The sequence below is a fragment of the Psammomys obesus genome, unplaced genomic scaffold (assembly GCF_907164565.1).
Source record: "Psammomys obesus unplaced genomic scaffold, mPsaObe1.curated_primary_1811, whole genome shotgun sequence".
Classification (NCBI taxonomy): Eukaryota; Metazoa; Chordata; class Mammalia; order Rodentia; family Muridae; genus Psammomys; species Psammomys obesus.
Genome location: NW_026596143.1, coordinates 5,363,783 through 5,507,961, shown reverse-complemented (window position 1 = coordinate 5,507,961; position 144,179 = coordinate 5,363,783).

Here is a 144,179-nt window from a genome sequence, read left to right as displayed (position 1 = left end):
ACAAGTCTTTGACTTGCTTGGTTAGGGTTACACCAAGGTATGTTATGATATTTGTGGCTATTGTGAAGGGTGTTGTTTTCCTAATTTCTTTCTCCACCCTTTTGTATACAGGAGGGCTACTGATTTTTTTGAGTTAATTTTGTATCCAGCCACTTTGCTGAAGGTATTTATCAGCTGTAGGAGTTCCCTGGTAGAGTTTTTGGGGTCACTCACTTATACTATCATATCATCTGCAAATAGTGATAATTTGACTTCTTCCTTTCCAATCTGTATCCCCTTGATCTCCTTCAACTGTCTTATTGCTCTAGCAAGGACTTCCAGAACTATGTTGAAGAGATATGGAGAGAGTGGGCAGCCTTGTCTTGTCCCTGATTTCAGTGGGATTGGTTTAAGTGTCTCTCTGTTCAGCTTGATGTTGGCTATAGGCTTGCTGTATATCGCCTTTACTATGTTTAGATATGTGCCTTGTATCCCTGATCTCTCCAAGACTTTAAACATGAATGGATGTTGAATTTTGTCAAATGCTTTTTCAGCATCTAGGGAGATTATCATGTGTTTTTTTTTTCTTTCAGTTTGTTAATATGGTGGATCACATTGATGGATTTCTGTATATTGAACCACCCCTGCATACCTGGAATGAAGCCTACTTGGTCATAGTGAATGATATCTTTGATGTGTTCTTGTATTCGGTTTGCAAGTATTTTGTTGAGTATTTTTGCATCAATGTTCATAAGGGAGATTGGCCTGAAATTCTCTTTCTTTGTTGAATCTTTGTGAGGTTTAAGTACCAAGGTGACTATGGCTTCATAGAATGAGTTTGGTAATGTTCCTTCTGTTTCTATTTTGTGGAGTAGTTTGAAGAGAACTGGAGTTATGGACATCAGAAGAAGAAGAGAACAGGAAACAATCTAGGAACCTGCCACAGAGGGCCTCTGAAAGGCTCTGCCCTGCAGATTATCAAAGCAGACGCTGAGACTTATGGCCAACTGTTGGGCAGAGTGCATGTAATCTTATGTAAGAAGTGGGAAATAGTAAGAGCTGGAGAGGACAGGAACCCCATAAGGAGAGCAACAGAACTAGATAATTTGAACACAGGGGTCTTTCCAGAGACTCATACTCCAACCAAGTACCATGCATGGAGATAACCTAGAACCCCTGTGCAGATGTAATCCATGGCAGTTTAGTGTCTAAGTGGGTTACATAGTAATGGGAAGAGGGACTGCCTCTGACATAATCTGATTGGCCTGCTCTTTGATCACCTCCCCCTGAGGGGGGAGCAGCCTTACCAGGCCACAGAGGATGACAATGCAGCCACTCCTGATGTGATCTGATAGATTAAGATCAGAAGGAAGGTGAGGAGGACCTCCCCTATCAGTGAACTTGGGAAGAGGCATGCATGAAGAAGGGGGAAGGAGGGTGGGATTGGAAGGGGAGGTGGGAGGGGCTTATGGGGGGATACAAAGTGAATAAAGTGTAATTAATAAAAAAAAAAGAAAGGATTACAGTTCTTAGGAAGCCCCTAAGAAACAATAGGGTGGAATCTAAACAAAATTATTAAAAAATAGCAACAAAATGTCCAGATTACATGGTCAAGAGGAGGAGAAGAAGCCCCTGCCCTGTATATTTCGGTGTACAGGGTTGCCAATAAAGAGTTGCCAGCTACACAAGGCAGCATGTAGGGACTGATGAATGCTGGAAGAACCTGGAGCTACCTATCCTGGGCCTGAAGCACATCACTGGAGATAGAAAGACCTGGAAGGGTCTGGAGCTCCACAAGGAGAACAGAACCAAAAAACTAGACCCAGGTGTCTTTTCTGAGACTGATACTCCAACCAAGGACTGTTCATGCAGATAATCTAGAACCCCTGCACAGATGTAGCCCATGGAAGCTCAGTGTCCAAGAGGGTTCTCTATTAATGGGAACAGGGATTGTCTCTGACTTGAACTGAGTGGCTGGCTGTTTGATCACCTCAGCCTGAGGTGTGTGTGTGGGAGGGCAGCCCTAGGCCAGCCCTACCAGGCCACAGAGGAAGACAATGCAGACAGTCCTGATGAGACCTGATAGGCTAGGGTCATATGGAAGGGGAGGAGGTCCTCTCCTTTCATTGGAGGAGATGAGGGAGGGAGTTTGGGAGGGCCGGATTGGGAAGAGATGAGGGAGGGGTTCCAGCTGGGATACAAAGTAAATAAATTGTAATAAATAAAAAAAATTATATTAAAATAAAAAAGACTATTAAGATCAAAGTTAAGGTTTTTATCAGGCTACCAAAAAGGTAAACTGGTGGGTACTGAAAGGGAGAAGAGTGTAACAGATAAATAGACCCAGAAATCAATAGAAGGCTGATCAAATAAGACCGATCAAAGCAGCTTAGACTGAAGCGGTGTTATAGAACAAAAAACTGCAGAGAGGACAGAAATTTTGGTGCAAATGGAAAAGTAATATTTGGGACCAGTCAGCATAGTCTCTTGTATTTATCACTTGCCATAAGCACACATTTGAATTTCATGCTATTTGATATTTTATTCAAAAGGATAGCATCCAAAAAACTTAAAATGTCTTTAGTAATGTGGGAACTGTATTATAAATCTTGTAGTGTACCCAAAACTCTAAAGTAAAAAAAAAAATGTTAGTGTTTATAGTCTGGTTTAAGCTATTTGGAATGCTCAGTAAATCAGAATCCCTTATTCCCTGGTGTGGCATAGAAGGAAATCTTTATTATAGCCTCGTGGTATATTTATTGCATTGTTAAGGCCACTCTCAAGAGGAACTGGAAGGGGATAAAACTGGAAAGACTATGATTTAAAAGAAGAGGAGAAAATTAAGAAAAAGCTCTCAGTCCTTTTTCAGGCAATGCTTAATCTTATGTTGTCTGGTAGGCTAAAAAATTATGTAGACAAATTACATAGTTTCAATGAAAATCATTCTCTCTATTTTTTTTGCTTTTATCTAAGGTTTCTGTCAAAATATTACTAACTTAAACAGAACAAAACTGTTTTTTAGTCTCATGCATTTTAATTCTCATTTGTGTGATGAGGTAATTATCAGAAAAGAAAGGATGAAACAAGAAATAATTGAATGGAAGAAGGAAAGATGGAAGAAAGGGCTAAGGAAGAGGGGCAGAGGGACATTGAAACAGCAGTGAAAGGATGCTTGCTTAAAGTAAATGTTATCTCCAGTTCTGAGTGTTTGACATATGCACTGACAGCATTTTTTTTTCCTATCAGATATGAGCCCTTACTGCTCCTTTATACATTCAGAGTGCACGAGCGTATTAAGGTCTCTGAGAAGGAATCAATCTGACTTTGTTTAACTTGACATTTCCCAATCTGTGCGCTCATGTTCCCTTGGGTAATAACCATTAATAGCCACAGTAATTTTATTCCTATAACATACACTGTAGGAAAAAATGAGACATTGTACATTTATTTGCACATGCTGTTGAATCTTCTTTTCTCCCTCTACACACAAATTATCTTTGACTGCTATTGTAATGTACCAAGAATATTCCATGTCATTAGTTAAGGTCAGTAACCCCTTTTCTGGCGAACACTTCCCATTAACAATATATACGTGTGATCTCTAAGATATAAAATACACAGTATTTAAAGATATGATGTAGTAAATTTATAGGAGTGTTGCTCTATATGGCATTCATTATTACCCTATAATTATTGTGGCCATATTATTTGAGCCACCATCACAAATAATAAAACACAGACACTTGTTAGATTTTATAATTGCCTTATTACCTTGGGTTAGGCAGATATTTCTACCTACCGTCTCTCAACAACCTTACCATCCATCTCCTAGCCCCCATCCAATGCCATCCACCTTAATCATTCCTACCTTCCATCCATAATCCTAAAATACTTGCTTGTACTCTTCATCTGGGCCTTTTCATGCCATTATTGGAGTCCTTTCTTTTGGCCCTCCTTGTTTCTTCTCCATGCTAACCCATCGTGGCGTCCTCCTTCCTCCTCTCTTCTCATACATCTCTTTCCCATGATTCTCCTGTAGTCAAAAGCCTACCTTAACCATGCTTACCCCATTCTGCCCTGCCCAGGTATAGGTCTTTAATCAGCCAAGCAGGTAGGTTTACAAACCAAAGATAGATGTACCCAGGCAGTAACCACATCTTGAGGGCCAGTAACTGGCATCATTATACAGCATCAGACCAACTCCCGAAAGTATGAGTTGAGCAACAAAAATATAAACTTAGCTGACCTGTTGTTAGCATGTATGCCTTTTGGAAAGACATGAGTAGTAATCACTCATAAAGATAGACATTAATGCATTCTTAAATGTTTGTGGATATTTTGTCTTATTTAACACTAAAGACTTTGTGATACAGGTAGATACAGATGCTGAGATAGATCATTTTGGGTTACCCAAGTAGGCTAACCCAATCACTCTAGTCTTTGAGGGCACAGAACATTTTCTGCTGCAGACAGCTAGAGAGGTGTTTGAGGATTTGGCCCAACATTTACATTTAAAGATGAGAGAAGTGGCCTATAAATTCAGGAGTGTGGGCTACTTTTAGGAGCTAGAGAAGACAAGGGAGCAGGTCTCTGCCAGAAAGGACTGCCTGCCTGCTGACCACCCAGATTTATCTCACTGACACCTCTTTCAGAATTCTGTTCTACAAACTGAATGCAACACATTTACAATGGGTAACCTCACCACTTTGGGGGAGTACATAGTTGAAGCCGTAAAACAACAATAACAACAAAAAAAAAAAACACAAAAAACTAGAACACAGAAAGTTGGAATGGTAAGTATTTGTACCGAGAAGCCCCTATGAGAAAGAAATTCTCTCTGAAATTACTGTCTGACAGAGTGGCTCAGAGCTTCACAATACTCGAGAGGATTCCTGGATTACCATGTGAGCATGTGATTCAGGAAGAGTGTCTTCTTGAGGCTCATGCTAATACCGAGGTTTGAACCAAATGCCATTCCATTTTGAGTTCAGGATGAAGAGAATTGCAAAGGACTATTTCTTCCACCATAAACATCATGCACACCTCTCTGTTTGCTAGAAGCCGTAAGCAAGAAGCCAAGTTGAGATCTACCAAAGAGTAACTCTGCTAGCCTATGTTAGATGGCCTCCCAAAAGCTTCTCTCATAAGCTCCATGTCTGCAAAAAAGCAAATTGAGGTTCTGTCTTTCCACATACAACTCATTGTTTATTATCCTTCTTAGGCATGGTTCCTGATCGTGGAATGAGCACACAGTCCTTTTGCTCTTAAATATTAACCATCTGCTTCCTTTCCTTAGTCCTGACGTCTAAGAGTGGATTGATTCCCTAGCCAACAATCCAGGGAAATAAAGCAGAACCAGAAAAAAAAATAGGTGGATAACTTTGCTTTCACTCCTGGTATCCACCTGGGTAAGCTGCATCACCTGCCAGTATGTTCTGACCAAATCCCCTCACAATGTTTGGCGACCCTGGCAAGGCTGCTGGAGATGGATACAGCCTGTCTGCTCCATACAGTTTCTCCAGGGCAGTCTGCTCAGTTTTCTTCTCCCAACATGACGGCTGTGGACAGTGTTAGTCTCCTGATGTGAACACATTTCATTTTGTCCTTTAGCACATTCAGTCTCCTTGTTTGATCATACCTAAATAGAAAGTGAAAATCACAAGCATAGTGGCGTTTGTAGCCCAATAGCTTGAAAATTGCTTTTGAACAAGAAATGGGGCTTGAGATTTGAAAGGGGGGGACATAGTTCAGGGGCAAAGCTGAACGATACCACTAATGTATGCATGGCTTAGCATACATTAGGATCGAAGTTTGATCCCAGTTTCACAAATAATACACCACTACCAATAACAACCATGGCAAGAATGATTTGTAACTAACAAAATAAAGAGCTGCTAGAATTTAGAGGCTTCTGAGGAATAGTATCAGTTGCCTACATAAAATATACAATCACCACAACATTGGTAAATTTAAAGTCAAGGTGTAATATCATGGGATAGATCATCTAGATTAAATCTGCTAATAAAAAGTTGAAGACATTTAGATAAAAGACATGTCACCACATGTCACTTAATTCGCCAGATGTATTTATTTTAAGTACACAATTTTAAACAGAACAACTTAAATCGCAAAGAGAATATTGTCTAAAGATAACTTTCATGAAACAAATTGGTTTAGAGGTTGTTGTTGTGTTTATTGAATTTGTCTGGAGGTTAGAGTTGTGACAAGGTAGTGTTAGAAAGACCAGAGGAGGGGGTGTCGTTTTTCGCTCACTCTTTTTTAATGGTACATGCTGTCTGCTTTTAATAAAGGCCTACTTAAATAAATCAACACAATAAAAAAGTGAAAGGGCTGGTGAGATGGCATAGCGGTAAAGAGCACTGGCTCCTTTTGCAGGGGACCCATGTTCAGTTCCCAGCACACATACAGTGGCTCACAACCATCTGTAACTCCAGATCCCGAGGATCTGGTGCCCTTTTGTGGCCTCAATACGCATTGCGCACATGTGTGTATTTAAATATAAGCATTCATACACATAAAGTGAAAATACACTTAAAATAACTTTACAAATTGAAAGTTAGGAGCTGTTCCGTGGGAATTTTGGACTTATCTTCTGATAAAACAAAGTGTCCTGTAGTTTCATGGAGAGGAGTTACTTTCCCAATAAAACACTACCACTAAAATGATTCTATGAGGTGAAATGAAATGGAATGATTCTCATGGGTATTTCCTTGTTCGGGACACCACCACGAAAATGATTCTTTGAGACTAAGATGGAATAATTCTCTTGTATTAAACACAGGGATTTGTTTAGAGAGCATGAAGACACTACCACATGACCTAATTTCAACAGTAACAGTAACAGGATGGGAATTGGTCATATGTTGTTGTGGAGAATGGAGGCATCGTCTCACTGCCAGTGTCTTCAGCGAGGCTTAGCATTTACAGGCACGCATGCCAACAATAACACTAAACCATGTTTAAAATAAATTGGAATCTTCCAAGTAGATTGAACAAAAGTTTGAACAAAAGTCAATTTTGTCGTCACCAGTTATGATACTTATAGCATCAGTATGTGTGTGTGTTTTTAAATCATGTGTGTGTGTTTTCGTGTGCATGTATGTGCATATATGTTTGTGTGTGTGTGTACAAGTGTATGCATGCATACATTCAAGTAGAGGAGAAAGGACAACCTCAAGCTGGATCTTGCCATCTACCACGTTTGAGATGAGGCCTCTTGTTTGTTGCTGCATATGCCAGGGAAGCTGCCCTATGAGCTTTTCACTCATTTAGCTCCCACTCCCAACTTGCCAAAGCCACCGTGGCATCATAGATGGATGCTCCCATACCCAGCTTTATACGGGTTCTGGTGATCTGAACTCAAATCCTCATGTTTTCATAAGTGATTTACCCAATATCCAGGATCAATTTTTCAATTCTAAGTCCCTGATTATTAATTCAATTTTGTTGTGGTTACATTGCAGAGATAGTAATCTTTGAGTAGGTGTGTATGGAGTAGCCAGACTGAAGCACATGAGCGTATATTTGGTGTTCCCCATTGATATGGCTTTGGTTTTCATGAGACTGACCTTGTGGAGTTTCTATTATGAACTCTGACCCAGTCAAACCTCTAAAAACCTGGCATGGTTAAATGGCATGTGAATTATTTACATACAGAAAATCTTAGACACAGTAAAAAGAGGAGGAGGAGGAGCTGTGTAGTCAGGCATAGGATTAGTTCTTTAAATTTTCCCAGGAGTTCAGGTTCTGTTTGCACCTGTAGCAATAATGAGGCAGAGACATCATTGTAACTTACCCGCATTGTAATGCAGAAGACCAGCCCAAGAGGCATTTATTTGGGGAGAGGTTATTTTTTTCTAACCTGAGAGCCCTCTTTAGATTTCTGACTGTGGCCTGGTGTGTATACTAATTCAACTTGGAAATGGTTTATAAGTTTTTCTTAAGGCTTTTCTTAATTTACCCTCAGTGTCTGCAGCTGTGACAGAACACAATGTGAATTCCATAGCCAATTATGTTGCAGAGAAATGAAGGTGCAGTGGAACTCGTGCCTCTGTATGTCTTGGGTTCCATGTCCAGGATACACAAATAGAAAGAGAGGGACAGAGAGAGAGAGAGATGGATGGATGGATGGATGGCACATACATGCCTATGTCCATACATAGATAAATACATAGGTTGATGATAATGATAGATAGAAGGTAGATAAGTAGATGATAGATAAATAGGCAAATAGAAGACTTTAGAAGAGTATAAAATTATTGAGGCTGAATTAGAGAAGACTTTGAATGCTACTATTCTTTGGGGGATTGTAGTCTTTTATTTGTTAGCCTATAGTGGCTTACGAATAGGGGCACTGTTACTCAGTTACATAATGTCTCCATCTTAACTTTCAACACTCTCTCTCTCCCTCCTTCCATTTGTCTCTCCTCACCCCCAATGCTTCTATGGTAGAAGGTAGGTTTCTATATCCCCTTTTCGAAAGCTCTTCAACGTTATTTGTCCTTCCCTGTAATCTAATCCCCAATTTACCTTCCTATTCCCCACCCCAATTTGACCCTTTTGTTCCATTATTTACCTTTAAGCCTTTATACCTGTCTATCTCCCTCAACCCGAAAGCCTTTCCAACTTTATCCCTTACTCATTTCCTGACCTCTGTTGTTATTTCAAATGAAGTACAAATGTCTGAAGACTCAAAACTAACGTCCAGAAATCAGAGAAAAATGCTGTTTGTCTTTCTGCATCTGGATCATCTCACTCAATGATGGTTTCCAGCCCCATCTGTTTATCTGGGCATTTCATCATTTCATTTGTTTAACAGCCGAATAATATACCATTGAATAAATATACCATATTTTCATTATCCATGCATCAGTTAATAGACATCTAGGCTGTTTCATTTTCTGTCTCTTGTGAAAAAAAGCAGCAATACGATCTATATATATATTTTTTTTTAGTTTTCAACATGTTAAAATTTTAACTAATTAGGAATTCAGAAGGATACATCTATCTTTCATGATAAATATACTAATAATCAAATGTATCTTGTGTATGTGTATATGTGTTATATGTACATATGTTTGTACATATGTTCCCATATAAAACAAGAAGACCAAGAAGCCAATATTGGACATTCTTCTCTCTTGCTGTCTCCATTTCTCCATTATTTTTTGTGACAGGGACTCTTACTAGGTCTGAAACTCATTGATTCATCTAGATTGGCTAACCTCAAGTCCTTGGGCTTGCAAATAGCAAAGAGTTTACCCATGGAGCCCCAAATACATTTTCAGATGGAGATATTCACCTATGACTCAGTGACATATATTGTTATATAGGGGTTTGTGGAAGTCTCCACCAACAGCCTTAATAGTAGTTCACATGTGCTCTGCTAATGTGACCATTACTGTATTGGGCCTCGTTCATACCATTGCTGTCATCAGATTCTCCTCAATGAAAATTTGACTGCCAGTATGAAAACTGGAACCTACTCTCTGATTTAGTAGATAAACCACAAACCTCAGAGAAGCAGGTCTTTCGTGCATCTATCCACACCAGGAGCTTTCACTGACAGGTGTCCCCTAGGCATGCTAACAGTCAGGCTCTGTAGATCTGCAACGTTTCTACACTGACTTCTTTACAGGAACGGGCAAAAGAATGTAGTGAAGGATTTTCAGTGGGCTGAAGCTTGCTAATGCTGGCATCCTGTCGTCCCCCCTTCCAAGCCACATAGCTGTGTTTCACTCTATGAGAAACCCAGCCGTGTAGTCTATTTTGAACAGATGAAGGGGAATTATTTGCTATTAATAGCTAGTCCCTGCCACACATACCATTACTGGGTATTGTAAAAGTGTTTAAAATTTCATATTGTAGAAAGGGAAGTAGCAGGATACGAGTGACCTAATTAAGGAAATGGGAAAGGTGGACTGTTTAGGTAGGAGGCAGGGAGATAACTACAGAAGAAAGGGGGGACTAAAGTAACAATAAGAATGTCTCAAAAAGTAAAATAAATAAATAAATAAAAGGAATCAAACTATTAATTTAAAAAATGAACCTGATAATACATGTAATTCGCTATCTAAATATAAATAAACGGCTTACAATGTTCTCATCTGGATTGACAATGCTTTCTGCAAGAACTGAAGAACACTAATAAAAACTCCAACACTGTGCATGAGAATCCCTCTTTTAGCTCTTGGTCAGAGTTGTTTAAGAGAATATTATTGCTCTTGCCCTTCATTGTCCCCCACCCCCACCCTTGCCAAGGGGGAAGGTCAGTCTCTATTGCCGAAGACATTATGCATGTCAGAAACAGAGACCAGAGGTTCCTGAGGTGGAACTCAATGGAACCTAATGCCTCCTCCCAAAGAAGTATCTTTCACGGTACTAGAATGCTCACGTCAAAGGAATGAAGCAATTAATAGTCACACCAAGATATGATGCCTATGAACCACAACAATGACCAGCATACCATGATAACCCTAAGGACCCAGTAGTGACATACATGCCTTGATGTGTGGACAGTAGGCAACTTTCTATGACAAATTAACAAAGGCAGTTATGAAGTGAAAGTGGTTATCTTTGCTCACTGTTCTGTAGATTCTAAGCCAAGATCAAGCAGCTCCATTGCTTTGGGCTTCTGTCCCCAACAGCTCTCTAATGGGAATTAAGACCCAATCAACAAGAAGGGAACCATGCCTGGTAATGGAAACCTAGCCAACTATCCAAGGCTAGTGAAGTCATGGGTCATGAAAGAGAAGCTATAACCTCTACTTTTCTAAAAAGACATAATCCATAAAAACAATCTAAACATTCATGCTTATGCCCAAAGATAAGTACAGAGTTGTGAGGCCTAGGAAATGGTTACATTTACAAACTACTCCCTCACCTAAGGCTTAGAAAACATTGTAGAAGAGTGCAGGAAAGATTGTTAAGAGCTAGAGCATCAGGCAATTTGCTGTGAGGTTGTCTTTCTTAGTGATGTCAGAAGCTACACCCATAAAGTCTCATCAATGTGACTGCTTAAACATGACTTGGGCAAAGACAACAATAGATGTGCAAAAGTGGATGGAGGCAAAGACCCTGAAGTCTCAGCCCTACACAAAGAACTATAGGAAATGCTGAGAATGTGAGAAAAAGTCTTCCCCAGCAAAGAGCACACCTACTGGTTATCTAATACCAATCGGTTCAGCCCTTAAAACACAAATACAATGACACAAGAACTTAGTAGGTTATATTTAGGAACACAACACACACACACACACACACACACACACACACACACTTAATGAAAAAATATGTCATGAATTTGAAAAAGAGCAAGGAAGTTGAAAGGGTTTAGGGGGGCTGGAAGTGAAAGAAGAAGTAATATAATTTAATAAAAATTTCAAAAATAAGAAAACGCTAAAATTCCATCTGGCCCTTTGTTGCATTATTTCTGATTTGTCATGTGTGAATTTTTAAACTCATCCTATTTTTCTCTACAATGTCTTTATTTGTAATGCTGGATTTTGAAGTGTGGCCAGTAGGCAACTTTCTATGACAAATTAACAAAGGCAGTTATGAAGTGAAAGGGGTTGTCTTTGCTCACTGTTTTGTAGATTCTAAGCCAAGATCAAGCAGCTCCATAGCTTTAGGCTTCTGATGACAACAGCATGTTCCAGTGTGAATGCCTGGCAGAGAAAAGTAGTCACATGTGTCAGAAAGTGGAGACTTTTAAGAGTCAGGTCCTCTACCAGGAGTCTGGGGTGGATGGGAAAAGAGGAAAGGGGAAAGAGAGAGGGAGGGGGAGGAAAGGAGGGGAATACTGGGAAGGGAGGGGGTTTGGGGCTACAACAAGAATGTAAAGTGAATAAAAAATAATAAATAATAAAAAAAGTCAGGCCCTCTAATATCCTTCAGAAGGGTGCCCCCATTTCTTACTTCTCAAAGGCAAAACCACCTTTAAGCATGTCAGAAAAGCAGCACCCTAGAGCCAGGCTTTTAACATGATGAACTTTGGGAACTTCACCCAAAATACAACAGGGCATATTTTTTCAATATATTCCAAGATGTAAGTGTGTGGGTTTTTTTTCTGTGTGTGTGTGTACATACAGTACTATGGACATAAATATATGTATGTTATGCATTTTAATATAAATGTATTTGTTTGTAAATGTGTTCTTTGATAACTCCAAACCTACCACATGGCTTCATTTCATTTTATTTAAAGCTCAGCTTTATAGCTTAAGTCCAGGAATCAATACCTTTGTTATTAAAATATCTATATTAAATTTTAGAAGTAGGTAGTCATAATATATATGTGTATATATGTATACATGATATATATGTATATATATGTATCCATGATATATGTATATATGTATATATATGAATGATTAGGATATATTTATAGTAATTATTTAAAAACTAGGTCTTTTATAATTACTTTTGTGTCTTTTATATTATTATTTATTTATTAAGTTGACTTATTATTTATTAGGTTAATTTATTATTAACGTATGAAAATTTGTTGGAAAGAGCTGTTAAAAGAAAGGAAGAACACGGAGATAAATAGATAATAGGCAGACAGTTCGATATGATGCAAGGTTGTACTTTTCAGATATTGCAAAGATATGACGACTATGCCTACCTCATTTACTTCCTTTTCCTCGTGTCCAACACAGAAAGTAAGAAGAAAGCGGTGCACCTGTCAGCCCAAGAGCAGATCTGCAGAAATCTGACTGAGAAGCAATGAAAGGATTCCTGTTAGGTAGGGGGATGTGATAAGCTTTGAATCATCAGTGTGATACCATTCCCTCTGCCAGTTCCTAGGGTGGACAGCTGCTTCTCATTATTGTTGCCAAAGAGGAGTCAAAAAAAAAAAAAAAAAAAAAGGAAAGAAAAGAAAAGAAATCCAAATGTGTTGATAAGGAACCAAAATAATGTTCAAACTGAGGGAGAAATTAACTATTTAGTGGGAGTTGCTAAACTGCCAGTTGTGAGATAAATGTCCTTACAATGGACTGCCAACATTACAAATAGCAAGAAGAGCAGACAGTGTCTGAGGGCAGGAAGTGGGGTGGATAATGGGGTCTGGTGAGGGGAGGAAGGAGGAAGGACTGGTTCCAAGCATCTGCTGCCCCTTAGTCAAAGGTGGTGAGAGATTTTGCCAAGAGCCTTTCAGATATGGTTATTTGAGTACGCACACACCAGTCACTTCACTAGAGGAATTACACTGATCATGCTCCAAGTTTTATTGTGGCTAGAATAGTCTTCTGGCCAGTTGGGTGGGAGTGGGAAAGGCTAGACTTGGATTGTCTATACGTCTTAAACACTTAATGAAAAACTGCAATATTTCCTTTACATCCTCTGTTCCTGGGCCAAAGGACCGCATGTGATTCAGGCTTCTTTATAGGCTTGTGCTAATTGAAATAGACATCTATTGGTTTTCCTTTTCACTTTCAATTTAATTTTTAAAATTTCAATTATAAGGCTATTGAAAATGGAGTCTACATTTATTGATCTTTTGCTGCGTGCCAGGCCTGGTCTAAGCAGCTTATCTTTTGCAATCCATGTTTCAACCCTGTATAAGAAACAATTGTAAAAATCGTATTTTACAAGGATAAGATGGCTTCTCCTAAGGACACACTGACAATAAACAGCAAAAGCAGATTTATTAAATATCTCAGTCCAAAGATCATGCTGTTTTCTTTAGAAAATATGTACTGGGTCTCTATATTTGCTGTGGACTCCAATAACATTCTGTTCTGCCTCTCACAGTTTACCCAGCAGTTTTTTGACCTTCTACTCTTTGATTTGGAAGCAACAAGGGAGGTCCGGTCACTGTTTCATGTCATCGTGGGCAAGTCACTTTACCAGTGATAAGACAATGAGGATACACTGGATAAACTCAACTTTCTTGGCAGCGACAGTCAGTCTGCGTCTTCTGCTCTGAAATTCAAATTACTTTTAGGCAATCATGGTAGGATAGCTATGTCATAGACCAGAGTTAGTCTGCATTCTTTGGGAACTCTTTAGCCATCACACTCTCTGTGTCTCACTACCTAGGGAAGGTGGGAACGTAGTACTCCATATACTGACTCTTCAGAATCTTAACAGGTATCTAGTCACGTACAGAACTCTTTGTTATGGAGTTCCTGCAGATACTTGCAGCCAACATAGGTGGTTGGTTTGATGTCAACAGATGTGATCTTGTAGGTATACAAAGGTTTTAAATTATATGACTTCAAAAACACAATCAAGTAATAACTAAAGACAAAGTAAGGTAAAATAGAAGCGAATCCAAATGATGCTATGCGTTGAATATGAAATTTTTGTCAGGGTCCTGTGTTTGAACACTTGGACCCCATCTGATATGGCTGTTTGGGAAGTTTGTGATGCCTTTTATTGGAAGAGCTTGCAGGACACAAGTTCCCTGGAGGAACGGGTGAGCTTTGAGGAAACAGTCACCTGTCTCACTTCTTGGTCTCTGTTCCCTGTGTGGATGTGTTGTGATCAGCCAGCTTCCTGCCCTGTCACCATGCCCTCTTTGCTTTCTGCCATGTCTTCTTCACAACGATGGGATCTACCCTTCTGCGACTGCAAGCCAAAATAAACCCTTCCTCCCTAAATTGCTTTGGCCAAGGCATTTTATCAAAGCCACAGGTAGGAAAACTAACACACCTGGTCACAGAGTAAAAGTAAACACCACTGACGAAGAGAAATCAGAAGCTCTGACAGATGGACAGCAAGCTATCCCACCGAAGGCCAGACAAGCGCTGCCTGACACAACAATCCAGAACGTTATGTCCAGTGTATACTAAAAGGGGACAGGGAGATGGCTCAGCAGGTAAAGTGCTCACTGCACAAGCTGGAGGTCATGAGTTAGAATCCCCATCGTCCAGGTAAAAGGACATGAGTATTGGCATGAGCTGAATTGGTACAACCCTAGTGGAGAGCAACAGAGGAAGACATGCAATGTTGACCTCTGGTCTACACATGCATGCACACACACACAAATAGACACATTTGGAAAGGCATACGTTGATAGTTACCGAGAACTTTAAAAGTGCTTTGAAAAGACAACAGTGGGGCAGGCTGTTTCTCAGTGCATTTAGTTTCTTCACACAGAATGCGTTTGCATGGTGACGCAGCCCCATGCGCTATGCACAGCAGTGCCGTTAGTACTTGATTCTCAATCAACAATTCTATTTTCCTTGCCATGGCCTTAGTGTCCCCTCTTTCATGTTCTCTTTTCGAGGAGCAGAGGACAGAGTTTTGTAGTTAAGATTCTGTTTGCGTATTAGAATAGAGCGCTTTTCTGCAGAGCATACGCACTGCATGTCCTTCTTAACATTCTGCTTCACTCAACAGGGACATCAGTAAGACAACAGGGACATCAGTAAGACAGGATATTACACACTAACCTTTTCATTCAACTATTCCTGGATTTATGCTAGTCTAAGTAATTGGAAATTTTAACTGCAAGGAGGTTGAAAATTATTTTTGTTACTATTTCACTATTCTTTCATGGGAAGCTTATGTCCAAACTGCTCCCCAGATTACAAAGTAAAAACCAAGAAACTACATAGACTACATTAATAATTCTAGTGGGGGAAACAGATTGTTTTACATGATCATTTAAAAAACGATAACATATCTCCCTTTGACATTTCTATTAAAATGATAGAATAAGCTCTGGTGATTGGTGATGGTGATGTCTACAAGCCAGACAACCAGAGAAAGAAAGAAAGAAAGAAAGAAAGAAAGAAAGAAAGAAAGAAAGAAAGAAAGAAAGAAGAGAAAGGAAGAAAGGAAGAAAGAAGAGAAAGGAAGAAAGAAAGAAAGAAGAGAAAGGAAGAAAGAAGAGAAAGGAAGGAAGGAGGGAGGGAGGAAGGAAGAGCTAAGATGCCTGAAAAGAACTGAGGGGAGTTTCAGTGCATGCACACAAGCATGCATGTGTGGGTGCACACGGGTGCATTTGTGTATCTGCGTGTATATGCATGTGTATGTATGTGTGCATGTATGAGTGTGTGAGTGTTTGAGTGTGAGCATGTGTGTATGTGTGTATTGCATGTTTGAGTGTGTGTACGCGCGTGTGCATGTGTGTGTGTGTTTGTGCATATGTAATGAGAGCAGGAAATTCTATTACCATCCACTAAGAAACAAACTCCCTGTCCTTCAGAACAAAGCTCAGGCCAGTTTTGAAAAAAACAATATTCTGCAAAGCTAAAAATCTTGTTAAAAATCATTTAATAGCAATCCAGTTTGTTAATGTACCTCAGTTTTCATTTGATTGATTCGTTATTCATGCATTCATCCACTGGCCCATTGGAACTGATTGACTGAAAGCTTTTCCCCCTTCCCATATCCCCTCCTCAAGAATCTTCTCTATACTAGGTTAGCTTTAGTAAAATTTCACTATGAATTTGATGCTCAAGTTACATACATGAAATCAGTTGATCCATTTGCTGTCACTTGCTTCTTCTTCCTGTTACTTCAAGACTTTCTATTCCTCTTAAGATGGCAGGGATGCCTTTATTTGTCTCCTCGAATGCTTAATATACTTACTGTAAAAATTTCTATCAAGCTATTCAATAACATTAATTGTATGTTGAGCAATTCTTATTCCAGTTATTGATTGCAGTGCTTTCTCAGCATTAGAATTCTTCACATGTTTTGTAAATATTGATTTATAAGCCTCTCTCAATGTTTCTCATTTCTGCTAACTGAATAAAAGGATGAAGGATCAGAGGAACTGCACATTCAGGCAGGCTGTGTTTATATTGCCAGCACCAACAGTTGAGTACCATCCTTAGAAGGATGTTACTGTCAGTAGTTTTGAGGAGTATGCCAAACTAATCTTTTGTCTAAGATCCTATGAAGTATTTTTACAATGCAAATATGCTAACCAAATACAGACATGATTTTGTAATAGCCATGTTAAAGTAAGTTACAAAATCACTGAAAATTGTACCTGAAAAAGCAAAATTTAAACCCTGAATAACAACCTTCGGCCTCACAGAAGCATTGGACATTTGTACCATTTCCTGAAGGAGAAAACAATGAAAGAAGGTTACTGAGACTATTAACCCAAGCCTGAAATCCTCACACACTGTCTTGAGAGCAAACACAGCCAGGACGTGCTCATTATCACAGTCCAGGAATGAGAGCCCCACGGAGAAAGGCTTGACAGCAGGAGAAGAAATAAGCAGAAAGCATTAGGAAAAGGCTGCTGGCAGGTGGAACATGAAGAGGGATTTACAGAGGACAAGCTTTGTTAATTGGTGATATAAAAATTCCAGCAAAAAAAAAAACTGAGATATTTTGTACATACAAAATATCCATGTGAGATATAAGCCAATGGTCTCGTGGGATATATAAGATAGGAAGAAAATCACAGAGGAAATATAATTAAGTAATGTAACGTACATTCAATTTCCTTGTAAGTCTATGGGCTTTGTCTGGTTACAACTTTATAATCAGCTTGTGAGATATAATAACTATTGTTTAGGTTCAGAGATAGAAATGGATTTAGCATCTTCTTTATGTTAAAGCAGGTCACTTGTAGTCTTCACTGGAGCCAGAGTACCTGGGGAATTGTAGGCATTGGCTAATGTATCATTGTCTCATCTTCCTAAATTATACATGGACATCATAGTCGTTCTTATGAAATATTTGCCATGGGTCCATAACGGAAGAAGATACTTTGCATAGAAGAAAGTCTGGTGATATCTTTAAGCCTTAATTAAAGTACTAATAATGGCAGCAGTCATTGTTTGATTTTTAGATGAAGCACTGTAGTCTTAAGGTTTACATTTGGTCAAGATAAAAGCTCAAAGATTGGGGCTGGAGAGATGGCTCCACTGATTTTGCAGAGGACTAGAGCCCTCTGGTTTCCAGCACCTACATCAGGCAGTTCTAAACCATTTGTAATTTTAGCTCCAGGGCATCTGACATCTTCTTCTGGCATTCATGAATACTTAACACATTTGAACATGTTTCAGTTGCTCAGTAGATGGTCGTATACTTAGCTCATGTGAGACCCTGGACTGGGTTCAGTTAAAAAATGCATGAATTCATAAGGATCATATTAGGCATCATGATTGACCTATTTGAGTTCAGGATGTTTTATATGTATCCTTAGAGTTTAACATAATGATTGATGCCTCTGACATAAATTAGAATTTTCATAGTTTGGTAAATTTCACCTGAATCTGGAGCCTAGATGGCCTCAGAGGACACCCCACTAAACTATGTTCAGTTTGAATTTTGACTCTGAGGACATGGACATGTTGATATTCACTTGTCTTCAATGATGCCTGAGAAATGAATGACTGAAGCTATCTGCTTGTTCCCTTTTTTTCTTCCCAGTATCATCTACAAAGAGGAACAGGGCTTTATGGCATGGATTGTCTGTCTATAAACCCATGTATTCAGTTTTGACTGAGCCAATCTTGCTTTGGAACCTTTCAACTCTACAGTTTTCCACTCTGGAGTTTTATTTCTCTTCAAATATGAGTTGGACCTTTTGTAAGATTTAAACATAAAAGTCTTATCACAGTAAATATTAAGTGGCTATTTGTTGTAAAAATAATGCTGCAGCTTATCATACACAATATAGGTTAATATCTGTAACACACGAAAAGCTCTAAAAATATTTTAGGCCTGTGAACAACCTGACAGAGAGGCAAGGAGCCATACGGAGACTTCACAGAAAAGGAAACACAGAGGCATAAATGAAATAATACTTTAGGTCACAAAGCCGAACCACACTGGGACAGGATATTTTATCCAACAATTCTACCAAAATCTTACTGTATAGCCAAAACCTTTTGTGAGGCTGGGGGGAAATAGAGAGCTTTACACTCCCTGCCGGGAATACAAATTGCTCAAGTATGCATCAAAGGTATTGATATTCAGAAAATTTAACAAAATTCACACACATATATCTGTCTTTGACTGAGAAACCTAATTCATATCTGGATAACAAAAAAGGAAGGAAGAACAGAAGTGAAATAAGGAGAAAAAAATGAAAGGAGGAATACTACTCAGCAATTAAAAACAAGGAAATCATGAAATTTGCAGGCAAATGATGGGATCTAGAAAAGATCATCCTGAGTGAGGTATCCCAGAAGCAGAAAGACACACACGGTATATACTCACTTATAAGTGGGTACTAGACCTATAAGATAGGATAAACATACTGAAATCTGTACACCTAAAGAAGATAAACAAGAAAGAGGACTCTGGGTAAGATGATCAACCCTCACTTAGAAAGACAAGTGGGGTAGACATTGGATGTAGGAGAAAACAAATAATAGGACAGGAGCTGACCACAGAAGGCCCCTAAAAGACTCTACCTAGCAGTGTATCAAAGCAGATACTGAGACTCCTAACCAAACCTTCGGCAGAGTTCAGGGAATCATATGAAAGAAGGGAAAGTTAATATGACATGGAGAGGATAGGAGCTCCACAAGGACCAAATACATCTGGGCACAGGGGTCTTTTATGAGACTGTATTGCCAACCAAGGACCATGTATAGATATAACCTAGAACCTCTGCTCGGATGTAGCCCCTGGTAGCTCAGTATACAAGTGGGTACCCTAGTAAGGGGAACAGGGACTATTTTTGACATGAACTCAATGGCGGGCTCTTTTAACCCCACCCCCCCACCAGAGGGAGTTGTAGCCCTGCTAGGATACAAATGAGGACTTTGCAGCCAGGGCTGAAGATACCTGATAAGCTAGGGTCAGATGAAAGGGGAAAATGTCCTCCCCTATCAGTGGACTTGGAAAGGGGCAGGGAGGAGATGAGGGAGGGAGGGTGGGATTGGGAGAGAATGAGGGAGTGGGATACAGCTGGGATATAAAGTTAATAAACTGTAACTAATTACAGTTTAAAAAGTAAAAATAAAATAAATGAAAGGAGGGCGGGAGAGGAGGAAGGAAAACAATATGGATAGGGCTATTATTCATCATCTTAAATGCAAACTAATACTTTTATATAGTCTACTATACATCAGGAAAAAATATAACGAATATCTCTCTATTTTAATATAATTAATATAATAAGTGAAATAAAGATGACAGACAAAAGTTTATGTAGAAAACTAACTATGGAGGTAACTCATAAATTTTCCCCTCCTTTCTCCTCACTCCCTCTCTCTCTCCCTCCTTTCTTTCTTCACAAAGACAGACTCTTTCTATAAAGGCTATGGCTAGTCTGTAACTCAGTATGTAACCTGGCTAATTTAATCTCCTGACAATCTTCCTGTCTCAGGTTCCTAAGTTTTGGTATGATAGGCATACAACACCATACCCAGCTTTATATAATTTTTAAATGGAGAACAATTTAAAAATTAATACATATATGAAATGGAAAGAATCATGGGCCAGATGTTGAACCTGAATTTTTGCTGGATATATTTTGACTATAGAAACCACTAGATTTTAAAAATAAATTTAGACACCAAAATTAAATAGAAAAGTAAGCCTTAAGAATCAAAAGTAATGTGAGTAATCTTCAGTGCACTTGAGAGGTAGCATAACTTCAGAGTCATTTTAAAAATAACATGAGAATACTGCCTACACCTAAGAACAACAGAATGTATATACTCCAGGAACAAGAAACAAGGAAAGAGAAAAAGCAATGTATGATTCATGTATGTTTTTGCGTCAGCACCCTGCCGACTTTGCTCCTATAGCACAGATGTATAGCTCTGCAGGATAACTTAAAATCAGAAATGGTGATAGCACCAGAAGTATCTTCAGCACCGTTTGAACTGCTTTGTTTGTGCATCCACATGAAACAAGATTTTTAAAAATTTCTGTGGAGAAACACTGCAATTTTGATAGAGGGTGAATCTATAGGTTGCTTTTGGTATGACAGACATTTATCACAATATTAATCCTGCCAATCCATGTGCATGGGAGGTTTCTCCATCCTCTGATATCTCTTAACATTACTTTCTTTGGTGTTCTTAAAGTTTTCATTGTATAGGTCTTTCACTTCATTGGTTATTCCACGGTATTTTGTTTTATTATTTTATTTTTTGTGCAATTGCCAATGGGATTATTCCTATGATTTCTCTATCTCTTCATCTTTGGTATATAAGAAGGCTATTGATTATCAATGTGTTAGTTTTGTCCTTTGCCACTTTTCTGTAATTGTAGGAGTTTCCCAGTGGAATATTTGCAGGTCTTTCATGTATGGAATCATGCCATTTGCATATAGGGATGTGTTAACTTCTTCCTTTCCTGTTTGAACCTTTTATTTCCTTCTCTTGTCTTAACACTCTAGCTAAAGCTTCAAGCGCTATATTGAGTAGGAGTTGGGGACTCATAGGCCCAATGGGTGAACCTACTACTATTATTTTGCTAAATGGGCAGAGTTTCCGATTGCCCTTTAAACTTGTGTCTTTCTACCCATAAATCACAAGGCAGATCAGAGAAGTTTCTTTGTGCAGTGGATAATAGTACAGAAACTCACAACTGGTTAAAACACAAAGGCAAACTTTTTGTGGCATGCTGAGCAACAAAAGGGACATCTAAAGCATACTGCCTCCCATCGATGCTTAGGGACTACTGCAGAAAAGTAGGCAGAAACTAGCACTGCTATAAAACAGTATCTTCTGGATGTGACAGGATCCTTGTGTTAGTAAACCCACAGCAGCTAGGGTCTCCTGAATAATATCAAGTCACTAAACACGGAGAAGATGATACTTTTAAGCTCTACCTCCAAGCTGATGAACTATGGACAGCTGATGGTACCTAAAGAAGGAAGAGTCAGTTTTCTTCAAGGGTACATGGGTCAACCGTGCTTCTGTGTATGGCCCTACACTCACACAACATAGGCAGGATAAACTGGAACCCATGGCTTTTAAAAAAGGAACATGAAGTGGGGAGGGCATTGGGCCTGAGAGGGGTTAGGAGAGGAATAGGGGATGAATATGATCAAAATACATTTTAGACATGTTGTGTGGACAAAATGTTTCCCGGGGAGATGCTATACACACATCTATTCACCCCAGAGAGGCAACCCATGACAGACCAAAGTACAGGGAGAGAGTTTACTTACAGGCGCAGAAATGACTCAAAGATAACAGCCTCACCAAACTCCATCCCAGCATGGGAGACAGCTTACAAAGTTTGGGAACCTGGAACATTCTACACAGCCTGCAGGCAGCTCAACAGGTTGGAGAGTGTCTTTTCCAGGCAACTCGGTTGGTCTACACTTCTTGCAGGCATTTTGGCTGGCTCTACTTCTTCCGAGAAGGTGGTCTAGTTTTGAGTCTTCTTGGCAGCATGGCTTCCTTTTACCTAAGGAGAACTCTCAGCTTTTATTTCTCACTCTGGCAGAGAGAGGCCTAACGAATCTGATCAGTTTCATGGACTTCCTGAAGCTATCGGGAGTTGCTTACCTTCCTGTTTAAGGAGATTCCTGCAGGATGGAATGTTTGAGTCTCCAGAGGGAGCTGTTATACACATGCATATGAGTAAAATTATCAAAGAATTAATAAAAACATATTTTTTTATAAAGCAATGGCTACATGCCTTTGGGAAAAAGACAAACAAAATGGGAAATCTCAGCAATGAATTTGAATATATAATCAAATGGAAATACAGTAACTGATATGAAAAAATAACCTCTGGTTGGCTGAAAGCCCAAATAGAAAGCCTGAGGAAGCAACCATTAAAGTTGGATATATAACAGTGAAATCTCGGCCTGAATCTTCAGGGATATAGATCTTTGTATCAAAAGATCTAATATATGTCTTATCCAACTCCCCCAAAGAAAAAAATACCATAGATTGGTACTGAAAACATATTTGAAGAAGATCCCTACATAAGATGAATTCAAAGAAATATAGGCTTAAAGATATCAAGCAACTTTCATAAAAGGAAACATTTAATTGGGGTCTGGCTTACAATTTCAGGTTTACTGCATTACCATGGCAGGAAACATGGTAGAATGCAGGCAGACATGGTGCTGGAGAAGGAACTGAGAGTTCTTCACCTTAACCCAAAGGCAGCAGAAGGAGACTGTGTGCCGTACTGGGTGTAGCTTGAGCTGTGGTCATGGTGATTCTTCACAGCAATGGAAACCTCAGGTTTGGGTCTTTGGCTTTGTTACATCGGTCTACATGCCTGTTTTTGTGCTAGTAATATATATATATATATATTATATATTATACATTATACATTATACATTATATATTATATATTATATATTATATATTATATATTATATATTATATATTATATATTATATATTATATATTATATATTATATATTATATATTATATATTATATATTAGTATGTCTTTGTAATATATCTTGAGATTTTGGTTCCCCTTTGTCCACATCCTCTCCAGCATGTATCATCACTTGAATTTTTGATCTTAGCCAGTCTGATGGGTGTAAGGTGAAATCTCAGGGTCGTTTTGATTTGCATTTTCCTGATGACTAAGGATGTTGGATAATTCTATTAAGACTTCTCTGCCATTGATATTCCTCTACTGATAATTCTCTGTTTAGCTCTGTACTCCATTTTTTAAATTATATTACTTGATTTGTTGCTTTTTAACTTCTTTAGTTCTTTATATATACTGGATATTAGCCCTCTGTCAGATAGAGGGTTGGTGAAAATCCTTTCCCAATTTGTAGGCTGTCGTTCTGTTCTGATTACAGTGTCCTTTGCTTTACAGAAGCTTTTCAGTTTCATGAGGTCCCACTTATTGATTGTTGCTCTTAGGGCCTGTGCTGCTGTTATTCTGTTCAGGAAGTTGTCTCCTGTGCCAATGAGTTCCAGGCGCTTCCCCACTTTTTCTTCTAACCAATTTAGTGGGTCTGGTTTTATGTTGAGGTCTTTGATCCATTTGGACTTTAGTTTTGTGCAGGGTGATAAATATGGATCTATTTTCATTTTTCTACCTGTAGACATTCAGTTAGACCAGCACAATTTGTTGAAGATGCTGTCTTTTTTCTATTGTATGGTTCTGGCTTCTTTGTCAAAAATCAAGTATCTGTAGGTGTGTGGGTTTATTTCTAGGTCTTCTATTTGATTCCATTGATCCACCATTCTGTTTCTATGCCAGTACCATGGAGTTTTTATTATTATTGCTCTGTAGTACAGCTTGAGATCAGGGATGGAGATAACTCCAGATGATGTTGTACAGAATTGTTTTGGCAATTCTGGGTTTTTTGTTTTTCTGTATGACGTTGAGAATTGTTCTTTCAAGGTCTGTAAAGAATTGTATTGGTATTTTGCATTGAATGTATAGATTGCTTTTGGCAGGATGGCCATGTTAATCCTACTGATCCATGAACACGGCATATCTATCTTCTTCAATTTCTTTCTTCAGAGACTTGATTTTTTTTTTTTTTTGAACAGGTCTTTTACTTGCTTGGTTAGAGTCACACCAAGGTACTTTATGTTATTAGTGGCTATTGTGAAGGGTGTTGTTTCCTTAAATTCTTTCTCAGCCCTTTTGTCTTGGGTATACAGGAGGACCACTGACTTTTTTGAGTTAATTATATATCTAGCCATTTTGCTAAAGGTGTTTACCAGCTGAAGGAGTTCTCTGGTAGAATTTTTTGTGTCACTCATGTATGTTCTCATATCATCTGCAAACAGTGAAACTTTGGCTTTTTTTTTTTTGCAAAGTTAATTCGCTAGTGTATAGTACCATAAGTGAATAGACGTGCTTATTCATAAAATTGTTCATAATGACGGATTTACTGGTTTAATACCTTATTTCCTGGTAGAAATACATGCAGTTATTTCTGGCTTTGCAGGACAGCTCTGCATGCTAAACTTCTTGAATTAGGATTTTCTCTCTGTTTCAGCTGCGCAATATGATAGCTATTATCCTCATGTAGTGATTCTATAGTTGAAATGTGGCCAGTGCACCTGAAGGACTGATTTCCTTTTATCTTATTTAATTTTAACTAATTTAAATGTAAGCGTATATAGCCACACCCTGTATTATACTATGTAATTCTATAGAGTCCAGAATAGTGACAGACAGAACAAGTCCTCAATACGTGTGTGTGTGTGTGTGTGTGTGTGTGTGTGTGTGTGTAAAGAAGGGTAACAATATGGGCAATCTGTGATGTTTCTATTTTCTTCTCTCCTTTTTCTTTTCCTTATTTTTTTTTTAATTTTACAGCTATGTATTCTTTCTACATAGTGGTATGTGTCATAATGATAACTTTTCAAGTATAACATGTATGTTGATCACGTTCACCCTGTTCCTTCCAGCTCCCTTTATCTGTCATGTCACAAAAATCTCTATTTGTGTCCATATGTTTTTTTTTAATCTATTCATGTAAATATCCACAACTTTACAAATGAGAGAGAAAAAAAAATTAGTATTTACTTTTCTGAGGTTGGCATATTTCACTTAGTTGGACAATCTCCATTTACCTCTGTTTTCCCCTGACAGGATGATTTTGTTCTTCCTATGACTGGAAAATCTCTACTGTGTGCATATCCTTACTTTCTTCATTTCTTTATGTGTTGACGGACACTTAGGGAGATTCTGCAACTTGACTATTGTGAATAATGTAATAAACACGGAAATGCCTGTGTCTCAAAGGCTGACTTAGAATCCTTCGAGTATATACCCCAAAACTGTGTGCTAGATAGTTTTAGATTAACTTGATACAAGTTAAAGTCATCTGAGAGGAGGGACTCTCAATTAATAAAATGTCTCAGATTCCCTAAGATCAGGTTGTAGGCATCCTTGAAGGGCCCTTTCTTAATTAGTGATTGATGGGAGAGAGCCCAGCCCATTGTAGGTGGTGCCATCCTTAGGCAGGTAGTCCTGGGTTCTATATGTAAAAAGAAAAAATATGGCTGAGCAAACCATAATGAGCAAGCCAGTAAGCAGCATTCTTCCATGGCCTCTGTATCAGTTCCTGCCTCCAGGTTCCTGCCCTGTTTGAGTTTCTGTCCTGACTTCTTTTGATATAGAAGTATAAGCCAGTTAACTCTTTCCTCCCCACCTTGCTTTTGGTCATGGTGTTTTATCACAGCAGTATTAGCCCTGACAAACACAAGTGCTATAACCGGGTCATGTAACAATTCTAATTGTTTTGTGGAACCTCCATACTTTTTTCATAACAGACTAATTTACATTCTCACCAGCAGTACTTAAGAAATCTGACAGCTCCCCACCTCCTCTTTCCTGTTACTAATTTCTTAATGATCTAAGATGTACTATCAGCATAGTTTAAATCTGCATTCCCATGGTGGCTTAGAATTGTGCTTTAAAAAATATATTTATGCTACCTTATGATAACTGTTAGGTTTAAGTTAAAATATAATTACATCATTTCACCCTTCCTCTTCCTCCTCCAATCCCTGGGTTAATATTGTAACTGGAATTTTGAGGGACCCCCTAAATGGTTGCCAGATGACTGAAGGGAAATCAGGGTTCCCTCGGGGTTTTTCATCTCATTAATAAAATAAGTTAAAATATACTCAAATAGAAGCCTGGGGACAATTTATTAGAGTTTAAAAGAAAAATCTGAGGACATAGTAAACTGTAAACCTCAGCCACTTCTCAAAGAAGAAGAATGGAGAAGAGAAGAAAGAAAAGTTTTGCTGTTTGCTCTTTGAGTGACATCATGACAGCTTGCCAATGGTATCAGGGAGCCATGAGGCACAGAGCTCAGTGAGACCTTAGAACAGTGATTCAGTTCCTTCTGTTGTGGTGACTCCCATAACCATAAAATCATTTTGTTGCTACTCTCTAACTAATTTTGCTACTGTAATGAACCACTATGTAAATATCTGATTTGTGACCCTGAGAAAACCCACAGACTGAGAACTAATGCTTTAGAGAAAGAATGAGGAAGCCCAAAGCATTAGGTAAAACACCCATAGGTTCTGACCATGCATCAGAAGGAGAGACAGAAAAGAGAAAAAAGAAAAGAGAACTTATATCTTCTGATTTCAGAAAGGTGGTGAGACACGATGAACTTCTTAGTGATATGTAGGGCTGGTAGGTACTCCAATAGGGGTAGAAAAAGTACAGCATCTCATTAAAAGAATAATTACTCCCCTTATCTCTTTAGTGTGGCTTAAAGTGAGCCCAATTTCTTAGGGGAATTCCTCTTCATGAGTGGTGGTTCCTTGGTCAGGTGACTGAACTGCCCAGTATAATGTTAGCTTTACAGGCCAGCCAGAAATTCTATTCTTAGAAAAGGGGTTTCCCCCTTAATGGCTTTTTCTCCCTTTAATAACAGTATGTCCAATATAAAAAAATAAAATGGGAAATAATGACTGTAATTATAATAAAAAATTGATACTAATGTATATAAGAATAAATTATTCTTATGTGTATAAGAATAAATTCACATAGCTCTTACAAACTCAAGTTAAGTCATAACACTTCCTGTTACTTAACACACAAGAACTTAAGCTCCGAGGAGGCAAGGTGGCCCACCAGTGAAGTCAGAGTTGAGCTCTGTGCAGTCTAAGCTTCCTTTCTTAGCCACACAGGCAGCTGCCTTTGATAATGACTGAGGTGATATTTAAAGTTAAGGCTTAATTTTACTACAGACAAGGATGAAATGAGATGGATTTTCTAAATGTGGCCCTGCTATGGACTGGGTGTTTGTGTTCCCCTCCCCTAAGTCATATGTTGAAACCCTAATCCCTAATGTGACCATATGCAGCAATGGGGCTTTGGGAGGTAATCAGGCCCTGAGGGCAGAGAGTTCATGCTGGGATTAATGGCTTTATAAAAAGAGGCACGGAGTGCTGGCTTCCTTTCCCCACACCATGTGAGCAACACAGGAGGAGAGTTCTCATTAGCATCCAAACCCCCTGGAGCCTGACATGACTTCAAACTTCCAGATGCATGATGGGTAATTTCTGTTGCTTATGCTACTTTTCAGCCTCTAATGAAGTCAGTTTGACCTAAGACCTCCTTCATCTATTATTATGGTTTGAAAATGAGGTAGCCCTATGTGTATCACTTATTTTTTTATTGCTGTGCTAAGATATAATGACACATATATATGTCATATGTGTGTGTATGTGTGTGTGTGGCAGGGAGGCATAGGAACAAGGGGCAGAAATGGCAGTAGGAGCCAGAAGCTGAGAGATCATAGGTTCTACCATGTACAGAAATCTGAGAGAATGAACTGTAGACAGGCTATAAACTCTAAAAGCCCACCCTCAGTGATGTACTTCCTTTGGGAGAGCCCCAGGGACCTGCAAATTCCCTCATCTCCCCAAATAGCTCCACACATGATCCTATGGAAGCTTTTCCCATTCAAACCAGCACACCCTGCAAAGGCTTGTGTGTTGAAGGCCTAACACCTACCTGGTGATAACTGGTTTTGGAAATTCTGTTAGGTGGGGGCTCACTGGAGGTACATGTTGGAGGCAGAATCTTGTCCCCTGCTCCCTTTTTGTCTCTGCTTTACAGCTGCCATAAGAGAAGCAAGTTTGTTTTGCTTTACACCTTTCAGCATGATTTTCTGCCCAGAAGTAACCAGCCAGGTGACCATTCACTTAAATTCATGACCTAAGAACCCAAATAAATTCTTCCTTTCTTCTAGATTGTTTATGTCAGGTAGCTTGTCAAAGAGATGACGTTTCCTACAGTATTGTTTTTTGTTAAGTTTACTTCAGTTCATCAAAGGCACTTTTGAAACACATTCAATCAATATTAACATATGGAAACCTGGTGCCAGATAAGAAAAAGATTTAGAAAAAGAAGGAGAAGGAGGAGGAGCAAGAGAAGAAGAATGAGAAGAAAAAGAAAAGAGAAAAAAGAATTTCAAAATATAGAAACTATGGCTTGGCTGAATCCAAAGTTCAGGTTTTACCAATGCAACAGTACCAGAGGTGGGGCCCTTAAGAAGTGCTTAGATGATGCAGGTTCCTCCCATGTGAGTGTGGTTCAGGCCCTTAGAAGAGAGGCCGCTCCTAGTGCCCAGCTAACTAATGCTGTCCTCCTGTCTCTTTGCATTGTGAGAGAATACAGCAGCTCCGAGGCATTAGCTTGGAAGCAGAACACAGTCCTCGGCATGGAACCACATCCACACTGCCTTGATATTAGACTTCCAAGCCTCCAGAGTGGCAAGAGAAACATTTCTGTCTCCAGTCATTGTTACAGATGAGTCTGTGCGCAAACATTTTGTTACAGTAACACACACAGACTAACCAATATATAAAAAGACAGACTAACTAATATATAAAAAGAGATGCCAAATGTGGGATAAGCATAGGCCAGGCCCGGTGATGCAGGCCTTTAATTCTAGCACTTAGTAGACAGAGGCAGATGGATCTCAGTGACTATGAGGCCAGCCTTGTCTACATAGTGAGTTCTAGGACATCTAGGATACAGGGCTATGTAGAAATACCCTCCTCCTCTCTCTTTCTTCACACACATACACACACACACACACACACACACACACACACAAAAAAATGGTGCTTTGGGAGCCTGAGGAGGTAGGGTTACATGCGTACGCTTGAGGGGAGTGTAAAAGCCATGGTTTGGAGAGTAGGGTACAATGCATGTTTGTGTATTTGAAGAGGAGGAGGGAGTCCTATGTCTTACATTCTGCTTTGTGCTCAGCTCTGGCCTTTGTGTTGTAAGACATTCTGGGATGGTGGTCAGAGCTTGAAGGTTTATACTGATCTGTATCTGCCTCTTGGTAGCTGGTGACATCAAGGTGAGTTGTTCCATGGTTTACATAACGGGTTCAATAGCCTAACCTATAGGTCTCCCAGGGTAGTCAAAATAAGATCTTGCCCATGACAGACCAGTAGAAAATGTGAAGCATGATGCTGGTGTGAGAGGCTTCTCTGATTTGTTAATCTAATCCATCTAAAGGAGGGTAGGATCAGGCTTTTATCATAAAGACCAGGGGTGACTAAGCGACAGACCCATGCCTAAATGATGGATGGAACAGGCTCCCTGGAATGTGTCTAGACGTCAGGGAAATATCTGATCTTGTATCCCAGAGGATCTCATTTGCAAAATATACTGTCAGTAACTGTGTGGGCAGAGGTGGAGTTGCATTACAGAAGCCTGGCTGGAAGATGAAAGATAAAGGATGGAAGCCAGGCGTGCAAGAGTAGCGTCTGGGAGGCCACCGTAGGTATGGGCCTCAGATCTGAACTTAACATTATCACTAATAGATCACAAGAGGTAGAAGAGCTGAGGAACCGGGAACACTCGAAAAAGACTAAAAGCCTCAAGAAATAACATTTATAGAGGACTAGGGGGTGTAGCCTTAAGGTAGAAGTTGGAATAAGCCTCACATTTGCCAGGTTGTAGACTCAATCCCTGGTACTGCCAAAAAGTATGAAAAGCAACACATGTTTTTAGAGACCCTCAGAAGGGTAATAAATCTCAAGACTAGGCTATTATTATTATTATTAGCAGTAGCAGCAGTAGTAAATGAGGATCCAGAGAAGGTAAATAGTTTTCTTCATAGTGAAGCTAACAAATAAAAGAAATATGGATAAAAGATGGATTTTAGGATTTCCGCAAGCCACAGAAAACAGCTGTGTACAAGAGGAAGCCACATTCACTAAAGTGGCTAATAACTGTCTATCTGAAGAATCAAGGGGATTTCTCACTTAACAGGAGAATCCAGCCAGAGAAAGTGGTTTTGCTAATCAGACTGCTTAGGACATTGTCGGTTGGCACATTCAGCACTCACTGAGGGTCTTGGTGAATTAAACAAGAAAAGTAAACACAGCAGCAGAGCTTTGGAGTAGCTAACCGCCATCTAGTTCCCAGGATCCCCGGTGGGGAGGTTATTCTGTGGCCTTCCCTGAGGCAAACGGTTCACTCATTGGGAGCCACTGTCTGAGATGCTCCAAGGCTGTCCTCTTTCTGAGCAGTGCTTTGAGATTTGTCTTTAAAGAACGGGAGTCCTTGGGCAGCCCTGGGGTACCTGGCATTACTTGAAATCTTCTTATTGTGGTTGGCTTTTTGCCTAAAGCTCTGTATAAGAAAAGGCAGGGGAAGCTGGCAGTCATTTCCCAGGAGGCTCAATAGAGAGAAATGAACTTGTCCTTCACTACCTAACTGTTCAAGGAGAAGGCTCTCCTACAAGGCTCCTCAGCTTTCACAGGTGCAGAATCACCAAGGGATCTTGTTAAAAGGCACATCCTAATTTGCTGGCTTTGGTGCAGTGGTACACAGAGTTTGCGCTTCTCACAGGCTCTGCAAAGAGGCTAGGTTGCTCAGTGGCTGCTTACCATCTGAATTTGCCCAATTCTCCAGCTTGCCTTCTCTTGACCAGAGGCTCTCAGAAATCAAGGCTGCACTGACATCCCCAGGGAACTCAGAAGAAAACATGGATCACGTGGGACAGAGGAACGCTCAAGACTTGGCTTTTCTATGAAGAAACCTGCTGTTTCCAGGGGCATTAAAGGAACATATTGAAGTTTACCTAGAAATACAAGTCCCTAGTGTTTGAAACTAATAATTCTCAGCTGCCAAGAGGTTTCTTTAGCTGTGGAAAGAGAACAGCACCAAATCCAGCTAAAGAATATTCGTCTATAAATTAGATAAAGACAAAGCTCACAGGTTTCCACACTACTGGGCAGAGAAGAGGTCTCCAATTTCTTCTAATACAACTCTGGTTTTATTCTGAAGGAACAGAGCAAGGACGCGAGTAGCAGCCAAGTGAGAGTGATAATGACTGGTACCCGAGAGCAAACCCTCCTACCCCTGCCACAGCAGCCTAGACACCCCAGCTAGAAGTTGGAGGATACATATAGCCCCTACTGCTAAAGCTAGATGGTATTTATGTTTTCAGAAATACTTTCTATGGAAATGCACTAGGAATTCCTCTCGGTTTCTGCAGGCAGAGATCATTTTAAGTGGCGTGCGTGTGTGTAAAAACGATTGTACAGTAACAGTACAGAAGTGGATGAAGTTGGCTCAGTAAAAACAGCATCATTGTGATATCCTGGCTCCTCTGTTTAGATCTCTCTCTCTCTCTCACACACACACACACACATGCATTGTCATACATACGTTCACATACACACTCACATATGCACACAAATTCATTCCTGTGCTCACTGGGAAAGAGGAATGGCATGATTCTAGCTGCCTAACCTGAACTACAAATGAACATGGGAAAAACTGGATGAGGTTGGCAGGGTAGTCAGTCAAAACCCAGAAGATCCTAGCTGCCGCCCAAAGAGCAGCTGCTCAGTGGCTTTCCTTCTCCTCCCATCATAATAATGGACTTTTGTGTCCGTCATCTACTGTACTAGCATTGAACTAGACAGCATAATGAAAGTCCCACCTCGCCTGGGAATTCTGTGTTTTCATGACAGCTGCAGTTCGTTTCTTTTCAGCAGTTCTATAACAAACTGAGAAAAGCTGGGGAAGAACGCTCAGGCAACACTCACTAGAGCAGTGCATTTTGACAGTTGTGTGTTCAGGCTTAAATACCCAGTTTTCCAATTTCATTGTGGCACAGTTCTGAGTTGTGAAGTAGGTGCTACTGATGAATGCTGTTCCCTTTTGTTTTCCATCCTTTCTCATTCAGTGATTGCCACCGACCACCAGAACCACACTTTAAAATAAAGCAATGAAAGTTAGAATACAGGATAGCTTTGAGTTGCTACAAGGCAGCATGTGTGTCCATGTATATCTGTGCACATATTATATGTGTGTGCATTTGTGTGTATATATGTGACTGTACGCACATCTGTATATATGTGTACTTGTGCGTGTGTATGAGATTGTGTATGTGTGTGAGTGTATATGTTCATATGTGTGTGCAAGTGTAGCTTAAGATTCAATTTAAACCTTCACGCAGAGCACCTTGGCTCCCCTACTTTATAACTGTCACTTCCTCTTTGGTTTGGGGGTTATTTTAGTGTCTCTAGCCCTAGATGTGAGGGAAAGATCTTAGGTAATGTGGTGTAATGTAAATGTAAATGACTCACTTGACTGAAAATTTGACCCCCGGTGGTGGCAATGCCTTGCAAAGTTGTGGAACCATGCTGAAGAAAGGGGGCTGCTGTAGGGGGAGGATCTTGATAGTCTCTGTTCTTAACCTGCAAGGCCACATGAGTGAATCCTATCTCAAGTTAGTTCTTACCAGTCTGGCATTACATGGAAACTAATACAGGTTATATACGAACCAAGTTTATGTCAGTTTTTGAAATGATTCACTCACTATTGAAACACAAAACAAAACAAAACAAAACAAAACTCAAAATGTGACATAGTAAGAAATAAATTGTTTTCTGTCACTGGATCTTGCCTCAGAGCCTCTAAAAGCCTTCTAACATCTTACATAGCAGAGTGACAAGAACATTAGTGATTGATAAGAAAGCTTTTCAACCACACCGGGATTATGGTAATGAGCTGATACAGAGAGGAGAATGGGCTTGGAGGAACTACCCTCTAATTAGAGGCTGGGAGTTTTGGCTTCACTGGCTAGTCTTAGGGAAGAAGAACTAGAGACTGTAGCTACACAGAATCAATAATACCAGTGTCATGGAACCACCATAAAAGCCCCAAATGAAGAGTTTAGAGTCTTTGAATTGGTGAGCGTAACAAAAACTAGGAAGCTGGTGTGCCTCGCATCCATGGGGCAGCGTCTTGGGCTCAGGACCTTTTGGACCCTGACCTCTGGACGTCTTCATGTGGCTGTTCATCTGTATAATTTGTAATCAACTGGGAATTCCCTGTATGGTGTTTCCTTGAGTTTTATAAGGTACTATCACGAATGATTGGAAGTGGAGGTGGAATGAGAAGAGCTGAGTTGGAGCCATCAGACTGAAAGCCCACTGCTTGCTGTAGGTAGCTGATGTGAAGGCGAGTGTGTGGCCTGAGCACTTAACTTGTGGCATCTGCCCTGACTCCATGGAGTTAGAATCAAAAGTAATGTACAGAGAAGACCCTTAGATCTGGAAGGAACTGGAGGGTTGCTTTTTGCAAAAGGAACACATTTGTCAGACCGAGTTTGGACAAAGTTTCTCATTTATAGTTCTTTGTTTCGACAATACTGGTGATTGAACACAGGGCTTCATCTCTCAGGTTGCCTAAACAAGTTTCACAGAAAAACAAATCTGTTGTTCTAAAACACAAAAACGAAAACTCTGTTACTCCCTGGGAGAATCTAGGAAATCAGAAAAGGCTATTTTCTCCCCACATGCTTCCCACCACCCTTTATGTCCCTGGGGAGTCTACACAGACAAGAAGTCCAGATCCAACTGTGACATTCCCAACTCTGAACTCCAAGGAGCTCATTCATTTCTCCTGACTTCATTTCTTCGACAGTCAAAATGACACAACAATACCAAGTCTTCTGGATGGGTTTAAATAAAGGGCTCATGTATGTAAAGTTGAACAGCGTGGTTGGAGGTACTCAAGACACGCTTACTTTGATGGAAACATCAGGAGGAGCACCAGCACAGGAGGCACATGCATTGCCAGGCGGGAGACATCGTAGAGGTAAAAATCTGTGGCCGCATTTGGGTAACAAGGAAACTTAGCCTGGGAATAAAGGCTCATGAAGGCATATGTCTAAATTTGTTGTAAAATATGTTCCATCCACCACACTTTCATTCCTTCATTTAGGAGTTACTGCCTGACTGTTACGGTATAACACGCCCAACAATGAGACCCAGCTCAGTATAAGAGAAAGAAAAAATAATTGACACAGTTTCATTCTCTAACACATAAACTGCATATTTTGAGGCACATAATTATTAAAACTGTAATTGTGTATTGGCAGGTAGGAACTTGGAAGCTGAGAAATGAATTATAAATGAATGGAAGCCCTGTGGATAATTTCTAGTCTATGGAGTAGTCCGTGCTACTTAGTGGCCTTTAGAGAAACAAATCAATAACCGTTATTTAGAACTCCCCTCTAGCTCCCAGCCAGTTAGGAGCCTTTTCTCTATCAGAGGTCCTGTAATTTCATCAATGTGGTATCATTAGCACTCTACAGTTAGCAATTAACCTTTATCCGACAGGCTCAGTTTTAGCTTCAGGAAAAGAACTGTCAGTCACGGAATATGCTCAGATTTCAGTGCTGCAGCTAGTTCTATTTAAGACGGATGAAGCAGCTGTTAAAGTTATAGTTAGAACTAGAGTCAGTATTGATTTGTGAGAACCAATTTCCTGTTTTTAAGGCAATTCAAGGAACCAGGGGGATATCTATATCAGTCATTTTAATCTTAGTGAGAGGTAAAGTGCTCCCTGACAGGGCCATGGTGACACTCTGGCTTTGGGCACAACTCCTTAGTGACAGCTTCCATTTAGATCTCCCATAAGCATTAGCATCATGCTAGTGACACTGCTGTGTCTGTAAGCCATGCCACAGCAGTGCTGCGGGCCATTCGTTTATGGCCGTTATTCTGACTGGAAACTACAGGTCACAGAGACTCTTTCAGTCATTCACCCTTCAGTTACTAAGACACACAGAGCTCATTTCACTCCTTTACATGAGATTTTTGGAGCAGGAGCACATTTGTGCTTCTCTGAAGAAGTTTTGGTTGACCTTGAAAGTTGCCCATCTTGTCCTTAGTCTTCTCATCTGCACAATCAGCTGCAATAATTGGGATTTGGTTCAATAATCTCCATCAGTGGATAGTGTCTGGATAGGAGATTTATTCCAGGCATCTCAAAGTTAACTTTACATCTCAGCAAAAGCATTTAAATATTAATTATTGATGAAATGACATCAGAATGTCCTAGTCCTTATCCTGTATTGTATTTTGCTTGAATGATGTGTTTAGTTCTATGAACACACCATCACCATACAGAATTTGTTTAAGTCTTTACAAAGGCATTGGGTAAGTCCTCTTCTTTAAATGAGTGTTCCAAGACTTCCAGATTATACTTATAATATTTATCATTAATTATTTCAGTTCTGAAATTTGTTATTTGCTATTGCCTGTAAGTAACTAAAATGATTTAACTAGTTAAAACAAAATAATTAGGAAATAGACAGATTTTAATTTCTCTGATAAGCAGGAATTCATCCATGTTATTTTTACATTAATGGGAATTGGCTGGCATATAAAATGCCATTAGTGAGGGATGAAAACATTCCAGAAACTGAGCATACATCTACATATTAGATGAAAGTGTTCCCAGTAGTCATGCCCATTTTAATTAGCCATGGACTGAATTAGGAAGGAATAGATGCTATTGTTTAGAAGATTAGTATTTTGCTTAATATATAGAGAAAGTTGCTTCCAGAGATGAAAACTGAATAAAATCTAATTGAAAAGCAGGTGACAGACTAGCCTATAAAAATAGTTCTCAGGGAGATGGTTCCATGGGTAAAAATGGTGCCACACAAGTACAAGGACCTGAGCTTGAACTGTAGAACTCTTGGAAAATCTGGGAGCAGAACACTAGAGTCTCCAATCCTTATACTCCTACAGCAAAAACAGAGGTGGGGCCAGGAGAATCCCTGAGAGCTACCCTGACATATGCAGGAGAAGAAATAACAAACTATGTCTCAAACAAGATAGAAGGTTAGATGGATACCTGAGGAATTCTTCTGAGCACGCTCTGTGTGTGTATGTGTATATACACATATATATACATATGTATATGCATATACATGTATATGTATATGCATATATACACACACATATATGTATCTGCATATATGTATATATGTGGAACACACACACATATATATGGAAATATATGTATATATCAGCACACATATGTGCCCACACTCACATACATGAATGTGCACACACACAGACAAATTAAGTGATATTTTTAAAGGAGAAAACGGCCTATGAAGGAAGCTTAAAACTCCCAGAGAAGCTCCGTGGGCTGTCCAGCTCTTCCAAAGCAGACCCCTTTCTGAGTCCTGTGCCCTTCTATGGTGTTCTTCTCTCACACACCATGAGACTGAAAACACTGAAGGAAACAGAGAGATCTGAAAAGTACTGAGGAGTGTCAGGGATTGCTTTGCTTTAAAAGAAGAGGAAACCCGAGTTGCTTTGTGAAAACTCCGTGTCACCTCTGCAGACTTTATAGTGATCCCTGTGTGGGCATTCGTGAACATCGGTTTTTCCTAGCAGTAAATATACTGATGTTACTCTTCCTTTCACAAGAAGTCTTAATTCGTATTATTTTTAGTGATCAGAGTGATTACTGGTTCATAGGTCTTCCTAAAATTATGCACAACATTTTTGAATCTGACAATAAATTCAGTAGGAAAAATATTCCTTACGAGATTTAAAAAAAATTAAACATTATGTACATAAAACATGCATTCATAAATGCATGACATAGAATATGAGTGTGTATATGCAATTATTTTAGTAAAAATATCCCTATGGGCCTCTGTACAGTACACACAACTAGAAGAAAAACTACCGTGGTTGAACTGGGTGTAGAGGGATCAGGCACCCCTCCTCATTTCCATTCCCAGTAATGGACACTTTAGAGTTTGAGAACCAGTGATGATAGTTCAAGACCTTCCCATGTCATAGGGGAGAGGGATTAAGCATGTTAAATACTTGCCCTAGTAACACTTACCTACTCATACAGCTCAGACTGGAATGTAGACTCCCATTCCAACCCAGTAACAAGCTGGTGACAATCACATTCCTTCTGAGTGCGCAGAATCCATTTTCTGTTCTTAATTGTGCTACTCAGTAACGTGGGACTATGACCCTGAACACAGCTAAACTTTCACAATTTCTGCCCCTTTGTCCTAAAATAAGAATGATGAAGGAAAATACTAAAGGGGAAGTACTAAAGTAGCCTGGCAGCAAACTTTTATCTTTATAAAAGCGACTCCAGGCAGAAATCTGCAGAAATTCCATAAGATTTCAACTATGGGAAGTCTAATGGAACAATTGCATTAACAGGAACTTCAAGAAAGGCAAACAGATCCACTGTGCCTCCAGGCATCTACACCTGAAATGCCTACACACATGGCATACTAAACACTTGCAAGAGATTTAGTAAGTATTTTACTATAGCAACGCTTTACAAAATATTTCCCAGAAGTACCTTGTGCACATCAGCTTTTCTGACACTCTAACAATATACCAGAGTTGTATCAGAAGGGAAAAGAAAGAATTTTCTTGGTTGATGGTTTCAGTCCATGATAAGCTAGGAACATCGGTGAGCCAAGTTGTGTAATTTATGGAAGTCAGAAAGCAGAGAGACAGGAGAGGACCAGTTATGGCCTTCCAGTTTTTCAGAAGTATACCCCAGGGATCTGTTTCTTCCAACCAGAAACATCTTTTTTATTTTTACTTATTTTCATTTTATTTTTAATTTTTTTAATTAATTACACTTTATTTACTTTGTATCCCCCCTGTAGTTCCCTCCCTCCTCCCCTCCTAATCTATTCCTTCTTCCTTCTCCACACATGCCCCTCCCCAAGTCCACTGGTAGGGGAGGTCTTCTTTTCCTTCCTTCTGATCCTAGTCTGTTAGGTCTCATCAGGACTGGCTGCATTGTCTTCCTCTGTGGCCTGGTAAGGCTACTCTCCCCTCAGGGGGAGGTGATCAACGAGCAGGCCAATCAGATTATGTCAGAGACAGTCCCTGTTGCAATTGCTATGGAACCCACTAGGAGACTGAACTGCCATGGGCTACATCTGTGCAGGGGTTCTGGGTTATGTCCATGCATGCTACTTGATTGGAGTAACAGTCTCAGGCAAGACCCCTGTGCTCAAAATTTTTGGTTCTGTTGCTCTCCTTGTGGGGCTTCTCCAGATCTTACTATTTCCTACTTCTTTCATAAGATTCCCTGCAATCTGCCCAAACAGAATACTACTCAGCAATAAAAAACAAGGATATCATGAAATTTGCAGGTAAATGGTGGGAACTGGAAAAGATCATCCTGAGTGAGCTATCCCAGAAGCAGAAAGACACACACGGTATATACTCACTCATATAGATATATATAATATAGGATAAACCTACTAAAATCTGTACACCTAAAGAAACTAATCAAGAGGGAGGACTCTGGCTAAAATGCTCAATCTCCACCCAGAAAGGCAAAGAGGATGGACATCAGAAGAAGGAGAAAACAGGGAATAAGTTTGGAGCCTGACACAGAGGACCTCTGAAAGGCTCTGCCCTGCAGACTATCAAAGCAGATGCTGAGACTTAAGGCCAACCTTTGGGCAGATTGCAGAACCATCTTTTAAACCTTCTACCAGCTCCCAAGATAGTGCTGCCACTGGGAACCAAGCTTGTAGGGGATATTTCATACTCAAACTGAGATACACCTTTACAAGCAAAGGGAAGAGTGTCCACAGCTCTTGTCCCCTAAGGTCTCTTCCCCCTACCACCAAATGAGTGTGTAGTCTGATGTAATGAGTAGCACACAAATTATGTTAAGTCTGTGTTGGTTAGTTCTTTTGTCAACTTGACACAAAAGAGGCATTTGGGAAGTAAGACCTTCAACTGAGACAAATGCCTCTGTAGTGAAAGTTTTAGTTTCTTTTATGTGTTTTTTGTTTTGTACCAAATGTGAGATGTGGAAATGTTTTTAGTGCATCCTCAGTTGAAAACAAAGATGTGAGAGGGCACATGACCTTGGACAGCCGAAAACAGATACGTGACAGCACACGTGATGTTTTGGTGGAAGCTGTCTCCTACAAGGGGCATGGTTTTAAAACAGCCTGATATGGACTCTGAGAAGGGACAAATAGAAGCTCATAGACAGGACGAAAACACTTTGGGATCATTATGTTTTGCAAAGGTCCACATGGCTTCACTGGTCTTTAACACTTGACTACGTAAAGAGAAAAATCCAGAGATTTGTGGCACTTCAGTTGAGTCCTGCTGTTCCTGCTGCTGCTGATTCATATTGTGGTTTGGTGCTTGCTAATTGACTGGACTGCTGGTAGAAAGACAATGAAGAGTGGAATCACTCAAAAAAAAAAATCTAAAAAGGACCCTTTTTCCTACTAACCTTCTTTCTTCCCTACCTCTGGTCGGTGGGTTGGAAGGGAGGTAGAAGCATTTAAGAACCCTAAATAAAGTAGGTTTTTGGAAAATCTAAGCCTACGTGCCTCTATCAGATTGCCCTAGAGGCATGCCTGTGGGGGTATTTCTTGGTTAATGACTGATTCGGAAGTCCTAGCCTACTGTGGGTGGTGCCATCCCTGGGCAGGTGGGTCCTGGGTTGTATAGGAAAGCACCTGAGCAAGCCATGGGGAGTAAGTCACTAAGCAGCACTCCTCCGTGGCCTGTGCATCAGCTCTTGCCTCTGGTTTCTGCTTGGCTTCAGGTCCTGATTTTTCTTCTTAATGAACTGTAAACCCAGTAAGGTAACATTAACCCTTTCATCCCCAAGTGGTTTTAAGCATAGTCTTCATCATAATAATAGAAAGTAAACTAAGAGTCTCAGGTTTTATATCAACATGTATACTTTCATTATCTCATACTTTTGCCTTTCTTTTTGAATTTAAAAATACAGATTGCTCTTAATGAAAAAAATGTCAATTTTACAAAATAGCTAATGAGAAAAAGGAAAATTAAAGATAATGCATATGTAAAAGATTAATTAATGGTTACTCGTTAAGAGCAAGACTCTTATACACACACAAAGAATAAATATCTTGTTGAATAAAAGCTTTAAAAAAAAGGTGGTAGAGGATGATGTGTGTTAGGGGTAATGCCTTGGCTCTTCAGGGAAAGTAGTAAGCATATTTTCTCTGCATCTCTACCTTTATAGTCAGTGTGTGTGTGTGTGTGTGTGTGTGTGTGTGTGTGTGTGTGTGTGCATGTGCATGCATTGACAGCCCTTTACCAGCAGTTTTCATGATTACTTAAATCACATTATAAACTAATATGCCTGCTTCACTATTTTTCTTGTCATCCATTTGACTGGGATGGTCAGTTTAAATGTATTTTCAGCTGATTTGAAAGCTAATGATGCCTATACAATTCTATATTTCTGCATTAAACGTCGGAATGATAATTCCAAGAAAACTCAGATCACATGGGTCTAAAAAGAGAATAAATAACATATGTTTAAGGGTAAAGCTTTTATAATTTAAAAACAATTAAAATTGGAGAAAAGATGTAGATTTCAGTAAATACATTTTCTTTGAGAGGTCATGTTTATTGCAATGTAATTTATGTACAATAAAATCAATGTTGTTAAACACCACATGTAAGCACCACAATCAACATTTGAATAGATTCCCTTGGGTTCAAAAAGTTCTGAGTAGAGTCTGTGGGTCATATCTTTAATCCTAATACTTAGGAGGATGAGGCAGGAGGATTGCCAAAAGTTTGAGAGAAGCTTGGGTTATGTAGTGAATTCTATGCCAGTGTGGGATCTTGCCTCAAAAAAAAAAAAAAAATCTGAAAAGTTCACTTGTATTCCACTCCTCCTACCAGAGTTCCGACTACTGTGAACCCAAGTCCATCCATAGTTTTGCCTATTCTGGAATGCTTTCTTTTATTATTATTATTATTTTATTAATTACAGTTTATTCACTTTGTATTTCCCCCCATAAGCCCCTCCCTCCTCCCCTCCCGGTCCCATCCTCCCTCCCTCTTCTTCACACATGCCCCTCCCCAAGTCCACTGATAGGGGAGGCCCTCCTCCCCTTCCTTCTGATCTTAGTCTATCAGATCTCATCAGGAGTGGCTGCATTGTCCTCTACCATGGCCTGGTAAGGCTGCCCCCCCTCAGGGGGAGGTGATCAAAGAGCAGGCCAATCAGATTATGTCAGAGGCAGTCCCTCTTCCCATTACTATGTAACCCACTTGGACACTAAACTGCCATGGGCTACATCTGTGCAGGGGTTCTAGGTTATCTCCATGCATGATACTTGGTTGGAGTATGAGTCTCTGGGAAGACCCCTGTGTTCAAAGTTTCTGGTTCTGTTGCTCTCCTTGTGGGGCTCCTGTTCTCTCCAGATCTTACTATTTCCCACTTCTTACATACGATTCCCTGCACTCTGCCCAACAGTTGGTCATAAGTTTCAGTGTCTGCTTTGATAGTCTGCAGGGCAGAGCCTTTCAGAGGCCCTCTGTGGCAGGTTCCTAGGTTGTTTCCTGTTTCCTTCTTCTTCTGATATCTATCCTCTTTGCTTTTATAAAGGATTCACATAGGACCTAGCATCAGTCACCCATGGCACTATTGAGACACATCTAAGTTGACACATGTCTCAGTGTTTTGTTTTTGTATTTTTTTCCTTTTCATTGCTGAGTTGAATTGTACAGTGTGTGTATATGATTCTGTGAAGGACAGGCATATGAGCTGCTCTCGATTTTGAGATATAGCTCTTTTAATAGATATACACTTTCATTTCCTTTAGAAAAATGTCTACAAGTGGACTTTTACATGAGGTCTTCTTTCATTTTAGTTTTCAAAAGTTCTGTACTATTTTGAGCTTTCAGCAATATATGGTAGCTCCAGTTTTTCTTTACCCCACCACTTATTTTACAGTGTCAGCGTGTGTGTGTGTGTGTGTGTGTGTGAATTTAAGCTTACTTTCTATGACAGTATATTGTTATGGATGTAATTCTAGAAGCCCTCCAGATTCTAGTCATATGACTTAAAAATTTTAGCATGGATCCGACTGAGTGACCTATTTCTCCTACCTTGTCTTTATGCCCTGATAATGTCCCATGATCTACTCTACTGGGAAAAATTCTCCACTGAGCTATATATTCAGCTTGTTGAAATTTTCATTTCCATCATTTCACTTTGGCTTTCCTTCAGTACTTCTGTCTCTTTATTAAATTCCATTTTTCATATCCTGGATTGACTTTCTTTTCTTATACTCAGCTAATTGTTTTCTGTAGGAAAATATTATTTTCCTCTCTGAGTTCTTCGGACATATTTATAGTCATTCTTTGGAAACCCCCCTTTGGAACTTTATCCAAGTTACTTTGGTTGAAGCTATTACTAGGGGATTGGTAGTTTGGGGAGGGTACATGTCTTGCTTTTTATGCTACTTTTGTTTCTGCAGTGAGCCTTGCACACCTGGAGTTGTTTTGTTCCTTGGGTTAGGATGTGTTGTCACCTTCCTTTTAGTGGAGGTTAGTCCAAATTATTTTTGTCAGTGTACCACTGACAAAACATGGTTTCTCAACTAGCTCCTTGTGCACTGGCAGAACACTGAGTTCCAGAGCCCTGTGTTACCTTGCAGCCTGACCTAGCTCTCTACTCTACCTTTGAGATCTGTTGCATCCTACTGGCTCACACCTGGACTGGCTCCTCCTCTGCTGCACTGGGCCCCTCAACTTGTGCACCTGAGCTTGCATCATCATAATTCTTGGGCTGTTCCCTGCTTTTACCAGTAGGTGGTGTGGGTCCCTAGTATGGCCTACCCTGGGTCACCTTCAGGTAGTCCTAAAAAATCTGAACTCTTAAGCTCTGTATTAGTTGCTCCTTAATATAAAATGATGGTCAGGCACTTATATGAGGCAGTTACTTTTCGTCAGTTGTTTTTTACAGAGCCTGTCTATTAATTGGCATATTCATTAACATATAAAAATACCAAGTCTGAATCTCATCCATGAAGTATTTGTACTTCTAGTTCTCTATAATGGATTTAAATATCTCTGAACATTTATTTTTAGCAGAAAAAAAAAGTCTTACTTCACTCCTGCTTTTCCACTGATAGTTTCTTGGTTGTCGCCACACCACTGGGGACCTTAGGCATCTTCTTCTTAGATACTGTCAGCACCCACATATTCTGTGAAGTACTCTGGGCTCCATCTGATTGTTAGTTGTAAGGATTCCTGTCACTGATGGCAAGGGCTCTTCATATCCATGTCTTTTAGCCTCTCATCTCTCAGAAAATAATTCCATTGTCCCAAACTTTTCCAGAGACTACAACAAAAGCATGAATGGAGCTTCCTAAGGAATTTTTTTTTTACCCCCCAAAGCACTTCCACACATAGGTTTCTTCACAAAGTTCCCTCAGAAAGAAATTTGAGACATCTCATACAAGCAACTCAATGGCACACCTGAAAAAAGGAGACACGCCCAAGAGGAGTACATGGCTGGAAATAATCAAAATCAGGGCTAAAATCAATAAATTAGAAACAAAGAACACAATTCAAAGAATCAGTGAAACCAAGAGCTGGTTCTTTGAGAAAATCAACAAGATAGACAAACCCTTAGCCAAACCAACTAAAAGGCAGAGAGACAATATCCAAATCAACAAAATCAGAAATGAAATGGAGGCATAACAACAGACACTGAGGACATCCAAAGAATCATTAGGTCTTACTTCAAAATTTGAAGTATTAGGTCTTACTACAAAATTTGAGAAACTAATTGAAATGAACAATTTTCTTGATAGATTCCATTTACCAAAATTAAATCAAAATCAGGTAAATAGATTGAATAGTCCTATATCGTCCAAGGAAATAGAAGCAGTGATCAAAAGTCTCCCAAAGAAAGCATAGGGCCAAATGGTTTCAGTGCAGAATTTTACTAAACCTTCAAAAAAGAGATAACTCCAACACTCTTCAAACTATTTCACAATATAAAAACAGAGAGGACATTATCAAACTCATTCTATGAGGCCAAAGTCACCTTGATACCTAAACCACACAAAGAACCAATACAGAAAGAGAGCTTCAGACCAATATCTCTTATGAACATTGACACAAAAATACTCAATAAAATACTTTCAAAAAGAACCCAAGAGCACATCAAAGATATCATTCACCATGACCAAATAGGCTTCATCCCAGGCATGAAAGGGTGGTTTAATATATGGAAATGCATCAATGCAATCCACCATATTAACAAAGTGAAGGGAAAAAAAAACACATGATCATCTCCTTAGATGATGTAAAAGCATTTGAAAAAATCCAAGACACGTTCATGTTTAAAGCCTTGGAGAGATCAGTGATACAAGATACACACCTAAACATAACGAAGGCAATACACAGCGAGCCTATAGCCAACATCAAACTAAATGGAGAGAAAGTTAAATCAATCCCACTGAAATCAGGGACAAGGCAAGGCTGCCCACTCTCTCCATATCTTTTCAACCTAGTACTTGAAATCCTAGCTACAGCAATAAGACAACTAAAGGAGATCAAGGGGATACAAATTGGAAAGGAAGAAGTCAAAGTTTCACTATTTGTAGTATACATGAGTGACCCCACAAATTCGACCAGAGAACTCCTTCAGCTGATAAACACCTTCAGCAAAGTGGTGGATACAAGATTAACTGAAACAAACAAAAACAAAACAAAAAACCAACCAACCAACCAAACAAACCCATAACAACAGAAGCTCTCCTGTATACAAAGGACAAACAGGCTGAGAAAGAAATTATGGAAACAATGCCCTTCATAATAGCCACTAATAACATAAAGTATCTTGGTATGACTCTAAACAAATAAATGAAAGACTTGTAAGAAAAAAACTTCGAGTTTCTGAAGAAAGAAATTGAAGAAGATAGCAAGAGATGGAAAGATCTCCCATGTTCAAGGATGGGTAGAATTAACATAGTGAAAATAGCCATCCTGCCAAAAGCAATCTACAGATTCAATGCAATTCCCATCAAAATACCAACACAATTCTTTACAGACCTTGAAAAAACAATTCTCAACTTCATATTGAAAAGAACAAAAAAAAACTCAACAAAACAGAATTGCTAAAACAATCCTGCACAACAACAAATTGTCTGGAGTTATCTCCATCCCTGATCTCAAGCTGTACTACAGAGCAACAGTAATAAAAACTGCATGGTACTGGCATAGAAACGGAATGGTGGATGAATGGAATCAAATAGAAGACCCAGAAATAAACCTACACACCTATGAATACCTGATTTTTTAAAAAGAAGCCAAAACCATACAATGGAAAAAAGACAGCATCTTTGACAAATGGTGCTGGTCTAACTGGATGTCTACATGTAGAAAAATGAAAATAGATCCATATTTATCACCCTGCACAAAACTAAAGTCCAAGTGGATCACAGACCTCAACATAAAACCAGACACACTAAATTGTTTAGAAGAAAAAGTGGGGAAGAACCCTGAACTCATTGGCACAGAAGACAACTTCCTGAACAGAATACCAACAGCACAGGCTCTAAGAGTAACAATCAATAAATGGGATCTCATGAAACTGAAAAGCTTCTGTAAAGCAAAGGGCACTGTAATCAGAACAAAATGACAGGGTACAGACTGGAAAAGGATCTTCATCAACCCTATATCTGACAGCGAGCTAATATCCAGAATATATAAAGAACTCAAGAAGGTAAACAGCAACAAACCAACTAATCTAATTAAAAAGTGGGGTACAGAGCTAAGCAGAGAATTATCAGCAGAGGGATATCAAATGGCAGAGAAACCCTTGAAGAAATGGTTATATATTGTGGGGTATGTTGGTTGAATCTGCGAGGTGACTTTTGGTCTTTTGTGGCTATATGGTGATACCTTCCTCGAGATTTAAGAAACAGATTGATACCTCTTTGTATCAAGAAACTTTTAAAAAGTTTCCTGTGGCACTTATTATTGATTCTTTAACTTATTTTGCTATTGATGATCTCTATTACATTCAGAATTTTACTTAGTATGATTTTCAGCTCAAATATTTTTGTTTTTCATTTTCAAATTTTAAGTTTTTGTGAGACTATTGAGTCATTCTGTGTTTTTTACTTGAAGCTTACTGAGTTGTTTTAGGTTAAGCTGAGAACTCAACCATGCTCATTGCTATATGAACTATTTTGAGTGCCACCTTATTTTGACTATTAGATAATAATTCTATAACAACTTTTGATGCTTGTTTATCATACCATCTGAACATTCAGGGAGTAAATATTTACTCTTTTATACCTAATCTGGCTTGATTTATGCTTGCTTTCCAGAAGTTGTAAAAAAGCTGCTGATTTTCTGAGCCATCAGTCACTTTTGCCATTTTAGTGCTACACATGATGGTTTAAGCCCTATAGGCTAGAACTTATAGCTGGCAGTGATGTAAGTCAAAGTATGAGTCTCTCCTACTAGAACACTTTTGTCTACTCAGACCTACTTGTGAGGATGAGCTTAAGGATGGAAGATTATACTGGGTGTAGAGACACTTCCTTGGTCAACAAAGCTGATACTAAGCTACCTCTGACAGTTGAAGGGCTCTGTGTGATCCATGAGTAGGAGATGCCTCAGGTCCACTCTAATACTGGCAATGATATAGACCAAGTCATGACTCAACTCCATTGATATGTAAGTCTTTATACGATGTTGGAAAGGTCAGGAAGTTGCATCTGTAAGCGCTGGCCTCTGGTTTATGACTAGTGCTGGATCTCATGTCATCAGGGCTCGCTCCGAGTTTCAAGGCAAACCCTATGTGTCAGCTCTTCTTTCTTATCCCCCAGTAGAAGGAATTTTGCTCTCTCTGCTGAGTTTAGGGAAGGGGGTCCTGGAAGCAGTCCCTGGGATATTTGCGTAATCAGATTCCAGGGGCTTGGCCCATTGTCACTGGCCAGGAAGCAGGGGCCACGGGGCAGTGCTTGTCACTCACTATAGTGGGCAGACGCTGGGCTTTAAGTTTAAGGGCTAGTTTTAATTTCTGTTCCATCCCTAAAGCAGGAGCCATCTCTCTCCATACTGTGTTGCTGATAGTTGGGGAAAGTAGGACATAGGCAACAATTTGTTTTTTTTTCCTTCTACGAGGAAGTTTCTTTCTTCTTCTTCTTTTTAAATATGTGTATTATTTATATATGCTTGTTGATATATTTTTTCTTTAAATTTATTTTTAATAAATTACAGTTTATTCACTTTGTATCCCCACTGTAGCCTTCAATTGCATCCCCTCTCAATCCCAACCCTCCCTCCCTCATCTCCTCCCATCCCCTCCTAAAGTCCACTGATAGGGGAGGTCTTTCTCCCCTTCCCTCTGACCCTAGCCTATCAGATCTCATCAGGACTGGCATCATTGTCTTCCTCTGTGGCCTGGTAAGGCTACTCCCCCCTCAGGGGCAGGTGATCAAAGAGCCAACTACTGAGTTCATGTCAGAGACAGTCCCTGTTCCCCTTACCAGGGTACCCACTTGGAGACTGAGGTGCCATGGGATTCTAGGTTATCTCCATGCATGGTCCTTGGTTGGAGTATCAGTCTCAGAAAAGACCTGTGTCCAGAATGTTTTGGATCAGTGGTTCTTCTTGTGGAGCTCCTATCCCCTCCAGGTCTTCCTATCTCCCCCTTCTTTCATAAGATTCCCTGCACTCTGCCCAAAGTTCAGCTATGAGTCTCAGCATCTCCTTTGATACCTTGCTGGGTAGAGTCTTTCAGATTTCTTCTTTGTCATACTTACTGAAACAGGCAGCTTGGGCCTCTACTTGGTAGTTTGTTGCCAAATTAGCTGCTTAGATCAGGGTTTCACTGAGGAGATGATTGCTGGAGGATCTTCCTCTGCTGGCACCTTGCTCTCCCATGCCAATTAGTAATCATGGAGTGCAGTGCTTTCTAAAACATGTTCTTACTTAGAAAAACAGGGTTCGTGTTATGTTCTCATAGTCTCATGGAAGAACAGAAAATAATTTAAAGTTAATAAGATATAAACCTGCTTGATTTGTGTATTAGTTTAAGGTGAGATACATGTTCTGAATAATGAGATTATCAATTAAGAAGTAACAAAGAAATTGAACCAACATTGGTTTGTAAACGAAGGCTTATTTAAGAGAATATTTCAAATAAATCGTTGGAAATATTTCCACCTCTTTTTCAATTTTTATTGACATTTAACTTTAAAATTGTATGAGGCTAGGTAACAGCTGCAAACTTATTTTAGCATATATTTGCTAGTATAATATAATTATATATTAATATTATATATAAGAAATTACATACTTAACATATTATAAATATAACATATGATATAATTAATATTACAATATATTACTAGATTGCAATGCAGTAATAGATTAATAATATATTATTAATGATACAATATATTATATACTTTATTAATATATTATTAATGTAATACTACTAATTGATATATATATAAGTTAGCCATCTCATTAGGTCATAAGAACCATACTGATAAGGCCTGTATATTTCTGATTTGGTTTGTTCTTATGTATTTTTAGTTTGTTTTAATTACTTTTCTTGTTTTCTCTTCCAATTGTTTCATTTTCTATTTTATAGGGCATTAATACACATACATATAAAACGTCTCTCTATATGTGTATATATATGTATATATATATACATGTATATATATGTATATATATACATGTATATATATATGTATATATACATATATATATACACACATATATATATGTATATATATACATATATATACGTGTGTGTGTGTGTGTATATATATATATATACACACACACACACACATAAAATTTCTATCTACTGTACAAGCTTTTATGTTTACTTTGTTCTTTAGGGTATTTTTGTTCAATAATCATTTATGTTTCTTAAGGCTATATGTCCTTTAAAGATCTATTTCATTATTTTTCTGTTTGTATATTTGTGTGAATGGGCACAGATCTGTGTATGCGCTGGTAGAGGTCAGGAAAGGCATAAGATCCCCTGGCACCGGACAACCACTTGACATGGATACTGTGATCCAAGCCCATGTCTTATGCAGGAGCAGCAAGAATTTTTAACCCTTTAATCACCTCTGCAGCCCAGTAAAGCTATATGATTTCTTACTGTATTGCTTCAGCATGCAAGTACATGGCTGAATTACTAGGGATAATGGCAGAAATGCCCTTGCTCTTATTGGAAATAATTTGAAGGTATCCCAAGGCTTTATAACGGTGGCAGTGCTCTTGTCTACATCCTTATCACATTATGACATCATCATTTTGCTGCCTACGCTTCTATTATTTCCAAGAATGAGTGTTGGATTTTAGAGCATGTTTCTTAGCATCTGGTGAGATAGCCATACGTTTTTACTTCCATGTTTGCTGGAGAGTCACGTTACACATAAGCCCATAAGTGCTCTGTTCCTTTGAGAGAAGCTCTCTCTTCTCAGGAAGTATCACCACAAGTCTATGGAATGAGTCCAGGACTCTTAGCTTTGAGAAACCATGGCTGAGTTTAGACATTCTGCAGCTCTCTGACTGTCTGTGCCATTGTGTTCTCATTAATTTTAATTTTCCCATATATGGCCCCTTTCTGTCATCACAAGTAGCTGTTACCATTGCGTAAAGTGCTAAAAGGTGTCTATAGAAAACAATGGTAATTGTGGAACTGAAGAGCAAGAACGTACTACACGGGAATTTTTTCTTTGTGCAGATATTTTTAATTACAACAGCGCTACAGATATACATTGAACAGATGATGAGCCCAAAGTGCTTGATGCTGTGTGTTTCCTCCCCTTATGATGGGGCCAGTGTTAGAAGCGCCATGTGGAGTTGCCAGAGACTTCAGAGATCCAAACCCATCCTTCTAGGTTAGTAGCCCCGGCTACTTCCTCAAGACTGAAGACTATTTTGATCATTAGAAAACTAAAATGGCCAGTGGGAGGTAGTGGTGCTGGTGATATTTTAAACATTGACCACTAGATGGCATTACGAGCCTATCAGAATTGTTTGAACTGGATATTTAGTCACCGGTTAAATTCTAATTAATTAAAGAAAGATGTTCATGAATGGACATCTGGGAAGGTTGACCCTCCCACTTGTTTGTGTGCATGTTAAAGGTAGTAATGAGAGTTAACAGTTATGTTCAAGGTAGCAACAAAAGAAGCAGTCTAAGACACTGTCGTACCCTCACTTCAATGCATTCCTCCTGTAAGGGAAATAAGTGCACTATAGTAAAAGTACAGGTAATAGTGTTACAATAAAATGTCAGTCACGTTTTCTGTAAGTAACAAAACAACCTTTTTACTCAACCAAGTTACACAGCCTCTTCATAAGTGATTCCAAGAGAACTTACATGCATGCGTGGACAACGAATTTGAAAGGAAGCTGGGTAGGATGGCAAAACTGAAATCTTAGGTTAAAATGATTGTTTTCTGAATTGGCCATCTTGTGGGGACCACTACTGGTCGTAAGAACACTTGCATAAGCTCATGTGTTATTAATTCTTATGTTATAAACTAACTCATCCTGGACCCCGACCGTCTACTGGCTTCACAAACGTAGCATTTACCCACCTTCAACAGGAAGTTTTCTTTTCAGTTCTACTTTTCCTTCTAATAACATAATTTATCCTTGCATATCTCTACATATTTCCTTCAGTTTGGCTAATTCCTATAATTCAACATATGGTTCAACTTACAGTTTTGTGCTTCACGGTTATGCTAGAGTGATAAGTCATTCAGGGAAATTATGCTTTGAATTTTGACCTCTTCCTGGGTTTGTAGTATATTCTTTGGTGCTCTTGTGTTGAGCAGTAGCAGTGAGCTACCGTCAGCCATGCCATCACGAGGGTAAGCCATCAATATTCCACCAGCAGCTATGTTGCTTTATTAGAATACGCACTGTAGGCTAAATGCATCTTTGACCTTATGATAGCCTGAAATGAGAAAATCTTCCATGTAAGTAAAAAAACATCTGTATACTGAAGAATGAGAGTTCTCTTTATTTAGTTTCTTGAGAAAGGACATAACTACATGAGCACTCTCACATGGCCATTCTGTGTACATTCTGATTATCATAGACTTGAAATGATTTATGGCTCAATAGCTTTCAAAGGAACTTCTTCACAAGTGTAGAATAGACTTTTCATTAGCAAGTAATTATTCTATAAATATGTATCTGATATAGAAAGAAATCGCTTTCAAATGACTTGGGGAAAAAACAAAGAAAAAAATCCCCAAGCTATAATATATCATAATCTCATTATCTAAAGTAAAAGAAACAAAACAAAGCAAAAAACTCTAAAACAAGCAAATAAAAACCTCAAACAAGTCAGGATACATAAGAGATAGGAAAGCTTTCCTGTGTTAAAATTTTAGTTTCAAACATTACTTGACAGTCTTTGGAATCCAATCCTCTCTGTTAATGAATAGATGGACAACATTTGAAGTCATGCCACTCTTCTGAAATGAAAGGTCGAGTAGAACATTCACCGTCAGGTTGCCTAGTTTTCAAGTGTTGAGTCATGCTGCAAAAGGGCAAGGGTACAGAATGGTAGGAGAGATGGATTCACACCTCACACAGGTCATGTGAGTATCAAATCACTCCATTCTGGCACTGGAGAGCTCTCTCGGTGTCTGAGTCAGAATTCTTAACCAATGGGAGCCAGAGGAACACAAGCTGCCCCTTTTAATTCAGCAGGAGAAAAATGTGTGGAATGTTATTTGCCTAACTGTGACCTCAATTCAGACAACATGCCTGGGCAGGTAGGTCAGGCTCTGGTATCTGGTAGCTTGAAGCATCAGGGTGTGCTTTGCAGTTCTAACATTTCAAACAGAAATACTTCCCATGAGAAAAGAGTCTCCCCTGTGCTGATAAGGACAGTATACAATGGAATTCATTAAAAAAGAATCACCCAGACCAGCAGAGCATGTGCTATTAAAATAACATCTTTTCTCAGAAGTGACAGATCTTCCCTTTGAGAACAGGTTTGGATTCTGTAAACAGCCCAAATGCAGGAAGCTTGGAGGGAACAAAGACTCACTTTAGTAATCCGAAGAATTGGAAAAGTGAACACTGCAGGGATCAAATCCTGTAGTGTATGATATTGTTTTAATCTATGTGTTCCATTGTTCACACTTTTCCTGACTGCTCTGAGGGCTGTCACTTGTAGGTCAGTAGTGTGAGTTGTCTCGTAAAGGAACACTCAGTTACATTGGGGCCACTTAGACTCTCAACCTGGTGGACTTTGCAGATACCTGACACACCATACCTAGATATATATGCTTGAGGATGCCCAGATCTAAGAGCTGGGGTTTTGAGTCAATTTTTGTTAAAATAAATTCTATATCATTTGAATTTTTAGTATTCATACTGAATTTGGTATCTCATGCCAGTTCCTTTTAAAAAAGTCGTCTAACGCTCTAGAAATGTATGGATTATTTTTTATTAAAGTGAAATTTATCTCCTTTGTGATAATTGTATTAAAGTAAACATGAGGAAAGACTGAAAGGACCTCTATGTTACACTAAAACCAGGCATGTATGGAGAATTGACTCAGTCCCCATCTTTTTCAGTGATAGAAGTTATGTGATTTGGATCAACATTGTAAAATGAGAGACTTAGATGGGCAAGAAGAAAAAGACTTTACAGATAAAAATGTGTCTTCTCCACGGATGTTCTTGGAACTGGAAACGTGTAGCAGCTTCTAGAGAAAGCTAGGTGGAAAAGGTCACCATCAGTGCTTTTAGATTTCAAATGAAGCTGTTATCACAGGCTGAGAGTTTGTCAGTCGCCATCAAAATGTTAATAAAGGGTATTTCATGAGAACAAAGGGAGAGAAGTTTTCCTCAAAATATTCATTTATAACAGTCCATGATGGAACTTTAAGCTATATACCAAATAAGCTATATGTAATAAGCTACGTATGCCTCATATGTCACATTTGTAAACTATATAGACTCTATGTAAGAATTTTTCTATAAGTTCTTCTTAACTATGTCTACAGATTTGGACAATATTTGAGGAACAATTGTTTTTTCTTATTTAAATGCTTTTCCAACATAAAATTAGCTGACTAAACTATGATTCTCTTCCTCACAAAATTAGAAGCACTGCTCTTTTTTTTTTTAATCCCATTTTATCTTTCAAGAGGCTCCACGAACAGGAGGCAGCATCTGGAGAAACACGGACTGGGAAGATCCTGAATGTGGGAAATAGCTCCAGCTATGCCTTTGGGAAAGTCATGACCTACTCAGGCTCCAGTTTTCTAGGTCGTCTGAGATAGCCACATCAAAGTCTCAGAGGAAGAGGGTCTCCACTAAGTGTGTACGGTGGGATTACAAGGGGCTTTGAAGGAGATTAGGTCCTTAAAGAAATGGTTGAATCCTCAGGTCTTCTCAAAGGACAGGAGCTAAAGTGGCCAGGCTTAGTGAGTAGTAACCCTGGCTGGCCACGTTAAATTTGGATTTTTGATAAATCCAGAATAAAATGTTAATGTGACTATATCCCAAGTATTTATATAACAACCCCAGAAATATTAGGAGATTGATGTTTATTTGTAGAAAGAATGATCCAGCCCTTATGATGGAAATTTTAGTAAAGAGTGTAAAGTGTTGGGGGTATATGTGTCAATTGTTTTCTTTTCTTTTCTTTTCTTTTTTAATTTCCTCCCCCCCCCCCCAATCTTTATCAGTCTTGATTGAAGCTTGTTTTTAGCATCTGGCTGGAACTGTTACATCATGAAATGCTTCAATCCGTAGGGAGATCTCAGTTAAAATAGCTCAAATGAAAAGGAAGTATAGGGCTTACTCAACAGAAGGTCTGCAGCGAAGGAGTCATAAAAGGCTCAGGGTTTCCCTTTATTGTTCTGTGGGGACATCTTCAAGATATTGGTTTCAGCTTTCAGGCCTGCTGTTTTTTGGTTCTGAAATGGCTAGATTATGCATTCATAGAAATGCTTTCAAATAAAAGAAAGTCACAAGCTTCTTGTAGATGACCTTTCTTTCTGAGCAAAGAAATGCCCTTCCCAGCCATTCCTCCCTTAGTGTAGTCCTAGAAAGCATTAGGCAGAACCATGTCTCATGTCACCAGAAAGATGCTACAGCGGAGGTTTCAAATGCTTTTGTCTGTTGCTGTAGGAAGCAGCTTCAATGAGTTCTGGAAAAAGCCTTAGGAACTGTGGGTTTCGGCTTTCTCATTTAAGAAGGGAAGTCCCTTCTTGATGAGTAAGCACCAAACAAGAAGAATGATTTTTACCTGGGGGACCACTGAATAAGAATAAGAAACATTTGTTTTTCTTTTCCTTCTCCTCCTCCTCTTCTTCTCCCCCACCTCTACCCTGAGGGTGCAGTTCTTTGGAAGGACTTTGTACATTGGACTTTCACCAAAAATAGAGATCTATGTCAACCTTAATATATCCCTTTCACCATGCTATCCCCTCCCCCCCTTTTTTTCCAGAATGCTTAAAGATAAAAGGAGAAAATTGTGAAGAATCTTCATCCAGAATTGGGCACAGAAGCTGGAAGCTGGCCCAGTTGATAATGTGTTGGCTGGGCAAGCAAAAAGACCTGAGTTCAGTCCCCAGGACCCATGTGAAATAGTCAATCAAGGTGTTACACACTTGTCATTTCAGCACTGGCAAGAGAGAGACAGGTGGACCCCGGTTGGCCAGCCAGGCTAGCCTACCATGTGAAAACCAGGCCAGTGAGGGACCGTGTTTTAAAAACAACTCTGTGTGGTGTTTGAGGAATAACACCTGTGGTTGTCTTTTAGCTTTCTCACACACGTGTATACATAAACACATAACGAATAAGGCACAGTTCTACTAAGGGTGCACATGGAAATGTCAAAAAAGTTGGTAGAGCTGTTTCACGGAGTGGCTTTTTTTCCCTGTCAGGATTCATCTCAATGTCGTTGCATTCTTAAGCACACCATCAGCAGAAGGGTAATAGAAATGATAATTTTCCTTCAGTACCAATGCCTGCTCAGGTGAGTGCCACGTAGTTGCTTTAACCCCCAGCTTCTCTGATCAGGAAAAGTAGTGCAATGTGCTGTGGTGTGTGGAATGTTTAATCAGCCTCGAGGCCTATGAACTAGCTTAGTTCTGATCTTCACAAGATTTTACATGCTTTTGTCTATCATGTAGCAGAGTTACGTGTAAGTTCTTTCACAGAACTCCTAAAACACGAGTATTTTAACATATTCCCCCAAAGCTTATATAAAATTCTAAGCTGTATGTCAAATATGTCTACAGTGCCACATGCGGAGAGAAACTGGTGAATAGCTTTGTTATGCTAGACGCACTGTTGTATGCATGACATCTTGGGTCTATTTAATCTCAAAACAACTTACTGAGTTATTTTTTCAGGTGATTGATTCATTCAGGGTCATATAATCTAGTGGACATCAGCAACAGAAGAATTATTGCCAACAGCGATGTCTGTAAGGGGAGATATGCAGACATTTTGCAAATAGTTGATAGCATTCCCACCTCCACCCCCTTAGGCTGTGTTTCTGCTTGTCTACTGAAACAGAATTTCTGCTTCAGGTTGAATTTAAACCTGGTTCTTATACCCAAAACAGAGCTCATGATTATGAGAGATAGCCAATCAGAGATGTTTTCTTAAGAATGAGCTGCCTACTTTCTGCTGCCCCCTGGCAAGGGGAGGCACATTCTTTGCAATTCACGCCATTGTACATTCCAAACATGGTAGGTCACTCATTAATTATTCTCAGGAAGAGTGGTCAAAGTTCCCTTCTTCCTTTGGGTGATAGCGATAGAACAGCAAAGAACAAATCTCCGGATATATAGTAGTTAAGCAGGGCCTGATACAACACCCCTGGGAAATGAGAGCACATCCTCTTTTGGTCCTTCAATGGAAGAGGGGCCTGCTTCTTGAGGGTACACATAACTTTTGAGCATTCTTATTCTAACACAGTTCACAGTTAACACAGAATAGATCAGACTCTGGAACTGTGGTTTGGCTCTTGAGATCCACATTGGACAGGGCAGGTTTGTAGCAGCCACTGGAAGCAAAAGGTTGGGTATGGAGGAAGGCATAGTCAGAGTATGATGAAACTGAAGTGACTTCATCAGCTCTGAAAAAATGTGGAAGAAAAAAGATTTTTATACATATTATATGATACTTAAATTTATTTTTATAATATAATTTTTTATTTATTATAAGCTGTAGCCACCACCCTCATCCCCTCCCAATCCTATGCCCCTTCCCCAGTCCACTGATAGGGGAGGACCTCCTACTCTTCTATCTGACCCTAGCCTATCAGGTCTCATCAGGACTGTCTTTCATAGTCTTCCTCTGTGGCCTGGTAAGGCTGCCCTCCCCACAGGGGGAGGTGATCAAAGAGCTATCCACTGAGTTCATGTCAGAGATAGCTCCTGTTCCCCTTACAAGGGAGCCCATTTGGAGACTGAGCTGCCACGAGAAGAAAATATTTTTTAATAATAATTTTTATTTTTTTATATTAATCACAGGTTATTTACTTTGTATCCCAGCCATAGCCCCCTCCTTCATTCCCTCCCAATCTCACCCTCCCTCTCTCATCTCCTCCCTACCCCTTTCCAAGTCCACTGATAGGGAGGTCCTCCTCCCCTTCCATCTGACTCTAGTTTATCAGGTAGCTTCAGGAGGAAGAAAAGATTTAAAGGTGAACATTAGACCAAAAAATATTATGTGAAGATTATATTTCCAGATGTGTGTTTTTATCTATTTCCCAGTGGCATAGACTTAATGTTTGTTACTTTACAGTAGAAAAGTCACATGATTTTGTATTTAAAAATTTTATCTTATTATATATTCAATAATTGTTGGCTAAAAACTGTACATGTATTTTTTAGACAACAATAGAATGAAGTAGAACTACACTTCCCATAGAATGGGACAAATACTAATGTATCCATTCTTTAGCTTGATTCATGAATGTCAGAACATTCACCAGGTCTCAGCTCTTGTTTTGTAAGCTACCAGTGAGGCCCAAGGCCTTTAAAGATCTTGCTCACCAAAATAAATAGAAAGATAGATTTTTTAAAAAAATCTGTATTTTTTCCATAGTTAATAGACATGCAAAAAAAAAAAAACCTGTGAAAAATGTGTTTTTCAATAGAACCAAGAATTACTGGGAATATTAAAAAGTATACTGTTGGGCTTTAAAAGAATTTGAGGCTAAGAGCTTACATTTCAACTTTGTTACCCCAAAGAGATAGCTTCAGATTACAACAGTGTTTCAAAAAAATCTTAGTATACCCTTCCAGGACTGTAATTTTAAGTGAATTTTTACTTGGAGAAATATATTTTAAAATCTAACCTGACTCAGAGAAAAATTCCCAGTTATGATTCTCTGGCTGGGGCATCTGTTTGCCTCTCCCAGAATTTCACTTGCTCCCCACCTCTTGGCAGTGACAAATTCTGTGTGAACTCAGAACTGAGCAGAGTATTACCAGTCACCCAATCTCTAGCATTTCCTAGAACTACAAACCAGGCAGCCACAGGGCAGGCCTGTCAGTTCTTGCCATTGGTGACACATGAATACAGACAATTGGATCTGATCATGGGTTGCCTAGTAATTCTCTTGAGAGAAATTTTCTCTGGTCTTAAGCACAGATCCTTGAGAATATAAAAACTAGGTTTCCTGCTTGGTTAGAAAGGGGTCATGCTGATATGCAGAACTGAAAGGAGTATTTTCTTCATGCCTTGTAAAGCCAGGAGGAGGCTGACCCAAAAATGGACATTGATTTGCCCTAGAATTCAGAGAACGTGAAAATATTTTCAGTGGCCAACCTAGGGTTGCTCTTGTAAAGAGACATAAAGACTCCGAATGAAACTTTAGCACGAACAGCTGGTAGAGACAGATTTGCTTGATATCCTTATAGATGTCCTTAAATCTGTCTCTCAAAAACATTACCAAGATGTGTCCTATGTGAAAGGACACTAAGGGACATTCAATCCAACATGTCTTGACTGCTAGGACATATTCCATAAGCACATTTAAGTACCTTATTGTCTTTCTATAGGTTCCTTTTGCTCTTCCATTTCTTCAATTATCTAACCTCTTCTCACTAAGTTTCTTAACCAGTGTGTGAATCATTCTCTTTGTTCCTTATATATTGGGAGGAAGTCTTTGCATTTATGAAATGGAAACCATAGGACTGACCTTCCTATTACAATAAAGGCTTTTTAGACAACTAACTTACTTTCTTTGTGACTTTCAAGTCAGCCATCTAATACCTTTTGAGACTTATGAACAAAGATGTATCTAACTTTACTTTTTCTTCATGAACAGTCTTCTCTGAGTTTTAAGTCCTGTATCTTATTTTCCATGTTCTGTTTTATAGTTTGTTTTTCTGAATCTCATGTAGCCCGAGCTGGCCTCAAGCTTACTATGTAGTCAGTATTGGTCTTGGACTCCTAAACTTCCTGCCTATATGTCCTGAATGCTGGGATTATAGGTGTGCACTAGGGTATAAACTCAAAGTGTACTGTATACTCAAAGCATATCTTGTTAAGAATTTGATCTGTGCTTATATCTTTTCTATCCATAGTTTTTCTCTGATATCTTCTGTGCATCTTTGGATTCTACATTATCCATATATGCAAAGATCTCACAGTGTTCCTGAATGGAGATATATATGTGTGCACATGGTATATGATAAAACCATTTTTAACTTCATATAGCTGTACAGGCAGCTTCTGATTTGCAATGCTTCTAGAAACCTTAGCAATACTGTCTGGAGACTTTCTCATTAGACTTTTAAACAGAAGATAACTAGTAGGAATTAAATATGTTAAGATCTTATTCAATACAGTTAAAATTACCAGTACTTTTGTGTAGAAACAGTGCCTCCTACCCTTCAGTGGGAGGGAGAGGTTGATAAGACCCTAAATTCCACTGAGGTGACCTTTCTCTGATTCAGCAAATATGGGTTAGACTTAAGAGTAGCAGAACTCAAATTGTTCTATGCTAATCAAAATACCATTGGGCATATACATTACATTGTTAGAAGAGTTTCTGGATGTTCAAAGGGCCTTTGGGACATCAGGAAAACTTATTGTGATTGACTCTAGGATCACAAGAAATTACAGCATCAGGATTCTTCACTAAAAAAAAAAGTCACTAAATTTAAGGAAGTAAGCAAGATGACACAAACCTGTGATCCTAGTATGTGGAAGGCGGAGATAAGGGGATAGAGAGTTCAAGGTCAGCTTCATCTACATCGCATGCTGGAGACCAGCCTGGGCTATGTGACATGACCTTACAAAAAAAAAAAATTAACCAACTAACCAGCCAGTGAGCCAGCCAGCCAACCAACCCACCCATTAACCAACCAACCAACTAAACAAACAAACAAACTCAGTTACATGGGACTTGTCACACATAAGCATATCGTTTGCATCTTAGTAAAGCTCTTCAACATACAGGCATATAGGGAAAGGTACTGTTTCATCATTCTCATAAAACAAGGGAGTATGGATTTATTTCACTCACTGTTTCAGAGTCTGGTCCATGGTTATTTAACGTGAACATGGGAAGTATGTCAGTGTGGAGGAGCTTGAGGTAGAGGAGAACAGATGACTCTTTTACCTACAAAAAAGCAGAGTGAAAGGGAATGCTGGTCCTCTGTTGGCCTTTCCCTTTCATTGCATGTGGGCCTCAGCCCATGAAACGGTGCTGCTTACACTTAGGGTGGGTCTTCTGGTCTCAGTCAGTCCTCTATAGCGACATGCCCTGCCACAGACACCAGAGTACCTCACTATTTCGTGTGCTTCCCAATCCAGTCAAGTAGAGAACAAAGAACAGCCATCTCGAGCTGCTTTGAGAGGAAAAGACACATAGAGCCAGGTACATATATTTGCTGCCTGGAGCTCCTCCATTAGTTGCAACCTTTTTAAAAGCCTGCCATTGTCGGAAGCTTAGAATATTCAGGTGGCGTGGGATGCGGAAGGGAAAGGAAGGGAAGGGAAAACAGACTTGGGCTAGCTCTCCCCTTACTTGAGCCTGCTGAGGGAAATTTGTGTCATTTAGAAAGAAAACTTGGGTCCAAATACGAGAGATTAGTTCGTGAATTTTCAACAGCTGGTTACTTTGGGTTGTTTTAAAATCAACTTCAGGGACGTATTAACTGGTGGGTAGCTGGCAGCTTGCACTGAATATGCACAAGATCATTGCTACAGTGAGACAAAGACTGTATCTAACCCCCCCAAACAGTTTCTTCTTGACCTCTCTCTATTCCTCCCTGTGCCTTTGGTTTGAAACAGAATGGCTTTCCTGTCATAACCAATAACCATATTGACTGGGCTTTTTATAGAAATGGGACCATTTTCATAGTCTTCATTTCAGGCTTTTTGGACTAAACATAGTTGCTAAGTGGTAGTTCATTTTTTTCATATGCTAGATGTTTGATTCTTTTTATTGTCTAATGATATTCCACTGTTTATCTATTACCTGTTGGAGCATCTGGGTTACTTCCAATTTTTTGCTAATTGTGCATAAAGCTGCTATGGAGTGTTTCCAGGTTCTGCTATTGTGCACAAAGCTAATGTAAATATTTGTGTACAAGTCACCGCACAGACATATGTTTCCATTTCTTTTGTATAAATACTTAAAATGGAATGTCTGGATCATATGTTTAACTTTTTAAGGAACCAACAACTCCTTCTAAAAGAGTGAGCCATATTCCATTCCAGCAGGGTTCTGGTTGCCTAACATCCTCATTAACATTTTATAATTCCCTTCGCATTAATTAGGGTCATTCTAATGGGTGTCACTGCCTTATCATTCTAGTTTCAATTCCCACTTAGTGATGAGTAGTGTGCTTCACATATTTTCATGTTAACCACCTCCAGCAATGAGGTATCTATTTAAATTGATCAGTTATTTGATGGGATTTTCTTCTCTTCTCTTCCTCCTTTCCTCTTTCCCTCTCTCCTTTTGTGGTTTACTTGAGACAGGGTGTCATGTAGTTCAGGCTGGTCTCAAACTCACTACAGAGCTGAGGACGACCTGTGTCTGCCTCTCAAGTGCTGGAATTCTAGGTATACCCGCCATGCCTGGGTAGGTTATTTGCTTTTTTGTTTCTTTTTTTTTTTGAAAAAAAAATATTTTTATATTAATTACAGTTTATTCACTTTGTATACCAGCTGTAGCCCCCTCCCTCATTCCCTTCCAATCCCACCCTCCCTCTCTCATCTCTTCCCATATCCCTCTCTAAGTCCACTGATAGGGGAGGTCTGTACTTTTGTTGAGTATGCTTATTGTAAACACTTTTTTATTCGTTGTGGGATGTCCATGCTTAACCATGTTTTTTTGTTTGTTTGTTTTCAGATTTATTTATTTATTTATTTATTTATTTATTTATTTATTTATTTAGTATACAATTTTTTTTTCCTGAATGTGAGCCAGAAAAAGCTACTAGATCTCATTATAGATGGTTATGAGCCACCATGTGGTTGCTGGGAATTGAACTCAGGACCTCTGGGAGAGCTCTTAACCTGTGAGCCATCTCTCCAGCCCTCAACAATGTCTTTTAAATGTGAAAAATATAATTTTGGTAAATCCTATTTGTAATTTCCTTTATAATATGTTTTTTCCTATTTCAGAAGCCTTGCCAAAACCTAGTATCAATAAAGTTTTGTCCTTGTTTTCCTCTAAAAATTTTATTATTTGTACTTTGATTTAGGTCTTTGATAATTTTGCGATGATATTTTATGTATTTTGAGATACAGAGAATGTTCTTTCAAAAAATATGTGGCTATCAAAAATCTTTCCATGCTATGGTTTGTGTGTGTCATTTTCCCTCTGAAGCTCATGTTGACATTTCATCCATACTGTGAGGTGTAAAGGGGCTAGAATCGCAAACTGTCATGTTTAGAGGTAAGGCCTTTGCAGTGTGCTTAGGTTTAGACAAGGTCATCAAGGTAGAGCCCAGGATTGGCTGTGGTGGCTCCGGAAGAAGAGAGGGAGACACCACTGAAGATACAAACATGGGTTCCCTGTCTTTCACCAGAAGATTTCATTATCTTGAGACTCTACCAGCCAGTAGGCTATCATAAGATGAAGACTCTTGACATTGATCCTCCAGAACTGTGAGCCCAGGTTCTCTACAACTTAGTCTGTGGCACTGTGCTATTAGCAACAGAAATTGGTCTAATGCATTCTGGAATATCTGGCTCTCCTTGCCATGTTTTTATCAATGTCATGGACGAAAGAAGTGTGGACGTTTCTGGCCATTGTTTCCCCTGTCTGTCATTCATCAGTGCTACAACACCTTGATTACTACAAATGTCATCTTGATTGCTATAGATAGCACGAGTTTCCATCTTCCTTTTCATATTTGTTTTGGTTGTTCTAGATATATCAAATCTATAAGTAAGTTTCTGAAGAATGTCTGTTTCAGTAACAATGCCTCTGCTGAATTTGGAATGGGGTTGCTCTGAATACATCAATTTGGGTAGGAATCACATCTTAACAATAGAATCATTCAGTGAACCTATGATCACCCAATGAACTATGAATTAGAGTCTTTAAATACAACCTCGAATGTGATTTTTTTCACTATTCGTATGATTCTTCCTTAGTTTCTCTCAGCAATGTTCTACAGTTTTCAGCGAGAAATTGTCCTAGAAGGATGCTGTTATTTTTAGGTGCTCTTACAAACAAAATCTTAAATTTAAATTTAAAAAAAAATTTAACACTGATATACAAAACATTGGTTGAAGTATTAAGTTTCACACGATTCTTTTAGGATTTTCTATATAAATTCTTACACTGTATATAAGTGGAATTCAGTTTTCTTCTTTTACTTCTCATCTGATTTTGGTTTCACTTGTTTTTGCCCTTCTTTCATTGTTACACAGTTTTTGGTATTGTTTACAAGAGTCGCTCACATTATATGAAAATTTTTGTATGCAGTGGCAGGGAGAAAAAAAATGAGCATAGCAGATCCATATGAGCAAGTAGTGGTATCTAAACTTTTTGAATATAATTTTCTGTTGGCTTTTAAAAGAAATTTCCTAAGAGGTTGAGCAGACACCTCAAACTGTTGTTCATTGAAAGGCAGGGTAATCTGTGATGGAGTAAAGAAATTAAGATGTGGCAAACAGACAGGTTTATAGTTCAAACGAAGCAAGCATCAGTTGCTGCCTGTTTTGCTGTCGCTCTTGCTCTCTGGATCATGCATATGGAAGTTCCTTAGAGCTGGATTGAAGGAAAAAGAAATGTACTAGAAATATGATAAACCTGTGTTGTTTTAGATGAAAAATATTGTTGGTGTCAGAAGCCTTTGTGATTGTTCAAGTAGGTCAGTTCTAGGAAAACATGTCCCTCAGTGTGTGTGTGTATGTGTGTGTATAGATATGTGTATATATAATATAACACTAATAAAGAACATTGAAATGGAGGGAGGATGGGGGGAGTTGTATCAGGCAGGGAAGGGTGGGAGTAATATATAGTACATAAGAGAAGTTCCCCAAAAAGATTAGGAAAAGGAATATATAATAAAAAATTAGAATGAATTTTTAACTTTAGTCTGAGTTTGAGGTAAAAAATGGTTATCACCACAGTTTTTCGATCATCTAATATAACTGTTTTATTAGGTGATGCAGGTATTGATTTATCTCTGACTCTGTGATGCTAGATTGCATACTCCTTGTGTATGGGCGAATAGTCACCATCACATTCCCTATCCCAGCAGAGACTGTGGCTAACAGTATGTACTCAATGGTCAGATTGATTTAAATGCCAATACAACCATGTTTGTGTTTATTTTATGTGTTCATTCACTAGACAACTATTTTTTTTTCCAGTACTTGAACACATAGGTCTGGAGTGGGTGTTGGATAAATAAACAGTGTATTTGAGACAGTGATACAACCTATGGTAGAAGAATGAGTGACAAGAATCTGGTCTTGGGAAGCCAGCAAAGGCTCCCTGACAGATAATTTGATGTTATAAGTGGAGATATGGGTGAAGAGTGGTGAAATGGGAATGAAGAAGCCATTCCAGGTGAAGGATCAGTCCTGTGCAAGAAGGAGGACTGGATAAAGATACAAGTAGGAAAATGTACATGGCTCGAAGGTGAGGGAGAAGATTATTCTGCTCTGTTAAGGCTTCATCCTGAGGCAGTTAACAAAAGTATGTAATTAGCAGAGGTAGGCTCAGTCTCTTAATTTAGAAAGTATCCTCTGGCTTTTATGTGGAAAGTGATTGAAGTGGCATAAGACATCATTTGGGAGATAGCTGCTGATTCCTGGCTTAGGATGACGGTGAGCTGATGTAAACAGGGTAGGATTAGGGGAAAATTAATAGAATTCAGGCTCTGATTAATTTGGGTAGCAATAGAGAAAATTGCTAATGGTGAGTCTTGGGTTTGGGGGAAAATGACAATTGGCAATGTCAAGGAATGAGCTCTTGAAGCCAGATGTAGGATTAGTTTGAAGAAGATTACTTCAGGTTAATTTCTTCTTAGGAAACTGAAAGCCAATGCTCATCATATTTATTCCATCATTATCAATAATCCTCCGCCCCGGCTGTTTCTTTATAGCATCTTTATTTTCAGAGTCATATTCATCATTGGTTCCTTGTCCTGAGCCTGCCCTCTAGCTCACAAGGATTCTGTGTATTTATATTTGAGACAGGGTCTTTCTGTATAACTCAGGTTTTCCTGGAGCTTGAGAGCCTCCTGCCTTGGCCCTCTGCATGTTTGGATTGCAAACATAAGCCTCTACACCCAACTCAACAAGATCTTTCTCTAACAGTGTCTCCTGAGCCATCTTGCTGTTCCATTTACTCAGTGATAACTCAGACCTCCACACTCATGTCTGAACTCTTTCCAGCTAGCAATGTTTCTGGTACTCACAATGGTAGCAACTGTCTTTAAACACTTCTATCACTACCACTCATGTCCATACCTTCTTCTCCAGTCAGAAAATGAGTAGCTCATCACTTTTTCCTTGTGCCTTATTTATTTCTGCCTAGGGAAGCTTTGCTGATGTTCTCTCTGCTCTGGAGAACTTCATCACCCTCTACTCAGTTCAGGCACCAGCAGCTATGAGCTTTCTACAACTCCCCACAGAGGTCTAGGCAACTCTCTGGGAACAATCCCCTGGGATATAATTTGACTTGCTTTCTTGTCTCTGTCTTCTCAAACTTGCAGAGTGAGGAAACCAGATCGGGGTCAGGAAATAGGTCAAGGTGACATTTCTTCTCGGTGTAGTGGGACACTGGCTGTACCAGCCCGGGCATTTGTCTACCGCGTCTGGGACACCCCCCTGGGCTGTGGTAGTCACTGTATCAGGTACCAAGGTTACAATCCTGCTTCCTACTGCCATTGTTCACTATCCCATTGACAGGGCTAAGAAAGCTGTCTTTATTAGGCAGGCATGCTACATGCTTTTTCTCCCACAGGAACCTGGAGGAAGCCCAGGTGTCCAGCCTGACAGACAACTTCTATCCTTTTTCTCATTTTCCTTTTGCAATACAGTCTGTCCCTCTAGTAAATTAGCACACTTCTTTACAGAAACCACACTTTCATACTGAGGTTTATTTCCAGTTTTACATATTTCTGGCAACAATAGCCTTCTTTATTCTTCTCCCTGACCCAGCAAGGAATAGCTATCTGCCCTACATTAGTACAGTTCTCAGGGTGGATGTGCATGCTACAGAAGAGATGGAGCATCAAAAGGTGGCCCTCAGCAGAACAAAAGCGGTCCATCTGAAGTAGCCTGTGCTCTTTTGTTGTTCGTTTAGGGTACCCCTCTGTCCCCTCCTCCCAGCCCCTTCTCCCACTTCTCCTTCCCCCTTTCCTCTTTCTTTCTCCCCAGAAAAGCAGAGCCCTTTCCCCCATATTAACCTTCCCCAGTACATCAAGTCACATCAGGACTGTGCATATCTTCATCTCCTGAGACCAGGCAAGGCATCCCTGCCAGGGGGAAGTGATCCAAAAGCAGGCAATAGAGTCCGTGTTAGAAACAGTCGCCAGGCACCCAATACGAAGACCTAGTCACTCGTAGGCCACATGTGTGCAGGGGGCCTAGGTCCAGATCATGCATGCTCATGAGTTGATGTCTCAATTTCTGAAAGCCCCATGGAACTGGGTTACTTGTCTCTGTTTGTCTTCTTGTGACTTTACTGTCCCTTCTATGTCCTTCCATCTTTCCCCCAACACTTTCTTAAGATCCCTAGAGCTCGGCCCCATGCTTGGCTGCAAGTCCTAGCATTTGTCTCAATCTGCTATTGGCTGGCTTTCTACCGTGAGGTGGGTCTCAGGTTGGGCCAATTATTGCTTGGAGTTTCCCTCTATCTCTGTTCCCTCATTATCCCTACACTTCTTGTAGGCAGGGTAGTTTTTGGATCCCATGTTTTGTAGGTGGGTTGTTGATCCCATCCTTCCATTAGTCCTGCCTGGTTAGGAGGTGGTCACTTCAGTCTTCATGTCCCCCAACCTCTTTAGGAGTCTCAGCTAGAATCAGACTCATATCTTCCCAGGAGCCTACCCTGTCTCAGGCTTCCAGCTTGAGCAAGAGATGTCTCTCCCCAGTTTCCCTTCTTGTTCCCATCCCTCTCACCTTTCAGCCCTGTTCTCCCCACATCTGATCTCCACCCTTGTTTCCTTCCCCATTCCATCTCCTGCCCAGTTCCCTCTCTTCATCCACTTCTGCTGTCTATTCTATTTCCCCTTCTGAGAGACATTCAGGCACCCTCCCTTGGGCCCTCCTTGTTACTTAGCTTCTTTGTCTGTGGATTGTAATGCTTATCCTGTACTATAGGTCTAATATCCACTTATAAGTAAGTACATACCGTGCACATCTTTCTGTAACCTGCGCTCTTCTACTCTTTTACAAAGAGTGGGTTTCTTTCACATTTAGGGATCATGCCCTGGATTATTTGCTGCTTCTCTCACAGACCCAAATGTTCTCTCCTAAAGAGTATGTTTTATATAGAAAGGGCCACCAGGATATCTTTCCCTGGCATTGTTCATGGCTTTAGCTTATAGAGGGGCACATGTAAGAGATGAGAATAATAAGGGGGACAGGCCCAGGGGTTATGCCTCTACTGTCTTCCTGCCTTCCAGCTGTTATAGGAAAGAGTCAACCATCTATAGCAAAAGGCACCCCCCTCCATCAGTCCGGTTCTTTCGGCTCTGTCTGTCCTATCTCCAAGGTCAGTTATGATAATAGGCTCTATTTTTGCTACTGTGGAACACTTAGCCATTCCTTGATGTTCTCTTTGCCCTGTTCTTTGAACTCTCTTTGTTAGGTTATCCAACATGCCTTCTGTTTGCTACATGGACCCTAATTAATATAATGCCCATTCAGAGTAAGCCTAACTTACCTTACCTCTTTAGTGACAGAAGTAGGATCCCATGGCTTTCCTTCCCGTGTTACTACACACGATGACAGTCCACCACAAACTCACCTATAACCCTAGATTACAAAAGATAAAAAGAAGCCAGACTCAATACTTCTCTGTTGGCCCACAGTTACTTTTGAAAATTCATGCTTGCTGACATGAGCCCTGTTACTGCAGGTGTTCTGAATTTTTTTTTTAATGTGTGCTTTGGTCTTGACCCTTCTCTTTGCAGGGTTCCCAATTAACTATGTGGGACTGAGACCGTATTTTCTTATTCCCAGAGAGTGGAAGTACCTTGGAGAGACTATGCTTGTCTAAATCACAGGAAAATCACTCTGATATTACACCTGTAAAATACTGACTAAAATCCTCCTTTGTGCATCAGCTAGCTTGTCACTAGAGGGTGGATCTGAGAAGGTGTTCCAAGAGGATTTGGCCTTCAGAGCCACCACCTTCAGGGTAACTTGGAAATGCTTTCTTGCATACTTTCTTCTGCTCAGCCAGGACAGTCATCATGATCTGAACTGGACAAGTTATCAGACAGCATCAGAAAGAAACTTTAACCAGGTGCCTGAGTAGAGTTCACCGTCCATTGGAGGCCTTGGGTGATCTTGGTTTTAATACACTGGTCTTCATTGTTCATAGATAGTCCTGGAAAAAAATTTCTAGCATATTTTGAAGTTATTTTAGCTGGCTATTTTCTCGGCCAGTCCTAAAATATATACTCCACCCCTTCCTTCTTCATGATCCATCCCAATAAAAACAGTCACTCTTTCCCTCAAAGTGCATTATAGCTGCCTCTCAGGGAAGGATGCTTTTCATCCAAATATTAAGGTTATGGGGTCCAGGAGGGCCAGCAAAAGCAGACCTGAAATGAATGTCTCCAAGCAGAAGTCCTATGTGTCACACAAGGACAAAGCAAATGGCCCAGAGGAAGCATCATGTAAATCATTCAGTGGAGAGTGCCAAACATTTCACTGCATTCCTTCCAGAGTCCAAAGCCCAAACAGCCTAGCACTCTCAACTCTCACCTAGAAACTGGGGAGGGAAAACGAGCTGTGAATAACTATGGGAGAAGTGTGAGAGGTAGTGGGACCTGAAAGGACCACCTTCTAATCTACAGTCACACAGTATTTTGTATCCAGCTATGAATCAAAATTCTTGAGCTCAGTTTATGGCTCAAAAGGACCTAAACTCCTGTTATCATCATCAATGTAAGTTTTCAGTGATGGAGCTATGGCTTACATAAGATTCCATGCTTCTTAAAGGATGTTGATCTACCTGTGTGTCATTTGATTTGGGGGACTGGTGTAGGTGGGGTTCATGTGCCAGAGTTAATAGGTAGTGTAATACATTTTGGTCTTGAGAATATAAGAGCTTTTTTGTCACAGTATACCCAGGGGTATATGTATGTTATAGAAAGCTTCAACATATTTTTAAATACGTGTGGTTTTACAAAAATATTTTTTAAACTCTTTGAAACAACGCTTATAGGGGTTTATAAGAAATAATTATTGTAGGGGAAAAATAGCCTGCCCTCTCAGGTGTAGGAAGTAAGTGGCATTGGATCTAAGGCACTTCTGAAACTTGAAAAAAGAAATGGGTTTCCTTTCAAGGTGTAACAGCAGCCCTATGAAACAGATCATGTGTGTATAGCATCTTGTACTGAAACACAAAGTCTAATTCAGTATCTTATGCTTTATAGTTTTATGACTGTTATGGCAAAGTGTCACAAGCTTGTTGGCTTCAGACAGTGGAAATTGATGTGTCACTATTCTGGATAAGAGAAATATAAAATCAAGATTACAGCACAGAGAAAGCAGCATCAATAAGGTGGCAAAAGCAGGAGACTCCAGGCTTCATCTCTCTCAAGAAAACAAAAGGTAGCTGTCATGAACAAATAAGGCCTTGGGAGGGCCCCCAAATAGCCACTTACAAAGAATTGCTGGGGGTGGCTAGGATAAAAGAAGGAAGAGGCTATCATCCATATAGAGGATACCACCATGGTCTTCGGTAGCTTGCTTCTATTGCAGATGATACTGACATTTTGGCCGCCAATGTTATAAAAGGCATCCTTGCCACTAACCTCAGAGAGAATGAAGCTGACGCCTGAGCTTCAGGAAGGCACTGCCGTGGTGCTGCGCTGGGATGGGATCTCCACACCTTTCAAATCCGTCTGTGTTCTAGGTGCTCAGGCTGTGAGCATATGCGCACAGCCCATACTCTGGATCTGTAGCCATACTGCCCGTGCCCACTTCTCTAACACCAGAGCTGTTGCTGGAGGCCGCTCTTAGAGTCCTGCTTGGTTTATGCACACCACTTCGCGTGCCCTAGCTTTGAAGCTGCCCCAGACGTGCTCGTGCTTCCCCCTTTTGAGGTAAGATGACAGTGAGTCATCCCAGGAAACTGCTGAAGCAGCTTGTGTAGCTGGAGTCAACACTTGGGCTCTGTGGCTTCACTATATACACTGGTACCACATACAAGTCCAGCCCCTGCTGCTATGGCCTGGACCTTAACCTGGCCAAGGATTTTTGGTTATTTGTTTGCTTGTTTGGGACACACCTGCACTCAACACACCATCTCTGTCATCTCTGTATTTGTATGTACCTTCCCCCCAGCATCCAGCACCTTAGGTGCTCCACAGACACTCCCATCTCCAAAACACTGCTGCTCAAGCATTGGAGCCTTTGCCATCACAGTTCCAGAAGCTGTGATTGTCCCTTACATGTCCTGGAGATCTAGATGGCAGATACCACTGCCTCTGCAAGCGTTTCCCTCTCCTCGAGAGGGTAAACTATGGCCATCAGTTCCACACTGGGAGAAAAATAAACCAGAAGGATCCCAGTATCCTTTGCCGCCAAAGATTCCAGCTATCCTGGTTATTGCTGTATCCCTTAGACCCTTGGCTGCTGAGGACCACAGAACCCTTCCATACTCAGCTGACAGACACGTATGGTGGTTTATAGTGGTTTATGGTGCTGCTTCCTAACTAGGGCAAGAAATGTCAAACTCTATACATCTGGTGCCCTAGCATGAGCCATAGTCCAAGGTCTTTTTCTCACCAGAACCAGGCCATAAAGTTTAGAAGCAGGGACTGCTCCATTAGATTCATAGAACAGCAACGCAGAAAACAAGATAAATGAAAATCACGGAAAAGGGACAAACCAAAGGGATGGCATAACATTCCATGAAACTACCCTTCATCCATAAGATAAAATGACAAAAGAAAAAGTCAAACAGAATCAACAGAACTTATTGAGCAGACAAAATCACCTGTGAACAAAGAGGTTTATTTGGAACCATTCAGCCAGAAAGGAGTGAAGAGCCTTTTGGCTTCACAGAAAACAGAGAGGTAAAGTTCAAATTACAGAATTCAGAGTGATGGAGAGAAAAGGATAACAATCTTATTTAAGGAAATAATAATAATAATAATAATAATAATAATAATAATAATAATAATAAAAACAAACCCACAGCCAGACACTATGCTCTCGAGAGTGAGACCTTAGAACACTCAGCCCCAAAAGGGATGTCTCCATCAAATCTCTTCCCTCTCACTTCAGTGAACTCTGTGGAAGAAGAGCCACAAAGAGTGTAAGAGCCAGAGAGGACGGAGGACACCAGGGAACCAAGGCCTTCTACATGTAACGGGGCTGTTACACATATGAACTCACAGAGGCTGAGGCAGCATGCAGAGGGGCAGCACATGTCTACATCAAATAGGGTCCTAGAGCTGGGGTCCCCGGAGTCTCACCGGGGAAACAAGCCACTCTTTGGGGTAGGCCTCCACACCCAGCAGCAGAAAGCTAAGAGAAAACAAACTCAGTGTCATCTTTGGAGGTTTGTTGTCTCCTAAAGGTTTGAAAGGGGCTTTAAAAAAATTGCAGGTGCTTTGTGTACATATTATGGCCTCCAGTTTTATGCTTTTATGGGACTGCAGTGTATGCAGATTGTTGTGTCTCTGTATATATATGTTTATATGCTCATGTGTGTATATGTTTTTGTTTTGTTTTGTACTATTCTGACTCTTTGGTTCTTTTTGTTTATTTAATTTTTGTTTTAGTCTGATTTGTTTGTTTTTATTTTACCTTATTTTACTATTATTCCCTTAGATGACTGTTTGCTAATGAGAGAAAAAAAAATAAAGGTGAGAGGTGGTGAGGAACTGGGAGGAGAACGAAGGGGAAACCATAATTAGAATATATTGTATGAAAAACTCCTCATTTTTTTTTTTAAAAAGGTAGTGCCAACTGTGTACTAAGGAAGAGATTGAAGACAGAAGTTAGAAATTAAAAAAAAATGGTGCTAGGGAATGAACCCAGGGTTTGTTGTATGTTCGGTGTATATTAGGAAGCCACAACCTAGTTCAGAAGGCAGACTTAGGGAAAAGAATGAAACAGACACTTTAAACATATCAATCCTAGAGATTACTGTCAGAAGTTCACTGTGTTGCAAGAAGCAGTATCCTCTACCACTATTTCAGAGAACTGTGAGTTCACATCTAGAGAACGTTTTATGGCGTAGGTATATCTCTATATTATATTCGTAGGCTTAATGCACACTGGGAGCAAAGGTGAGCAATTTTTTCCAAATCTTATTTTACTAGCAACACAAAGCATTTACCTGCTGAAAATTGCTAAGCAACGGAGGCACAAATATCAAGCTAGAAATGAAGAAGTGCCGGCAACATGTATGTGAGTGGACGTTAAGTCAGTGGATTCCAATATTAAACCTCCCCAGCAAAATTCCTCCTATAAAAGATACATGTACATTTCTTAGCCGGAAACCATGTAGTATCATTTACAGAATCTCACATAGTCCATCATCCCTGTGTTCATTAGCAAACTTGCTCTGTTCCTTCAAGGAGAAAATGTCCTAGTGGTATTGGCAAAAATAAATTCATTCTCATTTAGGAACCTTTCTCTAAAGGGCATGATTATACCTCAGTATTTTAGGTACCAGAACCATAACATCTCTATAGAGACAGCAAAATTGCCCACTGTAGCTCAGCACAGGGACAGGTATGTTGCTGCTGCTGTACATTATCGGTCTCCAGTGATGCTAGTTTCATAAACACTCTGCCCAGAACTGGTCCATGTGTGATGAGCTTATTCTAGACCACAGGAGAATATACTTTGTGCATTTATAAACGTCTGAATTTTCCCTTTTTGTTGCAAATTCCCATTGACTTGGTCAGTGTACACTGCCCTGTAAACCTGGTCTCCCTTTCAATGTACTGACAGATTCAGCTCTGCACATATAAGCCTGGAGGACAGATCAGAGACTAGGATCAGCTACAAAGACAGTGTTCCCTCATAAAGTGTATGACAGCTCCTGGCTTCTTCTCATATAGTGGCATGATCTTTTAACAAAGTGGTTTTCTAGCATGTTTTTTTTTTTTTTTCTTTCACACTGAGTGGAACCTTGAAGTTCACTGAGACTCCTGGGTTTCACAAGAGGAAAGTGATGCATTAACTGATGGGGTCCTAGAGCTGGGGTCCCAAGCCTGAACCCATCCCATTCCTTGGCTATTCTCCTACCAGGTGGTCTAGAACTCATTGCCACTATTTGCTGATTTGAATTCGGCTGCTTGTCAATGTAAAACCACTCACCAAAGCTTGGGATATGGGATTTCGGTCATAAAGCCATAGATAGCACTGACAGTGATGAGCAAGGAGGGAGTTCTGTACACAGGAGCTAAGGGCAAGCACATTCTCATAAGACCTTATGATAGTTTATATAATGTCTCTTAAAATATTTAGTACCACTACATATTTATTGCCAAACTACTTTGTATCTAAACTTGCCTTGAACTTGTTTATATTTTGGCTTTTACAACTAGTTCAGGTAATACATTCCATATGTGTACTTCCCATCCAGACAAAAAGGACTTCTTGTTAACTTGGAGCCTATATTTTATCAAAACTGTTGCTGACATAATCGAGTGAGTACTAGGATTTATTGTGCCAGAAAGCTCATTGGGAGAAAGCACTCTGAGGGTGTCCTCTATAAAATGGGTCTTTGAGTATCTGTGCACCAAAGAAACATAATCAGACAATGACTTTCCACTGGTCTTAGCCATTAAACCTTTCTGGATTAGGAACAAAAGAAAAACAACTCTGTATTGGAAGTCAGGTAACATTGCTAAAGATTCACTATCCTATGTGGCATACTTCCTTGTCGAGGTTAACACAGCATATATTCTATTATCAAATTGTCTTCCTCCACCAGAAAATTGGCAGCAAAAAACTGATATACACAGTAGTCGAGTGATAAACGTTGAGTAATTGAAGCTGTGGAGACATGAGTCCAAAACCTAGCTTGGGCCTGATGCTATCTTCCCTGGGTCATCTCATGTCATACCTGAGTGTCCTCCATGGAGCTTGTCCTTCTCTTTCGATGTGTTTTTGACAATTTGTACTAAAGCTTACATGTGTGAGCCTGTTGAGGGCCTCTCAACACAGCAAAGAAAACAAAGCATGTATAATTCCCAATTTGTGATGTGCAAACACACTTAGAGAAGCAAGTAGATGTGCTCATGATCATATTGGTAGAAACAGGTAGTGCTGCGGACTCCACAGTACACCAGTCATTTTAAACTCTTGAGGCTTTGTAAAAGCTTTATAAAAGAATGCTAATGCAAATATAATATTCTTAGGTACTTTTAACAGACATGGATTCTAACACACATATGTGTATGTGTGTATATTTTTCTGCACAACTCCCTTACTATATCTTTTCTCCTCCTTTCAGTATTGGGAGATATATTACTTCATCTTCTTTAGGTATTCTTTAAAGTCACCCAGCTAGGAGTGCAAAAATGGTTCCTCCATGCTGGAGTTAGAGCATGAGAGTCAAGAGAGACACAAATTGAAAGTTTTTTTGCAAAATCAGAAGGGGAACAGAATCCAGGCCTGTATGGCTGAATGATTTGGGCAGGAAGCAGTTAAGGGACTGTGAGATGCTCTGAGCTGCCAAGACCACCTCCATGCTTCTGCAAGATTAGACAGAGAACAGATGTGAAGCGAGCCAGAGGCCTTCAGAGGAAGATAGTGATGACATGCATTGACCTTGCTGAGGGCCTGACAAAGGGACCATGAGCTCTTTGAAGTCATAGCAGTGGGGCCATTCTTTATGGACTCTCCAAGGTTATATAGACCTTTTTTTCCCCAACAGAAAAAGTTTAATTGCAGCCAGTTGTTTACAAGGAAGGGAAGTGAGCCCAGTGGGGGCTATCAGGGTGACTGCACAGAAAGTAAACAAATGAGTTGCAAAACAGCTGAGGTTTTCTTGAGTTCTTTGCGGCTGATAAGAGTCCCATCACCCTTGGATAATGACTTCTGTCTATTTTGCAGAGACTGGAAAAGCACTGAGGTAAAGATGTCCCAGACTGATCTTCCCACGTTTGATTACGGTCTCATTTGAAACTGTCCTCTCTTTTAATGAGGCAAGTAGGGCTCTGGTGTGTTCTGCTCGCAGGAAGTTGAACATTGGGTCCCACTTGCCCATGGGCATTACCACAAGGACTCCTGGACATGGGCTAACTATTGGTGGATCTTCAAGCCAAGGCGTTGAGCAGTGCCTCTTGCTATATCTCCTACAAGATAGTCTCTACTCGGAGGAGGCCCAGCTAGGGTGGAATGTGAGCCAAAGAAGATATGGGATTCAGTACAGCTCTGCTGGGGTTCTGTGGACACAATGTAAGAAGTCTACATTGGACATCTACCAGACTCTTCTAATTATCCTGGATATCTAAATAATGTTTGATTCCTTATGGTGTGAATAAGGGACTTTAGCAAGGTAGTTTTGTACTAAGATGCTCGTGTCCCTAAGATGTATAAGTCCCCAGGGGTATTCTTTCATGAGGTAGAGTCCTGTATTCTACTTGGGTACTGTGCAACCGATTAAGATTAAACCATCCACTCCAAAGTACAGAAACACTATCTTCTTATTTTTGGAGTTAATAGCGATAACTGAGAGAGAACATGATCAGTTTCCAGGAAGATTTGAGAGCATTTAAGTCATTTCCACCCCCACTAAGAGCAAGGCCACTTTGCTTATTTTCCACTTAATAGTAAGAGCAAATTCCTTCAGTTGAAGGCATGGAAAACTTAGGGAGTCAAAAACACAATGTGAGTCATTGCTGCTAGGGTAAACTTGGCTGTGGGTATTGGCATGGCAGATGAGTCTGTGATTAGTTGGAAGCGCTGTTACGAAGCTGGGAAGAAAACAGGGATCTAAGAGAATACACAGAGATAAGAAGGCTAGCAGCGCCATAATTTGCCGTTATACACTGGGCCCAAGGCTTACCTTGCCCTTCTGTTTTTATCCATTCAAGTTGCTATCTTGGACCACTGGAGTGGCCGTTTTCTGGGGGAGGAGCAGAGCCCTTTCTGTTTCCTGTCCCGGAGCCTGTGCAGGGGAGGCGAGCTTCACTTTGAGCCCATCTGTGTAAGGACCACACACAGGACTGATGCTTTGATCACCTCACCCAGCTTGAAACCTCACCGAAGGTACACTCTGATGCATTGCCTCATACAGTAGACAAGGTATGCACATTTCACAGCAGTGCAATGCCTGGGGCTCTGCCCCCTTTACCCTTGCCTCATGCTCTGCGCATGGAGAGCTTCTATTTCTCCACAAGACTCAACCCAAATGCTGTGTTTGTCTGCCAGTCTTTCATTGTCATCATATGATTTCTACTTGTAGCACATGTACGTGTCATGTCCTTGCTCTTACTTGGCTAGAGGCCATTTATATCTTCCTCCCAGTATTCAGCATACTGTTTGGTGCCTAGTGCGAACATGTGGTTATCTGTTGATAAGGAACCTGCTTCTGAAGGATACCATTAATACCCCTAGTGTGATTTAGCTTGTGTGTAGCCGCACTCAGCTGCACAGGGAACAAGCCTGCCAGTGCTAGGCTGCGAGTGGGTCCTTCCTCATTTCAGCTTTCCACAAAGAGTCAGCCATACCTACTTGATGAGTAAAATGTCCTAATGCCCCAGCAATACCTTCTGAGCTAACTGTCTGAAGACATTAACACAGCATATGAGAAGTTGACACATGTCTCTAGACCTGGTGAGTAATAAAAGGTTTTCAAGAAATGATGGCAAACAGAATCCATGCAACCTGACTCTGTATGGTTGTTGCCAGCAGCTGTGCAGACAGGTGTGTGTGTGTGGTTTTGCCTTTCTCACTGTACTAGATAGACAAGCTGGACATTGTGACTTGACATCTGAACTTCTGCCTCTGGCTACTTCTCAAAAGCAGCTGCTTATTCCTAAGAGCTGAGGCACTTTGTGGGGTGATTTCAGCCCAAGAGAGAGACCCATGTTGAAGGCGGAGTCAGCATGTAGGTAGCAGACGTATACTGCACAGCCTTCGTTTGGCTGCTCATGGGAGTTTGGAGACTCTAGCCGAGGAACAAGTAGATCGGCTCTTATCTGTTGGTAAAGGCCAACCTCTTCGGCTGAATGCACAGATTCAGGAGAGATAGACATGGAGCGGTGAGGGAGGAAGGTAACACCTGCTTATGGAGACTAGTAGAGTGAACTCTGGAGCACAATGGGGTGACAGACATCACAGGGAGATCACCCTCCCATCCATTGATGGCCACTCTACACCTTTCACTTGAGAGCGAAGTTTCAGTCATTCTTTTCCATAAGACAAAGAAGATCCTTTATTTTTTTAAAACCGATTTTTCTTTCATATTATCTCTCTTCCTCCCTGCACTCTCTTTATTAGGAATGTTCCCAAATACACACAGCTTAGTGAGAGCTTTGAAGTAAGCTCTCTGTTCTGTTTCTCTCACCAGCTTCAGTGACTGTCAACACTTTGCTCTCTTTTCTGCAGGAATTTGCACCATGGAGTGCATGATTTCAGAGACCGATTCCAGTTCTACTCAACTGTTCCTGGACAACAACTGTTTCTTCATTACAAAAAGGATATGGGATGGTACACACCTACCCAAGCTGCAGGAGCAGATTTAAAAGGCAAGGGGAGGATCGTTAGTCCCAAGGTCGCCCAATTATAGGCAGTAAGAGCAAATACAGGATTGTTAAAAAGCATCAAGGCTAGCTAAGAGCTGTTGCCTTGAGCAGGAGCTACATTTTAGATTAGAATTTTGGCAGTATTGCCACCAGCAGGTCATTCTAACATGTAGTTTCTGGAAGCTGTATATCCCCATCACTCTAACTTTAAGACACGAGCCCTTCCCCCTCTCCCTCAATCTTACATCTCCCTAATTACCTGCTGCATGGGGAGGACTGTTGAATCTTTTTTAATTTTTCCTTTTCCTCACCGCTTTTAAATTTTTTTTTAATCAAAGAATTTACTGTTGGGCATTTTTTAGTTTTTCAAACTAAAATATCTAATGAGTGACAATATTAAAAAAAAAAAAAAACCTTGTATCTGCCTGGCTTTTGATCACTCTAACAATGTGTACAGCGAAGATGCTTCTGCTTGAGCAACTCGACATGCTGTATGCTCTTGACCTTTGCCTACTCGGTGCTAGGGTTATAGGCATGCACCACCATTACTGGTTTGAGTATTTTTCTAATACAGTTATCTAACAACCAGAACTTATTATGTATCGCACACATGGATTTTAGATGTCTGTAGCCAATAATGATTTGGTTTGTTGTGCACAAAAAGGAAAAAATACTTGGTATTCAGCTATAAAAAATGCTGGAGTGTTTCCTTCTCAAATTAATATTAGTCAAGGGACCTGTAAGACATGACAGTGTGCACATACTCTATTTTCACAGCTTTGTCTTTCCCTACAGACCTGTGAGGCAAAAATGTCAAGTCCTCTGCAGCAGCCACTTCCTGTTCTTCTCCTGTTCATTCTAGCCAGCGCTGAAGCACCTTTGCATGGCAGGTATGAATCTGTACATGGAGTGGCAACTTGCCTTATCAGACCAGTCACTCAGTGCTTCAGGAAATGAGATGCTAAATTGCTCTCAACGCATAACTGGGCCCATGGACAGACAGAAGCTCTTGATAATTTCCAAGCTAATGATCTCTGAGCACCAAAGGATGAATATAGGAGAAAACCAGGGAATACTTCTGTGCCTCACAGAGGAACACGGACTATAGATTATGAATTTATTTCATAAGTACTGATTATATCTGTCCTTTGTGTCAGGAGCTGTTCTGGCTGATAGAGGTCTGAAGACAAGATTGAATCCACACATGAGGATGGATATATATATATATATATATATATATATATATATAGGATATATATAGGATATATATATATAGGATATATAATATATATAGGATATATATATATATAGGATATATATATATATATATATCCTATATATATATATATATATAATGATGGCATTAGATCTAGGCCACAAAATGAAGTGAATGAAGCAGTGGCAGGCTGAAGGGAATCCCATAGTTACTTGCGAATGGAGCCTCTGAGGAAGCATATCATAGGTGGGGAGTGGCTACAAAGATGGAAATACACACCCACAGGTGATGAAGTGCAGAAATCAAACAAAGGCTGCAGCGAGCACGAAGGTCCCGAGGATGAAGGCAGGAGAGGTGTTGGGGGAGCAGAAAGAAAAGGCAGAGAGAGAGAGGGAGTGTAATTCAGAAGCAAGACCATGGAAAGTTCCATAATGCTGGAGGAAAATTTTGAAATTTTATTCTTAGGGTCATACTTGGAAATTGTTATTTATAGTTTCAATTAGCCAGGGAATGGGAAATGCCCCATGGCAGTAAACTAGATCTAAGACACATTGGGCTATGAAGCAGGCCAGGGAAGAGATAGAGGTGAGCTGTGGAAGATAGAGTAGTTGCTGATGGGCTAACTGTGGGTGTTAACAGAAGAAAGAACAAGAATGATATCCAGACTTGGGGCTCAAGCACTTGAAGCAAAAAAACACAGACTAGAAACACAATCACAAAACCTCCACCTGATTGATGCGATTCAGGATTTACATTTGGTTTGTCATTACATTTTAGTAGCCTTTTCTGGATACATGAATCTGAAGTCTTGAAGAGAGTCTATGTAGAGTTGGAGTTATTCAGGTACAGTATTACCTAATGAGAATTCATAGAAAGAGAAGGCCCCAGGTGACATCTTGAGACACTTCAGAACTTAGCCACCCAACAGCAGGAGGAGACAGAAAAGATTTAGTGACTTGAGGGAAGTGGGGCAAAGCCTGTGATCTCACCAACAAGAATGAAAAATATTTACCAAGAAAGGAGTAATTGCAACTCAAAACATCTAGATGCCACTTAGGATGACAAATAACTCCTAAGCCCTTGGTCATCCTCCCACAGACTCCCCAGTTGCTCATGTCTTTGTCTCAAATCTCAAGCTGCAGGTACGTTTTGCTTCCTCCCTTGCTTGCAAGCCAGGCCCACATTGACTAGCTCAATTTCTCCATCTCAGAAATGGCAATTCATCTACTCTTAGGCTCTGTATCCAGCCTCACCTAGCATCTGACAGGCTGGTTCTTTCTCACTACTCTCATTCCGCTAGTCCTTGCCTTGTAGGCAGAATCCGACAGCACAGAGTGAATACAAAAAGATATGCCCACTGGGATTGCATTCCGCTTTGGAGCTACACCCATTTGCAGACAGCTACTTGAAGACTTGGATGAAATTCTACAAGTCTCCATAGAGACAAGCATTGTAGTAACTCCAGAAAGGCTGAAGAAAAATCATTAATTTTATTGAGCAAATTATGAAAGCATGCAAAGCAAAATGATTCTACTATTTATGAGTAAGTGATGAAGTGGCTGAAGAAAAACAGGGCTGAAAGGTTCAAATGATCCCAGAGGCTGAAAGAACATGTTTCACCATCTTAGGTCTGCATAAAAAAAAAAAAAATCATCCTCAAACGTAGTAGCTTGATAAAACAAGCATTTATTATTGCATAGTTGCCGTGTGTGTCCAGAATACAAAAGCAGCTTAGCAAGGCCATTGTGGATCAGGAGATTTTATGAGGTGAGAAAAGGATATCACCCAGGATTGTGCTAATTTAATGGCTTGCCTAGAGTTGAAGGGTCCACTTCAAGATGGCTGCCTCACAGGCTGTTGGCAGAAAGCCCACATCTCTCATTACGTGGGCCTCTCTATGGGGTTAACTGAAAACTCTCAAAGCATGGCACTTATTCTCCCTGCTGTACCCCACCAAAGTACATAATCTACAAGACAGAACAAAAGCTAAACACAACATCTTAATGATACATATTAGAAGTTTAAGACCATCCTCAACACCCTGTTCCCTTTGTTAGAAACCATTGAGTGCAACCCAATTGTCCAGTTGAGGGGAGTCAGCTTTGAAAGGAATGCAGGCATATATGGATGTCTCTGAGTCCCCCACACTGGCTATAATTAGATGGTGAAGCAATAATTAGACTTTTGTACAATTAGTTTAATGAAAAGATGTTGGAACAGACTGGATATTTGGGATGGAGTATCAAGATTGGAAGTTCTAAATTCATAAATTTGGAGGGAAATTTTGTCAACAAGTATTTATAACAGTCTCGGGAGAAAGAAAGGACAGCTAGGGTATAAGACTGAGCAAGTAAAAATTTCCAGCGGAGGAGCACAATCCATTTTCTTTGCTTTTGCAGAAGGCTGCAAAAGGCCATTACTGATCCAAAGAAGAACACGGCTTTCATCCAGACACAAGCATATGAGGCAGAGAGGTCTCTGCCTTAAAGAACATACTGTGTCAGGCATTGAGGGGATTAGAGGGCTGACAAGCCTAAAATATGGTCAATTATAATAAAAGTTAGCTAGAAGAAGCCCCGAATTTGAACTCTGTAGTAAATATGCAGTCCTAATCTTTCCCTTCCCCCTTCCTTCATAATTTAATACTTGGCAAGAGAAAGGCCACTTGACAGTATTTATGAGTTCATTATCTGTGTGTGTGTCTGCTGACATGGGGGGTAGTTCTTGTAACAAGTCTATTCTTTTGTAGGAACTGGAGGTGTCTCTCTGTTGTGTAAATGGAGAGCACAAACTCTCCATTGCCCCCCAATCAATATCTAAGTATTACTTTTTGCAGCACATACAAAGGAATATGATCAGATTAACCTGGGATAAGCTTACTTGAAGGGAGCCAATGAAGCAAATACTGACACTGCAGGAACAGAAGCAAATCTTCCAAGATGGGGAGTTGAAGTCACCTCTTTCCCTTGCTAGGATCTCGGCCCAATTGCAAAGGGGAAAAGAAAGAATAGCATATCCTAAGTGGCAGATATTGGCAAGACCTTTAGGTATGCTGTTTAACTAGATCCTCTGCACAGTCTACGAAAGACAAAGGGAATACTGTTTTGTCACCATTCCATTTAAGAGAAACTAGATGGAAACTGCGTTTTGAAAACGTCCAACATGCTCCGTCAGACGACTGTTCTGTGAACAAGCTGTGGTTCAAACTGGATGTCTTTCTCTTCCAAGCACATTCTAAGTTAAATAGCATAATGTCTATACATATTGCAAAATCTCTCATGTGATTTCTGGAATCATCTGAATTTGGATTTGAATGGTTTAGTAGGAGCAACAGTATAAAATGCCATTGGACTTCTAATGAAAAAAAAAGTGTTTTTCTTAGCATTAGAGACATTATTTAAACAAAATATATTTTAAGTATTTTAAATTATAATGATCACAACTTGGTTCTGATTTATATTTTCTTTTTAATGGGGTTTCTCCCTGGATCTTTTCTCAGAGTATGGGTCAATAAAACCTCCCATTGCTTTGCTATAAGATTAAAGACTTTTGGCATTCATTTATATCATCCAGTTTATGTGATATTTACCCAGAGCAAAACTACTGTAAAATTTCTAAGACAATAATGTACATTGGAGAAAGATGCTAGTATGTGTGAATTGTCCATAAGACACAAAACCTGAAGCTCATAGTCTTGTCGACCGGGCAGAGAGTACTGAGTAGAAAAAAAGTAACTACGATAGCTGATTGGTTTAACTCCTTATTTTTAATCTTTCAAGCTAACACCTGTTAAGAATGGGTTCACTCAGTCGTTACTGAAAGTGAGACTTCAACATGGTGAAATCAAATCACCAAAACTGTTAAAACAGAAAGTCTTCCCAGAGTTTTAAAATAAACTGATTTTATATGACAACTGAATTCCCCACTTATCCTGTTCATTGGATCTGAATGTTGTGAGTCAGTTTTTAAAGGGCTGATTATTTATCTAAACTTTCTCTGTTCACAGGGGCTGAGAAAAGGATGTTTTGGCTTTGCTTTATTCTACCTGTGATCAAAGAGGCTATCAGGAGCCCAGGAGAACCGAGGAAAAGTGGTAATTCTTCAGAATCAGCCCTGAGGTTGGTGGGGGTTGAGAGAAGCAGGAAGGATCAGATGAGTTTTAGAGCGAGCACTCCTTCAAGGGGAAGCCCTTACTTTACAGACTTCAGGAGAATTAGAGGGGCAATTAACATTAGCAGTTGAACACTTTTGTGCAGGTAGAACTTTAAGCAGCAACTGACCAGGTGCCGGCTGTGTGGAAGCAAGCATCCTCTGGGTTGAAATGGCCACATGCATTTCCCCAAGGGAGACTCTAGGATCCCTGTTCAGTTGGTGTGCAAACCAGCAGCTACAGTTGTATCAATTAGCAGCTGTTACTTTTTCTTCTTAGAGTGTTCCATTTCTTGTCTTTTACAATGTTTCTTCCTTTCTAAAGCCCTGTAGCCAGGACAAACCACATGCCCTTCAGGTCTCAGAACAGTTCTAATTTAAAATGCCTGAAGCCGCTGCACAGTCCTCCCCCATGCTAGATCCTGTGACAAATTTGGGGTTCAGAAAACATGGTCACCACAGAGTCAGCCATTCCAAATGATGATCACTTGCATTCCATTGACTCCCAGACGATTTGATCATCTTGTGCTTGCCTGAGCACCCCCTCCAGCTTGGACCCCTGGAGAAGAATGAGAAGGGCACTGCTCCCTTTCAATATTATGGGAATACTTTCCAAACAACTTGAAACACAGAAAGAAGTCTTGAGTTACACATGCATATTTCAGGAAAGCTAGTGAGCCTAACCAAGCAAACGGAGAAAGAACACTGTCATTGTACCTGTGAGAACTACTGTTTGACAGAAATGAGCATGCATAAGCCTGGTCCTGACTTTTCATTTATTCAAAAGAAAAACATGGTTCTAATGTCTGTCTACAGGTTTATTACTTTTCAAGCTTATAAATATAATATAAACGTTCTCCTATATCATTAGATATACATTGCAATCACCATTTTAAGCCATTCCTTGTACTCTATTGAAAAGATTTGTAATATATCATTAGTGTTTGAGGATGCTATTTTGATCTTATGTAAAATGCTGAGAAAAGACACAACATTCTCTACGTGTAATATCTGAGTGGTGATAGATGGCTTTGTCCTGCAGATCTTGAACGCGCCAGAAATGATAGTTTCCTGTAATGTATGTGATCTAGTCCTTATTTGCCCAAACACTTCACTGACATCCTAATGAAGCCCACTGTAACCTTTGTTGTTTTGGCTGTTGGCTGTTCCTGCATTTCTCAAGGATTCTCTGGTGTCCAAACCAACTTTTTTGATCATCTCGTTGCCATCAGTTTCTTGGCTGGCTATGACTAGCATTGTTCTGAGGTTGGTCTCTGGTGGAGACTGTCTGGATTGCATCTTTGGGTAGTGCATCACACACCACGTCTGCTCCTTGGCTCCAACCAAGACTTTAAAGAGATTTTTTAAAAGGCTCAGAAAGTTTCTTGGATATCAAGCAGCTCTTATAAAAATAACATTTTTATGACTTAAAATGTAAATGAATAAGGAACATGTGGATTAAATTTCCTTTGAAATGCCCAAAGGGCTTAAAAAGCTGAAGAGACGAGCACTTGCAAAATGAGCTAAATCAAGTTTTGCCAAAAATAAAACACTTGAAAAATTGTTTGGGATACTTTGCTGATCCCCAGGTGCTCACGGGCTCTCCTTTCTAAATTTGGGAAGGACTTAGATTTTAAAATGTAGGTCACCCAAAGAAACGCACTTCCAATGAGCTCGGTGGGCACTTGGCTCTCAAGTTAAAGAACAGATGTCAAAAGTCAATTTTAGATCACAGCATTTCAGCTATGTCTAGTTCTTCAGCATCTTACAGCCTCTTCCTCCCGCTGTGATCAGACCCTGACTGTGCACATGGTGCTCTGGGAGGCTCAGACCTTGTTAGGAGAGATTGATAGCACCTATGAAGAAAGTCTAAATGAGCACTCCTCTCCTGCTTTCTTCTGTCACTTGCCCTGGTGTTTTTCCCTGCATTTATCTTCAGGCACTTCCCATAGAAGCCGAGTGCAAGGCAGAGATTCCGGTGTAAGTGATTTATAGAGGAAGGATTCTCAGAGAAGCCTAGAGGAATGAAATCAGGAGGAGGAACTGAGCGAGATACTGTTTCTGATGAGGTCTAGCCTCAGTCTGATTCCACAGGGAGCTTAGGACAAGACTGGCTGAGCAGACTTGCCTCACCTTGAGGTGTGGCTGTTAGACACAAGCTTTCAGCTCCCCAAGGAGGAAGAGCATCACCTCCAGGGTACTTGGGAGATGGACAGCTGTAGTCATTGTGCTAAGAACAATCCTGAAGGACATATTGACAGGCCAGAGTGTAAGCGTGGCTTTTAGACAATACCCACAGCAGTTGGGAGACAGACTCATATCTGCCAAGAGTGGCACAGGAGACTGACCCAACAGAACCTGAAAATGGTCTTCTGCACCCCACTGTCTCAGAGCCCTGATGACATCAGTTTCTCTTTCCTCTGCTTTCACATAGTCCATCGTTTTCCAGGTTTGCTGTGTTGTTTGAATTTATCTTTTTTATATATTTCCTACCATAGTCACATTTGCCTAAACTTTCTCACCTAGTTTCATCATTATAGTATTCTTAACTCATGCTATCCCACACATTGCTGAATTAAAATTCACCCCCAGATACCACTTTCAGGTGATTTTTGAATCAACTGTGGTCCTTAAAGGTAAAGGATACCTTGGAGCTATAATATTCTCTTTGGAGGCCCATTCAATGCTAACATTATAAGGGCACAACAGCACTAAACAGTTCTATACATTGCCTTATGTGACAGCAAATTATAATACAGAAAAGCAAGTGTTAAGAAAAATATTGAAAGAATTTATTAAGTGTTTAAAGTACTATAGTGTTTAAAATCCTGAGAGCAGTGCTTGGTAGCAGTAGGTGCCCAGTGAATACTAGCAGGCACTGGGCACTTCTGCAAGTCTCACATCTGGTCTGTGGTTATATTCCATCCCCTGCCAAGAGCTGTTTTACACACAGAAGCAGAAGGCTCATGTTTAAACTCAGATTATTATACCTCTGCTTTGTGTATATTCTTTCCCATGGCACTAACAAGAAAATCTAATCTGCACCTTGCCCTCCCCTGTCTTAATCTCATCTCCAACCATGTGTGTTTCTGGCATATCGGCTTTCTTCCATTCCTTGTGTGCCACCCCCTTCGAAGGCCTCCTGTTTAAGCCAACACTTTTGCCTGACTGACTCCATCTTCAGGCCTCATATTAAGCGGTACTTCTCAGAAGCCATTTTCCCCCGATAACTGCCACCATTCATTCAGCTAGTGCTTGTTGAGTCGCCATTCTGTGACAAGTACTATTGTATGAGAAACAGGATGAAAACCATCAAATATGGCAGCAATGGTCTCTCTCACCATAGAGCTTTCATATATAGAGGGAACAAGAAAGAAAGAGAATGCTTATATGTGTGTGTGTGTGTGTGTGTGTGTGTGTGTGTAAGTATTCATGTGCATGTGTTTGTTTTAAGAAAATAAAAGGGAGGCAAAAGGAGTGTATAGAAGAGTATAGAAAGATTTCTCCAAGGATACTGTCTGAACTTAAGCAAAGTTCTGAAATGGATAACCAGTACCATGCCATTATGTAGTGTGCAATTTGGCTTCTTGTAATGCAGAACGAGAGGGCCGTGGCGGAAGCATTCACCTATCCCTTGATGGAGTCCATGATGGGGAAAGGGAACTTCTGGCCTGGGTTGGAGGGAAACTGTTATTCTCAACAGCACTACTTTCTAGGGAAGGACTGGGATCTTGAGGAATCCTGGAAGGGTGGCTGTCTTCACACTGGAAGTGTGATCAGGGTTTCAGACAGGTTTGGGGGCTGGGGACTGGCTTGATAAACTATTCACTGCCTGTCACATGCACACGCCTCCACTTAAATGCTCGCCTGGGCCCTCAACCACCAGGGAACCTTAAGACTAATTATTTCTCCTTTTCTTTGTTCATCTTGGATTAGGAGGAGAAACTTTATGCAAAACATCAATAATGTGAGCGCCAGCTTAGGAGAAAAATGAGGGGCTAAAATAAACTTCTCGATTTGGAAGCCCACAGATAGCCCCATCTTTGTCCATACTGATTGATTCTTTAATCCCATGGCTCCTGAGTACCAGGCCCGGCACTTAATGCAGTGCAGTATGGGATGAAGGCCATCAAAGATTTTTCCCCTGTATGAGACTAGGGGCTGGTTTGTTGTTTGTTTTTATCCATGCATATTAATGGTGTATTTTAATAGGATTCAGCATGAGGTGTCCACACATTCATAGAGTGACCTGTCCAAATACAACCTCCTACTTCCAAAGGCCCATCTCCCAGTCACTAATCTTTCTAGAGCAGTGGGTCCCAACTTTAATGCTGTGACACTTTAATATAATTCCTCACGTTGTGGTGACACCCAAACATAAAATTATTTCGTTGCTTCTTTATAACTGTACTTTCACTACTGTTATGAATAATAGTGTGAGTATCTGATATTCAGCATATCTGATATGGGACCCCAGTGAAAGGGCCATTGAGCGTCCAGAGGGGTCATGACACACAGGTTTATATTTTATTTTACTATGAGAAAGAACATTTGTTACTTGGTGTGTATGTGGGTAGGGAATATTTATTAGCTTAATATAGTATCCTCTAAATCAATCTATGTCAACCTGCAGGGTTTTATTCTTCTCTGTGGTTCAGAAATGCTCCATTGTGTTCACTAAATTTATCAAGCCCAGTCTTTTAGTGAAGTCTTCAGGTTTTCCTCCATGTAGAACTTTATCATCTATACACAGATTTCTTTCACCTACATAATTGCAGCTAAAACTTGTTATTTCCTATGATATGAGACTGGACTTCTTCATCCTAATCCATACGATTGATGTAGCTTTGCCGTACATAATCCTTATTGTACTGAGACAGAATTCTTCTGTAGTATTTCTAGTTTATCAAGAGCTTTTATTGTAAAGGAGGGTAGAATTTTATCAAATACTTTATATACATCCATTGAGATGGTCAATATTTTTATCTTTCATTTAGTTATTTGGTTATGTTTATTGATATGCATGTGTTGAATCCTTAGAGGATTCTTGCATTCCTAGAACAAACCAACTTTGTCAAGGAAATTTAAAAAAATCCGTTTATAGGTTATGGTCAGATAGAAGGGGAAGAGGACCTCCTCCATCAGTGGACTAGGGGAGGGTCTTGAAGGAGAAGAGGGAGGAGGGGCTGGAAGGAGACAAAGGAGGGGGATACATGGTAAATAAATTTTAATAAATAATAAAAAGAAAAAAATCTTTGTAAGATTTAGTTTACTGTTTTTATTTGTACGTGTGTATGCCTGGTGTTGAAGGGGCCAGAGGACATTTGATTCTCTGGAACTGGAGTTATAGACACTGTTCTTTACAAAGCAGCAAGTACTCTTAGCTATTTAACTATCCCTCCAGCTCCAAGACAAATGTTCTTCATGTGTTGTTAAATTTAGTTTGCTTGTGTTTTATTGAGAAGTATTTATATATATGTTCATTGGGAATATAGGTCTATAGTTTTTTTCCTTGTCTGGTTATCATAACAGTGTAATAATGAGTCTAGAAGGGATCCCCTTGCTTTCACGTTGATCTAATATTTGAGAGAACTTGGAGTTCTTTTACAGTTTGCTACAATTCCACAGTGATGCCATCAGCCCTAGGCTTTTCTTTGGTTGGACCATTTTATTATGCACTCAATTTCATGGCTTGCTTTCGGTCTACTTGGTTTCTTCATGTCATCACATGTTTAATTTTACAAAATATGAGGTCAGAAGTTTCCCTTCTCCCATGTTTTCTAATTTGTTGATACTTTTTTGTAGTAATTCTAATGATCCTTTCTATTTCAGAGGTACTGATTATAACTTTTCCCCTTTAACCTCAAATTTTATTTCTGCTATAGTCTTTTTTTTTTATTTCCTTTGGGTTAGAATGGCTCCTGCTTTTCTCAGCCTTTGTGATGCATTTTAGGAAGGACATCTAGTAAACAATCTTCTATTTAAATATATGGACTCATTGTCTTTAATATAGCTTTTGCTGTATCTGTGTATTCTATTTTAAGAATCCCTTTGGAATTCCTCTATGACTCTATAAAATTTCTTTTTATGCTGTTTTTCTTATTTCATTGTAATCAGAAAAATATATGATAGATTTTTTGAAATGACTTTTTAAATACTTTTTGTTTTTTCTTTGAAAATTTCATATAGGTATACAGTGTACCTTGATAATATCCTCCTTCAAAAACCTACAACATATCTCCCTCCCAACTTAAGATCCTATTACAATAGTCATTAAATATATAATACAAATATATTTATAAAAATATAATATAATAGAAATTTATTTATAAATTTATAAATAAATAATATAAATAAATAATATAAATATATATTTAACCACTGAGTGAAATCAGTGCCACCTTGGGTATGGGGTCATCCACTGAGAAACCTGTAGCTGCCTAGTAGCCACACCTCTCACAAAAAACAGACTCACCCTAGCACCCATCAGTACCAAGAGCTCCTCAGTGAGGGGTCTGAATTCTTTAGCTCCTTCCCCATTCATCCTGGGACTTTTCAGTTGCTTTATCACAAGATCTCCTGCAGATAATTATAACTAGTCCTGCAATGAGAGTAGTGTCTCTATTATATGATGGCTGTTTCCTTAGACATTATTCATGCTACCCATGCCACTGCAAAGGGATTTGGGCACAGAGCCACAGCACTGGTGATGGATTTGACATTGCTATCTTCTTTTCAGATAATGATGTAGGTGTCAAGCAGATTCAGAGACAACCCTACTCCTGTTATTAGGGCACCCACATGATGACATTCGGTACATATTTTTAGGGGGTCTAGGACCAGCCTAGGAAAGCTCTTTGGTTGGTGGTTCAGACTGTGTAAAACCTCATGGACCCAGGTTAGTTTTGTCTGTTGGTCTTCTTGGGGTGTCCTTGACCCTTCTGGCTCCCTCTGTTCTTCCTCCCACTCTTCCACAACACTCCCTGAGCTCAGCCCATTGCTTGGCCTTGGGTCTCTGCACCTGTCTCCACAGCTGCCAGAGGAAGCCTCTCAGAAGACAGTTATGGTAGACTTCTGTCTGCAAGCAAAGCAGAGTAACTTTAATAGCGACAATGGTAGGCAAGCTGGGCCAGCCACCGGTTGGCCATTGCCTCAATCTCTGTTCCATCTCTGTACTTCTTGTAGACAAGCCACATTTCAGGTGAAAACTTGTGCAAATATACCTTCACCAATTAAAATATAGATATGGATTTCTGTACCACTTCTTCTTGTGTTTCCAATTATGTAAAATGTCATTCTCCACACACTAAGCCAAGCCTCTCTACTCACACTCATACCTTCCCCAGCTCTGCACTCAGAAAAGCATCTCATTAATGCTTTTATTATGGATTTTGGTTTATATTTGATAAGTTTATTGATAGACCAAAATGAAGGAAGTTTTAGATATGAATGTTCTTTTTTTTTTTTTAATAAAATTAAGGTTGTCAGAACAAAACTAACTACAGATTTTCATCTTTCTTGGTCTACATACATTTAGTCTGTACACTCATAAAACACTTGTAGGATCTACTTTTGGATTGACATTAATAAAAATTTCCTATATTTGTTTTTACTTGTTTTATTTTCTAACAGAGTTAAAAAATTTATCTTTTAATCTGTCTGGATAGCCTCTCAGTGGAAACGCACAGATGGCATAATACAACTGGTGTGCTATCATTCTGAAACAGCCATCCCTTTTTTATCTGACTTTATTATTTTTAATTATTCATTGTACACATAATGTGTTACGTGCAAGTATGTTGAACATAACTCCTTAACCTCCCTTTTCTCTCTGCTTCCATTAGTTCCCTTTGTTTCCTCAGACATTCCCAGTTCTATCACATCAAATATACAAGAACTATATCATGCTAAGAAGTACAAATGAGGGAAAACATATGGTATTTGTCTTTCATGGCATTTATCTTTCTGAGAAGGGCTTAATAAGTTTAATGTGATTATCTCCAGTAGCATCCATCTTGCTGCAAAGAACTAACCTCAGTCTTCTTGTGGCTAAAGAAAGAGTGAAATATGGTTTCAAAAAGAAAAGAAAAGGGGTCCATGATATGGCTTGGCAGGCAAAGTTACCTGCCAGCAAGGCTGATGACCTGAATTCAATACCTAGAACCCACATGGAGGAAGATAAGAGCTGACTCTGCAAGTTGTCCTCTGACTTCTACAATAGCCCTGCCATGTAAAATAACATAGAATGTATTTATTTCTTGTAGAAAAGAGAGCAAACAAACCCCCAAACTGCCCAAGCATGAAAGTGTATTAAAGATATACACACTAAAGCCAGCTGAATGTCCTCCAAATAGTTACATCTGTGAAACCCTCAGCAACAAAATACTGGTGCCTTACTCGAAATACACAATTTTATTTCCATGAGAACATGCTGCTGTAACTAAATGACTGAATAAGTTAATAGGGGAGAACACACAAACTCCCATGCAGAATTCTAACCACCTTCCATACACCATCAGTGTCCAATTCCATGGTCAATGACCTCTACACTTATGTCTGAGCAGTGGACAGTAATTCCTCTGCCAGTGTAACATTCAGTAGAAGAAAGAGTAACCACCTTGGCCACACGGACAAGGCCGACATTCAGCTGTGCGGCAACAGGCTGCCACTGTGTGTCCTGAGTGTGACTGTCTTGATCTCCCCCCCCCCCAAACATCACCATCCAATTGCAGGAAACATCAAGCAAAACCTAATAGAAGATGATAGACAATCCCTAATCATTGCTCTTTATAAACAAGAAAACCAGAGGCTGCTGAAGCACAGATGAATCTATGAAGACAGTACTGTGAGGTGTAACGGGACATTGGAGGAGTTCTAAGAACCAAGAGAGGTGCATAGAGTTACAACCAGGGAGTTGTATAAGCAGGGAACAGGCTGTGGCCAGTAACGATGCATCAGCGTTACTTCATCCACTCTGATTAATATAATAAATTGGTGTAAGGATATCAGCAACAAAGAAAACTGGCCATAACATGATGGACTATGCCATATTTTTGCAAGTGCCCCCCCTTCTGTAAATCAAAGTGTTCTGAGGTAAAAAAAAAAAAAAAAAAATCTCAGGATAAATGAAAAAAATGAAGACACAAGGTCAGAGAGTTCTTCAAATTTTAGTGCAGGGAAATTGGTAGAAAATACTACATTTTACTAGTTTGAATGTAGACTAGACTAGAATTGTTTATTCTTTTGTATCCACTGAGAAAAATAAATGTAAATGAGGCAAAAAAAGAAATTGGATATTGTAAAACACAGCCATCATGGAGCAAACAGCATTAGATTGTGGTAAATAGCTTGTAATCACAATAATCAGGCTAAGGCTCGTGAGCCAGGCTATTAGAATAGTTTTCTAATAAAGTAATTGCCTTAATTTGGAGCTAGGACATATTTGGAAGGGGGTGTGGTTTAGAGTAGTAAATAAACCCACTCAGTTATTACTCAGTTATTAATTAGTTTTAGATAGCCATGGTCCAAAAGCACAGAAATTACTGGTTTGTATTAGGGAATAAATTAGAAGAGGATATGAACAATTTTTCAAAATTGTATTGGTTTGATTACCAAAAGCTCTATTTTGAATTCCCATTTGAGGCAGAATCATCACAGAACAATGTTTCTGTGTGATTTTAAATCGGTTTTTATTATGGAGATAAATGATACACAAACTTTTCACATTTGAAAATGTTCCCCACTAACCCGATGATATACTAGTTTACACACTGTTTTATTTAATATTTGAGGTACTGATGATTTGCCTTTTGCCAACTAACTTGGAGTTTGCTTTTCCTCCAATATAGTAAAACAGTGTTCTCACCATGTGTTTCCATGTAAGCATATCTGATTCCTTTGCCAGTTAAGTGCTGCTGGATGAAGAAAGCAGCTACTCATGATCCCATCATATAATCTTTTAAAATTTGCTTCCCTTTAGTGCGCTTTTAATTCTGAACTGAAACTGTGACCACATATTTTGTATTCCTTTTTTCTCCCACTTAACAGTTAACTTTCGGTATTTTCTTACGTTCTTTAAATATATTTGTGTATATGTTCATGTTTGTGTGTGTGTGACCATGTGGAGGTCATAGGTAGATGTCAGCTGTGTTGTTCAGTTGCTCCTCACCTTATTTTTCAGACAAGGTCTCCGACTGTACCCGAAGCTTAACAACTTAGCTAAGCTGGTTGGCCAGCAATCGCCAGGATACTCCCATCTCTGCCTCCTAGAGCTGGGATTACAGGCACACACTACTTCAGGTAATAGTAATTTTTTTTATTTAAAATTATTTTTAAAAATTTATTCACTTTACATCCTGATCATAGTCCCCTCCCTCATCTCATCCTGGTCCCACCCTCATTCCCTCTTCCCTGCTCCCCCTCCCCTAGTCCTCAGAAAGGGGAAGCCATCTTCCCCTACCAACTGACCCCAGCCTATCAAGCCTCATCAGGACTCCTTTTCCTCTATGGCTTGGCAAGGCCACCTTACAGGGAAAGTCATCAGTGGCAGAGGAGCAGTCAGCAGAGTCCACGTCAGAAAAAGCCCCTGCACCTCTTACTAGGGAAACCACATGGAGACTGAGCTGCCTATTGGCTACATCTTAGCAGTTTGGGTTTAAAAACAACAACAACAACAACAAAAACAAAAACACAAAACACCCATAAGAGCTTCTATTCAAAATTTACCCTGCCTACAAGACATGCTGAGATAAACATACAGCAGAGATTGAGGGAATGTCCAAACTACGCCTGGCCCAACCTGAGACCCACCCATGGGAGAGAGCCAACCCCTGACACCATTAAAGATACTCTGCTTTGGTTGAAGACAGGAGAACTAGCATAGCTGTCCTCTGAGAGACTCCACCCTACAGTGGATGGAAACAGATGCTGAGACTCACAGCTAAATATTGAGTGGAGCAGAGGGAGTCTTGTGGAAGAACTGGGAGGGAGCTGCAGGGAGAATAGAAGGACCCAGACGGAACAGGAGCTCCCCAAGAACAACACCAATAGAACCAACTAACCTGGAACCAGAGGAGCTTAGGGGGCACCAACAAAGGACCATGCATGAACTTGCCCTAGGCCCCTTACACATATGTAGAGTTTGGATAGCTTGGCCAATGTGTGGGTCCTTTTGAAAGGGGAGAAGGGCTGTCTCTGTCATGGACTCTGTTGTCTGCTTTTCAATCACTTCCCCCTGGTGGGGCTGCCTTGCCAGGCCACAGGGGAAGGAGATGTGATAAGTCCTGATCCAACTTGATGTGCTGGTCTGAGTTGGTAGTGGGGAGCTTTACCTGAGGAGTAGGGGAGTGGGGGCAAGAAGGGGAGGTGGCAGGGAGAATGGGACTGGGAAGAGAATAAAAGAGGGCCTACGATCAGGATGTAAAGTGAATAAATAAGTTCATTAAGTAATAAAAAAGGAAAATGTCCTACAGCTGGGGAGGGAGAAGCATTTTGCTGTTCTACTTTATTTTAGACAGTGTCTTACTCTATATCCCAAGCTGGTATCAGTAACAATCTTCTTGCCTCAGTTCATTGAGCTTTGTTGGTACCACCAAGCCCAGCGGAAAACCTATTTGAACTGCCATATTGACCTGTAGGCTATTCATTTCCTTCAGCGTCCCAAAGTTTGGGCAGATTTTTCACATAGCTATATCAATAACCTGATTTGTTTTGATTGTGTACTTGACACAACCAAGAAGTCACCTGGAGAGAATGAGTCCATGAATCTCAAATTGAGGGAATTCCCAAATCAGATTGGCCTGTGGACATGTTTATAAGTGTCTGTCATGACTACTGATTCAGATGGAAGGGCCCAGCCCACTGTGAATGTCCATGGGCAGGTGGTCCTCCTTGTATAAGAAAACTGGCTGAGCATAAGCCAGAGAGAAGAAGCCAATGAGCAGCTTTCCTCTATGGTTCCTGCATGGATTCCTACCCTGAATTCCTCTGTTGATGGACTGCATTTGGAAGTACACGCCAAATAAACCTCTTTTTCCTCTTCAAGCTGCTTTTGGTCAGCAGCTTGTAATAAATACAGCAAAATATAACCAGGACACTAGGAAAGCAGCAAACCCACTACGTCACAGACAGGACCATGACGGGACATTTCCACGTGCTTCTATTCTGATGCCCACGGCATTTAACTTCACACTTAAAACTCTCAGTGGCAAGGGGAACAAGGGCTATTTCTAACAGGAACTCAATGGCTGGCTCTTTGACCTCCCCACCCCCCCAAGGGAGGAGCAGTCCTGTTAGGCCACAGAGGAGGGCTTTGCAGCCAGTCCTGAAGATACCTGATAAAACAGGATTGGATGAATGGGGAGGAGATCCCCCCCCATCAGTGGACTTGGAAAGGGGCAGGGTGGAGATGAGGGAGGGAATGAGGGAGCGGGACACGGCTGGGATACAGAGTTAATAAAATGTAACTGATAAGAAAAAAAATTAAAAAAATTCTGAAAAAATTAAAAAAAAAAACCTCTCAGTGGCAAACAAGTTGGGATGCAATAGAAATTTCTCAGGCTGCAAATGTAGGGCATTTTCTCTGCATGGAATAGAATTAAACACAATAGAGGCATGGACCTTACCAATCAACATGATCTCATAGTTCTCACATTCGTATGTGACATACCATTTCACAAAAACTGTTTTATCACAGCATCAGCACAACGTTGAAATAGAATCTCAGATTCTGTCCGGGCAGCTATCATGACTTTTCACTCAGAAGTTTCTCATCTGACATAATACCAATTTGTTTGTGTTACAATCTTTTAAAATATTATTTCTCACTTTATGCGTATGGCTGTTTTGCCTGCACATATATCTGTTCTTCACGTACTCACCTAGTGACCAAAGAGGCTTGAGGGGGGCACCAGATCCCTTGGCAGCGGAGTTACAGATAGTTGTGAGCCTCCATGTGGGTGCTGGGAGTATAACCAAGGCCCTCTGGAGGAGCATTCAGTACTCTTAGCACCTGAGCCATATCTCACTCCCCCTCTAATTCATTACTCTTAAATAATTGTACTGATTAATGGAAAAAGAAGACTTAAATCTTACTGTTATTTCAGGAAAATGCCTTCATTTTATGCTAATGTTTAAAGAAATATCAAAGCTATTCTCTAGCTTATAAACTAATGCCTAGGAAAAACTGACTCCCAATTTATGGAATATATTTTCAATTTTCACTACTAGCCGGGTAATGTTTTAAATGCTGTGAACAAAGACTATAAAATCTCCACCATTGTGGAATGTATCTTTGTCACAAACAGAATCGAGGGACTGTTGCCTTCTGGGGTTCATTTGGTGATGCCAGGAAGATCCATGCTGCTGGGAAAGGGACCCTGGCCAGACCAGGGAACTTCTTTACATTCCTCTTTCAGTTCATGTTCTTTTGCAAGAGTGAGCAGGTACTGAGACACCAGGAAGGCAAACATGTCTCTTCAGATGAGACAAGAAACCATGGATACAGACAACTGGTCCAGGGAGCAGTGAGCAAGGGTTTGAATGTTCTTTGTGGTAGATGTTATCCATCACAGAGAAGGAAATGTGAGAGAGGGAAATAGAAAAAGATGGAGAGAAGGCGGCAGGGAGGGAAGGAAGAAGAATATATTGAGACTAAGTTTAGGTTTTCTACAAGAAACACTACTATGAGACAGAGGCTTTATTTGTATTATCACCTTGGGCAAGAAGCCACCACAGCCAAATTGTGCCAAAACAGAAGAAACTCAGAACTGCTACATTTTCTGAGTGATTCAGAACTGAGAAGTTGCTTAGGCTTTTTAAAGTTTGTGTGCATGTGGTATGTGTGCGTATGTGTGGGTGTTATGTGTGGTGTGTGTGGTGTGTGTGGTGTGTGTATGTGGCGTGTGTGTGGTGTGTGTGGTGTATATGTATGTGTGGTGTGTGTGGTCTGTGTGTGGGGTGTGTGTGTGTGGTGTATGTGGTGTATGGCGTGAATATGGTGTGGTGTGTGTGTGCACACACGAGAGCCCACATGCACGTGCTTGTGTACATTGGCTATAATAAAACAAAAGGAATTGCAAAGCTGGTTAAATGAAGGAAATGAAATCAAGTATGGCTTGCTGCCTGTACGCAGTCCTTACGTAACACCAACCTCTCTCTCCTCCAGCACCTTTATAGAATTATGCCCAGTATGCAAGATTTGGCTTTCTCCCCGAATTGTCTTAATACAGAGAAAGACTGATTTTTGTCTACCCCAAAGGACTTTGACCCTTTTAGATTAGGACCAATCAACTTTTCACAAAACGTGTCAGCATTAGCAATTTCTTCTGAGCTGATAACAAGTTTCAGGCTTAATGATCTCAATACACATGGTAAAAGTGCCTGTGACATACTGAATCAAAATAAAACAATCTTAACTCATGCGCCCCCAAATAAAAGGTACCCATTTTAATTTTTAATTCCAGACTAATAATCTGGCATGTTCTGAAGCATTCATCAGCTTCACAGGGCTGCTAAATAGTAGCTTGCTACAAAGAGTAATACAGTTGCTAAATTCTATCTGGAACAAGAGTGCTTTTAGGATCTTTAAGGCCTTGCTGTTAACCCAGATTTCACTGCCCCCCCCCCCCCCCCCACACACACACCTATACCCCACTCTACTCCTCTCCATTTCTCACAGGCAAGGACTAACATCCAGCTTCTAATGACATCAGCTGAAACTTCCTGTGAGCCACTGGAATGGGGAGTTGGTTCAGAATTCCAAGAAACTCACCTGAGGTTTTAAACCATACTTATTCCCAGTGCTTCACAACTGATTGCATTTCTAACAAAAAATGTCCCTGGTTCCAAATGGAAGGGATAATTAAATTAGGAAGGAGATGCAGTCTGTTGGAAAAAAAATAGCATCACTCTGTGGGAACACTGTAGGGGACCACAAAGAGGTGGAGTCCAAAGTCACTGTTCCCATGATCATCCGGTTACCTGGAAACAGATGTCCCATTGTCACTATGGCGGTGGCTGGGAGCACGCAGGGGTGTTGGATTGGATTTGTGAACTGCTAACACCTCCTCTTTCCTTCTCTCTATTTCCTGAAACCTAAGTTCAATTTTCTGCTTGGCTCAAGGAGCAGAAGCGGACAGAGAGTGTCACAAAGCATTCCCATTTCTTGTCCATTTTCCAGTCCCAGGTCAGGAGAGCTGAACCTTGGAAGGCCCAGGAACCTCTTGGGAGTTCTACTTGGCAGAGACAAGGAAGAAACGTGTGTCATAGGATGGCCTTCTGCAACTCTCAGTCACAAGCTGCCTGGTCTCCCTGACCCATCGGCACTGCAGTGGAAGATTGAGAACACTCTTCTCATCAAAAAGACAAGGATGTTCAATATAGCAAGAAATGAACAATGTTTCACTGGGCGATGGCCAGGCTGGCTATAGAGATTTGTTTTCAACAAAGCAAATAAAAGCTGCCCTGTGATTCAAACAAACAGTGGATGGTCTAAATCCATTAATACAGTGGCCTCTTCATGATGGCAAAGGCCACAGTTAGGGGATGATTGGTGCAGTTACATGGAAATGTCCTTAAAAGATAACTAGCATAATTTATAAGCTACCACTTATACCACTGTGTTCACCTCTACTGGGTTTCAGATTGTATTATAATATATTATAATATAAGCCATTTAAGTGAAAAAAGTGTCCACATTTCATATAACAGGGTACTGAAGAGCACTGCCTGTGGTGGTGGTCAGCTAGCTTAAAGAATGGGCAGTGAAAGAATTCAGGCTTCCTGCTGACAATCCCAGGCTTGATAATTCCCCTTTCATAGACAGGGTGCCTACGATGCATTGCGCACCAAGGGGTAGGAAGACCAGTAAAGCTATGACCAGATTGTCTCTCAACCACCTATATCCTCAAGAAAGAAGTCAGTGACTTTGGCTAGGAATGGAGGTATAGAAAAAGTGAACCCAGAACAATTTATGTGCATCACCCCCATTCTAGCAACTACACTGCAAGCAGCTACACCAGAAGACCCTTTGCTGATACAGTATTCATGTCGTGTCTCAGATCTTGTCTGAATTATACTTTTATTCTAAGTATATCTATTAAGTTGAGATTTCAGTATCTCATAGTTCTAAAAATGTATATGAATCTAGAGCTTCACATTGCTAAGGAAACACTCTACCACTGTGCTTCTTTGATTTTTACTTTTTTTAGTTTCAAAACTAATCTGAACTGCTAAGTCTGATCTGTCTAGTCTATGTAGGCTGAGCTGTCATTTAGTCTGAGCTCCTCAGGATGACCCTGAATCCCAAACCCTCCTGCCGAAGCCTTTCAAAGATAAGGCAGAGCTAACATTTTATTTTTAAATTTTATAGCTTCATCTACCTTATTTTGTTGCTGCCTTTATTACTGACTCTTGAAGCCACAGATTGAGGGCCTGGGAATATAGCTCAGAAGTAAAGTATTTGCCTAGCATATGAAAGATCCTGGGTTCAACCCCCAACACTTAAAAAAAAATCAAAATACTGTTTTGTATCCTGTGCTACTTAAAAACAAAGCTCAGAGCCCTATGTGGTGGCACACACCTTTAAGTCCAGTACTTAGGAGGCATAAGCAGGCTAGTCACTGAGATCTCAAGGCCATTCTGTTCTATGTAAGAGTTCCAGGCCATCCAGAGCTGGTGAGACCATCTCAAAACAGAGAAAGCATGAAAAAGAAACGAGGCTTAAAAGTTCTGGATGGTTATGAGACTGACAGAAAGCAGAGTTTCCATAGTTCTGCAGATAGACTTTAGAAGCTGAGAATTCTTCAGAGATAATGGGTTACCCCAGATAAGACACCCAAGGCTACCTTAGTAGGATTCGTTGGATTTGCTACTCAGCATGCTTTTATTTGTAGGAATGTGACTTAAAACCCTTTCGTTGATTTCTTCACTTAAAGTATGGGAAGAACCCAGTCTCACAGAACTTCGGAGACCTGCAGCAAGATGATGTATATACAGAACTAGGTACCAAGACTGGTACAGAAGAAAGTGGGGCTGAAAAGCACATAAAATAAAGCATTCAGATACCTTAAGAAAGTAAAAAAAGAAAAAAAAAGAGTAGTTTTATTCCATGGAGATGAAAAAGTGAGTACATATAAACAGACCATGTTGTTGATTTTTCCAAAGGGAAATACAAGAAAGCATAACCACTGCATGAAAGTCTAAATTATATTGCAAAGGTGAGTGTGTGTTTGCTCAAAGTTAGGAATACAAAATTAACATATTTGGTTCTGGTTCATGAGTTATCAACACTTTTGTCTTATCTCGGGATTTATTAATGCATAGATTTTATTCATTTGACTACTTGTTAATATTACACCAACATTATTTAGTAAAAAAGTTAAAAAGCAAGATAAAATAGTTGTTGTGGTGAGCATAACAACTATCAAAGTAAAGAATGAAGACTCACAGAGACCTCTCCATCAGAACGGCCCTGGACACCAGTTTTGATGCTAGATTATAGGGCTGTTTAGATGCCCCCCCCCCCCAGCAAATCCACTTCCAGAGCTTGAGGAGACATTAGTTCTTCCAGCTGACAAGTCAATCGTGGAGAGAACCCTACTATGTCCTACCGTATGTATTTGAGGGCAAAGGTGAGGCGGTATGTTGAGAGGAGGTCTGTTAACAGCTGAGCTACCCTGGCAGCCACAATCAGTCCCAGACAGATCCACAGTTTAGCTACAGCCACTGGGTGAGTGAAGGCCAAGAGAGGCAACTGCAGAGATGAGGACAACCAAACATTGATAAGCTGAGAAGGGAGGCAGGAACATGGGCTGAGGCAGGGAAGTATGAAAAGAGAGCCCTATTCTTCGTGGGAAAAAAAAAAAATTTCTCATGTGTTTTTCAATATTCACCTTTGTATATTTACCAAACTTTGGTTTTTACTTTTGCACTACTGGGTAACCTTTTTAGGATTTTCCTTTTTTTCCCCCTAATTTCTCACACTTTTTTTGTTATAAAACATTTTACTCCAATTCTCCTTTTTTCTTCTTTTGTTTGTTTAATCTTGCTTTACTTTATTGCTTCTAATGGTTTGTTTCACTTTTCTAGTTCCCCCTCCACACCCTTCCAACCTTCTTTCTCCTTCATTTGCTTAGTCATGTTTCTCATCTCTTTCTGCTTTCTTTCTTTCATCTCATTCATTTTCTATTTCTACCCTTGCCGTACTCCTACACCTTCATAACACAGTTCAGTGTTATGGTCAGGGACAACATACCACATGTTAGGTTATAATAGATTTTTAGTATATTTCTATGTGAAGGTGGCTTATTGTTGTTAAAGTTTGTTTTCTTTTTAGGGAGAGAATTTCAAAAGAAGGTTTCTTGAGGCTGGAGAAATGGTTCAGTGCTTAAGAGAAGTCAGTGGAGCTGAGTTCAGTTCCTAATACCCCTATCAGGCTGCTCTTAAACTACATGTAACTTCAACTCCAAAAGATATGACACCTTTATCTGATCTTTGTGGAGACATGCTGTCTCTCTCTTTTTCTCTTCCTCCCTTCCTTCCCCTTCCCCTCTCCCTCTTTCTGTGAGTTAAACAAGTTAAAAATAAAATAAAATGTAAGAAAAGAAATAGGTCTCAATCAGTCCTATAAGTCTGTGAGCTCATAGACCATCTGCCTGCTGTCCTCTCGTTGACGTCAGGGCACACCACTCTCCATTCTTCCTACCCAGATCTGCTAAGAAGGCTTGCCTTGACCTTCAAGCTCTCCCAGAAATCACTTCTCTCCCTCCCATTTAGGGGCATGAGACAATCTTAAATTACTGCTCATCTTTATCAGTGTCTACCCGACATCAGGCCAGTCTGAGTCATATGGATGAAGTTTACCCACCTTCTCTGAAACGCTATGGAATTGACGTCTGTCTGTCACTCTTCATGACCCTATTTCAGTATCTCTAGTGCAGTGCCCTCTCCTAATGCTCTCCCACTTCAAGGACTCATCATGGCTGCTTTGGTCATATAGCAGGCCTCAAGAAGGTTTTTTTTATGTCAACTCCTTCCTATGGGCCTGCTTTTTTTGTTCATTATGACAAAAATCAAAAGAGCTATCCAAGCCAATAGAATCTACACTTAAAGGACTTTCCCAGATAAATCTTTCACCTGATAATTTTCAGCAAAGGAACAGAATACAAAAGCAACATGCAAAAATCTACAGCTTTTCTATATACCAGTAATGAACTTACTGAGAAATACGGCCAAAGGGGGGAGGGGAGGGATCAATTCACAACACATGTATTCAATTAACAGACAACACACACATTCCATAAATCACAACACAGAAACAAGAAAAATGGAGACACAGAAGATAATATTGGACTTAACAGATATGTACAAAATATTTCATCCAACAGAAACAAATATACTTTCTTCTCAACATCCCATGGAAACTTCTATAAATTAGACCACATTCTAGGCCACAAGGCACGTCTCACCAATTACAAAGGAACTGAAATAATCATAAAGAAATTAGAGAAGAAATGTAAAAATCTCTAGAATCAAATGCAAATGAAAGCACAACTGGCTAGACTCTTTGGGGATAGTTTGAAGCGGGAGGCTTCTAGCTATGAGTGTTTCAATTATGAAACCGGAGAGTTTCCAAATAAATAAGACAGTGTTACATCTCAGCATCCTACAAAATCAAGAATGACTCAAACTCCAAACAAGTAGTATCAAGAAATAGTGAAAATCATGGTAAAATTGAAGAGCAAAAATAGAAGCAATCAAAGAATTGGTTCTTTGAAAAAAAAATTAAACGAGATTGACAAGTACTGAGCGTGGTGGTTTGAATGAGGATGGCCCCAATAGACTCATATATTTAAATTCTCGGCCCCTAGTTCATGGCTCTGTTTTTGGAAGTTGTGACCTTATATAAGTAGGTGTGTCATTGGGGGTGGGCTTTGAGGTTTTCAAAAGGAAAGTTTCTAGCTAGCCATGGTGATTCATGCTTTTAACACTAGCACTTTAGAATCAAAGGCAGGCAGATTTCTGTAAGCTCAAGGCTAGTCTACATATTCAGTTCCAGGCCAGCCTGGGCTACATAGCGAACTTGTTCTTAATCCATAAATGTCTGTAACTCCTGTTTGCAAGGGATCCACAGCTCTTTTCTGGTCTATGGACATCAGGCATGCAAGCAGTACACATACATTCAGTCAGCACACCCTTATACATAAGATAAAATTTAAGTTTAGAAATATAGATAAGAATTGGTAATAAAGACTTTATCAAAATGTATAGTAATAATAAAAAATGTGATAAATAGGTTAAGTCACCGATAAATATTTCTGCTCCAAATCTCAGTGCTCTTAACTCTCTAGTCTGAAGTTTGAAGAATCTAGGATGAGAAGGTCAGCACAGTAAAGGCATTGGTGAAAGCCCTCCTACTCAATGGTGAAAGAGAGGACACTCATTCCATCAGGAGCAGGAACCATCTTATGAGTCCTTTCACTTCTATTCAACACAGCATTGGACTTCCTACAGAAGGCACTTAAGCGAGAAACAAAATAAGTAAATAAACATCGGAATGAAGAACCACAGCTACCCTCAATACAATGTGAATGAGACCCCAAAATCTCCTCAAGACTAATAAATTCAACAAAGTCCAAGATATAAAGCCCATGTGAAAATATCTGCTGCATTGCCTAGTCTAACAGGATAAAATATGAAAAAAAAATTTCATTTGTAATAGCATCTAAAAGTATTCCAATATAAATGTAGCCAAGGAAGGAAAAGACGCACCTGCTTGTTATATTATTTTGTTTCATGACACAATGTTGTCATGGAAAACAAGCTGGCCTTGAATTCACAATCCTGTGTCTCTGATTCAGGGACGGACAACCATACTAGTCTCAAGACTAAAAGACTTAAAGCAATAAACATTGAAGAAAATTGTGGAAAACAAAAATAAATTGAAAGCCACCCTGTGTTCACTAGGAAACACTGTGTTAAGATCATCACACTGTCTACATGATTATACATTTGACACAACCCCTAACCATGTTCCCAAAAGCATTTTTATAGAAATGTTAATAAGAGTCCTATAGTTTATACCAAGTCTCAAAAGACTCCAAATAACTGTAAATATTTTCAGGAAAAAAAGATTCAAGTAAAATCAACTTGGAGAACTCATTGCTTCTATACTGCTTCATTTTGATATAAACTAGAATTACCTGGGAGAAGGGCACCTCGAATAAAAAAAATGCCTCCATTAGATTGGCCTGTAGGCACATCTGTTTGGCATTTTCTTGATTGTTGTTGATGTGGGAAGGTCTAGCCCACTGTAGGTGGCGCTGCCCCTGGGGCAAGCGGTCCTGGAAGGTCTGAGAAGAGTAGCTGAATGGGAGTATTAAAGTAATCCAGGAAGCAGCTTTCCTCCATGTTTCTTGCTTCTGTTCCTGCCTGAGTCCTGCCCCGTCTTCTCAAAATGATGCACTGTGATTAGGATGTATAAGTCAAATAAACCATTTCCTCCTCAAGTTGCTTTTGCTTGTGGTGTTTATCGAAATAATGGACAGCACACTAGAACAACACCCAATTGCAAAGCATATTAGAAGGCTGTAGTAATCAGCAGTGTGTACTGGCATAAACATAAAAATAGGCCAATTGAATAAATCAACCCAGAAATAAACCTTTGCAAATATGACCAAATGGTCTTTGGGAAGCATGCCAAAATTGCTAAATGGGGAAAAAATAACCTATCCTTAGCGTGGTTTTGGAAAACAATATACCCCTCTATAAGAGTAAAGATAAACACTGTCATATACAAGAGTAAGATCAGAATGGATCAAACCCCTAAAACTGTGAACATCTAGAGGAAAGCATAGAATGGATATTGGGTTTGGCAATGCTTTCTTAGACACAGCACTAAAATCACAGGCAACAAAAGCCACAGACAGACAGGCAGGCAAACAAGACTACATCAGACTTACAGTTTTCTGTGCATTAAAGGACACAATCATCAGCAAAAGTCAACCTTAAGAAGGGAAGCAGATATTTCAAGTGATTGTTGGCGGGGTATCAGTATTCAGAATGCAGGTTTTTCTTGACTTGCGATGGGGTTATGTTCTAACAGGCTCATTGCAAATTGAAACATCATAACTAAGAAATGCATTTAATAACCTAAACAGCATAAAAACCTAAACAGCATAGCTAGCCTAGTCTTCCTTAAATATTATCAGAATGCACATAGTAGCCTACAGCTGAACATATTTGTGTAATGGAAAACTCTTTAATAATAAGCTACTGTGGATCTTGATGCATCCTTAGCATGGGTATTCTGTAAGTCTGACGTATCATAAAACTATGAAACACGTCAGGTAGCACTGGAAACACAAAACATTACTGCATAGTAAAAAAAAGTCACAATTCCACAAGTATAATTAAAGGTAAAATGGATTAATTAGACCTCATCTAAACTGAAAGCATCACGTTATAAATGGGCTGTCAAGACAATGAATGGTCTGAGGATAGCCCAGGAAAACCTCATAAGCTGTGAATCTGTTATAGGCCTAGCTTTTAAAATTCATGAAGATATTCTCAAAACTTAGCAAAGAAGGCATTTCTGTTACAAAATGGGAAAAAGGCGTTAACAGACATCTCATCGTGGCCAGTAAGTATACGGTACATTGTTTCACACTGGTCACTGTGAAGTGCAACTCAAAGCTAGTACTGTGGGCTAGTACTGTGCTGACACAGCTTAAAAAATAATAATTTAAAATATTAATTAAAAATATTAGATTTAATTAAAATATATTAAAAATATTAACAACCAATGCTTGTCATGATGAGGAGAAAATATTCACTTATGGTGATTACATAGATGCCCTAGGAATGCTTTCCCTTTATAAGATTATTATAAAGGGCCAACAGTAGCATGAATTAGAGTACATCTGGGGCCCAAACCCAGAGTTCTGAACTAATTAATGTAGCAGATAAATAACCAACCTCTTGGGGTTGGGTCTAAAAACTCTTTGCTTTGATTTGTTCGCACGTTTTTCTAGAATCTTATCCTTTAAATATAAAATTCTATGTGTGGGCAGTCTGCTGGAGGTAAGGTAGAGATCTCTATACCCTATATATTAAAACCCCTCACTCTCTCTTGAAAAAGCTGCCTGTCCTCTACTGAGCTGCTTTTCTAGCAGTGTGACAATCAGCGGGCTAATTTCTCTGTCTATTTTTGCGTTTGAGTTATCTAGTACATTGCATTGATCCATGTTTCTATCATTTCACCACCATCACAGACTTACTAATATAATTATATACATTATATACTTATACAATTATATACATTTGGAAATCACATCGTCTTTCATTTCACTTCCTTTCAAAAATTATTTATAACTTTGTTTCTTAACTACAAAAAAAAAAAAAAAAAACCAACCCTGCTTGAATATTGCATTAACCATACATGTTCATGGGAGGAGAACTGACACTTCTACTATATTGAGTTTTCTTTTTTTAAGATTTTTTTATGTGTATGTGTACATGTACCCATGATCCTCTGGATCTAGAGTTACAAGTGGTTGTGAATTGTCACGTGGGCGCTGGGAAACAAATCCGGGTCCTCTGCAAGAGCCATCAGTGCTCTCAACCAGTGAGCAAAGAACTCCAGTGCCCCTCTTGTCGCTCTTTTGATTAGCATTTGCACAGAATAAGTAAGTCTCGTACAGATAGAACATTATCGTCACTATTTACGACTCTTTATATAATGTGTCCATTAAAATGTTTATAGTTGTTTGTTTGCTTTTGTCACTTAAACTAAGTGACAAAATGTGTTCATGTACTTACTGCTACTGGAGCACACCTTACACTTTTATAAACCTTCACACTGCTGACAGCTGTCCTTTAAGTCCTTGAAGGACTTTCCTGTAGGACCTCCTAGTAGTGATGGATTCCCTTTGGCCATCGCTTATTTGATTATCTGAGCCTTTAATTTTTAAAAGATAATTTAGCCAAAGGCAATATCAGTTTTTCTGTCAACTCTTTGGCTACGGTCTCCTTTTCACTCTGCTATGCAAAATTTCTGCTGAGACTTCTCCAGATAACCCTATAGGCACTGGGGATGCCTCACTTATTAATTTTCCTTTTTTCTTTCAAGATGACTGTCTGATTCCAGAGGGCTCAAATATAATTTCTACTAGTTCTCTGACTTTGTTGGATTTGTGTGATTATTTCTTTCCAAAGATTTGTGTTACTCAACCATTATTTCTTCAAGTAAACTCTCTGCTCTTTTATGTCTCTTATCTCTATATTACAATAATGAGCTTAATAGTCCATTTTAGATTGCCTCATATGCACATTTTCCTTGCTTTTTTTCCATCCTTTTCTGTTTTGCTCCCATGACTCAAGATTTTGAAATATTTATTTTGTTGGTTCTGTCTTCTGCCCGATCAAGTGTGATCCCCAAACTTTGCAACACATCCTTCTGTTCAGCTATTTTATTTTGTAAGTCCAGAATTTGCTGTTCTTATTTATAGATTTGATTGTTTGTTGAGATTTTCAATTTGTTCATGTACTATTCTTTTGCTTTTACTTTCATTGTGTTCTCTTTTTCGTCACAAAGCACCTTAATGACAGCTATTTCACATTAGTGGTCAGGCAGCCACAGTGATGGTCTCGGGCTTTTAAAACCTTTCTCTTCCCCTGGGGGGGGGTGTCAAACAGCCTGCCCTTGAGATCCTGTTAGAAATAGTCCGTGTTCCCCTTACTTTGGAAAACTACTTCGTTACTGAGCTACCACAGGCCACATCCAAAGCTACAGAGGAGGACTTTGCAGCTAGCCCTGAAGGTACCTGATAAAACAGGATCAAATGAAAGGGGAGGAGGTCCTCCCCTATCAGTAGACTTGGAAAGGGGCAGGGAGGAGACCAGGGAGGGAGTGCGGGGTTGGGGAGGGAATGAGGGAGCGGGATACAGCTGGGACACAGAGTTAACAAAATGTAACTAAAAAGAAAAATAAAATTAAAAAAATAATAAAATAAAATAAAATGAATAAAGTAAAAAACAACAACAACAAAAAAACCTTTCTCTTCCTGATATTTTCCTGCCAAACTGAAATTCTCTCTCATGCAGCTGCCTTTGCCTTCAGCAACTTCTAAACTGGTCTATATAGTGCTCTGACTGAAGGAGGCAAATCACCGCTTGTGTGCTCTCCAGATAAGTAAGAGTTTTGGCTGTCATTTTCCTTCTGTTCCAAGAATCTCCAGAATGAGACTACATGGTCTGAAATGACCTTGCAATTAAAGTTTTTTTGGATGGTATCTAGAATTTCCCACCATCATTTTTGGTTCAGGACATTCAATTCAGTGTTGGGGGCTTGGAATATGTTACTGATCTGCAATCTTCCTGAAAGCATTCAATCATCTGATTTTTGAGCAACTTGCTAAGGCAAACTAATAGAGAAAGGCTACTCTTCAACTTATGGTACCTCAAAATAGTGTCATGTGTCTAGAGTCTAGCCATGTGTCTAGAGGAAGCTTGAACACTGCAGTGAACTACTTATATCTTCACTCAGAAGAAATCACAAACTTGATTTTAAACTTAAGAGATATAAAAATAAATGCACATAGCATGTTTTTTACAAATTCTTAATAGCATTTAGATGAATATAAATATCCCAGAAGAATCAGCATAACTTCATAAAAAAAGAATTAATGCTTAATACTGGCATACCCTTCTTTATTAATATAAACTGCCTTAAAGACAGTGAATTCTGATGTAATCATAGACAAGGACACCAAAGGAGCCTAGCAGAAAGCAATCAATACAAACACACAGATATCAATGCTGTTTGATGAAGTTGCTTTCATAATTTAGCCAGAAAGGAATATTTTCACAAGTTTTGTTCCAACTGTATACCTTTACAAAAAAAAATGAACTGTATTTCAAACTATTCAGAAAAGCAAACTCAAGATGGATTATAGGCATACACTTTTAAAGCTAAAAATATAAAGCTCTTTGCTACCCAGAGAATTTCTTTGCTACATCAAAGTAGGTAGATGATTTAAACCACATGTACAGTACTAAATACATGAATGACCTGACATACCTGGCTCTGCCAGAATTAAAAAAACATTTATTCAGCAAAACAAGTTGATAAAATTAAAAGCGAAACAAAACCAAGGAGAAGAATCTTCTTAAAATATGTACTATAAAGAATTTGTGTATTGTGTGATATGATTATATTAAATATATTAAAAATCAATAAACATTAAGAACCATTTAAAATTAAACTTTTTAAAGAGATTATTTTTGAAAGTTTAAAAATAGTCTATGAACATAAAAATGTAACATCACTGAACTACAGTAAGATGCTGCATGTACATATTATGATTTCTACCTTTAAAATCCACGACTAGTAAAAATTCCTAATGTTGGAGATGAGACAAAGAAACCGATATTCTCAAAGATGATAGCAGAGAGTACAGATCAGCATGCTTATTAGACAGTCTATGGCCATCCATTTTATAGGACTGAAACTGTATCTATTATATAAGCCAAACATGGTACCTCTAATGATTTACAGCCAAGAAATAAAAACATATGGGCACTTTAAAGCTCATAATAAATGCGCATCACATTTTCATTCATTACAGAAACAAAAACTGTGCAAGTGTAAGTGTCATCAACAGACTATACTGGTATCATGTGGTATAGTCACACAATAGACTAGTATTCTTCAGTAAAGAATAATAAATGTACTGATTATGCAAATGCAAGCCTAGCGTCAAAAATAATGTGCAAAGCAAAATAAGCTGCAGACGAGTAAGTATTGTAACATTTCACTTTGTAAACAGTATCTATGGCTATAAAAAAAAAAACACTGGTTGTTTTGGGATAGGAAGGCAGGGAACACAGACTGCACATAGACCAGGAGGAGCTTGCTAGATAGAGCAGAAGCAGAACATACATTTTCTGTGGGGTGTTGTTTACATGATCTGAAACCTGGGAAAACCTAAAATATGCATGTGTGTCCATCAAGACACTTCACAATAGTCAAGTTTTGGCATCAGCCTAAGGGCTTATCAACAGATGAATAGATAGAGAAAATATGACATGTGGTGGATGTTTTAGTTTCTTTAAAAACTCAGTTATGTTATGCAAATATGTTTTTGTTGTAACTCCAAGGGTGGGATGTGGGAATGCTTTTATTTTATCCACAGCTGATACCAGCCTCATGAGAGGGAGTGTGATCTTTGCCAGATGGAAACTGCCTCATCCGGGGGTGTGGTTTTTGCCAGTTGTAAAACTTGTGTGGACTCTGAGAGGGTATAAATAGGAGCTAAGAAAGAGAGAGGACTCTTCGACACACACCAAGCGAGAAATGCTCCAGAAAAATGCTTTGAAGATGCTGCTGGCGATTCATTAGGCTGCTGCTATTTGTTGTTTAGCTGGACTGCTAATATCCTGATGACAAAGAGTGGTATTACTCCAAGGAACTAAGTCTAAAAAGGTATACAAGCCTTGTCCCTACTAACCTTCTTTTTCTCCTACCTAGGATCAGGGGTTTGAAGGGAGGCAGAGTTGTTTAGGAACCCCAAACAAATTAGGTTTAAAAAAAATCAAAGTCTATAATGATAGATACACAATGGACCTTTAGTCAGCCTGCTACTCTCAGGAAAATTGTGGGAGCTGGAGAGAATCATGGCAAATGAAATAATTCACACCAGAAAGACAAATATCACATGTAGATTTAGTAAACAGGAAATGAACATTAAAGGGAGACTTTAATGGTGGAGGGGGGGGAAGAAAAAGAAAAGATAAGGAGGGATGAGACAGAATGCAAGGGCTGTGGACTATCAAATAAATTATATACATTTATTGAAATGTTATAATGGAAGCTGTTGCTTTGGATAATTAATACACATTAATAAAAAGAAATGTATGTGCATGTAAATTTACTTGATAACAAAAAGAAGATGAAATTGGTTAAGTAAACCCCAATCTGTTCCTAGTAAATAAATACCAAAGGATATATTTCAGGTAGCAATTGCAAATATTGAGGAGGATGTAACTGTAAGCCTTACACATACAAAAATTGGTTTAATTGTAAAAACCATTTGCCTTATTCATAACATCAGTGACTCGGTAATCCCTCATTCCCTACTTGTAATTAGGATTTTGTAGGAAAGGGATTTACGGTGGCTAATTTGATTATCAGCTTCCTTAGGTTGAGAAGTACTCATGAGATTATTAAATCATGCTTGTAGATGTTTCTGGCACAGTGTCTCCAGACAGGATTAACGCAGTGAGGATGATGTGACTAACCATAGGCTGGGGGCCTCAACAGAATAAAGAGGGGCAAATGAGAAAGCCTGTAAGAGTTCAGGCAAGCCTTATTCTTTACTCCCTGCCTACCACAGTACAAAACATTCTACTGTCATACCCTCTCTGCTATGATGGAAAGACACTTCTGAAACCTGTGAGCCAAAGTACATTCTTTCTTAATTTGTCCTCTCGGGCATTTTAGCAAAAGGGACAAGAAAGCCAACACAGGTGTTTTTCCCATGCATGCAGCTCCCACAAAAAAAGATCAACTTAACTCAAAGCCTAAAATTTAAAGGGAAGTGAAATTTCTGCTTAGATTATAACCCAAATAAAACAGTAAATAGGTCTCAGAATCTGTGCTCTGTCACTGAGCTGAAAATCAGCAAGGTAAATGAAGGACAGTACGAAGAGAAAACTACAGATTTGACGCAGTAGGAAGGCATGAGCTTGCATGCTGTGCCCTTCTGCATTTACAAAGTCATTTCTCTGGATGCGCCCAGTCACCCACAGCCTGCAACAGAAGTGCCCACCGGCACCTTTGCTATTACATTTTAATGAAATCTACCCTGTTCCCAGACCTTTTTAATTTTGAAAAGTGACATATTTCTGTGAGTGAATATTCTCCTTAAATATTTTTTTTTCTTCAATTTCAAAATCTGTAAGCCACATTTGGTATGTTCCCTACACTTTCCCAATCAAGGAGACTCTACAGGTCATGAAGGGAGAGTACTTCAAACAATGAGCACAACAAAGTCAGCAGTGAATGAACAAGTGATGTGCTGGGCATTAGAAGTAGCTCAGACTTGCTGGCCTTCTCACAGCCTAGGGAGACAAGGTCAAAGATGAGCCTGGATGGGTCAGCTACTTTTATCTAGACTGTGGTGGGCTATGTGCTCAGATTTTTAACGCTGTTCTAAAATAATCGTTTTGTGCTTAAGAGCACTCACTGGCTGCTTTTCCAGAGGATCCAGGTCTGAGCCCAACAGCCACATGGAAGCTCCCTACCGTCAGTAACTCCTGTTCCAGGAAATCTGACATACTCTTCTGGTCTCTGGAGACATGTGCTTGATGCACAGATAGGCAGACAAAACACCCATGTACATTGTAGTGATTGAAATAAGAATTGTCCTCATAGACTCACGTGTTTGAATGACTGGCCATAGGGAGTGGCACTTTTAGGAGGTGTGGCCTGGTTGAAGTAGGTGTGGTCTTGTTGGAGGAAGTGATGTCACTGTGGGGGAGGATTCTGAGGTCTCTACTCAAACAACAACCAGTGGAGTTTAACTTTGTTCTAACATAATCATATGGGATCCCCTTCTTCTGCGTGCAGATCAAGATGTAAAACTCTCAGTGCCTTCTCCAGCACCATGTCTGCCTGGACACTGCCATGCTTCCCGCCATGATGATAATGGACTAAACCTCTGATTCTGTAAGCCAACCCCAATTAAATGTTGTCCTTTGTAAGAGTTGTGTGGTCACGGTGTCTCTCCACAGCAATAAAACCCTAACTAAGACACACATAACAAATTACTGAATCAAAATAAACCAATTATCTCTAGCTTATAGCGATCCTCTACATGTAAAGACTGAAGACTCCAACACTTCTCCACTTAACTAAGATGTTCTCAAAGTAAATGCTTTCTAGAAATTTAAAGATTGTCTCTCTATAAACCTATTTGCACAAGAAATACAAAACATTATTTTTTAAAATACAGATTTTTCTTTTTAGTTAATCTCTGATAAAAGTAATGAGGAAAGATCCAGATTCCTCTTACTGGTTATAATTCCCATATCATAAGTACTGACATACTTACCACCAAGACCTCTCTCTTCTTTATCTACTTCCTCCACAGATGTGTTTGATGTACTTTAATAATTCTATCTAGGGATGCTTTAGTGAAAGGAGGGACAGAGTCCATTTAAATCTATATTACACTGACATTATCTTGTTAATGTTTTGTGTGTGTGCGCGCACATGAGTGTGTGAGCATAGATTTTTTTTTTTGTTATCTAGATAAGACCTGTATATTGATCCCTTCAAATTCCCTTTGTGGTGATCCTTCTGATTTTTATCCCCTGTATATCTATTCAATAAAATCCAAATGAATATCTTCATATCTAGAAGAAGGAGGAAGAAAGATAGAAAGAATGAAAAACATTTTAATGAATATTAAATTGAAATTTAAGAAATCTACCACAGTGGCTAGAGCAATGGCTGGGAGATAAAGAGATCCAGAAGGGTGCTCTATTAAGAAATCAGTCTATATTGTGTATTTGAGCATATTTTGGATATATGCCTAGGAGTGGTTTAGCCAGATCTCAACAAGGTCATTTGTTCAACCATGTTTATAGCAGCTTTATTCGTAATAGCTAGAACCTGGATAGAACCCAGATGTCCCTCAATGGAAGAATGGATACAGAAATTGTGGTACAATTGCACAATGGAATACTACAATTAAAAACAAGGAAATCATGAAATTTGTAGGCAAATGGTGGGATCTAGAAAAGATCATCCTGAGTGAGGTATCCCAGAAGCAGAAAGATGCACCTAGTATATACTCACTTAGAAATAGATATTAGATATATAATATAGGATAAACATACTAAAATCTGTATACCTAAAGAAGCTAAGCAATAAGGAGGACTCTGGGTAAGATGATCAATCCTTACTCAGAAAGGCAAACAGGATGGATATTGGAAGAAGGAGAAAACAGGAAATGGGACAGGAGTCTACCGCAGAGGGCCTCTGAAAGACCCTATGCAACAGTGTATCAAAGCAGATGCTGAGACTCATAATCAAACTTTGGGCAGAGTGCAGGGAATCTTATGAAAGAAGGGGGAGATAGAAAGATCTGGAGGGGACAGGAGCTCCACAAGGAAAGCAACAGAACCAAAAATCTGGGTACAGGGGTATTTTCTGAGACTGATCCTCCAATCAAGGACCATTCACGGATATAACCTAGAACCCCTGCTCAGGTGTATCTCATGGAAGTTCAGTCTCCAAGTGGGTTCCCTAGTAAGGGGTATAGCGGCTGGCTCTTGGATCACCTCCCCCTGAGGGAGGAGCAACCTTGCCAGGCCACAGAGGAGGACAATGCAGCCAGTCCTGATGACACCTGATAAACTAGGGTCAGATGGAAGGGGAGGCAGACCTCCTTTATCATTGGACTTGGACAGGGGCATGGGAGAAGATGGGGGGGGGGGCTTGGGAGGAAATGAGGGAGGGGGCTACAGCTGGGATACAAAACGAATAAATTAATTAATATAAAAAATAAAATTTAGTTGAAAAAAAGAAATCAGTCTATAGAATGGTAGAAAGACATAAACACAGGGGCGCCATTCTAAGTATACCAAGGCAGTTGAATCAGAGTATGTGTGTGTGTGTTTTTCTTCAGGTGGGTGATGGCTAGTCTGTCACCAGGGGAACTGGGAGTAAAACTCATTTTAGCTTAGTTTAGGGCCTCCAGCTATAGAGAGTCAAGAAGTCAAGGGGAATTCTGAGATTCATATCTGACTTGGGGGTGATCAGTATGCAATAACGGGAGCCCTGGAACTTCATTAACCTAAAAAGGAAAATGTGTTGAGACAGAAAATTAAAGAACCAATGAATAGAAGAGAAGAATCCAGCAAGAAAAACACAAATAAAAAAACCAAATAAAAAAAAAAACCCAGAGCAGCAAGCAGAATCTACTGCTATGGAGGGTTACCAAAAAGTAAGTAGAGAAACAATAAAGAGTTAATCATTGACTCCATGGAACTTTCTAATCATATGGAGAAATGGCAGCCAGTGTGTAGTACTTTCAGGAGTGTCTATACTACAATGAAGTGTGTCAGAAAATAAGACAGTAGGACCTATTTTCCAAGGGAACCTGAGTATTTGGAATCTGGCAACAGTGCCCGTGCTTAATTGTTGATAAGAAAAACATAAATGTAAGGAGGAATGGGTGAATTACGAAGATAGGAAATATAGTGGATTGGGAACTCTTAGAGGTAGGAACAGGGGCCAAGAGCCTATGCAATGAGATTACTTTGTGACTAACAAGAATTTCCCTGTTGCTTTGATGTGAAAGGAAAGATTATAGATGAAAGAGTTACAGAAGTGGAAGACGCTAAGGTCTGGATTGGAAGCAGAGCACAGGTGGGTTATCTTCTTCATTCATGTCTGGTGTGGGTTATTGATGGGAAGTGGTGAGAGAAATTCAAGGTTTATGGCTGAGAAGGGTCAGAGCAGAGAAAAAGGAAAATGGAGATAAGGTCCCAGCTTAGAATGATGAGTATAGTCAGGTCAGAATCTCATGTTTGTCTTTCAAAGACTATCACCTGGGAAATCTTCATCTATCTGCCTGTCTGTCCATTCACACATTGTTCTGTTGATTGTTCCATCCATCCATGCACACATTTGTTTTTTCTCTGCCTGCCACTTTTAGAGTTTGGGTCTCATTCTGTGTGTAGGCCGGCTTTGAATCACAGTGATTCTCTTGTCTCAGCCTCCTCAAAGTAAGGAAACGTGAAGTGTATGGGAGAGGGATGTTAAAAATATTTATTCCTAGCTTGCAACCCCCCAGAATATTGATTTATGTGTCTTGAAATGAATTATTTTAAAAATATCCCTAGGTGATATTCCTTTCCTTTCTTTTCTTTCTCTCTCTTTGTTTCTTTTCCTTTCTTTCCTTCCTTCCTTCCTTCCCTTCTTTCTTTCTTTCCTTCTTTCTTTCTTTCTTTCCTTCCTACCTTCCTTCCTTTTTCTTCCTTCCTTCCTTCCCTCCCTCCTTCCTTCCTTCCTTCCTTCCTTCCTTCCTTCCTTCCTTCCTTCCTTCCTTCTTTTCTTTTTTTCTTTCTGGCCCCCTCTCTATTTCTCTTCCTTTCTTGACTGGAGATGGGATCTGTGGCCTTCTACATGCCAGGTAAATGCTTTATCACTGAACTGTACTCCCAATCCTGGTAGTTGTGATATAAAGCCAGAGTTCAGTAAGGCTCCATAGTCCAGGCAAATATTCAAGAAGGCAAGTGGTTTTTTTTTGACCCACAGCTGTGATTTGGAACACAGGATTTGAGTAAAGATAAGAAAAGACATTGGAGGAATAGTCTATAGATTGTAACCTAAAATAGAGGAAATGGAGGCGTGACATAACAAAAAGACCAGTACAGAATGGAGTAGCCAAGAAATGTTATACAAATGTAAAAAGAAAAGTCCAAGGAGGAGACATATCTGAACCTGAGAAGAGACACTCGTTTTCAAAGGTTCTCATGTTCTAAGTCCACTCCTTTACTAATATATTGAAAATAAGGTCCTCATGTTCTAAGTCCACCCACCCCTTTACTAATACATTGAAAATAATTTTAAAGCATTAGTACAGGATCAGGAAGGATAATATCTTAAGTTTATAGGGCAGGTGTTTAACATGTTCAGGGACCATCCACACTACAACAAAAATCAAGAAAACATTAGTATAAATATGTAAAAGAAATAGTGGTGGCAGAAAAGAATTAGTGACCACATCAATGCTGAAGGTATGAGGGAGCAGAAAGCATAGGCAAGCCAGGCACAGTGGCACACACCTGTAGTTCTAGCACCCTGGGAGACAAAGGCAGGAGGATCACTTTGAGTTTGAGGCCAGCCTGATCTACAAAAGTGAGTCCAGGACAACCAAGGCTACACACAGAAACATAGTTTTCAAAAAAGAAAGAAAGAAGAAGAAAGAGGAGGAGGAAGAAAAGGAGAGGAGGAGGAAGAGGAGAAGGAAGAGGAGAAAGAAAGAAAGAAAGAAAGAAAGAAAGAAAGAAAGAAAGAAGAAAGCAATGACAGTAACTAAAGAGACATGTATGTGTCCATCTCAGGCCAAGCCACTAGACCCCCAGGGAACTGTATCTGACCATCTCACCGTACATGTAACATTTACACACATACACACATACACACACAGAAGGAGGTGAATCTCAATGATAGAGTATGGGGTGAGGCCATAGCTCTATGAAGCCCATATATATGTATGCATATACATGCATGTTTATATATTATTTCTTATTTCTCATATATCAAAATTTATTATATAAATATAGTACTAAGAATATTTAGTACATAAGGAAGTGTTTAATCTTAGTGGCTATTAGTTAGGAAAAAAGTAAGATAATATCTGAATTGTGTTTTTCTATGTAGAAAATTGAATTAACAGAATTTAGGGACTCTGGTTATTTTACTAAGTCAATGGCCCTAGTATAAGATGAGTGATAAAGAAGACATAATCATTGCTCAAGTCAAATTGCATTTCTTCAGGGATCTCAAATATGTGAGATTACCAACAGATAAAGTAACAGTTGAAATCAACAGCAGCCTCTGAATCACAGTGGCACAAGCTAAGTCTGTTAACTACCCCAGAGGATGGAAAAGGAAATGGGTTAAAAGTTCTCACATTATTTCATGTGAAGTCTCAAAATGCATAGAGATATTTCCCCATTGTTCTCACTCATTAAACCTGGCCTTGCATTGTCAACAGGGAATGTTTGAATGGAAGGTCCTACTGTTCCCTGAACTTTATTCTCTGATAACAGAGTAAAAAACATGCCATGTGAAAAATCTGAACCTTGACTTGGAGCTTATGACAATTTGGGAAAACCACGGGGCCTCTGGCCTGCCAAAAATGGCTATTGTTCAAACTTAAGAGCAGGCAAAATATTTTGATAATCAACCTAGTGTTTGCTAGGAGGCAGCTTTCCACTATAGGCTTCCATGATGAAACGGACTTCAAAACAACGCTGCTGCCCATGCAAGGGTAGAAGAAAGGGTACCCTTTCTCTCAGACTGGTCTCCATTAAGACACTTTCACCAAGCTCTCTGGAAGAAACAGGACAGCCCTGGGAAGAGCATAGAGCTGCCACATGACACTTAACAAGGATTTATGGAGATAGGCTCTCAGCTGCCCTGTTACCCTAGATTGTCTCTGATTTTTTGTTTTCTTGCAAATGAGTGACTACAAATACAGGTGCTGTGATTTAGAGCTCTGTTTGATTTGCACACTGTTATAATGGTGGTAGTTGAAAGTTATTGACGCTGTCAGTTCCTTTCTTCCCACTGGGCTCCTTCTCTGTGTCTTGGTGGATTTATGATACCACTCTCTTCTAGCCAGCTGCCTTGAGTTGCATTCCTGTTGTTCAGCTCACTCTTCCCCATAATTGAAATACATAAAAGCTAAAATATAGACGTCATATATTTAAAAGGATGTCTTACGTACAAAATTCACAGCTAATCATGTTCTCAGGGGTCTGATATGATAGGGAAATAGAGCCAGGTAGAATAATCCATCCTCATTCTAGTGCTAAACAACCAGGAGAATCAACTCATGAGCTTTCCTTTGGAATGGGGATAGATTCAGGGACCCAGGTTAACAAACTCTCAGGAGGTGAAAGAGTGGTAAAGTCCTACTTAATAGGTGGGATCCAGAGTTCAACAGGCATAGTCATCTCTCCACAAGAAAGTGGGTAGAAGCCACTGTTCAACACTTTACCATCTTCAGATGAAAAAAGGTATAAGTTGCTCAAATACTAACCTAGTCAAGAAGCAAAATGATAGATGTTTAAAATCTGCACAGCCTCAATAAGCGCTTCCTAGTCTAATCAACCTCTAATTTGTTGCTATAAATATACTAAATGGCAAGGTTTCTGGCTTGGCCAGAGAAAAATAACTTTATTAAGAACCTCACAACCCATCAAAATTTGTTACATGATAAATGTTTGTAACAACCTTGGACTTTCATCTTTGTAGAATTGAACTAAGTTACTGAATCATATAGAAATCAGAACATGAACTATATATATATGGCAATCCTCATATTACCCATAAATTTAACCTGTATGTCTCCTGGTATAGCTGGATTTGATGGTAAACACCCAATCACTTTATATGATTTAAAAGTGGAGGTGGCTGCTGGGTGTGGAAGCACATTCCTGTAATTCTGGCACATGGGTGGATGAGGTAGGAAAGTTGTAATTTCCAGGCCAGCTTGGGCCACAGGATAGGACTCTATGGAAGGAAAGGAAGTGGGGGGAGGGGAAGAAGGAGGGAAGGAGGGAAGCTCTAATACACATTAAAACAGCTGAAATGAAAAACAGATTACTAACAGTTCTCAAAGATATATTTTAAAAAATGTCTTTCATGTCTTAGTTGAAGATGTGCTCTCTCAGCTTGTTGTTTCTGCTATTGAATCTGCTTCTTGCTACCATGACGTTTCTCCACGTAAATGAAATGTAAAATTGTATAGGGTCTCATTTTTGCTTTCTGTTTCTGTGATAAAACATTGACCAGGCTGGGGGTGGGGGAATGGTTTAATTTCATTTACATTTCTCCATCGGACTCCATCAGTGAGGGAAGCCAGGATAGGAATTCAAGCAGACAGCTGAAGTCAGGATCTGAAGCAGAGACCATAGAGAAAACCTCCCTGCTTTCCATGGCTCTCCACGGCTTGCTCAGCCCTCATTGTTGTTCAATCCAGGATTACCTGTCCTGGTATATCACTACCCACAGTATGCTGGGACTTCCCATATCAATCTTTAATCAAGAAACTGCCTTCACAGACTGTGTATAGGCCAATCTGATGGAGGAAATCCCTCAACTGAGGATCCTTTTTCCTAGGTGAACCTAGTTTTTATCAAGCTGACAAAAGCTAACTGCCAAGACTGTTATTCTAGAAAATACTTCGGCTGTTCAAAAACAAAGAACCCTTGAATCAATGGTTCAAAATCATACTTCGGAGTACTCATCACAAAGAAATATTATAGCCACAAAATCCTTCTCCATTAATATTTATAGCCATATTACTTAGTGACCAACTAGAAATAATTAGATGCCATTCAGTGAAAGAAGAGTTAAATAAACTGGAATATCTATATCATGGCAATAGAAGGACACAACATTTTATCTGAATCTCATAGGAATTACTCTAGAAGAAAAAAAATCTCAGTCTCAAAGCGTTACTTATTATATTATCTGATTTCTCTAGTAGTCTCCAAACAAGAAATGGGATCTATTGAAAGCAGCTTAGTGATTGCAAAGGGTGAGAGAGGAGGGAAGGCACTTGTGACTACGAAGATTCATGGGACAGAGGTGAATGGTGAAAAAGCTCTCTGTGGAGTTCTTTATGTCATTTGCTTTCTTGTTTTGTGTTCTGTTTGCATTTTTTTGAACAGGATCTCAGTACTACATATCCCAGGCTGACCTTCAAATTGACAAGTGTTGGGATGACAAGCATGCATCATCATGCCCGACTGGCAATTGATCTCTATTGTGAACTACACATTATAGAACTGTGTAAAACTCAGTGGATCACACACATACATACAGATCTCTATTTTTATTGAAGTGGTAGGTACATGAATATGTACATTATAAAACTGCCTTTAATCCAATGGACAACACATAGACACATTAGTGCATGTAAAACTCATGACATCTGAACATAGTATCTAAATTTCAGTATCAGTTTCTTGGCTTTGATAAAATTCTGTGCAACTTGACTTATATCATAATGATCCCATCAGAAGAAACTGGGTGACAGGTTAAATGAGACCTCTCTAAGGTGTTTAATATAATGTTCTATGAATCTGTAATATTTTTAAATTAAAGTTCAAACTGTGGAGTATGATAGGGCCACTTTTTAGTGCATGATGGTTGTAAAAATGGAAATTAGTCATGAGCATGAGCTAATCCTTTTTTTAAAAAACCTTTTTTATTTCTATAAATTAAACGATATGACTGGGTATATTTACTGATATATTCTTCTACTTGCAAAATCCTACTTTTTTTTTCCCCCCTAAGACAAAGGAGAAACCCAGCAATGTCATATATTGTTGTATATCAAGATACCACCTCCTGTTCGTTTCATGCCCTTGTTGTGTCTAGTTTTCAAGCATTTGTAGAAACGGATAACCAGTACTGAAGGTCAGACCTTTCCATAGCCCCAAGAAAGCACTGATTTCAGACCCAGTACACACCACAGATCCACATTCACACATTTATAGAAGTCAAATTCTCATTCCCACTGTGAGCAGACAGCAACATTCAGGTTCATCTTAACTACACAGCTGAGAACACAGACTTATTCAGATGTTACAGAATGGGTAGCAAAAACGGCTTAGATAAACCCTACCAATACATGGTAGTAAATAAGGAAATCACAGAGGTATAGTTTGTCTCTACCTTCTTGATAGGGGATAAACTTCTGTCCCACTGTGTGGCCTACAATCTGAGCAAGAGGAGCCCCTAACTGGGGCTGCTCACAAGAAATCCTGTACTGGTTACTATCAGACACAAATGTCAACAAGGATCAAATTTCCCTAATCAAGAGTTTCTCAATAGTCTAATACTGTAGAGTGTTAGCCTATGTGGAGTAAATGTAGCTCTGAATAAGAAATAAAGGAAAGATATTAGTCCTTGGGATTTGGATGATACAGTGACTCTTAAAGGAAACTAGGACAAATCACAGAAGATAAAAGAGAAAAACAAACTGGGATTGGCATTTTCAGATTAAAAACCAGTTCCCAACCTTCCAGGTTAGAATATATCACAGAATCCCATAGGAAAGGTATGGCATGAGTGTGCCAATAGCTAAGCTTCTACTATGCAAATGATGACAATGAGCAGGGAAACAAATACAACTGTATACGTACTAGTGCAGAAAAGTGCCAGTGAGCATGGACTCTAGTTGGTCCTGTAATGAGGGAGTGGGTGAGTCACAATGAGATCTTACTATGTTGTGACTGTTACAGAACCCATTACTCTCAGCCCCTTGCAGAAAAAGAGGCAGGAAAGGCACCATATGGGCTTCAATGACTGCATTCCTCCTCTATTTTTTTTTAATTTTTATTTTTCTTTTTAGTTACAATTTGTTAACTCTGTGTCCCAGCTGTATCCCGCTCCCTCATTCCCTCCCCCTCCCCAACTCCCTCCCTGGTCTCTTCCCTGCCCCTTTCCAAGTCCACTGATAGGGGAGGACCTCCTCCCCTTTCATTTGACCCTGTTTTATCAGGTATCTTCAAGAAAAGGTGTCCAGTTTCTGTAACATATAGGTAACTGAAATAACTCACAGAGTGCTAAACCTGTGCTTATTCTTTGAGAGTCAAAGTTAGTTTCCACCAAGGGTTTGCTTATGTCCCTGAAACCCCCCTTCTCTATTATCATTCTTGCTCTGTAAATGCAGTTGTGATGTCATCCCGTAGGATGCAAGAGTGGTAAGCAAATAGTCCAATACAGGTTAGAAGACTTTTCATGAAATCACTGCTCTACAAGCATGTGGCAGGACAGACAGTTTGTGTCCAACACCAATGGATTTGGCCCATGCTTTAAGAAAAGCAATAACAACTAAACCGGTCAACTTTCACCGAGGTTGAGAAAACAGAGAGGCATTCCAGTTTATAATGGCTCCCTGCCAGGAGCCTGCTGAGACTGGGGAATTGTCAGACTGCAGACTGCAGAATACTATCTCCCAAGAAGAATGTGCTAATGAAAATGTTCATGAACAGTAGTTCCCTCGTGGTTCCTACCAGAATGTCAATCAGTTAGGATCTCAAAAGCATCCCCTGTAAGGTAAACATGCTCTGGCAGGTGCCAGCAAGAACACACAAACTTCCCAGGAGAAGAGCAGCAGAGTAAAATTTCTCCTTATACGCTGCTTGTTCATGTTTTCAATAGCTTTAATTCAGCTTGCTATTGATGAGAAATTGACATATCATCTAAAGCTCTTAGGAGATAAGTGTAACGTAGAGAGTAGGCAAAGAGAAAGAAAACTGTTGCCTTGAGAATGAACTTGGCAATTTCTGGCCTACATAGAAGCTTAAGTAAATGTTCTTTGCATTTAGGGGAAAAGTTAACGTCGAGTCTCAACCCCTGTGATTTAGTGACCATTTCTTTTACACTCTCCTTCCTCATGTTCTATATTCTCTCCTTTCCCCCAAGTTCCCACTCTAAATTTTCTTTTGAGAGAACAGGCTAACAAGCAGGATTCTCAATATTAGACAGCCATGACCTCTAAGAGCTCTGATCTGTATACAGCAGTAATGATTCAGCCTAGCCATTTAGCAAGAAGATCAAACACTGTCAAACAAAACATGTCTGGAGTTATCAGGTTCAAGACCTCATTTTTATACCCCCTGCATTCAGAAATGTGTCGATTTATAAGACAAAGTCTTCTATTTTCCTTTGTGATTTTTTTTATTTTTGAGGTAACTACTATAACCCCAGAGCTACCTGAGTGGTCTGGCTGCTGTTGGGTGACATTGTGCACAGGTGGTGGCTCAAGCTTTCTGACAATAGGTCTTTATCTGAAAACGTAAGAGCCACATCTTTTGCCCCCAACACTGCAGAGAGAAACAGGAAGCACATGGGAGCTTGCATGTAATTGATATTCTGTGGGCGGCAGCTGTTCCTCCTAATCGCACTACATGAACATGCTTGAAAATGATCAAATCTCCACATTCACTTTGTCAAATTATTCTTGGAAATGTCTCAGGTCACAAAATGTCTTTGATGGCTTCTCTTTGAGAGGCATTTTTAAAAGCACATACAATCCCATTTTTCTCGATAGTGTTCGTTGTACTTTCAAAGCCAGGAACACGGCTTTCCCTTTGAGCAGTGCTATTTCTCTTTAGGAACAGTCAATTTCAGAAGCACCAGAATGTACTATGGTGAGTAGAGGCTGAAACTGAAACCGTGGACGATGGGTATTTTTGGCTTTAAGAATTTGTGATTTGTCATTTATTTTTAAACCACACATGTAGATGGATCTGTATTCTGATTGACTTTCTTGTCATCTGTCATTTTCATGAAGGACTCTTTTCTCCCCTGACCTCATATAATCTTGGAAACAAATGTGGAGCTGAAGATGTCTGGCATCATTTCTTTGCTGCTTAGTTCTCTATGGAGAACTACAAGTCACTCTAATTTATCTTCTAGTTCTTAACTTTTTGCCCTCCAAAATGATAACTGTTTCCTTCCTTTGAAAGATAAAATTCCAGAGTATCTCCATCTAAACTCCATTCTTCTTTTACTCTGGAGTATCTCCATAGGAAATACTCCGATTAGTCTTCCTGTTCTTTTATTTATTCTTGTGGATAAGAGGATAAAGCATGAGCTGGAAGAGAATACTCTGAAGCCCATTTTAAAACTCAGCATGAACAAGATACGAAATTTAGTTCTAAGTAGGGCTCCACAGTATGGCTGAAAAAGAGGGACCTAAGGGTGGGGAAGAAGGTCTTTAATAGGACACAGGATTTTGCTACTAAAATTACCTCTTCTTTAATGCATTTGAATAGTACCAGGGAATGTTTGAAATCTACTAATAACTAAAATGTACAGCTAAGTGAATATAAAATCAATTTCTAAAATATATTAGAATGCAAAGCAAATGTTCAGTACTTAAAAAGTAGCTGATTGTAATATGATAAATTATAAGATCAATAATTATAGTCAAAAGTACAAAATACACATCTATGACTCTGCTCTGATTTACATAAATTACTGAATACACTAAAACACTGGAATGAAGAAGAACCTATTACATAGAGAATTGCAAATGATTTATATAAACAAGCCACCCACAAGGCAGAGCATGACTTCACTCTAGTGAGAACTGTACATGGTGACTTTCTTCTGAAGGGATTAATACAGGAATAAAGAGGCAACTTCATAGAAGAGGTACTGTCACTTCCTCAGTGAGGTGACCAAGAGAAGTTCAAATGTAGGATGTTGAGATGAGCTCATTAAGAAACATAAAGGCCTAGGAAATGTTGTTTGAGAGTGAGTTCCCTGGAAGAACAGCAGGGTGTAACACAAGCTCTTAGTTTTTGTTTGTATTGATCTTCATTGGGCCTCATAAAGGGACATACAGAACATGCCCCATTTATACTTGTATTTCCAATTGACTATATTTCTAAATACACTTTAAAGTGCCTTGTCTTTCCAGGGTGTGATTGAGAACTCACATGCAGTGCCATGGAAAAACTAGAGTGGGGAAATCAATCTATGCAATGGAGGCAAGGCGAAATGTTATTTATGTGTACAGCTAGCTGTAATGTAACAAAAGGAAATAAGGGAGAGCAGTTAACAGACATCTCAAATAGAAAAAACGGGACACACATCTCATGATTTAAGATATATTAACTAGAATTTTTGATGGAAATGACAGAGGTGCAAACTCTCTCAAGGAATTTAAAGAGAAGGAAGCCTACTAAATTCAATACAGGAAAACAATACTACTCTGAAATCAAAACCAATCAAGGCCATGTGAAAAATATATAAATGAAAGTTGCTGAGGGAAGTAGATACTATCAAAATACCTGAAAACAAAATTATACAGCAATCAAAAATATCAATGGCCATGGTAAAACTGCTTTCATCCCCAAAATTTAAAGATGATTTGACATATGCAAGTCAATAAAGGAAATATATCTGGCAAAATGAAAGATAAAGGTCCCATAATTAATCTAGTAGATTCAGAAAAACAAGTTTGATAAAATTTAACTTGTCTTTATGATACATTCTCCGAAAGTTAGATAAGAGAAGATTATGCCCCAACACAATAATTGTTGTTTGTGGCAGAGCCATAACCAGCACCGTAAGAATGAGAAAAAGCTGAAACCATTTCCTTTAAGATTAGGAACAGAGCAAGGCTGCCCATTCTCCTATTATTCTATTTTTACATAGCACTAAAAATTTTATTAAGAGAAATTAGCAGCTGAAGAAATAGGAGGTTGTGCATATCTTTAATCCCAGCATTCAGAATGCAAAGGCAAGTGGACCTCTGTGTGAGTTTGAGGCCAGCCTGTTCTATGTACAGTGTTCCAGGGCAGCAGGGGCTTCATAGAGACTTATCTCCAGAAGGGGGTAGGGTGGGGGAGAAGAACCCCAAACCCTCCCATCTCAAGCTCTGATAAAGAACACTCACCTCCTTCCCAATGCAGAGGCTGAACCCCATTACCCCATAGCATGTCCCTGTCTCTAATGTGCATGGAGCACGGGCTGGTGAAACCAGAGGCTGAGCCTTCCCGTATAGAACGAGAATTGCCTCAGATACTCTGCTAACAAATTCACACTGAGTGGCTTCAAGACTGATCTTTGGAGGTTTGGATCTACGGATTGAAATGGAGTACTTAGAGAAGCCAGGAAACTGGAAAAGGTTGTCAGAGGCTAAGGTAAAGAAGCTAGTAGGAAATAGGTGATGTGAAAGTAGAGAGGGGGAATAGCAGGGTTGGAAAAGTCAAAGTAGAGATAAGTGTATGATGTTTATTAGAATGGCTTCACAGGATGTGGTCCAGGTGGTCCGGCAATGAGTGTCTCATAACAGAAAGGCCAAGAATCCAGTAATTGTTCAGTCCAGTAGACTGGAAGTCACAGCAGTCCCAATAGTGCTAGGGTCTGGGAGGATTCCTAGAGGGCTTTTGGCTTTCAATCTACATAGGATTCCAAAAAAAACCATGGGTTCTAATATCAGGGAAAGAATGCTTCAGCAAACAAGATAGATGAACTTGCTAGTGAATGTGAGGACAGGCAGGTGAAAAAGAAAATTTTCCTTCTTCCTTTTATGTGGGTGTCACCAGAAGGTGTGGCTCACATTTACAGCCAAGATTTAGGGTGGGTCTTTGTACCTCAAATAACCTCATCAATAAAACCTCTCACAAGTGTGCCCAGCTTCATGGGTTTTAGTTTATAACAGATGTAGTCAAGACTGATCTTTGGAGGTTTGCATCTATGGATTGAAATGGAGTACTTAGAGAAGCCAGAAACCAGTAGTCAAGTTGACAATTAAGATTTCCCATCACAGGAGATACCTAGCTTGGCTGGATAATGCGGTTCCACAAAGCCACAGAATATTAAAAAAAAATCCCCAGGATTGGAGTTGTGGGTCAGTAATCAGAAACACAGGCTGCTCTTCTGAGGACCTCAGTTCTGTTCCCAGCATCCATCCATGTCTGCTGCTCACAGCTGCCTGTAACTCCTGCTCCAGCAGATTCTGACATTCTCTTCTGGCCTCCACAGGACTGTACTCACGCACATCACATGCAAATGTGCATGCACACACAACAACGACGATAATAATGAAATCTTATATAATAAAATATAATAAAATGAAAACCAGTGCCAGGTGCAGGATATTTCCTTATTGTCTAATTGTTCAGAGAGGCCCCACTGACACTGAAAACATCACCAGCATTTGCCATTTCTCTTGGTTGCTCACCAGAACTAGATAAGACCCTATGGTTGAGGACATCACGTACCTTAACTGCAAGATATAGAAAGAACAAGCTGGAACTGAAAGGGAAGCTTCCTCCCTTCTTATTTGCTTCTATGATGCTGGAAGGTTCCATGTAGCTTGCCAGAAGAGGAAAAGTATCTGTGGTCTTATGCATCTGTAAACCCTATGAAGTATAATACTAAACTCTCAGGAAAGATATGTCCACTGTTGTAATGGCACTGAGTGATGGGAATAACTAGATACTCTCTGATTAGATTTGAGTCCTGTTCTGCAAAAGAGAATTCAAGCCTAGCAAGCAAACCCAGTAAAAGAAAACACATGGCTGAGGAGATCATAGACCATAAGGAAGAACTGTCATTGTTTAGCTACATCGACATAGCATGAAACCACCTTCTAGATATCTCTATCTACATCCATTGACAAATGCTTCTCTCAGCAATACCCAGAGAACCTTGTCTTTACAGTGAGTGGTGATGAATACAGAGACCCTTAGATGCTCAAAATGAGAATAAGGAATTGCTGAATGCTCAGGCCAACCAAGACATTTATATCACCCCCTTTAGCTCAGGGAATGTTGTGGAAGAAGGTGAAGAAGGAACACAAGAGATAGAAGATCGGGAGAGGAGTTGTAACATTTTGTCTTCTGGACGTGACCTGACTATTGTAATTGTGAACTCATAGCAGTTGTGTAGAATATACCTGTACAAGGATTGTACATGAGTGGGCCGGGTTGAAGGTTGGGACTTGTGGCACCTATCTCTCCCTGATGAACTTAGCTCTAGTGGATTCCAGTTTCAATACTTTCAGATGTGTACCTACTGCTCAACCCACCGACTTCCATTGGCTATACCAATAGTCACTCAGATGGCATTGGTAGAACTCAATGGTTCAACCCCACCCCCCCAAAAAAGATATGAATATATGTAGGGACCCCTAGAGTGGAGTGTACTGTTTGTAGGTGATGGCAGGAGACAAGAAAGAGTCTGGGGGATGAGAGCAGTCACAAAGTGTTATATTCATGTATAAAATTGTCAACGAACAAACGTAATTACTTTTTTAAAACCTCAAAGAGATACTATTCACCCCAACTAAAATGGCTATTATGTGAAGAACAAAAATTAACCAAGCAGGTAAAGATGTAGGAAAATAAGAACTCTTATGCTTGGTATGGATAAAATAGAAGTTACTATGGAAAACTGTATTCCTAAAAACTACTATCTCTCCCGCATCAACAATCTGTGGCATGTTATGATGTGAAATCAACACCCTCATGTTACAGAAACAAGATCACTAGGACATAGAATCTGCATAGATGTTTACCACTGCAGGATTCCTGAAAATGTGGTATATTTGCACAATGGATAGCCACTTGGCCACTGGCGAAAAGAAATCTGTCACTGCAGCAAAATCAATAAAACTGGAGGATATTAGATTAAGTGATATGATCCAGGCACAGAAAGACAAGTGATCCATTTTCTTCTTCATATGTGAACACAGAAACCCTGAAAAGGTAATTGTGACTATTGGAGGTAGAAAAGGGTAACTGTAGAAATAGCAGATAAGCAGGGGTAAGATTTGATTAGTGCAACAGCATGCCTACGTAGAAATACTCTCGATTTGTTAAAAAGGACAATGAAGCATCCTAGTCAGAATTTTAAAAAATAAAGATTAAGGAGGAGCATCTCAAATTTTAAGGGGTTAGAGTGTGGCGTTATCTGGAAGGATGTTCTTAAGTGTCTTTTTACTCTCTCCACCATAGAAAATACCAAACCAGGAAGTAGTGATTTTGGCTCTGTAAAAATAGATGCCAGCACATAAGAAGTCATTTTAGATACTTCTGGGTTCTATTAAGTCTTTATACAGTCAACATTGGCTTGCATGTATTGCAGAAGGTAATGAGAGGTCATTGAAATTGTTCCGTGAAGCAGCCAAGAACTTTTATGGCTGTTCTCAGAACAGAGCCAAGGACTTAATCCACATCTGTAAAAAGAAGACATTTGATTAGATAACTTCCAGCTGTAAAAATTGTATGATTAGCTAATTATTCATTATAGAGGTTTAGCCCTTTAAATTTGTCTCACATGAATCAATTTATGTCGGTTCAAACCTGGTGGAACCAAGCCATATACACAAAGACATTTTATTTTTGAATTGCACATACAAAGAGATATTTCACTCTAAAGATAACTTGAAGACGGATAGAGTGGCTAATAGCTTCCCCTAAGTACACTGTGCTATGAGTGTTGGAAGACTGAAGAGGAAGGACAGAAAGACGGCAGAAGGCTCAGAGGCCTTCCTCACCCATCACCACCTTTTTCTGCTGCAGTGACAAATGTAATACAGAATTTTCTCCCATGATAGTCTTTTTTTCTTATTCAGGAAAAAAAAAAAAAAAAACAACACAATCAAATCCTTAATATTTGCGTTGAGATTTTCCCAGCCCTGATATCCTGGGAGAGCAAGGAGGAGATATCTTCTAATGTCTAGGAGTATTTGAGAATGCATTTAAAACCCACTCTATGTAGCTTTATCCTGAATACCTTTCCCAGACATTAGCAATAATAACAAGACTTCTCTCATCCTTGGCTTCTACAAGTCAGAGGAAAACCATCACCTAGGTGGAATAAGGCAGCAGTATTTTACTTTTGTCTAACCAGCAATGCTATTCCTGAAATACTCTGGAATGCTTCAGTACCTGGTGTATAGGGGTATAGCCAGGCTGCACTGAATATCCAGCAGCTGAAGGTGTACGAACTCTTGTAAGGCAAATGGGAGAGCGGTGCAGGGGGAAGCTTGCATCTCCTATCCTGTTTACAAAGGACCTCATAGTCTGGTCTAATTTTTTTAAATTTATATATTTTTATTAATTATAGTTTCTTCACTTTTTATTCCAGCTGTAGCCCCCTCCCTCATCCCCTCACAATCCCACCCTCCCTCACTCATCTCCTCCCATGTCCCTCCCCAAGTCCACTGAGAGGGGAGGTCCTCCTCCCCTTCCCTCTGACACTAACATATGAGGTCTCCTCAGGATTGGCTGCAAATGTCTTCCTCTGTGGCCTGGTAAGGCTGTTCCCTGCCTCAAGGGGAGGTAATCAAAGAGCCAGCCCATGAGGTCATGTCAGAGACAGTCCCTGTTCCAATTATTAGGGAACCCACTTGGGTTGCCATGGGCTACATCTGTGCAAGGGTTTTAGCTTATCTCCATGCATGGTCCTTGGTTGGAGTATCAGTCTCAGAAAAGACCACTTGGCCCAGATTTTTTGGTTCTGTTGCTACTTATGACTGATCCCTCCACATCTTTCTATTTCCCCCTTCCATGTTTGTAGCAGCTTTATTCGTAATAGCCATAATCTGAAAATAACCCAGATGTCCCACAACTGAGGAATGGATACAGAAATTTGGTACATTTACAGAATGGAATACTACTCAGCAATTAAAAATGAGGAAATTATGAACTTTTTAGGAAAATGGTGGGAACTAGAAAAGATCATCCTGAGTGAGGTATCCTAGAAGCAGAAAGCACACAGGGTATATACTCACTTATAAGTGGCTACTAGACATATAATATAGGAAAAAAACATACTAAAATCTGTACACCTAAAGAAGCTAATCAAGGAGGACCCTTCCTCCTTCTGAATGATCCTTCTGAACGATCAATCCTCATTCAGAAAGGCAAACGGGATGGACATTGAAAGAAGGAGAAAACAGGGAACAGGACAGGAGCCTACCACAGAGGGCCTCTGAAAGACTCTAGTCAGCAGGGTATCAAAGCAGATGCTGAGAGTCATAACCAAACTTTGGGCAGAGTGCAGGTCTAAATTTTAAGAGCCACTGACCACAAGCTCTAATCATGGGCATAGATGGTAATACAAATGTGATTGCATTTCACCATGGCAAATTTCTTGTTAACCAATACAATTTGCAATACACAGAAAAGAATCCCTTTTCGAGAAAACAGGGAGAGAGGAGTCTCAATATTTCCCAAGTATTTTATATGCATAATTAAAAGAATTTATATAAATACCATAACACTAAAAGAATCCTCATATTTAAAATTCTTAATTTGTGGGAAAAAGATAAAAATCAAGGTGTTCTTTGGGATTCACAGCTTTTCACATCGATTCATCCTTTATCTTGAAACCAAGGATGATGTAAACAGATTACTGTACTTTTGGGTAGTTCTATCAAGACAAACACCTTTTTGCCAGGATTGATTGAATTATATAATGAAATTGAGACATGAAACTGAGACTTGACATACACTCTTTTTTTTTTACATTCCTTAAGGTTTAATGAAAATTAAAATCAATATATACTTAAGAATGTGCAACTGGAATGGCTATTCTTAGTTGTACACTTGACTACATCTGGAATTAACAAAAGCCCAAGTATCTGGGGACAGTTGTAAGGGATTTTTCTTTTTTTCTTTATTAATTACACTTTTTTCACTTTGTATCCCTCCCTTCCTCCATCCTTTGCATGCATGCCCCTCCCCAAGTCCACTAATAGGGGAGGACTTCTTTTCCTTCCTTCTGATCCTAGTCAATTAGGTCTCATCAGGAGTGGCTGCATTGTCTTCTTCTGTGGCCTGGTAATGCTGCTTCCCCCTCAGGGGGAGGTAATTAAAAAGCAGGCCAATCAGTTCATGTTAGAGACAGTCCCTGTTCCTATGACAATGGAACCCACTTGGATACTGAACTGCCATGGGCTACATCTGTGCAAGGGTCTTAGGTTATCTCCATGCATAGTCCTTGTTTGGAATATCAGTCTCAGGAAAGACCCCTGTGCTCAGCTTTTTTGGTTCTGTTGCTCTCCTTGTGGAATTCCTGTCCTCTCCAGATCTTGCTGTTTCCTACTTCTTTCTTAAGATTCCCTGCACTCTGCCCAAAGGTTGCCCATAAGTCTCAGCATCTACATTGATAGTATGCAGGGCAGAGCTTTTCAGAGGTCCTCTGTGTCAGGCTACTGACTTGTTCCCTCTTTTCTCCTTCTTCTGATATCCAGCCTCTTTGCCTTTCTGGATAGGAATTGAGCATTTTAGCAAGAGTCTTCCCTCTTGATTAGTTTCTTTAGGTGTACAGATTTTAGTAGGTTTATCCTATATTATATATCTATATGAGTGAGTATAAACTGTGTACATCTTTCTGCTTCTGGGATAGCTCACTCAGGATGATCTTTTCCAGATCCTACCATTTACCTGCAAATTTTATGATTTCCTTGTTTTTTATTGCAGAGTAATATTCCATTGTGTAGATATACCACAATTTGTGCATCCATTCCTCCACTGAGGGGCATCTGGGCTGTTTCCAGCTTCTGGCTATTATAAATAAGGTTGCTACAAACATGGTTGAGCAAATGTCTTTATTGTGAACTTGAGAATCTTTTGGATATATGCCTAGGAGTAGTATATCTGGATCTTGAGGAAGCGCTATTCCTAGTTGTCTCAGAAAGCGCCAGATTGCTTTCCAGAGTGGTTGTACAAGTTTACATTCCCACTAGCAGTGGAGGAGAGTTTCCCTTTGTCCACAACCTCTCCAGCATGTGTTGTCTCTTGAGTTTTTGATCTTAGCCATTCTGATGGGTGTAAGGTGAAATCTTAGGGTCGTTTTGATTTGCATTTCCGTGGTGGCTAATGAGGTTGAGCATTTCTTTAAGTGTTTCTCTGCCATTCAGTATTCTTCTGCAGAGAATTCTCTGTTTAGCTCTGTACCCCATTTTTTAATTGGATTACTTGATTTTTTGCTGTTTAACTTCTTTAGTTCTTTATTGAATAATTTGAAATGGAAAGATCCACCTTTAATCCAGATATTTTGAGGTGGGAAATCCCACCTTTAATTCAGTGATTTTGAGGTGGGAAGGTACCCTTTTAGTCTGAGTTGTTGCCTATACAAAGGCTCTCGCTGGCTTACAAGTTCATTCCTACACTGGCCTTAGAGACTCTTTCTTCAGGTTTGCAGCATAAACTGAAGACCAGCTGAAACATCCAGCCTTGTTGACTGAGTAACTACTGGATTCTTGAAATTTCCATTAGTAAATATCCATTGCTGGACTAGCTGGACCACAGCCTGTGAATCACTCTAATAAATCTCCTTTGTATTTATAAATACATTCCATCAGTTCTGTTCTTCTAGAGAATCCTGTCTAATAGAGCAACTATACCCAGTTATTTTTGCTTAGGAGCATTGGCTTCAAGCACTTAAACTCTATTTACCGTCTAAGTCTCATAAGCCTTCCACTTCTTTCTGGAGATGTTTCAGTTGAGAAAAAAACAAAAACAAAACAACAACAACAAAACTGTTGTATGGCATGCCATAAAACCCACATTATAACTTGATATTATTGTATACAGACAGATTGACAAATATTTATTACATGAAGCTAATGATTAATTACATAACTTGTATATATCATCTCACATAGCTTTCTTTTCCCCAGCAACCATGCCAAAGATGTACCCCCTTAACATATCTTAAATGCACAGCAGAATATTTTTAGTTATAGTTGCATTTCTGTACATGAAGCCTACAGAATTACCTTATTTTGCATCTTTGAAGTTTTGTGCCCCAGATCCTGCTAATTATCTTTCTACTCTCCATTCCTATGAATTTGGGATTTTCCTATTCCACATATAAGAGATATCTGCTTCATTATTTTGACCACAAACAATCAAGTATTATCTGTCAAAACTGTTCTGAGCATTGAATATAATGTGGTGAGGAAAAGGTTAAGAACCTCTTCCTTCATAGAGTTCACAGCCCTGTGGCAAAGCCAACATTAGATATTTTAAATTTTAAGTAAATACACAATTCTAGAAGAATAGGCTATTGTGAGAGAACACTCATATGGCAGGCCGGATGGCATGCCTTTGTGGGGGTCACATCAATTCCAAGAAAGACCATGTAAATTAAAACCCCAAGATGAATAGGATTTAAGCAAGAGTAATTGGGGACAGAGAAAACAAAAAATGCCATTCAGCATTCAAGAACCAAACATTAGGTGAGAGTGTTATTTATTGTGTTTTATAAGATTGTAAGTTTCCTGGTGATGTCATGCAGCAGCAGCATCTTGTGTATGAGACTACCAGTGAAATAGTCCAGTGTTTCTCTTGACTGAACAAAACTTGGCATTTACAATGTCTAAGAATAAATTGTAGCTAGTAAGAACTAGCCATCTAATTTTATAGAAATTAAAACAGTACCCTCTGTTTAAAGATGATATTGTTAGATACACAAATCCAGCATCTAGGTTAGAAAATATTTACAGAAACACACCTCGATACTTAGAAATGATTCCAGCCAGACACAGGGAAAGACATACACATTGACATGCTTCTCCGTGAGGCGGTGACTGTCATTCCCAGAGAGTCTATAACATCAGATAAACATGTTCTTCCTGTTTTACAAAAAGTTGGTATCTTCTGACCTGTCTATAAGTGTCACCACATTCAGTAACAACAGTTTACATTACAGTGCATATCCATTCCAAAGTCTTTGAAAATACACCTCAATTCCCTGCAGAGGAAAGGGTTCAAGACTATATGAAATAGAGCTGCCCCTCATGTACTCTGCAGGATTTCACAGACTTTATTTTGAGTGACCTCCCTGTCCTCTTAGACATGCTGGAGCATATAGAACACCACATTCAAGTACTATTAGTAGATTCACTTTGCTTGAAAAAAGAAAAGAAAAGAATAGAAAAGAAAAAAGAAAAGAAAAGAAAAGAAAAGAAAAGAAAAGAAAAGAGAAAAGATGCAGCACCCAGAAGACAGAGGCAGGTGGATCTCTGTGAGGCCTGTCTGGTCTACAAAACAAGTCCAGGTCTATTACACAGAAAAACTCGGTCTCAAAAAACATCACTTAGTAGAATCATCATCTGAAAATGTCAAGTAAAAGTAACAAACCAAACCAAACAAATCAAAAGCATGTATGTGTCGAAGATCACAAAACTCTTCTCTTGATTGCTAAAGTTTTGTTTATGATGTGAAAATCCCAAGACATATTTATTTAAGGAATTCTTTTCTACAGACAGTCAACAGAATCAGCATTCACTGGATATTGTCCAAATGAGAAAGTTTACATAGAATGTATGGAACAGATACAGCCTGGTCTACAAAGCAAGTCCTGGGAAAGCCAATGTCCTTACACAGAGAAGCCCTGTCTTGAAGAACAAACAAAAAGATCACTGTAAATGGACTTGTAAATAACATTAGTAGAGAAAATCTTGTAGGTTTTATTATTCAAAATGTCACGAATATAAAAAAGAATTTACATAATAAAACTGATGGCCAATATTTACATGTAGGTGGAATCTTAAGAAGTTGGTTCACTTGAACGGCCTCTGGGTTTCATGAAGATTTAAGGGGCCATTATAACACAGCCAGCTTTTCTTTGTTGTATCTGCTGCTGTCAATCACACTGAAACTTAGCCATAGCTTCTGTTATACCAAGCCAGTTTGTCTTCAGTTATTGAAAACCTAATCCAAAGTTTAAGGAATTTAGCTTTAAGAAACTCATCATCAGAAATGCCAGCTACACACCTCAAGTTACTTGCCATAATTGTTCCTGCCTGGCTGCTTTTGTTCCATGAGTACAGCCCTCATGGCCTCATGCTCATGGTCCATACTGCCCATGGCAACTTCTGTCTCACCAGCTTCCTCCTCTTCTCTCTCTTGCCTTGTGGTCCCCATTTGACCCAAGCCTAGGAACCTAAGCTCTACCTACTTCTCTTCTGCCCAGTTACAGGCTTCTAGCTATTTTTATTAACCAATTAAGCGATAAAATTTGGAAAAAAATTTACACAACAGCATTTGTGTATGTGAGAATGCACTTCTCTGGGTGACAACCAGATCCTGGGGGCAGGTATTTGAATACATAGCACCAAACTAACCACCAGCATTAAAAGTAATTCCATTTCCAATTAGAATGTAAGTTTCCTGAAGATCACTGCTCCAGTGACAATACCTAGGGAAATTTAGAGAGAGCTATAAATGTTAACAACCTAAAAATCTAAATTCCACAGAGGGAAAAATACATTTCTAATAAGCAGGTATAGACAGCTATTCTTCAATATTCACTCTCCCCAGGGGTAAACTAATTTGCCAAATCTGATTATGAACAAAAAATTGGCTTGTCAGATAGATTATTCAAGGAGAGAGAAGCCCTGGTACTTTTTAACAGCTGTGTAAACTGGGCATGACAGATTGGAACATGAAGAAGCTTCCAACATGGAGCCAATTTCCATCTCCTGCTGGTTTTCTCCCACAGTACTTTTTATGATAACTAGGAATTGGAGGAGTCTAAAGGCTGGTTTGGAGAGACAGAGCTTCCAACAGTATCACAGGACTAAAGGGGAAGTCATATGATATTTCAAGACAGGTGTCATCATCTTGAAACTAAAAGTAAACCACAATTAATGAAAAGCATAATCTTACTTTGATCCAGATAAAATAATTACTTGCCATGAAGTAATTAGCTTCTGAGTGTTTTTGTTGGTTTGGGGTAGGTAATAATATCATGTACAGAACATAGTGTGTTGTATCTTTTATCTGGAGTACAATAAAAGATGAAAAAACGTGACACTTCAATGTCTGAGATATAATCAAAGACAAAAGAGCCAATACAAACAGACCTGTAAATGACCCAGATGGTACAACTTGTGGAGAAACACTTTCAAATACCTTTATTTAAAAAAAATAGTGGAAACACACAGAACAGGTGAAGAGTTTCAACAGATAAATGAAAGCATCCAAGGTCTAAGAAGAAAGCTCAGTCTGTAGGGCATTTTTTTTAAAAGTATGAGGACTTGAGTTAAATTCTCTGGGGCCCCACAAAAAATAAAATAAAACAAACAACAACCACCACAACCAAAGGTATCACAGTGTGTGTGTAACCCCAGTACTAGGGAGGCAGAGACATGTGGATTCCTGGGCTTCCTGGACTGGTAGCCTAACAGACTTGGTGAACTCCAGACCAGTGGGATACCCTGTCTTAAAAAACACAGTGAATGACACCTGAGAAATATATATATGTGAGATATATTACATACATATTATATATATATATTTACATAGTTCATATATATATACATGTATATATACATATATACATGTATATATGTATATACTTATATTTTATATATACATAACAATATAAAATAATGCTAAGCTTCTTTTCTCATCTTTATTCTTGAAGTCAAATTGAGTAATTGCAGGTTTTAAAACAAGCTCTGATATACTGAACCTATTACTTGAGGGAGATTAATTTGGCAGCAGGAAGAATGAATTGGAAGAGGAAGACACAAGGAGGACTCAAGATGTAGAAGGCCAATCTGTTTTAGTGTCAGGATATAATTCTCAAACTGTGGCAGTGGAGGTAGGGTAATGCATCTAAGGGGTAGCTGAACTTACTGATTAACTACAGAACACACGTGCCATTTTAAACTATTCTAATACATTCTTTTACTGTGGCATGTACTGGAGTTTCCAAGTGTTGTCCTATAGAAGCCAAACATTTCTTAAAAAGAAAAAACAAAATCAAGAAAGAGACAAACAAACAAAAAACCCTCACGCATCAGGTCCCTGTGCCCATTAACAGTAATAGAAATGTGCGCCCACATAAGGACAGGGATCCAGGTCCTTAGCAAATGAAAGAAAGAGTCAAAATTGATAGTAATATCTGAAAAACGAAAAGTGCCTTGGTGTGCCAATGTTCTGACTTTCTTACTTTGCATTCTGGTTTTGTTCCAGACTGGATCACACAAAGAAAGAAGTTAACCCAAATAATTGCATCTGGAACACTGTGCTCAAAGTGAAGCCTATAGAAGATTCGTATGACTAAAAGCTAGGAATTTCACCGAGAATTTATACAACCAAGACAGTTTGATCTGAATAGATTTCTTAAAGTATGTTAATATTCATGGCTATCCTGTATTATATGGCAATCTTAAGGAAGCAGAATATTCTGAGTCTATGGAAATGGTTCCGTGATTACTATACCTTACTCTTACTATCCTCCCACTCATCTCAATAATGGTATGATTTCGTCTCCAAATTGTGTTGTTTCTGATATACAGGCAATACAGTTCAAAATTCAACAGGAGACACAAACCCCAAAATTCAGGCAGATGTTGAGGTTACCGTAATTTTAATATACTTGCTAATGTTTTACCACTATCGTACGCTTGGTTTTATTTTGCTCACAACTGCTCACTTCAGTTCTGGGAGAATTGGCACTTTCTTTTTTCTCTTCCAAGATGAGCTGTAAGAGCAGGCCCCATTCTAAAGTCCAAAGCAGAATGCTGAATCGATGAGACAATACACAAGTCATGGTTACAGGCATGGTACTTGAAACTTACTAATATCTCCAGGTCCTCTTACTCCTATAATAATGAAGAAAAATTGTTACAAAATAATGAAAAGAGCTCGTATCATTTTCTTAAAGGGAAAGATCTTTTCACTCTTCTTGATAAGGTGCATACTTTGCTTAGCATTTCCAGAACTTACGTGGCTGGAAGATATTTTAACTATGCATCAATCTCCAAGCTATAAGGATGTGCTTAGACTTTAAATCAGTTCTTCATAAATAACAGGATTTTATTGAGTCCTCATTACATGCCTCTGACTGTTAGAACAGGGAGCTGCTGAAGGCATTTACTTCTCATTAAGCGGATGGCAGCTGAGTTCAACAAGAACTCTGCTTGAAATAGTTCGAGAACACGTTCAGATGCTTTGTAATTTGAAGAGGAGTAACGGTGATAGTTACTATTTACTAAATGCTTGCTACATGCCAGTCCCTTGCTTATAGGCTCTAAAGTATTACCCATGGTTCTAGTTGCAAGGGGGAATTTCAGAAGATGATGAAGGAACTGGGAAAAGCCCAAGTAGGTTAGAAAGTACATTATAATCTAGAAACAGGTTGTCAGGTTTCGGGAGGAATGTCCTGATGATAGAACCTGGAGCTAGTTTGGCAAGGACTCATGTAAGAGTGGGTTCAAATTATTTGTCATTTATTTATTGCTCTCTCTAGCCATGCCCTTGGCAATGCATCTCTGATTCTCATCAAAACACACATTATTTACTTCTTATGCTATACCTAACCTTGTGATGAGCTTTGGACAGCACAACTAGGCAGCGGTGCAAGCATTCCAGTCCTGCATTAGGTCTCAAGTTGCCGGTGCATTTCATCCCTCTCTTGTTCTTAGCCTTGCAGAACCTACCTCTTGCTTTAATGAGTCCTGGAGCATGAGTGACCACTTCAAACTAAGCTTAACCAAACAAGCCAAAATCACCCTAGACCAGCCACCCTCACTGACCTTCCTTCCAGCTGGCTGCAGGCTCATGAGCAGGTTCAGCCACAATGGCAGCAGCAACCAGTATATGACTCAAATGATGAGCAACTGCCAGGCCAAAGACCTTTTAACCAAGACTTTAATTTCAAAGGAAAAAAACTCTCCTTGGCACATATTCTTTGCATTTCCTGTGGAATACCAAACTCAATTTTGTATGCCTCATCAGCTTCCTTTGCTGGCTCCTCCTCCTAATGTTGGCGGGAATAGCCATTCCTTCAGCCTTTTCTCCATCTCTGCTTTGGAGTTTGTTAGTCTTATCCAACCACATGGTTTTTAATTCCATCAATGTGCTGATCTCCCAGTTATATGTTTGGCTTAGATCTCTCTTCCAAAGTCCCTTCAACCATATCTCTGGCACTTCCATGCAGAAGCCTAAGAACAATCCTGACCTTGATGTTTCCGTCTTTCCTTGCTTCCATTTCACAACTGTCTTCCTTACCTCTGTTCATCAAGAATGTAAAGTTTCGATGTTATTCCCTCTACAGTCTTCCTGAAATTTAGAAGTCCCATGAATCTTTTTAAAGGTGCATCAAATCATCTCACTTTTTATTTCAAATCTCTGCACTGGCTCCTATCCTACACAGAGTGGAAACCCCCTGCAAGCCCCCCCCCTTCAACAACCTGATATGACTCCAGTCATCTGCTTCTCTCCTTAAGTTGTCATCCTTACTTCCCTCAGTTGTGCTAAACATGATTCTATAATCCCTCTGACCAGCTCTCTTCCATTTGAAAAGTTCTTTCTGAAATCCATGCTCTATTTCAGCAGTTTGATTAACTGATCCTTCATCTGATCATACTTAGGATTTCCATGTGAACGGCTTCTACCTCCTGTCAAGTGTTTTCCTAAGGGATTAAATATGCCTAGAACTGGCATGGAAGAAGCAAAAGCATGAAGAGCATGACTCTGAAGGCAACCTAGCTATGTAGCAAGCTTTCAATGAAGGAAAGAATGGAGAGGAGAAGGAGAAAAGTAGAATAAAAAAAAAGAGAAGAGTAGAGCAGCAGGAATGAGAAGGGAGGGCAAGGGGGAGAAAGAGAGAGGAGAGGAGGGGAGGGGAAGAGAGAGGAGGGGAGAAAGGGGAGGGGAGAGGGAAGAAAAGGGGAAGGAGGTGAGGGAAGAGGAGGGGAACAGAGGGGAGGGGAGGGGAGGGGAGAGAAGAAGAGCTGAGAAGAAAAGAGGAGCCAGTGCCAAGCCTGGATGAGCACTCAAGAGAAAAAAAGTCAATCTTGGTCACTGAGAGTCTGTATAACAAGCACAGGCTAAATAAGTGGATAAATGAAGATGTGGTCATCTTCCTTGTTTAGAAAAGGGGGAACAAATGCAGCCACATTAGCATCTTCCTAAACACTGGCAGTATGGTACAGTGCAGCCTCTATACTCAAGATTGCCTCCCATCCAAGTACTTACTAACCAGGCCCGACCCTGCTTAGCTTCTGAGATCAGACAAGATCGGGCGCGTTCAGGGTGGTATGGCCTAAATTCAAAATCCAGCCTTTCTACTAGTGATGTTGCACTTAAGACAAATTATTTAGCATCCTTGTACCTTTTCCTTTTCCACTAAATGGCACCTTTACCACAGGGTCTGAGGACTCCAAAGTGAATTTACATAATGTAATTAAAATAATTCCCAGAGGGTCATAAATATTAAAATATCACATTTCATTAATAGTCCCTATCTTATAAATCTGGTGAAAGGATTGGAAGAAATAATTTATGTGAAGTTCTTAACATGGTAAATCGATGTGATCTGATCTCATTTATGTATGCTTAAGACATCTGCCTCCCTTCCCCCACAACTGTCAAAAATTGCACTCAGATTTCAATGGCATTTGAAAAAACAGTTTTTCCTTTATGAAAACCCCCAAGACTCCCTCTTTATCTGTCTCATTAGGTCTTCTCAACATCCTTCCTTGTCGGCCAATTTTCTCTTTCTCTAATGTAAGAATCCCATAAAGACCATTTTTTCCTGTCAAGCAGCCACTATTTGTTCCTGTAAGCACGGGGCTGTGTGCAATACCAACCAAGGCTGAGGGCAAGCAGGGGCCGTTCAGCTTTGTGACCCAGCAAGAAGAGGATGGCTTAGCGCTCAAGTATCAGCACGTTTGTAGGGACTGGGGCCTTTGCTGCTCAATTTGACCTTCAAGCCTCAGCAGCAACTCCCTGAACCCCTATCTCCACTGGGTAGAGCTAGCACTCATTGTAGAGACATGGAATTAAATTCTTTAAAGAGAAATCATTTGTCCTTCCAGCCCCAACTGCCCTAAGACCCAAGGGCCTCTCCTTCTAAATCTCACCCAATCCTCAGCAGCCATTGTCTCCCAGCCTCCCTGGAGCCTGAAAACCTCAGGAAGGAGAGGGTGGTGAGTAGAAACCATAGAAGAAGAGGGTTGTTTCCTTTTGTCAGCTCCTTTTTGGACCCTCTCCTGGGGTCCTGGATAGGCCTCTCTGCTCTCCCTCAGACTGAACTGATTGGAACTGATAACTGAGTCTTAGTGTTATCACATAGAGGAGCAGGGGACCACTTTCCACACATCAAAGGTCTCCTAAGCCTAGACTAAGCCCTACTCTGTCTTCCAGAGGATAAAGAACAACTTTCTTTCCAGCACCATCCATAGTCACTAGTGCCATTAGATGGAAGCCGAGTGGTCAGATTCCCTACCCCAGTGGGGACAGGGTTCAGGCCATTGCTGCTGCAGGTTAAATGTCAAATCAGACAGCTAAGGTCCTAGCCTTCTACATACTTGCTGATACTTGAGCCCCCAGCCATCCTCTTTTTGCTGGGTTTCAAAGCTGAACACTCCTTGCTTGCATTCAGCCTTGGTTGGTAGGAGTACTGTAGATAAACGACCCAAGCAAAATTGGAGTATTCATCATTGTTAGGCCACCCTTTGGGTACTAGGATTGGTACAAGTATTCAGATCTTGAGAGTAAGCAAGTCATTAAGGTCACTTTACTCCCTGAAGCAGCAAAAGGATCCCAACCCCTAAGCTCCTGGAGCTGTGGTTTCCCAGCCTTCCTAAAGCTGGAACCCTTTAATACAGTTCTTCGTGGTGTGGCGACCCCCAACCACAACATTATTCATAAGTGTAAATTTGCTACTGTTACGATTCGTAACATAGATTTTTTTTTTTCTTGGAGATAGAAGGATGGCTAAGGGGTCACGACCCACAGGTTGAGAATTACTGTGTTTGGCTTGGAGTCTTCACCCTGAACTGTCAAGTTACAAGGCCTGGTGTGAGTGCTGAGGCTTGCCACTCTAAAGAAAAGGCAAATACCCCCGGTTCAGCCTGGACACCTCTACTTTACTCCAAATACAATTCTTCTGCTAGAATCACTAGCACCCACAACCCTGAGTTGTGAAAAGAGCTTAGTCCCTATCCTATTGCCCTCTAGACTGCTGCCCTGCATCTCTCTGATGTTTCGGTTAGATGAATAAATATAATTCAGCTCTGAACAAAAGGAGCCAACTAGTGTTTTTTCACAGTTACTATCAGGGGCACAGCTTTTCTCTTTTAGTCTTGGGAAGAAACTTAAATATAAACTGAATGACTGGCATTTTCTCAATCGTACTCACCAAGACTGTTTTAATGAACACATCGTCTTAAAATCCACATTTGCCACAAGATGTTCCCCCTAGAGAGAAGGAAGGGCCCCCATTATGCTGCTGACATTTATTATTTTAGACCTGCTGAGAGAGTGCAGAGGAGACAGTTGGGGGAATGGCTTTTCTCTAGTCCCCTGCATCATCTGTTTTTTTGTCTTCTCTTTCACTGATCAATATGGACTTTAGGTTGGCAGTTATGAACAATTACTAAATTCAATGAAAATAAGATTAAAAGCCCCTCCAAGCACTAGAAACATGGTAATAGAAGATCTCTTTGCTCATCCTGGGAAGCGTCCCACTGACATGCCTGCTACATAATCCTTTCTGCCTTCTCTATGAGTATGCTGTATGCCCTCTCTTCCCAGAAGGACTAAATCTATGATATTTTAATTCCTGGAAACAATTCATCACACCAACACATTTACTGCAATGCACGGCATTTCAGCCCCTCATTTTCCAGCCCCTTCATCACAGGAGGGAGTGCTGATAACCCTTCAATACTCA